The following is a 144179-nucleotide window of genomic DNA, read 5'->3' as shown; positions in this document are numbered from 1 at the left end:
GGAATACAGCTCTGAAGCCCATATTTTTAAAATGATTTTGACAAATTGGAGAAGGTACAGAAAGGCGCCACAAAAATAATTTGCGGGCTGGAGAAAATGTCTTTCAGTGAGAAACATAAAGAGTTCAGTCTGTCTGGGTTATCAAAAAGAAGATTGACAGGTAACTTGCTTTCATTATATCAGTACCTTCATAGGGAGAAAATACTGGGTACTAAATGGCTTATTAATGTAGTGGAGAAAGTCATAACATGACCCAATGGCTGGAAGCTGAAGCCAGACAATTTAGAATTAGGAATAGGAGCAAACTTTTAACAGTGAGGATAATTAACCCTCAGAACAAACTACGAAGGGAAGTGGTGGATTCTCCATCTCTGATGTTTTCAGACCTAGATTGGATGCCTTTCTGAACTATATACTTTAGTCTTACACAACTTTTTGGATTCAGTACAGTGGTATCTGGGTAAAATTCTATGGCCTGTTATATCAGCGGTCAGATTAGATAATCTATTGGTCACTTCTGGCCTTAAACTATATGACTCTATGAAGATGAGATGCTTCCCATTCCTTCTGTCCTAAAGTGGTCAGCGTTCTCCCAATTGTTTTGAACAAGAGGAATCCCAAATCCCCTTAGTTTTGATTTGAATCCTACCTAGCTATCATGGGAGATTCTCCCTTCCTCCTTTATGTACCATGTTTGAATAAAGAAATATTAAATTGATGACAGTATTTCAAATGTTACTAAACAGTTGTTTAACCAGATAATACCATAAGCATGGAAATGAATATGATATGAAATATGATGTTATAATTGGTTTCATGTTACCTATTAACCCTTTATGTGATTCCTGGTTGTTTAGAGTTTGCCTTCATTTAGGCTGGGCAAAAACGTTCATAGGTTTGAAAAGATTGGTATCTTTTGAGCCCTACCTTTTAAGCATCTGGCTTTTCACTGGCCTGGTCACAGTTCTGTCTTTTCCCTTGACAGTCATATGATCCACCATCGATGACAAGGTTATTTGGTGATGGGGAAGAGCAAATGAAAGCACCAGTGTTGAGCTCTTCATGTTACCTTTATGCACTAACTCTCACGTTACTAATTCACCTCTACAAGTTTAAGCTTTATACCCTGATCATTTCTAATTAATTGAGACATGGTTATACAGAAAGTCACTTGTTACACTGCTGCAATTAGTTAGTCTTCTGAACTGAGAGTGGTTGCCAATGGAAATGAAATCCCCTAAAACAAATTACCTGTGTACAGGTGATCTCGTATCCGAACAATGAGAGAACATTATGTTGACCATGAAGTCTCTTTTATCTGGTGGCAAATGTGAAGAGTATATAGATAAACTGACATCTCCTCTCCTCCTAAATGCTTGTGATAAGTAAAGTACTGATCCTGTTTTCAAACTGCTTTTGACAATGCTTTCTTTTGTTATCATCAAGTGAGGCCTTTTAAGAAAGACAATAAAACCATATAAAAATCTGGTCCCCTTTTAATTTAGGATTTAATGGGTTCATTTGGTTTTCCTGCGAGAATCAATTGACTATTACTTCCCCCAAATCAATATGACTAATTGGCTGTGCCTTTTCTTGTTTTTCTTCAGAAGTTGCCCTGCCTCCAAATCACTTCCTTTAAAAACAAACAAACAAACAAACCAACTAACCGCAGGAACACTTATGGAATAGTTTAAGGCTTGATCCTTGGAGGTTTTGAAGACTTTCATTCCCTATTCAACTCTCAAAAATGTACAGGCCCATTCTTTTAATCAGTGTTATTACAGATACTGAAATACAGAAATGACCTTTCATTATGAAATCAGAAGCAAAGTTATAAAAAAAAAATACAACATGATGGAAAATAAAAGGTCATCCCTCTTGATCTGTAATATGCAGTCATCTTACATTTGACAAAACAACAACCAGAGTGCATGAGACTGACTGGGGTCAGCTATGCAACTGTAGGCAGCAGGATATGCATCAATTGTCATGTAAGGTTAATGTGTTTTATTTAAATTGCCACCTAATGGTTTTGGTAGCTGAACTTATAGGCATACAATATGGAAGACACATTCTGAGATAAACTACTGTGAGCTTTCCCTTATGTAGGAGGAAAAACTCAGCAAGAGATCCGCAAAGTATTTAGGTGACTAACTCCCATTGAAATCAGTGGGAATTAGATACCTAAATACTTCGAGAAGCTGGTTCTTAGTTTCTGAGGACGGCCTCCTAGGAACTTATATGTACTGACTCATTTACAGCATAATCCATTTAATAGTCAACATTTGGCAAATATTACACTCAGTCTTCACATATTTACCACGTTTACCTCCTGTAGCAACCTTTGGGGAAAATTCTTGTAATCAGAGATCCTCCTGGCAAATACTGGTAATTGGTCAATGCTGACTTTTTAGTTGTTCCCACCATGTAGCTCAGATTGTAGTTGATCCAAAAATGCTACATTAGATTTTCTTTTCATCTTTTTGTTTTGTTTAACTTTTTTGACAACACCAATGCCATAGGTCAGATTCTCACCTCATGTAAATCAGTATATCTCTGTTAACGTCAATGCTACTATGCTGATTTACCCTGGCCCATAACAGTAATTTTAAAAATATTTTACAACTACTGTAAATTTGCAGGTATTTATCTTGGGAAGTGGGGGAGGAGGGGAGCAACCCCTCCAGTTTTTAACTTCCATGCTGAAACTGTGTTCTTTGCATTATGATTGTTCATGCACCCAGGGGCTTTAGTAATTGAGCACATTATATAAATGAAAAAGGTCTATAAAATAAATGCGTGTGTTGTTCTTATGGTCTTTTTCATTCATAAATCTGAATACTGTACATGTTCCACCTCAACTACCTTCCTTCAGTAGCCATTCTGCATACTAGTTTTTGTTTCTCATTTCAAGATATTTCTTCAGCTATTGGAACCATTTATTGTTCCCGCATTCTACTATCCCCAAAACTTTTGTTTGATGTCTCCCATTCACTTTCAAACTATTTTTTTCAGTATTCTATATTAACTTCACCTCTACGAAGGGCTATCCCAATTTACCATACATCACCTAATTCTCATTCGTATATAGATCCCTTAGTGTTTGATTCACTCTGATTCTCTCTCTCTCTCTTGGTTGCTGATTGGCCTATTTAGCACAAATGAGGACACAATTTAGTCCACAGAGCAGTGCACTACTTTTCTCTTTTGTTAAGTAAAAAACAGTTAGCAGTACATTTTTTTTTCATTCTGCTGGCTGAAGCTCTCTTTCAAAGTCCAATCCGTCAAAGTGCTATGCACCTTCTCAGAGGAGCTCAGCATCTCACAGGCAGGCCTTCTGTCACTGGATTGGTACTCAAAATGATAAAAATGCAACAAATGTTCTTATCCTTCTTATTGACTTGTAGTAGTTCCAAACGCCAATGTTATCTTGAAACAGTATTGCATTAAGTTCCATAGTCTAGCCTCAAATACATATGTGCAGCTTCCTCTGAGAGGGAGACTTGTGAGTGTACGTGGCAGAACAAGGCCCCCTTTTTAAAAGCTTTCTCCTACACAGGAAGATCAGAGAATTCTAACTCCCTCCATCACTACTGTACATCATCCATATTTTAGAGGGAGACAACAAATTAATTTTATTCACATATATCAATCAGACATTTAGAGTGAAAAGAGAATGTATAAGCCCTGCAACAGTAGCAGCTAAAGCTGATCCTGTAATGAGGAGAAAGGAAGAAAAGGTAGGGAGAAAAAACAAAAAGTTAAGAAAAGAATTAATCAGCTTTCAAATTATTTCAAGAACTGGTCCAATATACCCAATCTACAATTCCAAAACAAAAAATCTTGGTTAAGTTTGCATAGGGCAATTCAAGATAAGATGTACCAATAACACATCTTTTGAGGCAAAAAAACAACAGTAACACAAACATTAATAGCTATTGAAGGCATAAGCTAAGGCACAGAGCCTCAAAGGTATATAGGTGCCCAACTCCCATTTCAATGGGAGTTAGGCCCAGATCTTGAAAGGCTCCTCAGTTCTCAGCAACAATTCTTGCATCAGCCTTAAGACACACCGAAAAATTCTAAATGACCAGCACTGAAACAGGATTAAATCTGTCCCAGGATTTATGTTACTATTTAAGGGCCCAAATTCAACTTTCTACCGGTCAATTGCAGCATTTTCTTTTACAATAGTGGATGTGAGACTAGACCATTGTATGCCTTTTTAACATTCAACAAGAACATAATTAAGAGAGAGAGAGAGAGAGATATGAAGGGGAGGGGGATAGCTCCCTTTTATGGACACCCAGCCTGCCAGTTAGCTATAAGTCCCTCTTGGTGGCTGTTTTCTGCTTGCTTTACCTGTAAAGGGTTAACAGAGTCCCCCAGGTAAAGGAAAAGGTGTGACTACTTGACCAAAAGAGCCAATGGGAAGGCTAGAACTTTTTAAAATGGGGAAAAAACTTCCCCTTTCTGTCTCTGTTGTTCTCTGGGAAAGAGGGGAACGGGGAGCAGTTATGCTATGAGAAGACTTAAACCAGGTATGATCATAAATCATCTGATCATATATAGAACTACTTCCCACATTTCAGTCTTTGTTCCTCAGGTGTTTCCAGATATGTTGTTGTAGGGAGAGTGAGGTCCCCCCTTTTATATCTTCTCCCCACTTGCTGGAAAGATTTTTTGCTGGGACCTGTGTCAAACAGTTCGCCTTGTGTAGTGCTATGTCTGAGAAGTTTCTGTTGTACATAATTCCTAGGATAACTCTTGTGCTTGTGTGTATTTCATCAATAAGCCATTAACATTGTTTGGCCTTTTTACTATCATAAGGCTGCTTGTGGGTGTTTTCAACCAAACATACAGTAACACATACATAGCCAAACTTCATAAGATCATATATGACAATAGCACATACAATCCAATGAGATATTCTGTCTAGCAGATCAAGACTTTTAGAATGACACCTCACAAGGCATACTTTGTATAAGACATATATTAATTACATGATAGTGGTGAATATTTGGGTGTCACAACCCTCCTCTCTCTTCTGAGGTTGGCAGGAAGAGATTCCTGCCCTGTTGAATCTTAACATGTCTGCCAGCCACCAAAGGTGAATGTACATTCATAGAATCATAGAAGATTAGGGTTGGAAGAGACCTCAGCAGGTCATCTAGTCCAATCCCCTGCTCAAAGCAGGACCAACACCAACTAAATCATCACAGCCAGGACTTTGTCAAGCTGGGCCTTAAAAACCTCTAAGGATGGAGATCCCACCACCTCCTTAGGTAACCTGTTCCAGTGCTTCAACACCCTCCTAGTGAAATAGTGTTTCCTAATATCCAACCTAGACCTCCTCCACTGCAACTTGAGACCATTGCTCTTTGTTCTGTCATCTGCCACCACTGAGAACAGCTGAGCGCCATCCTCCTTGGAACCCCCCTTCAAGTAATTGAAGGTTGCTATCAAATCCCTCCTCACTCTTCTCTTCTGCAGACTAAACAAGCCCAGTTTCCTCAGCCTTCCTCGTAAGTCATGTGCCCCAGCCCCCTGATAATTTTTGTTGCCCTCTGCTGGACTCCAATTTGTCCACATCCTTTATGTAGTGAGGGGTCCAAAATTGGACAAAATACTCCAGATGTGGCCTCAGAAGTGTGTAATAGAGGGGAATAATCACTTCCCTCAGTCTGCTGGCAATGCTCCTACTAATGCAGCCCAATTTGCCATTTGGCAACAAGAGCACACTGCTGACTCATATCCAGCTTCTCGTCCACTGTAATCCCCAGGTCCTTTTCTGCAGAACTGCTGCTTAGCCAGTCGGTCCCCAGCCTCTAGCGGTGCATAGGATTCTTTCGTCCAAAGTGCAGGACTCTGCACTTGTTGAATCTCATCAGATTTCTTTTGGCCTGATCCTCCAATTTGGCTAGATCACTCTGGACCCTATCCCTACCCTCCAGTGTATCTACCTCTCCCTCCAGCTTAGTGTCATCTGCAAACTTGCTGAGGGTGCAATCCATCCTATCATCCAGATTAATAATAAAGATGTTTAACAAAACTGGCCCCAGGACCCTTGGGTACTCTGCTTGATACTGGCTGCCAACTAGACTTTGAGCCATTGATCACTACCCATTGAGCCCGACAATCTAGCCAGCTTTCTATCCACCTTATAGTCCATTCATCCAATACATACTTTTTTAACTTGCTGGCAAGAATACTGTGGGAGACCGTATCAAAAGCTTTGCTAAAGTCAAGATATATCATGCTGATTGCTTTCTCCACATCCACAGAGTCAGTTATCTTATCAGGCAATCAGGTTGGTCAGGCATGACTTGCCCTTAGTGAATCCATGTTGACTGTTCCTGATCACCTTCCTCTCCTCCAAGTGCTTCAAAATGGTTTCCTTGAGGACCTGCTCCATGATTTTTCCAGAGACTGAGGTGAGGGTGACCGGTCTGTAGTTCCCCAGCTTCTCCTTCTTCCCTTTTCAAAACATTGGCACTATATTTGCCATTTTCCAATCATCTGGGACCTCCCCCAATCGCCACGAGTTTTCAAAGATAATGGCCAATAGCTCTGCAATCGCATCAGCCAATTCCCTCAGCACCCTCGAATGCATTAGATCTGGGCCCATGGACTTTTGCATGTCCAGCTTTTCCAAATAGCTCTTAATCTGTTCTTTCACCACTGAGGGCTACTCACCTCCTCCCCATACTGTGTTGCCCAGGAAAGCAATGGGGAGCTGACCTTGTCTGTGAAGACTGAGGCAAAAAAAATATTGAGTATGTCAGCTTTTTCCACATAATCTGTCACTAGGTTGCCTCCCCCATTCATTAAGAGTCCCACATTGGAGCTTCCCTCTGTCCCTGACACTGTCTAGGCCTCTTTGACCCAGTTCAGTACTCATCCATGATCCACCCAGCATTGCCATACCCAACTACTGCCAGTTCCAAAATGAAGTTAAATGCCTAGCCTTTAAACTTTAAGTGCTAATTGCTTAGTTATGAAACCTTTAATCACTAGGTGATTAAACTTTTAATTACTAAGGAGATGGAGGAGATCCACTACATAATGCTGAAGAGTCATTGCTAAATTTTTTAAGTGTGCACTTCCTGTGAAAATTGCTGTATGCCACAAAGACTGATAGTACATTGTGTGTGAAATTTGAAGTTCTTAAATAATTCCTTTGCTCAAAAAAGGGTCCAAAGAATTGGAAGATACAGCTGTAAATGTAAAATTAATTTGAGAATAATTACCATATGAAAGTTTTTTTAATCTTCTAGTTTCCAAACCATTGGGAAAAATTATTCTCCTAGTAACCAGACACATTTTCAGACAGTTTGTTTCTTTCTATAAAAAAATGGAGGGAGATTAAAAATAAGGCTTAAAAAGGAAGTCTGGATGGAGCCTTACCTACAGAATCACTACTATGCCACCAGGAATACAAATGGTAGTATTTGTACACACATAGCAAATCTTTTCATCATACAATTTTGTAATGAAGTTTAGCATATGGATTCCAAATTAACATGCTAGACTGTAATGGTGCTGCTAGTTCCATGAGCCACAAAGAAAGGATTTACCAAACAGAATGAACCATCTGCTTCAAACTGCAATATCCACTTAAATAAATTCTATATCTAAGAAATTGCCGAAATATAGAAAATACTGTAAGCACCAATTGTTGTACGAAAATTGGTAATGTGTGATGCAGTAAAGCATTGCTATTTGACACTAAGTTCTGGGAAACCCTTTGCAAACTGATGTGTTTTACAGAGTACATTTTGAGCCAGGCTCCTGGATCAAGCCTAATATCCTTTTGGGATCACTGGCTTTCTCCCAACCAAGATTTTTTCTGCACCTTAATCATTAGGCACACTGGGTCTCTGTTTCTCTGTTGCCATTTACCAGGACAAAGAGGGTATAGTATAGTAGTGTTTTACACCCACTCTGTGCAGGTGCAGATGGTACAGGGCAGAGGAGACTCTTGTTCTAGATTTCAAAACCCCTTAAGATTTGCCTTCCTTGAAATACAGTCTCTTGTATTGGTGCATTCTGTGATTCCATTCCTTATAATAGTGGCTTCAGCTCATACTCCTTGGTTCTAGCTCTTCCTATCACTCTTACGTTCTCAATCACTCTTATGTTCTCTAGAAGAAGTAGAATTATGACAATTTCTTCATTGCTTGGAGTCTCTTCTTTCTGGATTGTGACTGTTGTCTTTTATGCAAACTGGTTGAAACTATAGTTAAGAACAGAATTGTCAGACATATAGATAAACATGATTTGTTGGGGAAGAGTCAACATGGTTTTTGTAAAGGGAAATCATGCCTCACCAATCTACTAGAATTCTTTAAAGGGGTCAACAAGCTTGTGCACAAGGGTGATCCAATGGTTATAGTATACTTAGATTTTCAGAAAGCCTTTGACAATGTCCCTCACCAAAGGCTCTTAAGCAAAGTAAGATGCCATGGGATAACAGGGAAGGTCTTCTCATGGATCAGTAACTGGTTAAAAGATAGAAAACAAAGAGTAGAAATAAATGGTCAATAAATGGTCAATAGACAAAGGTAAATAGCGGTGTCCCCCAGGGGACCAGTACTATTCAATATATTCATAAATGATCTGGAAAAAGGGACAAACAGTGAGGTGGCAAAATTTGCAGATGATACAAAACTACTCAAGATAATTAAGTCCAAAGCAGACTGCGACAAGTTACAGGGGGATCTCACAAAACTGGGTGACCGGGCAACAAAATGGCAGCTGAAGTTCAATGTTGATAAATGAAAAGCAATGCACATTGGAAAACATAATACCAACCATATATACAAAATGATGGGGTCTAAATTAGCTGTTACCACTCAAAAAAAGAGATCCTGGAGTCATTGTGGAAAGTTCTCTGAAAACATCTACTCAAATGTGCAGCAACAGTCAAAAAAGCAAACAGAACGTTAGGAATCATTAAGAAAGGGATAAATAATAAGGCAGAAAATATCATATTGCCTCTATATAAATCCATGGTACACCCACATCTTGAATACTTGAATATAGATGAGGTCGTCCCATCTCAAAAAAAGATATATTGGAATTGGAAAAGGTTAAAAAAAGGGCAACAAAAATGATTAGGTGTAAGGAACAGCTTCCATATGAGGAGAGATTAATAAGACCAGGACTTTTCAACTAGGAAAAGAGATGACTAAGGGGGGATATGATAAAGGTCTATAAAATCATGACTGGTATGGAGAAAGTAAATAAGAAAGTGTTGCTTACTACTTCTCATAACACAAGAACTAGGGGTCACCAAATGAACTTAATAGGCAAAGGAAACAAAAGGAAGTATTTCTTCCACTCAACTTGTGGAACTCTTTGCCAGAGGATGAAGGCCAAGATTATAACAGGGTTCAAAAAAGAACTAGATAAATTCATGGAGGATAGGTCCATCAATGGTTGTTAGCCAGGATGAGCAGGGGTGGTGTCCCTAGCCTCTGTCTGCCAGAAACTGGGAATGAGCAACAGGGAATGATTACCTGTTCTTAATGTTCTTAATGATTACCTGTTCTGTTCATTTCCTCTGAAGAACCTGGCATTGGCCATTGCAGGAAGGCAGGTTACTGGGCTAGATGGACCTTTGGTCTGAACTGGCATGGTCGGTCTTAGGTTCTTATGTTCTTATGCAATTGGGGAATATTTTTATGCTCTCTGTTTGTTTTCACTATCCAACAGGTATCTGCATGGTTAAAGAGACCAGGGAGTACATTGTACTGCTGTGCAAAGAAACTCGGATAGAGGATTTTTCGGTCTCATTCTCCTTGTGTCCTATTTGTCAATAGTAAATGATTGTCCTGTGTTTTCATGCTTTGCTTCCTTAGCAAAACAATTAAAAGCTCCATCTTACTCCATGATCATGCTCCATCTTGCTACATGATCATGCAAAGCAATCTACCTGCTAGGAGTTCTATGGAAGGCAATGAATCTCTTCATGGAAGCAACAATGTTTGCAGGCAGATCCCACCCATCACAGCAGCGGTGGGCCACCTGTGGCCCATCAGGGTAATCTGATTGCAGGCCACGAGACATTTTGCTGACATCGATTGTCCGCATGCACGGCCCCCTGCAGCTCCCAGTGGCCACGGTTTGCTGTTCCTGGCCAATGGGAGCTGCGGGAAGCGGCAGGCTGCAGGAATGTTTGGGAGTTTTCCCAAATTCATGCTGTATTTCCTTTTTTCTCCTAAATAACTTTTCTTGTTTTAGACACAGACTCGAGATAGTGTGAAAGAGGAAGTATTGATAGTTAGGGGACCCATGGAAGGTATTTAGCTTTTCCCAAGGCTTCTGGGTGGAAGCTTGAGCCAGTGTATTTGCAAATTTTAAGAGGAACCCAGATAGATATGAACACAGCTCTTTTTGCTGCTAACAACACTGGGCAGAAGAATTACATAAATAAAGCTCTTGTTTTATTCTAAATAGAAAAAAACGATCATAATGCATTTTAAAGGATCCAGCTTGCCCAAAAAAGACCAGAAAATACAAAAGTTAAGAGTCTCCTACTTTAATATTAACTTGGTAAATTTACACAAGTTGTATTTTCTATTTCTGTTTTTCTTGTTTATATATTCACCCTTTATATTGTTATATGAATACCATGAAATACAGACAAAGTGTAACGTAGCTCAGGTAATGTTTATTAGCAGATATCTACTAAGCGTGTAGAGAAGTTATAATGAATATAACTTCATGATTAATATTATTATTATGAGTTAATTATTATAATTAACACATTTTTCTCATATAATTGTGGACATAGACCACAATGAACAATATGTATGTGGCATATTTAAAACAACAGCCATTTTGAGGTATATAAGCGTGGCAATACATTTTTACGATTATATGATTTTTTTTTATTTCACGCGCAGTCAAACAGAGCTGAATGAGTTTTCCTTAAACTAAATCCAAAAAGCAATCAAACAAAAATTCTCACCTTTCACCTGAGGGAAACAAGGATTTTAACCCAAAAGGAGGACTTTTCAGAACATTATGAACTACTGAATATAAGAGGGTATTGTTAACATTGTTTTACAATTTGGAACATTCATTACAAAGTGAACTCTGTAAAATTACTTCTTAAATAAATAAGGGGATAACCCTGCTGTCCTGGCCAATAAACACTCTTTCATTTATGAAAGTCCTATGTCCAAGACTATGTACTAGCCTCTATTTAGCTTATGGCTGATTTAATATTTGCCTACACCGTATTTGCATAGTACCATTGCCTTGTCAAAGCTTAGAGACACCTCCAGTTTGAAAGACATTATACAAACTAAATTCTATTCTATTCTGGTCTATCTGTAAAGGTCAACTCAACAATGAATCAATGCAGGGCTGGAAGGGGGCAGCTCTCCAGAGAGTGGAGATATCAAAGGGGCTGACAAACTGCAGTGTTTTGCAAAATCAATTGACTATAAGAGACATGTTGTGCCAATTTCAGGCCTCGTAGTAAGCTGGTGCTATTGCACTGACACCCAGGGAATTGTAAGTGTTTAAACCTGGTCTGAATTTGGCTCAACAAATTTAATAGTCTGGAATCCAAATTCCCCAAAGTCAACGGAGTTACACCAAAGATAAATTTGGCCTCTGTTGCCTAGCATTTAGGGTTACTCAACTACTTGTTTGTGGCAGGATTGCTAAGTATCAGACTGCTGTGTAATGGGACTTTATTATTTGTAGGTCTAGCCCTAGGATTTTCATCCCGGGATCTTCTTTATTTCATCCAACATAGCTCCCTCATGATCAAGCTTTTGAGGGACAGAGCAGCAGTTCTAAATTTGCTTTTCAAATCTATGGTCCATATATATTTTTTAGATTAGCTGCAAGATAACAGACGACAAAATCAAAAGGAAAAAAAATAATTGTATTTGTTCAGGGTGAGCAGTTTCTAAATGAGCGTAAGCACATGATCATTTTATAAAACAAAATTCCAAGGGAGGATACCTCTGTGCAGCATTTGTCATATCCTGGGGCCAGCAGCACTTGCCAGGACCAGCATTTCTAATTTTCCATGCTGAAGCCCCTGCAGTAGGCATATTCCTGGTATTAATTTATTCCAAATCTTACGCTAAATTCTGCTCTGCTCTGGTGTAACTGATCATAAACTATCACTAGCCCCTTATTTCTCCCTCCTGTTAGCATAGCTTTGTTGAGTTCCCGTGCCTCGATATTTATATTACAATAAAATATGTACATTCATGAGCCTCTGTTTTCAGCCCACTTAACAATTGTCTCCTAGATCTATTAAAGGCATCTGTGTTATTAAGCAGACTCCCTTCATCCTCCTTTACATCATTTTTTTAACTTGTTCTGATGCATTCTTGTATCAAGGTTCTTAAAAAATTAAGGTAAACCATGCTAAATGCCATATAACATTTCTTGTTAATGTAATTTGGCCAGGATCCCCCTTCCAAAGGCTTTTTGACTGTTTCTTATTCAATTCTATTTTGTAATGGTCTGGCTGCATCCTTGACTGATTTCTTGCTTTGCTTATGGGGGAAAGAGTTAGAGTTGTATTCAGTATGTCTAGCTCTTTTAGTTTCAAAGTTTCTCTTTGCATCCCAAATATGCCTTCCATTTTTCATCTGGTTTAGTGTGTCCTTGATTCCCCCTACAATCCTATATAGTGTTCTGACCTAAATTGTGTTTTAAGTCCTTTTCTAAATGAGAAAATTTGCTGTTGGGCAGGCTGTTTTCATTTCTTACATGGCTGATATATATTGTTGAAGTGGTTATGTTTGTTCAGGATATTCTGATTTAAACCCATTGCCTTCTCCCTTCTGCTAAAAATCACTACATTCTTTTATTCATAATCCTTTTTCTCTCCATTTTTCTTCATTTCCCTTTAAATTGCCCCTCCTGAGGTTCTTGTTGTTTTATTGGTTTTTGGATATGTGGTCTTGACTTTAATCATGCTGCAGTTCCCAGTAGTTCTATGAGTTCTAACTTAACAATGACTCCTCTCATTGATTTCATTTGTCTGGCTGGAGGAATACCTGCTTCTGCTTATGGATAGTGACAAAATGTTCGACAATTGGAACTTTTCACCAGCCAGATTCCAAGTAACAAATAAGTGACTTAACATATTTATTGGTAAGTGGGCTTTGCTTTTCAAATCCATCACTAGCTCAGGAACTCATCATGCCTCTTATAGCAGGGGAAATCAAGCTTCATACTCAGGCTTTCCAGACTTGTGGAATTTGAGAACATTAGGTATGGTCTGGATCTCTGATTGCCATGGGGAGAAGATGGTGCTGATAAGGAAGGAAATGGCCTATTACATTACTGGTGCAATAGCATACAAACAATAATAATTATGGCATCCAGAGAGGATTGACACAGCCTCAGAAGAGTCTATTTCTCCTTCTGTGGACAATCCTAAAGGTATTGAGCAAAACCAATTCCTGAGTCAAAACCAAGATTTTTTGACTAACAGTGCAATTTTAATAGCAGCCGCCTAAGCTGTATAATGAACAAATGGAGCACACACATTAACTCATTTTTTAGCTCCAGCTAAAAACTAAAACTAAACACATATTTAAAAATTAAAAGAAATTGGTGCTTTCCTCCATATTACTGCCATACTAATATCATCTGAAGAGGCAGAGATCAAAACTAATCAGATGGATTGAGGAGACTGGCTAGAATTCAAGATCCAAATCCTAGAAATAAGGATCTAATTTTTTGTTATTTTGTCCCCATTTCCTCGGACAAACCATATTTTACAATGACTGCCATGAAAAGCAAACATTTGCAAACAGATACCACGGTTATTTCTCATTGTAGGTATAGAGGAAATTGTGGTATCTCAAATATCAATGTGTCTATTTTTACATGCAACATTATATTGTGAATTGGTTATTTTATTGACCAAGACTAGAGCACTTCTCTGGCTTTTATGTGTCTACTACATACTCATTTAATGATTGTGGTTTGTAAATTAAATACACATTGAAAGAACAAAAATGTGTAGTTCTTAACATAGGAGGTTTTCCATGGTGGAAAGGTTTCCTTAGTTTTAGCATGCAGAGCAAGACTAAGATAGATCTGTGCACGCACAGTTGCGCTCAGCGAGGCCACAACGGCATCCAAAGAGGAAGCTTACTAAACATTTCAAACAAAAAACATTTCAAACAAAGAAGGATGCAATCATATAGGCTACGTAACAGGCAAATTCCCTGCTTCCTTGAGAGGGGAGATAATTTCTACAGTGAATTATTCTAGTGCACAAAGGCCATTCAGAGGAAGGAAGGATGGAGTCTGCTGTTCAGTGGCAGTCTGCAGGTGTGTAGGGATCTTTCAGTCCTCTGAACATACTGGCTGTGGCTTATGGAACTGAGCAGAACATTTTTCTCACACCTATGGGCATATTCCTTTATGATCTGTCTGTATTGGCTAAAACTGTACCCTAACATACATTGTCACACATTGCTTTGTTGAAATACATATAAGCTCCTATCAACAGAGTTGATGGGGAAATAGTAATGCTTATGTATCAACTGTCCACTGTGAAATTATATGAAGACAGGAATTAAAACAAAGTTAGTTAGAAGTAGAGGAAGGCTTGATTTTGATCTCATGCTAATGTAAAGCAGAAGTAATTCCATTGAAGTCAATGGAATCACACTTGTGTAAAATCAGTGTGAGATCAGAATCAGGCCTACAGTGCTTGCCATTAAAATCTTTCCAGTTTTATCTCATTGACATTACCACGGTGTTCACTGTAGTTAGTTTCTCTGTACTTAGAATAGGGAATACTGCAAATCCATAGTAAAGTGAAGAGAATCATAGACATGTAGGGATTCAAGGGACCTCAAGAGGCCATCTAATTCAGCCCTTTGTGATGAGGCAGGACCGGGTTTGTCTAACCTGCTCTTAGAAAACGCCAATGATGGGGATTCCACATCCTGCTTTGGAAGTTTTTTCCAGTGTCTAACTAACCTTATAGACAAAGTTTTTTCCTAATATCTAACTTAAATCTCCTTTGCTGCACATTAAACCAATTACTTTTTGTCTTACTGTCAGTGGACATGCAGAACAATTGACCACAGTCCTCTTTATAACAGCCCTTACTATATTTGAAAGATATCAGGCATCCCTCAGTCTTCTTTTTGTCAACACTAAACATGCCCAGTTTTTTTATCTTTCCTCACAAGTCAGGTTTTCTAAACATTTTATCATTTTAATTGCTCTCCTCTGGACTCTCCAATTTGTCTATTTCTTTCTTATAGTGTGGAGCCCAGAATTGGACACAGTACTCCAGCTGAGGCCTCACCAGTGCTGAGTAGAGAAGGACAATTATGTCTCATATTTTAGTTCTGACAGTCCTGTTAATTACAAGGTTAATTACTTGCAAATGTAAAGATTTTAATGACCACCTTATTATATTTGTGGATAAATACTTTTGTCTGCCCCTCCTCAGCTGTGCAGCTCACACTGGAGCTCGGACAGTCTAGCGTATGTAAATATTACATAATGAGTTCCCTTGGGCCACATTTCCTGGTATAACTCCATTGAAGCAAGTGGAGTTACACATATAGAGAACTAAGCCCTGGTCTACACTACAGGGTTAGGTCGAATTTAGCCGCGTTAGGTCGATTTTTATAATGAATGTGTCTACACAAGCAACCCCGTTCCGTTGACCTAAAGGGATCTTAAAATCAACTTTTGTACTCCTCCCTGGCAAGGGGAGTAGTGCTAAAATCGACCTTGTTGGGTCAAAGTTAGGGTACTGCGGACACAAATTGATGTTATTGGCCTCCGGGAGCTATCCCAGAGTGCTCCAATGTGACCGCTCTGGACAGCACTTTCAACTCCAATGCACTAGCCAGGTACACAGGAAAATCCCAGGGAACTTTTGAATTTCATTTCAGCGTGGCGAGCTCAGCAGCACAGGTGACCATGCAGTCCCCCCAGAATCGCAAACGAGCTCCAGCATGGAGTGAATGGGAGACACTGGATCTGATTGCTGTAGGGGAGAAGAATCTGTGCAAGCAGAACTCCAATCAAAAAGAAGAAATGCTAATATATGCCAAAATCACACAGGTGGACAAAGGCTACAACAGGAACACACAGCAGTGCTGCTTGAAAGTCAAGCAGCTCAGGCAAGCCTACCAAAAGACAAAGGCGGCAAATGGTCGCTCTGGGTCAGAGCCCCATACATGTTGCTTCTATGATCAGCTGCATGGCATTCTAGGGAGGGACTGTACCACTACCCCTCCACTGGCCGTGGACACCTGAAAGGGGAGAGTCTCACACAACACGGAAGAGGATTTTGTGGATGAAGAAGAGGAGAAGGAGGAGAATGCTTAGCAGGCAAGCAGTGAATCCATTCTCCCAAGCAGCCAGGACCTTTTCATCACCCTGGAGCCAAAACCCTCCCAAGGCGGGATCCCCAACCCTGAAGGCAGAGAAGGCACCTCTGGTGAGTGCACATTTGTAACTACAGTACAGGGTTTAAAAGCAACAGTGTTTAATGTTTGATTTGCCCTGAAGACTTGGGATGCATTCGCAGCCAGTACAGCTACTGGAAAAGTCTGTTAACATGTCTGGGGATGGAGTGAGAATCCTCCAGGGACATCTCCATGTCTGGGGATGGAGTGAGAATTCTCCAGGGACATCTCCATGAAGCTCTCCTGGAGGTTATCTGAAAGCCTTTGCAGAAGGTTTTCGGGAAGGCTGCCTTATTTCGTCCTTCACGGTAGGACACTTTACAACGCCAAGCCAGTAGCAAATAGTCTGGAATCATTGTAGCACAAAGCATGGAAGCAAATGGTCCTGGGTTCTGGTCACATTCAAGCAACATTTGGTCTTTATCTTTCTGTGTTAGCCTCAGGAGAGTGATATCATTCATGGTCACCTGGTTGAAATAGGGGATTTTTTGTAAGGGAACAGTAAAAGGACCCTGTTCATGCTGGGCTGTTTGTGCTTGGCTAAAAGGGATCATCCCTGAGAATAGCCACGTGGAGGGGTGGGGGTAGGTGTGTGCTGCACATCCACCCAAAAATCGCAGCCCCTCCTTTTAAATGGCAAACCCAACCTGCATTGCTTGTTATGGGAAAGGAGGGTGCTGCAGTTTGAAAACATTCCCACACGTTATGAAGGCGTTAGAAGCCAAACCTGCATACCCTTTGGCTTACCATGGCTGCCTGGAAACCAAATTCTGTTGCCCAGCCATGTGTGATGTGTCACCATACCGGCAGGCGCTCAATATAAAAAGCAAAATGCAACCTTGTACCTAAAGCACATGTGCTGTCTGCTGTGAATTGCTTGATTCACTGTGAAAGAGTCTCCCTTTTGTTCTCAGAAATGTATCATCTTAAATTTTACTCTCCCTTTTTATCCCCCTGCAGGTGCAAATGTTTCTATGCTCCCCTATCATCTCCATCACCGAGGTTACCGCAAATTAGAAGGTGAAAAAATGCACTCGTGATGACATGTTTTTCAAGCTCATGCAGTTCTCCCGCACTGATAGGGCACAGCTGAATGCATGGAGGCATTCAGTGGCAGAGTCCAGGAAAGAATTAAGTGAGCGCAATGAGAAGAGGCAGGATGCAATGCTGAGGCTAATGGAGGAGCCAACGGACATGCTCAGGTGTCTGGTAGAGTGGAGGAAAGACAAAAAGAGACCAGACTGCCATTGCATCCACTGTACAACCACCTGCCCTCCTCCCCAAGTTCCATATCCTCCTCACCCAGACGCCCAAGAATGTGGGGAGGAGAGGCTCCGGGCACCCAGCCACTCCACTCCACTCCAGAGGATGGCCCAAGCAACAGAAGGCTCTCATTCAAACAGTTTTGATTTGTAGTGTAGCTACAATAAGCAATGTGGCCTTGTCCTTCCTTCCTCCCCTCCTCCCACACCCCACCCAGGCTACCTAATCAATTATCTCCCTTTTTTAATTGATAAAGAAAGAATGCATGGTTTCAAAACATCAGTGACTTTATTTCCTTTGCCAGCTGTGATTGAAGGGGGGAGGGTGGTTGGCTTACAGAGAATTAAAATCCACAAAGGAGGCAGGTTTGCATCAAGGAGAAACACACACAACTGACACACCGTAGCCTCGCCAGTCATGAAATTGGTTGTCAAAGCCTCTCTGATGTGCAGCGTGCTCTTCTAATTTCCCTGGTGTCTGGTTGGTCAAAACTGTCAGCCAGGCAATTTGCCTCAACCTCTCACCCTGTCATAAATGTCTCCCCCTTACTCTCACAGATATTATGTAGCACACAGCAAGCAGTAATAACAATGGGAATATTGGTTGTGCTGAGGTCTAACCTAGTCAGCAAACAGTGCCAGCGCTTTTAAACGTCCAAAGGCACATTCTACCACCATTCTGCACTTGCTCAGTCTATAGTTGAACTGCTCCTTACTACTGTCCAGGGTGCCTGTGTATGGCTTCATGAATAATGGGAGCAAGGGGTAGGCTGGGTCTCCAAGGATAACTATTGGCATTTCAACATCCCCAACAGTAATTTTCTGGTCTGGGAAGTAAGTCCCTTCTTGCAGCTGCTCAAACAGCCCAGAGTTCCTAAAGATGCGAGCATCATGCACCTTTCCTGGCCATCCCACGAGAACCACCAGTGCTTGCAGCACCATTGAGAAGTACCCCTTGTGGTATATATACTGCTTGGCAAGGTGGTCCGGTGCCAAGATAGGTATATGCGTTCCATCTATCGCCCCACCACAGTTAGGGAAACTCATTGCAGCAAAGCCATCCACTATACCTTGCACATTTCCCAGAGTCACTACCCTTGATAGCAGAATGTCAGTGATTGCATTGGCTACTTGAATCACAGCAGTCCCCACAGTAGATTTGCCCACTCCAAATTGATTTCTGACTGTCTGGTAGCAGTCAGGCGTTGCAAGCTTCCACAGGGCTGTCGCCACTCACTTCTCAAATGTCAGGGCAGCTCTCATCTTGGTATTCCTACAATTCAGGGCGAGGGAAAGCAACTCACAAAGTTCCAGGAAAGTGGCTTTATGCATGCGAAAATTTCACAGCCACTGGGAATCAACCCATACCTGCAACACTATGCGGTCCCAACAGTCTGCTTATTTGCCGGGCCCAGAATCGGATTTCCACTGTATCAACCAGCCCCACTACCACCATGATGCCCCAATTGCCATACCCCATGCTTTCAGGAACGTCTGTGTCCATGTCCTCCTCACAATCGTCCTCTTAGCCAGGTTCTGCACATACTGCAGGATAATGCGCAAGGCGTTTACAATGCTCGCAACAGCAGCGGTGAGCAGAACAGGCTCCATGCTTACCGTGCTATGGCATCTGCACGGATAACCCAGGAAAAAAGGCGTGAAATGATTGTGTGCAGTTGCTTTCACAGAGGGAGGGGAGACTGACGACATGTACCCAAAACCACCTGAAACAATGTTTTTGCCCCATCAGGCATTGGGAGCTTAACCCACCATTCCAAAGGGCAGCTGAGACTGCAGGAACTGTGGGATACCTTCCCACAGTACACTGGTCTGTGAGTTGATGCTAGCCACGGTAGTGAGGACGCATTCCACCAACTTAATGCGCCTAGTGGGGACATACACAATCGACTGTATAAAATCAATGTCTAAAAATCGACTTCTATAAAATTGACCTAATTTCGTAGTGTAGACATACCCGTAGTCCTTTCTTTTTACACATGTACCTATGTCTTTAATTTTGTATTGCACAATGGGGTAGTCTTACAACACAATTTAGAAAGCTATTCCCCCTTCCATGTTACTTTATAGCGACCTTTAATTTCCCACATGTACAAACTGTGCATATCATATGACACTAAGTCAGATGAGTGATTCAAATTACTTCACTGGGTGTGATTTGGTTTCTCTTCATAGTGCAGGCAAAGTGATATGGTCCAAATTCTGCTGTCACTTACTGGTTTGCAAACCCTTTGAGGCTTACAGGGGTGTAAGTGACTGCAGAAATTGGTACACTATTTTAAGCATATGTCAGTGTTTTACCTCTAGGTTACCACCAGAATGTCAAAACAGTACTGTTATTTCAGATAGCTTGGTATGCTATTTGGCTGTTTTTCTGTGGCCCATTTCAAAGGTTAGAGTTCAGGAGGTTGGCATGGCAACCTACTAAGTGTAGATCAAATTCCCCTGGGGAGAATTCAACCCTGAATCAAGGATAGAGCCATGGAAAGGCTTCCATGAGGAGGAGAGATTGAAAAGATATTAGGAATGTTGAGTGCACTTGTTTATGCTCTCAGAATACAAGAAAAAGAGATTTACAGTCACATGAAAAGGGAACAAATTTAATGCAAACAAAAGAAATGCTTTTTTAAAATGTAACACAAAATAAATGTGTAGAATTTATTTCCCCAAGACTGGTAGGATTAACAATGATCAGAGATTTATAACCATAATGAGACCATCCACAGTTACATAGGATACATATTTAAAAGGGGTACAAATCCTCACAATTCATGGCATAAACCAACCACTAATTGAAGGGGTTGAGAAAATTTTTGCTAATGGGTAGCTTAATTCATTATTTTCCATTACAGAATTTCTTGCAACTTTCACTGATGCATCTAGTACTGGCATTGTCTGAGACAGGATACTGGATTAGATAGATCTCATCTTTTATACAGTATGACAGTTCCTTCTGTTCCTATCAATACTGTTATTGGCTCTTTGCTCACAAGACTGACAAGAGGGGAAAGGTGGGGAGTTCTTTTTAATCACTACCTGTATGTCTCTTTTGGTCAGTGACCTGGCTTTTGCCTTCTTACTGGGGAAGACTTTCTCCATCCATGCCCCAATCCATGGACACTCTTGTTGGAGAAGGATGCTGCTATGTACTACAAGTCAGATTTATCTTCAGTGGGTGAAATGCCTAGATTCTGGATGCTAATTTCTCAAGATGTCATATTGATATGACAATATTGGAACCACCTTTTGTTTTGAGGGGTTAGGAATGATCTATAATGGATCCAGGCAAGCTGCTTTTGTGGGCCTAAAATTTGGAGGTTAAAGTTTAGCAGCATTGGTAAATGATAACTGAGTGGTATATTCTGTTTCCGTAGTAATAACTATGGTCCTAATCCTGCAACATTGTAATCAATGGGTGGGAGTTTTGCTCATTAGCTACATGATCAAGCCCCAACCTTTGGGCTAATTCAACTCGGAGATGTAAGTCCAAAGCACTTATCAGCCCAGGATACGGTTATTATCCAGTTAATAAGGACATTATTATGCTGTTGTCTCGCTTTCACTCCTCTCCTCTCCTGTCCACATGCAGTCTGGGAAGAATTAACCTCTGTGCCAATTATCAGTAATTTAAATTTGTTTATTGTATTTTAAAAGCTTTTCCTCTCCATTCCCTCTCTCCTGCCACACGTTTACCTTCATTGTCTTGCCTTTTTCTCTCTCCTCTTTGAAAAAGTAATAAAACAACAATAATAATAATCATGTGTATTACTGTAGGCCTGGGGCCTTAGTCATGGACCAGGACCCCATTGTGCTAGGTGCTGTACAAACAAACACAGAACAAAAAGATTATCCAGAGAGCTTACTTTTCCCATTCAGAGTTATTTTAAAAGCTGACAGTGCTTGTAGGTGTGTTTACTACTGAAGCTGAGGGAGAAGATTAAGCTTTTGAAGTAAGCTTATCTATAAATAAAATTTAATGTTTAGAAATAACTCAGGACAGGGGAGGGAGCCGTAACCCTCCCTTGCCTCCAAAGAAAAAAAGGGTGTGGTTGGGCTGAGTGTAAGGATGCGATACTCTGATGCCAACAAGCAATCAGAACACATGGATTTGCATTACTTGGTAATAAGAAATAACTATGCAGTATGCTTCCAGTCAGAGTGCAGTGATTTGCATAATCAAGAAATAACAGTACAGCTGTGGACTAGAAGAAGTCCTTGCTATGACTGGCTGGGACAATACTATTTCAGCATAATATTCTGTAACCAGAATAAAGGAGAGTACAGAGACTAGCAGCAAATATCAGTGGTATTGTTATGCAAGATCAATTGTTCAAATAAAAATGGTTAAATCTAGCCATTATCTTGTTTCTTTTGGTTGATTCAGTTGGCCAGAAGATGCTCAAATTGGCAATCAACAAATGTAGAAGGTAACTTGCCTGTATCTTTTTAAACACTGATAGTCCTTGAATCATCCCTCTCACACTTTTTAGGATCATTTTCTCCACCCTTGGAGATCACCATTAGTTCACCCAAGGGAACTGGCTTGGGGTATGAGGGTGTGGTCAGTAGAGAAGAAACATCATATATAAATACATGCATTTAATGTAGAGCATTCAATTTTTCTCACTCTCCCTAACAGCAGTTTTATTTACCCGATTATCTCTCTCATATCCACTGATTAGAGAAGTGTGTATGTAACCCACAGTAGGAAAAGGTGGGTCTTTGCCCCCTATCGTGGCCTGTCCAAATAAGAGGTTAATGCATTTGCTACATTTGCCAGTAAGGATTCTCAGTCCTTTAGCCTATGGTGGAGGAACATACTTTTAGCTCTGAAAGTCCCAGCTTAGAAAGCTGCTGTTGGCACAAGGGGGGTTGGTTACATTAATGCAGAATGACTGTCTAGGAATCTGATCCCCATTGCCAGCTTGTGATATCTCTATCCTTTCCTGGAAAGAAACCGAACTTTGTGTCTGAGGCACATGAAGCATGCATTCACACGTGCGCACGCGTGCGCGCGCACACACACACATACACACAAAGATAGAAAGCGAGAGACATTCTTGAACAAATTCTATTAACAAGCAGTTACCACACTACACAAAATATCGTGCATCTTGTCATATGTAAAAACACAAGGAGAGGGAACTCCTTGTGGAGGAAAAAGATCTTGGAGTCATCGTGGATAGTTCTCTGAAAATGTCCACGCAGTGTGCAGAGGCGGTCAAAAAAGCAAACAGGATGTTAGGAATCATTAAAAAGGGGATAGAGAATAAGACTGAGAATATATTATTGCCCTTATATAAATCCATGGTACACCCACACCTCGAATACTGTGTACAGATGTGGTCTCCTCACCTCAAAAAAGATATTCTAGCACTAGAAAAGGTTCAGAAAAGGGCAACTAAAACGATTAGGCGTTTGGAGAGGGTCCCATACGAGGAAAGATTAAAGAGGCTGGGACTCTTCATCTTGGAAAAGAGGAGACTAAGTGGGGATATGATAGAGGTATATAAAATCATGAGTGATGTTGAGAAAGTGGATAAGGAAAAGTTATTTACTTATTCCCATAATACAAGAACTAGGGGTCACCAAATGAAATTAATAGGCAGCAGGTTTAAAACAAATAAAAGGAAGTTCTTCTTCACGCAGCGCACAGTCAACTTGTGGAACTCCTTACCTGAGGAGGTTGTGAAGGCTAGGACTATAACAATGTTTAAAAGGGGACTGGATAAATTCATGGTGGCTAAGTCCATAAATGGCTATTAGCCAGGATGGGTAAGAATGGTGTCCCTAGCCTCTGTTCGTCAGAGGATGGAGATGGATGGCAGGAGAGAGATCACTTGATCATTGCCTGTTAGGTTCACTCCCTCTGGGGCACCTGGCATTGGCCACTGTCGGTAGACAGACACTGAGCTAGATGGACCTTTGGTCTGACCCGGTACGGCCATTCTTATGTTCTTATGTTCTGTCACTTGAACAATACAGTATCTTGGTGTTTAACCTGTCCTTTTTCTACCATAGGGCTTTCAAAAGCATTTTTGATCATATATCAACAAGTGAATACTGCTGATGAATGTGGGATACCAGGGCTTGCCACACTGATTTCTAAGAAGTACATCAACAATAGATCTTGATATCAGATGTCAGTTTAAGGCAGTAGAAAGCATGGGAGGCAGCATTTCAGAAAATAATGAATAAATCAAAATAAGACTGGCTCCAAAAGCTGTTGATCATCAGTGTTTGTATTGTGGTAACCTCTTATGGAACATCTAATAAGTATTTTCTCTGGGGAAATATGGAGCTGATAAAAGGCAACATAAGCATGAAAGTAATACACAGGCGTATTTGGGAGAGCAGCCCTGGCAGCTTGTTCTGTTGGAGCCATGAAAGGGATTTCTGCCTGTTGATCTTCTTTTTGAGATATTATTCAATGTTTTTAATGTTCCTTTTGAAAACTAATTAATCAGGTGTAATCATCTCCTTTTGTGAAATATTTATAAACTGTAATTTCTATTGCTGGAAATGTTCTTCAGCATCTAAGTAGTGTTTCTTAATTATTAGAAAGAGGGGAGGGAGAGGTCTGTGTACAGATAGCATTTATCCTGCTCCTCAAACCAATGATTTTTGCTATGAATGCTATATTTTTACTGAGACTATATTAGAGAATACTTTAAACTTTATTTGAAGTTTACAACACCCTTTGGAATAATTCTGCTGCCTCTGCTGCTTCTTTTTTCTTACTTTCAGAAAGATTAGCAAGTATTGTACTCTGGGCTGCAAACTCCACAAGAAACCGTGCCTCTTCCAGGAAAACTGTAATTGAACTTGACAATAAAACAAAGCTCTAATGCTTGCTGAATAATGTTAATACTTGACATTGCAGTCATGGAGTTCAAAGTCTTTACAAACTGACAGTATTGCACTAAAGATTCTTTGCTGTTTGAAGGCTCTGACTCAGTTTCAGATGCCATCTATTTGGCTGGCAATAGTAACCAAGGTGTTTCTGGAACTGAGATAAGCAACTTTTGCTCTGGGAAACTATTTTACAAAACAACTTAACTTTTTGTGGACTTGTCAAGTGATTTGACAAGGACAGGGCCTTGTTGAGACATCACTCGACTAGTGTGAATGAGTTTTAGATCAGCATAAACACTGCTGTGCACAGTAAATAATGTTGTTTTCATTGGTTCAGGGTAATGGAAGCTGTTCAGTAACAGAATAAAGCAGAAAAACAAACAGGAACATTGCACAACGTGAGAAAATGCAAGGAAACCCTATACAAACATACATTGTTTTCAAAAGCATGACATAATATGTAAAATAGTAACACCCAGGCTATAATAAAATAGTATATTCATCAGTGAATTACCAGTTGGGGCTAAAAGAAGATTACAGTGGTGACTGCACATTTACATTTATTATGGGGACAGATTTGTCAGTTGAGACCTGAAAAAGTTTGTGTAGTACATATAACATTAAAAAGTATAATAAAGCAAGTTATGTAGTCTAATAAACCCACATGAAAAAAATCACTGAATTAAGAGAATGATTTTACCAATGTAAGGTAAAGGGAGAATTTGGTTGAGTTCAATAAGTATCTTAGAGATATAGGTGACTAAACTCACTACACTCATTTTTTGTTGTTGTTGTTGTTGTTGTTTTTTTGCTTTGTTGTTGTTGTTGTTGTTTTAATTCACCCTACAACAAAGTGAGAGGAGGAAAGAGTTTGTAATTACCCAGAAAAAAAATCTATTCATTAATAACCACTAAATACTAATCAACTTATGTATTCATTTCACTTAATTCCCCAGATTCAGTTCCCTGATCAGTTATATTGAGTTAGGTTATTCTTGGACCTTAAGGGATAACTTAATTAGACAAAAAGAGAAACTTCAAAAGTTCAATAATAACTACCGGTAATTCTTTTATTGGCTACCAGTAAAACGTGATCATTGGTATAGTATATTTTTGTTCTGTGTTCAATACTCAGCACATTTATATTCAGTTTCAAAAAACTTTTGTCTGGTTCATCTTGGGACCAACACATTCATGAGCAAACATATATATAAAATAATCATTTTTCTCTTAAATGTGGATCTTTTGGGCTTGTCATAATGGGATCCCCAAATACACTTTGTGAGTAGGACCTAAATAAAACATAGGTTTATAGATGGCCAGCAAGGCAAATTATCAAAGTATCAGTAGGTAAAAATCTAATCTACTCTTTAAGGCCAATGAACTTGTCAAAAAACATAGTGGCACCAGCAATTAATACTATTGCATGCCTTGCATTAGGGCCCCCCAAAAGCCCACCTAAATCAATGTGCATTGTATCACACCTTGAATTCCATGCTTTCTTGGCAAGACTTCTATGCAAATACAACTTGATAAAACTCATGTTAATTACCTTTATCTGTGAAAAAGGTGTCTCCATTAATGTAGGTCTGTGGGTGACATGGTCACCAGTAATGCTGATGTAGTTTCATGTACCTTTTCTTCTAAATTCTTCACAGGGTCTAAATCTAACTTTATTAATATTACATTTTTATTCATTATCATAATATCTGAAATTCTAATTCCAATTCTATTGATAAACTATCCTGCAAACTACCAGTAATCATTTTATTAGTGGTATTTTATAAAAGTATAACTATTTGTCCCAAAATATAAAACAAAACTCCAATTTCTTTTGAACACTAATGTGTGTTAAAGCCCTGATTTAGTACAGCACTTTTAAAATCCTTAAAAAATGCTGTTTCAAAACAACTAAATGCAATGGGCCAGTTCCTCAGCAGGTGTCACTTGGTGTTGCTCCATTGACCTCAATAAAGCTACGGTAATGAGGATGTAGGAACTATTTGCACTTCTATGTTTAAAATATGAAGAAAAGTGTAGGAGAAAATGCTCTCTTCTTCCTGTATTAAAGTGTCTGCCATGTTTAAAATATTTGTTTGTCCTTGGGTTTTTAAAACTGATAAGTTTATGAATCTTGTAAGTTATAGATGTTTTAGCTGAAAAGAATGCAACTATTAATTATCTGACATTAAGTATATTTTAAACATAACTTTCCAAATGGGTTCTTCTTTCCATCACAGAATAATTGAAATTGATCCAAAATTTTAAAATGTCTTTTAACCCCTTAATAAACTATGTAAAACATTTAATTAAATGCATATGAGTGAATTGTGTGGGATGTATGAAAACTTATATTATACATTCCATACAAAAACTACTTACTTGCAAAGTGAAGCACTCAAAAGTAAATAAATGTCAATTTTAAGGTTTCCCTTTCAATCTTAACTTTGCTGCTTTGTGCATATGTATAGCAGTATATTTTTCCTGACCCTTTAACTCATTCAATTCCATTTGATGGTGTTTTTTTCACTGGACCTCTGTTCAGGTTGGATAGTGAGTAGTGAATGAGGCAGCTGTAAAATATGCATTTTTCTCTTCACCATTCACTGAGTAGGCCCCTGCTGCATTTACTAATGTGACCGGGGTTCCAGGGGAGCCGTACTGAGGTTACTCAATTAGGACAAACTGTAAAGAATGGGGTAGACAATCCCCAAAGCTGGTGGATAGTCCAATACTTAGATTTACCAAGCTGGCACAAACCAACTTCTACAATATCTTACTGGTAGCACAGAAGCCAATACATGGTTCCTTTATAGCAACCCAGCCTTGGGCTTCCACCCAGACACACAAGTCATATATGAAAGTTCTATCAATCCCAAAGGATTGGACACATTACCTCCCAAGCTAATGAATATTTCAGATCTTACTCAAATACATGCTTACAGACAATTCTTATTAACTAAACTAAAATGTATTAAAAAAAGAGAGTATTGGTTAAAAGATTGTATACATACAGACACAAGTGCAGTTCTGAGATCAGTTTCATAGTAGAGAAACTATGGTGAACTTTGGAGTTACAAAGTGTTCTTAGAATTAGTCCATAGATTCAGTCCAATGTTCATATCCAGGGTGATACAGGTGGGACTGTAGTTCTGAGTCTTAAGACTTAAGCTTCTCCTGCATAAAGCATCTAGCAGATCTGAGATAAAAAGGATCAGGACCCAAGGGCTTTTATTCTGTTCCAGACCTTCTTTTGATAGCTAGGAGTTCTTAGGCAAACAAAAGCAATCATGGAGACTTTGAAGTAGACCTATTTCCTAAGCATCACTGGTAATTAGCTACACGGTTTAACATAAGGCAATTGCCTGTTTTCCACCATTCGCAAGTTATTTGCTATAAACATCAAGGAGAAATCAATACAGTGATATCATTATATTTACAGTTCATTTAAATGTTAAGATCTCCTTTTGATCTCCGAATTAACAGAATACAGCATAGACAAGAACTGTTTGGTTACATTGTTAACCTCTAACAATATATATATGTAAACACACAAAAACAGAAACATTATCTACCAATGTGTTCCTAAAGGTTGAATTCTGGTCATTTATCCTGCAGGATGCTTAACCCTTGCTGGCCATGTGTCACAACTACATATTATTGTAATTCTCTTACATTATCCTCTTTGTAGACATTGTAGAAATTACAAATGCAGTTTGGATTCCCTGCACCCAATTTCACTACTAATACAATGTCTAATCTGTGCATGGGAGCAGTGTGGAAAAAATGAATGTGATCATGTAATTAAAGAGTGTTTTGTAATATGTATGATCAAGGAGGCAGAGTTATGTTTGTAAGAGCAATACACATTTGAAATTTGCTGCCTGTTGAGTGCTTCACTTTGCAAACTTATTCTTGTAATATAGGTTTTGCATGGAATTTACTGGGATTTACAAAAAACAAAACAAAACAAAAACACATAAGATCAAGAAATTAAGTTCCATTTCTGCATAGTAGAACTTGGTTGCCTGTAAAAGATGCACACTCAGTGTAATGAATGAGGGTTCACTCATTGGTGAGTGCTGATCTGTACCTCAAAATGTGGTTTATGACTTCTGAAGTGGTGTGTTGGAATGCCAGACAGTCTCAGCACACAACACCAAAGATTGCAAACCATTAAAGCTGAATGGGTCTAACTGCCAACAATGGAGCAACTACCACAGATGGCCTGTCTGACCTACTGAAAAAAAAATGAGTCTGAGCCAAAGAACTCATCATACGTGAGCCCTGTAACAAAAATGAGTGAGCAATATGTTAATTTGGGAACACAGACACACAGGGCAGGTGTTGTGGTTTGTTTGTTTGTGAAAATCTAGCTTTCCTGAAAAGGAAAAACAGACAGGGAGAACAGACAGGGAGAACAACTGGGACCAGGCTGGGTCTTAGAAGCTCCTTGGCTTCCAAATAGGATGTGAGCTGGTGCTGTTCTTTTCCTGTAACTCAAGAGGAAAGCCCATTTAATTTAGCCTGTAGTGAATCATAAGATTATATGAGACTAATTACTCATGAAGGTTGTTTGTTGTTTGAAATAATTTTCTCAGATGCTTTGTTCCATTTGCTAACAGACATGTGCATTTTAAAAAGGCGGTTGGTCATAAGAACATAAGAAAGGCCATACTGGATCAGACTACCCATCTATCCCACTATCCTGTCTTCTGATAGAGGCCAATGCCAGGTGCTTCAGAGGGAATGAACAGAGAAGGTGTGTTGGAATGTCAGACAGTCTCAGCACATTCCTCCACAGCCACAAGATCAAAGATTTCAAGCCATTAAACAGAGAGGAATCATCAAGTAATCCATCCCCTCTCACCCATTCCCAGCTTCTGGAAAACAGAGGCTAGGCAAGGGACACTTCAGAGCATGGTTTTGCATCCCTGTCCATCCTGTCTAATAGTCACTGATGGACCCATCCTCCAAGAACTTATCTAGTTCCTTTTTGAACCCTGTTATAGTCTTGGCCTTCACAACATCCTCTGGGAAAAAGTTCCACAGGTTGACGGTGCATTGTGTGAAGAAATACTTCCTTTTGCTTGTTTAAAACCTGCTACCAATTAGTTTCATTTTGTGACCCCTACTTCTTGTGTTATGAGGAGTAAATAACACTTCCTTATTTACTTTCTCCATACCAGTTATGATTTTATAGACCTCTATCATATTATCATTATATCTATAGTCACAGGCAAACACAGAGAGGATAAAGCAGGTGCCTGAACCCAGTCAGACCTACAGGATAATGAACAGTTGGCATAAATGGGGTGTTGTAGCCAGAGCCTAGTCTAAGAATGGAAAAATTGCAAGAGTTCACCCTTAGACAGGTGAGCGCATGAGGCCTGACACCTCAGAGGGTGCCATTAGAGATACCAGAAAGAGGACAGAGGTATAGCTAGCCCTTAGGTACGGGTTCTTAGAACCTGTTGCCTATTCCATATGCACCTTCACAATGGTACAGAGTGAGACTTCTCATTCCAGAAATTCCTGCAGAGACTGATAATCCCCCTGAAATGCATGCACAAAGACAATGGAATCTTGGGAGTTAATACACTAAAATAGAAATTCCACACATATATACCAAAGTGCTGCACCAATAGAACATTAGTAAGAAACCTGTCATTTAACGATAAAAGTCAGTGTGGATACATAAGTACATATTTTATACCGTTTTCAGTGGAGAACTGAACTGCACATCTGTAATCTACAATCTATGTCTCTGACAAATTTCAAGCTGATCCCTCAAACTGCTGAGGCCCTACGGTTCTTAAAAAAAAAAAAAGGTCAGAATATTTTGTTTTTATAACAGCAAATGAGTACTTATTTTTCCTTTCTAAGCAATCTTTGCTCACTCTTTATAGTCACAAGCAACTGAAAAAGGCCCTTTGGAATGGAAACACATATGCAACTTTAAATAGAGACATCACAATGCACTCCACTTATAATTAATCTTTAAAAAATACAAATACAAAATAGAGCTTCAGGATTGGTCAAAACTGTTTCAGCTAGCTATGGCCCCAAAGGGCTGGTATACCAGCCAGGAAATTGCTGGAACAGCATCATGCTGTATTTATCCCAGGAAAGCCTCCTACTCCAAAGCTGTGGGAGGGTGATGAAAGCATCCAGGAAGGCCGGCCCTATACCCCTATGTCAGAAGAATTGTCAGATGCTTGATGGTTAATGGACCCTTTGTACCGATGGACCAATACAAAGAGGCCATCACATATGAGAGAATCTAACCCCAGGGTCTTTTCACAGCTATAGCAATTCAACAGCAACCAATAAAACCTCTTGTCCAGTACATTCTCTTTCTCCTGTGTAATTAGAATGTGCTTTCTGATGTGTGGGACATAGTCATAGATTAAGGCCATAAGGGAGCATTATGACCATCTAGTCTGGTGGTGGGCAACCTGCGGCCTGCAGGTCGCATGCGGCCCATCAGGCTATGCTGATTGAGGGCTGCAAGACATTTTGCTGATGTTGACCATACGCAGGCATGCCCCCCCGCAGCTCCTAGTGGCCACGATTCCACAGCCTGCCACTTCCCGCAGCTCACACTGGGGGGGGGGGGCGTGCCTACAATCAGCTTACCCTAATGGGTTGCATGTGGCCTGGGGTTGCCCACCACTGATCTAGTCTGACCTCCTTCATAACACAGCCTGCCATGAAACCTCACCCAGTAATTTCTTCATCAAACTCATAATTTCTGTCTGAGCTGTAGCATATCTTTTAGAAAGACATTCAATCTTGATTTAAAGTCTTCAAGTGGTGGAAAAGCCACCATATTCCAAGGTAATAAAAAGTTTTACTCATTATAGTATTCTGTGACTCTCTTGTTTATTTGTCAACCACATTGGTTTCAAGTGATAGGAATATACAAAACAGTAGCTTTCATTAGGTCAGATACTGTTTTTCATCTGTATCATATCACTGTATCAATTTTAAACCTGGTAGGAGGCCTATTGGGTAGTCTCTGTCCAGCTCCTAATGGATAGGCATAATCGATAAATATTCACAAAAAACCTGTTACCCTTGGTTGCAAGCCAATCAGAAGCATTGAAAATGGAGTGGGCAAGGAATGAACTACAGTAAGGAGAATGGGGCTGATACACTATCAATAATCCAGTGTTTATGGTAGCTTGCCTACTGCTATAGCTATCCTGCGAATAGAGTCCGTCAAGTTTAGTGCTGTCAAGTGAACTGTTTTGTAAGTGTAAATGATAAATGCACTAAACTGCACTTCTCATTGTCATTCAGCACTTAAAGAAACATAATCACCCCATTAACAAAGGCTTTTATAGTGCACATCTGGCAGTGTGATACCCATTTAAACAAAAGAAAGAAGGAAAAACTTGCAGACAAGCTTGGAAGAATGGAAAATGCATTTCAGTGCAATCATTATTCCTTTCTAAAACACATTCTAAAACTATCTCTTCCAAACTCTGATTTCAACAGGCCACATAATAGCTTGCCAGGGGGGATGTCTTTGATTTCTTCAGAAGGATCTGTTTTGAACGGTTCATGTAAGGTTAAAAGAAAGAGAACTCAGACAATCAGCAGCCACCAATGTAATGCGATAATACTATGCAGGAAGAAGAGTGCTCTCTTTAATTTTGAATATCCTTTACATATTCCCAAGGTATATCAATAATTAATTGCTAACACCTGGCAAGACCCATCTGGCAATATCCCCTCATTATTGGTTAACTGAATGCTGATTTTGTTCAACATTCTAATACAGCATCATGTTGGCTTTTACTGAATATGTAAAGCCATGAGTATCTATACATCAACATCAAAATGCAGGTGTTGCTCTGATATAAACATTTTGATTATAGCTAGTATTCCAGTCCCAAGATAGTTTCAATTAAACTAGAAGTGTACTTATTCATATTACATTCCCTATTGTATATAATCTGCTCATGAAAATATTTTGTTAAATAAAGTATATTTACTAATGCATGTTGAAATAGCCTGCTGCCTGCCACAACATGTATTTTAATTGTAAATCACTTAGCACTTTCTGAATACCTTGGAATGAAACGCAAAGCTTTCTTCCTAAATTAATGACAGCACCAACCAATATCGAGGATCTAACTCTGATAATGAATTTATGTTAATGATACATTTGGCAATTAAAGGTTGATTAATTAAACAGTTCACTTCCAATATTCTTGGGAACTAGTTTCCAGATTCACTATGTGTCACAGCTCTGGCAATAACAAGTACTTTCACAGGAAAGGACTTTATTTCTTCAGACTTTGTGGTTCTTGAAAAAGTGGGGGATTTTGGTTTGTTTATGTTGTTTTTATTTTGTTTACAGTGTGTACAGAAATCAGAATTGGAATTTATTAGAAGTTTGTTCCATAATATTTTTCTGAATATTCCTGAGATGAAATGCATTTAATCATAATGGGAATCTGTATTTTTATAGACTTAACCCTTTAAAAATAAGGAAATTGACTTTCTTAGCGTGTGCATCTATGATGAACGTTACTTGTCATTTCTGAGTAGGCTCAAAGTTTGAAGTAAAATGGCACGTAGTAATTTTGCTGTTCCAGGAATTTTATCTATTGTCCATGTGACGGCTTGGATCACAGCAACCCCATGGGGCTGCCAACTGATGTGACAAGACTACTTTTGCCCTTGCTTTCCCTGCTACCTTGGGACTTCAGAGCCTTGTCTGGTTGTGCTAGACAGCTTGCCGGCCACAAACACAGACGCAGGTCTGAACCACGTCCCACAAACTGCAAGCTTAACTGAAAGCAGCTTAAGAAGTGTTCTTGTCTCTAACACTTAGGGTACGTCTACACTACAAGACTATTTCGAATCAACTTAATTCGAATTTGTGGAATCGACCTTATGAAGTCGAAGTTGTGTATCCACACTAAATACACTAGTTCGACTGTGTGAGTCCACAGTAACAGGGCCAGTGTCGACTTTGGAAGCGGTGCACTGTGGGAAGCTATCCCACAGTTCCCGCACTCCCCGCTGCCCATTGGAATCCTGGGATTTCCCACCCAATGCATGCTGGGGGGAAAAATGTGTCGAGGGTGGTTTTGGGTAACTGTCATCATTGAACCGTCAGTCACGCCCTCCCTCCCTCCCTGAAAGCGCCTGCGGGCAATCTGTTCGTGCACTTTTCTGCTCAGTGACAGCGCGGGCGCCACAACACTTTGAGCACGGATCCCGCTGCAGTTATGGCCGTTGTCAACTCCTCGCACCTTATCGTCCACCTCTTCCACAGTCAGCTGCTGAGAAATAGGGCTACTTTTCAATGGTGCTGCGAGCACTGGTGGACCATGGGGGACGTTTTACCAACATCAACGTCGGGTGGCCAGGCAAAGTTCATGACGTGCGTGTTTTCAGGAACTCTGGTCTGTTTAGACGCCTGCAGGAAGGTAGTTTCTTCCCGGACCACAAAATAAGTCTTGGGGATGTGCAGATGCCTATAGTGATCGTCGGGGACCCAGCCTACCCGCTAATGCCCTGGCTCGTGAAGCTCTGTGCAGGCGCCTTTCACAGCGACAAGGAACTCTTCAAGTACCAGCGAGCAGCGAGCAGCATGACCTGTGACTGTTCAGTTTCTTTACAGAGAAGCTGAAGCTGCCCCTGTTTCTTTACCAAGTGACTGTTGACTAGCATCTGCAGTTACATACCCCGCCCACCCCGCTTCCCCAACTTCCAACACATGTTTAAAAATAAAATACATGTTCCACTGTAACTTTACAAAGGTTTCTTTATTGATGACTTTGCGTTACAGGGTTGAAACTGGGACACGGACTGTGCTGGGTAGGGTGTGCAGTGATGTAAAGACCGCCTGTAAACTCGAGGAATGACAGGCTCCTGCTCCCAGAGCGGTCTGCAGTGCAGGACTGGATGTTTCAACGGAGTCTGCCATCCCTCCTTTTTGGGACTCTGTGTGCGGGGGCTATGTGGCCTTTTGGCGGGGGAGGACGGATACAGATTCCTCTGCTGCGTGGCTCTGTGGTCCAGGACAGGGACCGTAGCATGAGATCTGTAACCCCTCTCCCCCGCTACAAAGTCACGTACCCGCCCACCCACACAGAACCTGCAAACCACCTCCCATACCGACCAGGGTGTGTACTGACTGCAGTGTGTGTGTGTCCTGCTGCTGATCCTGCCCCCATGTCTGTACCCTGGTAAAGGTGATTGTCCTGTCAAATTACCAACCCCCTTCCCCCCCTTCAAACACAGTCTCCTCTAAAAGAACATGACGGAAACAGTAATTAACAGAAAAGTATTTTTTATTATCAACTAGACAGTTAGGGGGATGAAACTGGGATGGGGGCTTGGGTGAGGCGGGAAGGAAAGGACTTTTCAAAATGTAGGGTATGAGAGCTTTTGGGTACTTGAGCACTCTGCTGGGGTACAGTGACAGTTTACACGGCCTCTGGCGCCCCTCCTTCTGGTTATTTTGGGTGAGGGGGGTATGGGACTTTGTGGCGGGGGAGGGCGGTTGCAGATACACTTCAGGGGGGCTCTGTCCTCCTGCCGGAGGTCCTGCAGAACATGCACAAGGCACAGGAGCATGTCCGTTTGCTCTCTCATTAGTCCAAGCAGCGTTTGAGTTGCCTGCTTGTCTTCCTCACGCCACCTCTCCTCCCGTTCGCTGAGTGGGCGCTGGTACAGAGAGAGGGTCTCCCTCCACTGGCTCTGCTGGTCCACGTCGTCTCGGGAGCACCCCATAAGTTCAGCGAACATCCCGTCCCGTGTCTTTTTATTTCGCCGCCTAATCTTTGCCAGCCTCTGTGAGGGGGATGCTGTGGCGGGTCTGGAGACAGTCCAAGCTGTGTGATGGGAAAAAGAGAGTGAATTCCTTGCCAAGATAAATTTTTGCGAAGAATGAACACAGTCTAATCTGTCTCTGTGAATTCTGGGTTGAGATCCCAGTGCCTGATGGGGCAAAAACCATTTTCACGGGTGGTTCTGGGTAAATGTCGTCAGTCATCCCTTCCTCCGGGAAAGCTACAGCAGACAATCATTTCAAGCCCCTTTTCCCTGGATTGCCCTGGCAGACGCCACAGCGTGGAAACCATGGAGCCTGTTTTGCCTTTTGTGCCTGTCACCGTATGTGTACTAGATGCCGCTGACAGAGGCGGTTCAGCAGCGCTACACAGCAGCATGCTTTTGCTTTTCCATGACAGCAGAGATGGTTACCAGCCATATTGTACCATCTACCACACCATAAATTGGTAATAAGATGGGCATGGTTAGCAGTCCTTTTGCACTGCACCATTTGCTGCTGTCATAAGTGCCCCTGGCTGCTCTTAGCCAGGGGCGCAAAAGCCAAAATTGGGAATGACTCCCTGAGTCAATCCCTCCTTTTTTGTATCTAAAAATAGAATCAGTCCTGCCTAGAATATGGGCAAGTGTACTAGAGAACCACTGTATCAGAGAACCAGAGAGCACAGCTGCTCTGTGTCAGATCCTGCATAGATTATGAGTTGTATGCTATTCACAGGGGGTGCTCCTGCAACAGCCCCACCTGTTCATTCCATTCTTTCCCAGCCTTCCTGGGCTACCATAGCATTGTCCCCCCACTTGTGTGATGAAGTAATAAAGAATTCAGGAATAAGACACAGTGACTTGTTAGTGAGAAATGAGTGGAAGGCAGCCTCCAGCTGCTATGATAGTCCAGATAGGACATTAAGGAGTGCGGAGGAGAGGAGCCCAGCATCCTGCTGCTAGTCCAGGGGCAATTGAATCTTTTCTTTACACATGAAAGGTTGGGGGCTGATGAAGCTCAGCCCCCTGTGGCGATGATGATGATGGTTATCAGCCATATTGTACCATCTACCAGGAAAAATTAGGGCCAGGCGCCCTTGATCGACCTAACGGATGGTAGTCTGCATGGTTACCAGTCCTTTTGCACTGCCCCATGTGCCAATAGGCTGATGATGACGACGATGGATACCAGTCGTATTGTACCATCAGCCATCCATAGCGTGGGGGGAGCAAGGATGTTGGTGTTGAGTGCTGCACCATCGCGTCTATCTGCAGCATTCAGTAAAGATAGGGTGACATGTAAAAGAGTCAAGAGAGGATTGTTTTCCCTTTCACTTCTGGGGGTGGTTGGGGGGCTGCGTAAATTGCCGAGCTATGCCCTGACCCACCGCGGACACTGTTTTTGACCCTAGAAGCATTTGGAGCTCAGCCAAGAATGCAAATCCTTTTCGGAGACAGCAGGAACTGTGGGATACCTTGCGTCCTCAGTCCCCCCTCCCTCCATGAGCGTCCATTTGAATCTTTGGCTTTCCGTTACGCTCGTCACGCAGCAGCGTGCTGAGTCTCTGCTATGCCATCTGTCCGGAGATTTTTTAAAAATACTTTGGACCACGCGTAACATTACAGTAATTCCCCTAATTACATGCAGGAGTCTCTGAGCAAGATCACCCTGAGGACGATCACTGAAGGAGATAGAGAGCGCATGCTGCGTGAAAGCCAGCACAAACCAGGGCCCTACGCAGCCATGCTCGGGGAGGCAATGCTCCCTGAGTACCTCATGAAAGCCTTGCGCGGAAAAGTGTGCTACCACAGAGCACCCAATAAGGCAGCTCTCCCCAGGAACCTCCTGCAGAGGCTTTTCGATTACCTCCAGGAGAGGTTTGTGGAGATCTCCCAGGAGGATTTCTGTTCTATCCCCATATATAGAGAGACCTCCTTTTCACATACTTCAGATTCCTGTTATATTAAAAATAAAAGTTTACATGGTTAAAGCACTTACGACTGCTCCTTCCCCTGATTCAGGATCCGGGTTAATGGCCGGGGAGGGTTGGTAGGGGATCTCTGTGACGGTAATGAAGAGATCCTGGCTGTCGGGGAAACCAGCGTTGTAAGCGATGTCGCCTGCCTCGTCCTCCAGAAACTCTTCTTCATCTTCCCCGTCCGCGAACATCGCCGAGGAACTGGCCGTCGACACTGTCCCATCGTCAGAGTCCATGGTCACTGGTGGGGCAGTGGTGGCAGGCTCCGTAGTGTCCGTTTGCCGCTTTGTTTTTTTGGTAGCCTTGTCTGGGGTCCTTGATTTTCACGCGGCGCTGCGTTGCATCCCGGCTGTATCCTCTGTCTCTCATGGCTTTGGAGACCTTCTCGTAGGTCTTTGCATTCCGTTATTTGGAGCGCAGTTCCGAAAGCAGAGACTCCTCGCCCCTCACTCCGATCAGATCCAAGAGTTCCCGGTCAGTCTATGCCGGGTCCCTCTTTCTATTCAGAGATTACATGAACTCCTCTGCTGGAGAGCTCTGCATCGCTGCCGGTGCTGCTGAGCTCGCCCCGATGTCCAACCACGAAATGAGTTTCTAACTGTCCAGACAGGAAAAGGAATTCAAATTTTCCCGGGACTTTTCCTGTGTGGCTGGTCAGAGCATCCGAGCTCGGACTGCTGTCCAGAGCATCAACAGAGTGGTGCAGTGTGGGATAGCTCCTGGAGCTAGTAAGTTCGATTTGCATCCACACCTAGCCTAATTCGACATAGCCATGTCGAATTTAGCGCTACTCCCCTCGTCGGGGTGGAGTACCGAATTTGAAATAAAGAGCCCTCTAGGTCGAACTAAATGGCTTCCTGGTGTGGACGGGTGCACGGTTAATTCGAATTAACGCTGCTAAATTCGAATTAAAGTCCTAGTGTAGACCAGGCCTTAGATGTCCAACTCCCAATGGGGCCCAAACCCCAAATAAATCTGTTTTACCCTGTATAAAGTTTATACAGGATAAACTCATCAATTGTTCACACTCTATAACTCTGATAAAGAGATATACACAGCTGTTTGCCCCCTTCCAGGTATTAATACATATGCTGGGTTAATTAATAAGTAAAAAGTGATTTTATTAAATACAGAAAGTAGGATTTAAGTGGTTCCAAGTAGTAACAGATAGAACAAAGTGAATTACCAAGCAAAATAAAATAGAACATGCAAGTCTATGCCTAATACAGTAAGAAAACTGAATACAGATAAAACATCACTCTCAGAGGTGTTCCAGTAAGCTTCCTTTTACAGACTAGTCTCCTTCTAGTCTGGGTCCAGCAATCACTCACACCCCCTATAGTTACTGTCCTTTGTTCCAGTTTCTTTCAGGTTTCCTTTGGGGTGGAGAGGCTATCTCTTGAGCCAGAGGAAGACAAAATGGAAGGGTCTCTCAGGGGCTTAAATAGACTTTTTTCTTGTGGGTGGACACCCCTCCCTCCCCTTGCATAGAATCCAGCTACAAAATGGCGTTTTGGAGTCACATGGGAAAGTCACATGTCTATGCATGACTGAGTTCCTTACCAGCCAAACCACGTTCCTGGGAAAGCTCAGATGTGGATTGGCATCTCCAAGTTCATTGTTAGCTTAAGGGCTTCTTGATTGGGCACTTATTGAGTCTTATAGTCTTTTCTCAGGAAGCTGACCAACTGCTTCACTGAGGCTATTTAAAATTAAACAAGTAAATAGCCAATATTCATAACTTTGAATATAAAAATGACACATGCATACAAATAACATGAATATGTTCAGTAGATCATAACCTTTACAGAGAAATGTTATATGGCATATGTAGCTTAAAACGTATTCCAGTTATGTCATATATACATTCATAAGCATATTTCCATAAAGCCTTATGCAACATCACAGTCCACACTCTGCTCTTCTTCCAAAATCCTTATCTGCATTTTTTGTCAGAAAGCAAACCATGAAGGTTTCCATTTGCCAGGATATCCTCTTACCTTCTTAGCCTTCAATACAATACACTATTACAAAGCTCCCTTCTGGCAGTGGACTAATGCCTTAGTGAATGTGTAACAGTCCACTATCTTACCTCAACAAAAGACAACATAGATGACTTAATAGTTCTTTTCCATCTGTAATTCCTTTGAGTTTGTTTTTCTGTCTGGCCCCAATTAAGCAAGCAACAGCAGCATAAGAGAGCCATGCAGCAAGTTGCACGATGAAACAATAATAGTATAGGCAATGAATTTTAATTTTCCTAGTGGCTGCTCCATCCCCACTCTGCCCCAAAGCCCTGCCTCCACTCTGCCTCTATCTGTCTCCGGTCCCCCCTCCCCTCTCAGGCCTCATGGCTGCTGCTTGCTGATTTCCGCCCTCTCCCGAGCCCCTCCTGCCAGCTGCCAAAGAGCTGAATGGCAGCCCAGCCAAACAGCTTTGGCTGGTGGGAGCTGACTACCCACAATTTTTTTCCCTTGGCTGCTTGAGCCCCAGGGCACCCATGGAGTCAGAGCCTATGCCTGATTCCCTCCTCACTTGTAGCAGTGTAAATCAGGAGGGACCGCAATGAAATCAGTGGAGTTGCACTGGTATAAAATTAATGAACCACAGGTGGTTCACCAGCGTGGGAAGCAGTCTAATGAGTGGCACTGTGGTTCACCACCAGATATAAACCCAATCTAGACCAAGCCTATGATGATAGGAGAACTAGTGAAATCATGACATGACAAGAGTCAAGAGAGAGAAAATTAAACAATGGACAGGGGAAAGGATTTTAAATCAACACTTTTGTTTGATTTTGTTAACATCTATTTAATTTCAATGCCAAGTGAATATTTTGGGTAAAGGATGCATGGGTTCAAGGGAGAGATGAGAGACATTTCCCCCAGATTTTTACTATCCTGGGGGGCCAGGACACTCCCTCCTTCCCTCCTAAATGGCACACTTGAGGACAGATACCCCCTGCACCCAGGCAGAGCAGAGCAGCTCTGTACTCTCAGAAATGGAAGGGCAGTGACAGTGACTCAGTGTGCACCCCCCACACCACACCTTGCCACTTGCAGGGTCTTGCACTGCTGTCTGCTGATCAGGCAGGGCTTCTGCAGAGCAGAGTGATCCCTGCGGTCCCCACCCACCCCTAACCCTGACTGGAGCAGTGTCCTGAGGATGCTGGATGAGCGGCCCCACCCCCACTGAAGTCTGAAGCAGGGTTGGGTCAGCCCCTGCCAAAGCAGCTGCTGCCAGCCCAGGGGCTACAAAATAGCTGTTGGCCGGGGCAGGCTGCTAAACAGCTGGGTGGGGCCACCTCAGAACAGCTGATCCATGTCCAAGGTTGCAGAACCACTGTGGCTAGTGGGTACTAAGTCAGCGCCTATGAACAATAGCATATTACTGCCAGTAGCCACAGGAAAAAAGTTCCAGGAAATAATTGGAAATTGGGATGGATATGCAAACGCTCCCATTCTAATTAACTGGTACATTGAGAAGCTAAAGATCCTTATATTTCAGCAAAAGTTTGGTTGAAAACTGGTTAACTTTCCAATTTTGCTTGATAAAAGTTTGCATTTTTACTATCATTTGCAAAAATCCAACTAGCTATCAAAGTCTTTATAAACAAACAAAACAAAAACACCTCTCTCTGTTCTCTCCCAATGTTCCATTGTTCCATTTCCCCTTCTGCCACTTTTCCTTATTCCAGTTTAGTCCCTTGTTCAGTTTTGGAATAAAGTATCTCATTCCAGGATTCTTTGCCATTGTTCCATGACACCAGGCTCTTTACAGCAGAAAAAGAAAGACATGGAGAGGGGAATTTCTAAAGTAATGAGTGACTTAGGAGCACTGACTTTCAGTAGGACTTGTGCTCCTAAATCACTTTGGTGCTTTGGAAAATCGCACTCACCATCCCTTCCCAAAGGACGTACACTCTATATTTAAAGACACAGTGCTTATCTACATTACAAATGCTTTGCTGGCATAGCTGAACTGATATGGCTGTTTCAGCTAATGGAGATGCTGCATAAGCTGACAGGAGTTCTTCAGCCAAGCGAGCTAAATCACCTTCTCAAAAGACATTAGCTAAGCCAGCTTCTTTCAGCATTCTGTAGTTCTGTCTACAAAGGAGTTTTGCCAGCATAATGAAGGAGAGGAGGGGAAAGAAGAATGGAAGAGGTATGGGAGTATTAGGGTTACAGAGAGATAATTATACACACAAAGATGGAAGATAAAGAAATAAGATAGTGAGTATAAATAATGAACTTGCATTCTGATATATTACATTTGCCTTATCACACTGAGAAATGAATGTCTATTTGGAAAATAGCTAGTCATATGATCCAACGGATAGACTGCTCATGTGCTGATACCGCAGTCTATCATGCCGTCCAATACTGTTTCATTATTTCCTTGTACTCGCCTGTTAATCTGTTTCCATCTGTTGTCTCTTGTCTTATAGTTAGTCTCTGCACCAAAGAGCTTTCAACCTATCTTTTTGTTCTGTGTGTGTACAGTGCTTAACACAATAGAGACCTCGTTTGTGATGGGTTCCTAGGTACTACAAGAATAAAAATCATTAATAATAATAAAATGTAATAATGTAGGTGGAATTTCAGCTGTTTTTATAGCTAAAGTGGCAGCTTTTAAGTTAGCTGGACTTGAGTATGAGTTCTGTAAATTTTCAGTGAGTGAGCAAAATGAGAATAAAAAACATGCAGTAGTTGCCTCTCCGGTGTCATCATGGTGATACCTTTCCCAGAAGCAAGGATTTAGGGAGTCTAGGTATCTTTATGAATGGAATACACCCTTTGCTTTTGTTCATCATAAAAGGATAGAAAGAATATGGAGCATTGGCAGAAGTTGTTAGGAAGGGGTTGGGTAATGAGTTCTAACTGCAATTAATAGCATCTCAGATACTGATATAAATACAATCATCATCATTGTTATGTATTGGAATACCAGGTAAACTCCAGAACACTGGAAGAGTATTGGAGTTGTGCCAATATTCAAAAAGAGCAAATGGAATGACCTAGATAATTTATAGATCAATTAGCCTGACATCAATCCTGGACAAAATAACGAAAAAGGAGATACAGGATTCAATCAGTAAAGAATTAAATGATGGGAATATAGTTACTGCCAGTTAAGACAGTGTGATGGTACTTGGTGTACCCAGAACGGTGAGTCACCTTGTTACCTTCGGCCTCTGCAAGAGGGAGCCTTGTCTGTGGTGGCTAGGTGTCAGCTTCCTGACACCCCCATCCTTTTAGCCATTCAAGCACTCCCCTCTGGGCTATGCCAGCACTATCTTCATCTTGACGGTTAACGATAGGTGCACCCCAGTCCCTGAGTCCCTTTGAATTGTTCCCCTCATCCCCCCATGATATCCAGCCCCTGACACTGGCTACTTACAGATATCCCAGAAATGCTGCCCCAAAGGAGCAGTGTACCCCAGTTTACTAGTTTTGCTTTAAATCACCACTCCTGTAAAATCACATAGCACTTGTGAGCACTTATAATAAAACAAAACTGGGTTTATTTAAGAGACAATGGAGATTTAACTAGAAACCAGAGTGGTGGAAACAAATGTTTACAATACAAATCAAAATTATAAAACCCAAACCTGGGTCTGCATTTATTAATAGCTACCTTTCCTATCTAATAATGTAGATTCCCCCTGAAATATCAGTCTGTTGCAGAGCTGGCTGGTTTCACAGGACCCAGGATCCAATTTTTCAGGACATCCCCGCTACCTAAGATGTTTCCTCAGTGAAAGGATGCAGAGTATCTTTCTCCACGCTGTTTTACACTGAACTAGTCATTTGTCTCTATTCATAGACAGGCTGAACCCCTGTCTTGTTGTAATGTTCCTTTTTTGCCTCCAAGTGGTTTTGATTGCAGTTGCCTCTGATGGTTTTGCATTGAAAGTCTTGGGATGGCTAAACTACTGAGCCTTCCATTACATTTGTGGCTGAACAAGGTGGGGTGACAACTCTCTTCTGATTGAATGGGTATATAATACCCTGGTGACTAACTTTTACTCCAAGTTCCTAAGCACATTTTCAATATAATTATATTATTCCTTAAATATTACCCATACATGCATATCACAATGATTATGAGTATCAATAAGTTATGAGCTCTCTGTAGATACCTTACATGTTACTCTTTATGGATAAATAACCTGTAAGACATGCATTTGCTATAGTGAATTTGTCAGGTCTGAAGTGAAAGTTGTTTGCAAAAAAACAGGGGACCCTTTGCCAAGAAGCCTTTGAGTCACAGATGGTTTTATGGAAAACAGGTCCTGCCAAACCTGATTTCATTCTTTGATGAGATTACAAGTGTGGCTGATAAAGATAACTGTGTACATGTAATATACTTAGACTTTTGTAAGGTGTTTAACATAGTACTGCATGACATTCTGAATAAAAAATAAGCATTATACAGTATCAGTAAAGCACACATTTAAATAAATTAAGAATTGGCTAACTGATGGATCTCAAAAAGTGGTTGTCTGTAGGGCATCATCAGCGATCAGTACGAGGCCCAATTCAACTCAACATTTTCCTCAGTGATTTGGAAATATATACGGATTCACCGCTGATCAAATTTGTGGATGATACAAAGACTGGCAGAGTGGTAAATGTTGAAGGGGACACCGCTGTCATACAGAGCAATTGGGTTTGCTTGGTAAGCTGGGCCCAGTCACACAAAATGCATTTTAATACAGCCAAATACAAAGTTATATATGCAGGAAAAAAGAATACAGACCATACTTACAGAGTGGGGAACAATATCCAGGCAGCAGTGACTTTGAAAAGGATTTGTGGGTCATAATGGACAAGCCTCTCAGCATAAACTCCCAGTGAAATGCTGGGGAAAAACGGGCTAATACCATCCTTGGATGTGTAAACAGGGGAGTAGTGAGTAGGAGTAGGGAGGTGATTTTACCTCTGTATATGGCATTGATGAGACCGGTACTGGAACAGTATTTACAGTTCTGGTAGCCATATTTTGTTAAGTAGTAGTTTATTTGCTTGCAGTAGTAGTTTATTTGCTGGCAGAGACCCCAGCAACACCAAGCCTAGAGACTGTGGTTAACCAGATGGGAAGAAGACAGCCCCAGGGAGGAGGGTGGGTTGTTTAAAGACTTACTCATCTGAGGGATTTCCTAGTTGTACTGGTAAATGGCTAGCCAAACTGATAAGGTGATGCATGCAGTAACATCAAGAACAGTCAGCTTCTGAAAAGAATATGTTAGATTGGTGTTCCTCCCTTGGTGTTCACACCTCAACTGCTAGAAGAGGGCCTCATCTTCCCTGATTAAACGAACCTCATTATCTCTAGACTGATTCTTACCTGCATATTTATACCTGCTTCTGGAAACTTCCACTACATGCTTCTGACAAAGTGGTTATTCACCCACGAAAGCTCATGCTCCAATATGTCTGTTAGTCTATAAGGTGCCACAGGACTCTTTGTCGCTTTTTATGTTAGATTATGTTATTAGTTATTGCAAGGGTGTTTGACAGTTTTCTTTACAAGAGAAGGGATATGGCAATATGAATGTGTGAGCAGACACTTTCAAGCCACATACTGTTTGCAAATGATACTTCCTGGGGAACTGATCTGAGAAGCCATGAGAACATGTAAACAGCCAAACTAAAGCTGGAGTTTGCTAATTAACCCTGTGTCAGAGTGAGATCTTATATGGCAGATGATCCAGACACAATTAAACATAAAATATCAGCCTGCATGACATAGCTTCTGCTCAGTTGCCATGTGGGTCTGTGTTTTGGATGGTGAGCTCTATTTTTTCAGCTTTTACTAAAAAAATACCTTTTATCTTTTCCCTCATTTAGCCTGAATAGAAGGGCAGCAATGAGGTTTAACCCAATTCATAACAATAAAACAAAAGCAGGCAGAGAACAAGTCACTAGCGCTTAGTACACACCACAAAGATTTTATCTACAGAGGATAACTGTTGCTTCTCTGATGTGTTGGACCTGCTCTTCTAGCAAAAGACCAGTGGATTATTCCAAACCCAGCTGTGACGTGGGATACTGCAGTATTGTTTGTGCGCCAAATGCACTTTCCCTGAGAAGTTTCTACCCTTATAGAACAAACCTATCCATTTCCTCCATTTTGTTCCTCCTTCCCTTACCGTTCTCTGCTGCTCCTCAGCCAAAACCCTGTTTCTTTTCCTTCCAGCTCTCAAACCCACACAGACATGTCAACATGGTCTCATGAAGACTTCTTGCGTGCATCATCTTAAAGTTGCACCTTCTTTGAATTTTCTTGCAAACAAAATTTCATTTTCGCATACAGTTATGGATATTGAATAAAGGGTCACAGATACTGTCAAAGGGTAATTGATTTATAATGTTTTAAATATCAGTGGAAAATGTTTTGCAGCATCCATCTGTTTGTGGCTTGAAACTTCTGCAGGAAACAAATACCACTTTGATTTGTATAGAGATAATATCTAGCAGTCTTTTGGAGCAGCACAACACAATGTTATCATTGCAGATTAGCAGCACAGAAAGACAAACTCATTTTCCAAGACTATACTGTCTGAAAGCATTTAGCATTATCTCTGTGAAACGTTATTACAAATAATCAAGTTGCTACTTTTGCTCTTCTCATGGACTGGAGCCAATTAATTTGACTAGTAACCTCATCCAAAAAAAGGAATTAAACTTATGTCAATGTATTCTAAAGTGATGATTATTAACCTCTGTACTAATTCAGCTGGCAAACCTATCGAGTATATTTTGTGCTTCAAATATTAATTTTCTTTGAACTTTTTTTAACCAAGTGCTGCCTTTGGGGCTGTGTTTAAAGTTAGATGGATTGAGTTCAGCTGTGTTAATTAAAAATATTCAATTAACCCAAACAAAGCTGACTCTGAAGCCTAAAAACACTTTAAAAACTCCTGTAAATGATTACTAAGTAAATAAATATTGAATCAAGAATAATTGATTTTTCCCTTTAAAATCTTAAGTCAACTAAAATTTCTCTCTTTTTTTACTCAAGTAATTAGGCAATTAAGGACCTACTTAGGTGCTGGAGTGACATATTTTGTAACTAAAATAAACAATATTAAAACATCATAGATTTTAAAAGACTAGTATTCCACAAAACCTGGATACAAAATCTGTTATTTTAAGATGAACTATTGTTTGTTGCCTGCATTGCAGCCTATACTTGGTTTTAAAGTCTTAAATCTTTTAAATATTTTATTCTTCTTCAAGGTCCAAGAATTTTGTTTATCACTGGATATTGGCTCACTATTCAGACTACATTTGCAAGTCCCTACTAGGCGGGACTAAAAAACGATGTTAAGTTTGAGTTAAGGTTGCTAGATAGCACAGCCCGTCCCACCAATACAAACCATACAACCCAAGGAAATGTATGGGTAAGTGATTAATTAGCCCATCTATGCTCCAATAATCAGTTCCTATCCTTAGCCACAAAAACAGGCTTTCCATCAACCAGGCCTGTGTTACTCCAACCATGCAACCCCAGCCCCACCCCACATCTCAGGCCCCGTTGCAAGCATACTTAGACCCTCACCCCTAGGCCCCTTGCACGCATCCCCAGGCCTACCCATATCTTCACTCATTCCTGAGTCCTTTGCCTCCCATGTCCCTACTCATTTCCTATTCTGAGCAGGTGGTCAGCCTTTGGTGTGTGTGTGATTCTTGGGGGACTTGGCATGGCTATAATGGGACATGAAAGGGTGAACAGGCAAATGAGGGGGCAGGGAAGGATTAGGGATGTGGGAGGTATGGGATAAGTAGGTCCTAGGTGGACCTAGAGGGTTTCCTGTGGAGAAGATCTGGGATAGGGGAATATAAGTTTCTCTACACCAAAGCTCCAGTGCACATAAGACTTATTGCACTGCAGTTGCCTCAGCTCCCAGACATAGTCAGGCCACAGTGCTGTGGTGACTCAGCTTCCCTAACATGGATGCCTTAGTGCCCCCGGGGGCCCCAGTGCAGGAGCACCAGAAGGCTCAAGTGTCTCTACACCGAGGCAGGGATACATCAAGGGCTTCCCACAACACTGTTGCCTGGGTATCCTGGGGAACTAAAGCAGAAGCAGCACCAGGGGAGCCCTTTAAGAACTTAAATGCAGAAACACTGGGTTCTCCTCAGGCTTCCTGCACAAACCCAACCGCTCCTCACTCTGACCATTTTCCACTATTTTCCAGCTAACCCTTCCCTATCTCCCCAAAGCCTGCTTTTTTCTGCCTTCATCCTCCCATATCACTGTCAACACCACCACAGCCTCCTAGAGCCCCACCTCTTCCAGAACTCACCCTCATACATGTCTCCTTCTCTCCAGTAGCAGGTGCACAGCAGAGCTGGGGAGACCAGAGATGCAGCCTGGTGGTGTAAGAATATGGAAACAGTTGATGGCCCTGAAAAATTCTCTGGGTTAATCTTTGCATGGCACAAAACTGTTAGCTTGAAGAAAGGGACTAATGATGTGTTTAATTTAACATGTCAGAAATGCTATGTATCTAAGATATTATCAGAATGTGGGTATGCGTGAAATTTGGAATCTGTGGGGATTTTGTGGTCCTTTTGCTAGAGGAACACTAAGAAATGGTAGGAAAACAGGACAGCATTTCAAAAAGTTCTTTTAATTGTTACTTCACCAAAAGTTAGATTGATTTCACACACAAAAATTACACAGAAAATTCCATTGCCCTCCAAGGAGTGGAACCAAATTTTGAGACTAAATTCAATCACTAAAGAATCAAATGGAGAGAGTTTAATCCTGCTTTGAGTGCCAATCTTAGTGCTACCTTCGCTAGGGGGTCACTACAGATGCCTCCATAATATCAATTTAATATATATATATATATATATATATATAAATTTGATTCTCTGCACGGCCTTTCTTAAAACGACTGTTCTAGCCTTTCAGAACTGAGACAAAACCCAAAGCTTAATTGGTCCCTATAGAAAAGCATGTGTTTAGAATGCGAAAGGACATTAACTATAGAAATAGCAAAAGAAGATGACAGTGCTGGGCTATTAGCTGACTAACTCATACCAACATGAGCCAGTATTGACCTTAATTGCCTTGATATAAATACTTTGCCAAGACAGCAAAAGTTTGTAATGAGAATAAATTGTATTGCACTCAAATCTTTCTTTCTTTCTTTCTTTCTTTAATTTATTTGCTGATTGTAACTTTTATGGAGAGCTGCCTATAGAATAAATCCCATTTATTGTTACAGGTATTCTCCCCCCATAAGCCATTGATTTATTGACTCTGTTTAGTCTGTTATGCATTTGCCTGCACTCTACACAATGCAACAAAAATTGTCAGGAGGGCTACCTTTTTAATAGGCACTATGCTCTGGAGGACCACAAAACAGTCTTTATTAGCTCTGCTATGGAGTAACTCCTATAATATCTTTCGAGACAAAGGGTCACATTCTAGTTGAATTATTGCTGTACGATATCAGTGTGTAAAAAGTGTACATAGTTTTGCGTAAGCTGTTGTAATGCTTTATGCAACCACACAGATTAGTTGAAAGAAAGTATTTAGTAAGCACAATTCTGTTCAATGCTTTGAAGAAGCATTGCCTTCCTTACTGTGGGAATTCAGCTGTATGTTGTTGAAAGGAGCAGGGTATTTTTAGCTACCTTTTTTCTTAAAAAGAAAAGTAACATCATCAGTAAAAACAGGGCAAAGAGAGGTTAGAAGTTAATACTTTGGCAGACACTTTATGCTAATTAAGACATTAGCCTGAAATTCAGTTCCTTTCATATGACAGTGCCACTCGCTAATTTCTCATTAATATGGGGCCTGTAAAGAAAGTGAAGAACCCTCTGCTCTGTTAAAAATACTGTCTCCTAGGAGACAGAAGATAGTTAGGACATTAGAATATCAGAATTATTGAAAGAATACACAGAACAAAACACACAGTAAACAGTTCACCTTGAACAACATTGTTGTATGTGAATTTTGAACTCTATGAGGAGAAACTGCTGTACCCTTTGAAATCTCTTTTTGTACATTTTCGGCTAACTGCAAATGTTGAACCCCAACACTGTTGCTCCTTGCTATAATCTGCGATCAGATTATAAAAAACAAATTGCAGTTTAACAACTGGAGCTCATTACAGAAATAAATGTTCATAGATTAGTCCCCAGCAGAATATAAACCTTAAAGCCATGAGACATTTGGGTGCAATTAGCACTCTTAAAAGAGAAAAAAAACAGAACACAGAAGATATTACTGCTAAACCTGGAGGACTGCATTGATCCATTTAATGACATTCCTGCTCTATAAATCTTTACATAGTGCTGTCAAGCTTGAAATACTAGGACATGATTATTTATACCAAAGTTTCATTTCTCTGGTTACAGTTAGAGTCACAAGCAATCATAACACAAACATTCTTGAAAAGCAACACTCTTGTAATTCATGATCCACTGTCCCCTCCCCCCCCAAAACATGAAAATATAATTTATTTAGCAGAAAGGGAGGATAGTAAAGAATGATTTAGCTTCTTGGTCATCGGTCTCCAGGAGTATAACTTGAACATATGAGACAATGTGAATATAACATGCTTCTTCATCTTTGTGCCCTGCAATGTTTCTAGAACTCAAAAATAATTCTACATCTGCTTTGCATGTTAGTTTCATTTTATAACTAACTTAACAGGATGCTGGTGGTTACCATAATGTATACAAAGCTCATTTATTAACAGTGCTCTGCTTTATGATTGAATATTGGTGCTTTTGCAGTCATTTTCAATAGCACTAAAGAAAGAAAGAAAACAAATAAATAAATAAAGGCACTGCAGATCCTAAAGAAAAAAATGCTTTAAAATTGGCTTTAATTACACTAGAATTTTTTTTAAACCATCTAATGGATCTGAAATAAGATTAGCACAATTAAATCAGGAACATGAGCATGAGTAAAAAGCAGTATGATAGGTGACTCCTCCTCCCCCGCCGCCCTCTGAATTTAGTACCTGAGCTACATAGAATCATAGACTTTAAGGTCAGAAGGGACCATTATGATAATCTAATCTGACCTGCACAATGCAGGCCACAGAATCTCACCCACCCACTCCTGTACCAAACCTGTGTCTGAGCCATTCAAGCCCTCAAATAATGGTTTAAAGACTTCAAGGTGCAGATAATCTTCCAGCAAGTGACCCATGTCCATGCTGCAGAGGAAGGTGAAAACCCCCCAGGGCTTCTGCCAATTTGTCCTGGAGGAACATTCCTTCCTGACCCCAAATATGGCAATAAGCTAAACCCTGAGCATATGGGCAAGACTCATCAGCCAGACACCTAGGAAAGAATTCTCTGTAGTAACTCAGATCCCACCCCATCTGACATCCCATCACAGGCCATTGGGCATATTTACCGCTAGTAGTCAAAGACAAATTAATTGCCAAAATTAGGCTATCCCATTATACCATCCCCTCCATACACTTATCAAACTTAGTCTTGAAGCCAGATATGTTTTTTGCCCCCATTACTCCCCTTGGAAGGCTGTTCCAGAACTTAACTCTTCTGATGGTTAGAAACCTTCATCTAATTTCAAGTCTAAATTTCCTGATAGCCAATTTATATCCATTTGTTCTTGTGTCCACATTGGTACTGAGCTTAAATAATTCCTCTCCCTCCCTGGTATTTATCCCTCTGATATATTTATAAAGATCAATCATATCTCCCCTCAACCTTCTTTTGGTTAGGCTAAACAAGCCAAGCTCTTTGAGTCTCCTTTCATATGACAGGTTTTCCATTCCTCAGATCATCCTAGTAGCCCTTCTCCGAACCTTTCCAGTTTGAATTCATCCTTTGTAAACATGAGAGACCAGAACTGCACACAGTATTCCAGATGAGGTTTCACCAGTGCCTTGTATAATGGTACTAACACCTTCTTTTCTTTACTGGAAATACCTCCCCTCATGCACCCCAAGACCGCATTAGCTTTTTCCACAGCCATATCACATTGGCAGCTCATAGTCATCCTATGATCAACCAATACTCCAATGTCCTTCTCTTCCTCCGTTACTTCCAATTGATGCACCCCCAGCTTATAACTAAAATTCTTGTTATTAATCTCTAAATGAATGACCTTGCACTTTTCACTATTAAATTTCATCCTATTACTATTACTCCAGTTTACGAGGTCATCCAGATCTTCCTGTATGATATCCCAGTCCTTCTCTGTATTGGCAATACCTCCCAGCTTATGTCATCCACAAACTTTATTAGCACATTCCCACTTTTTGTGCCAAGGTCAGTAATAAAAAGATTAAATAAGATTGGTCCCAAAACCGATCCCTGAGGAACTCCACTAGTTACCTCCCTCCAGCCTGACAATTCACCTTTCAGTATGACCCATTGCAGTCTCCCCTTTAACCAGTTCCTTATCCACCTTTCAGTTTTCATATTGATTCCCATCTTTTCCAATTTAGCTAATAATTCCCCATGTGGAACCGTATCAAATGCCTTACTGAAATCGAGGTAAATTAGATCCACTGCATTTCCTTTGTCTAAAAAAATCTGTTACCTTCTCAAAGAAGGAGATCAGGTTGGTTTGGCACAATTTACCTTTTGTAAAACCATGTTGCATTTTGTCCCAATTACCATTGACCTAAATGTCCTTAACTACTTTCTCCTTCAAATTTTTTTTCCAAGACCTTGCATACTACAGATGTCAAACTCACAGGCCTATAGTTATTCGGATCACTTTTTTTCCCTTTCTTAAAAATAGGAACTATGTTAGCAATTCTCCAGTCGTACGGTACAACCCCTAAGTTTACTGATTCATTAAAAATTCTTGCTAATGGGCTCCTTACAGCACCACTGTCTGAGCCATCTGTTGATCACCATAATCTTGTCACACCTTTGTTGCCCTTCTCTAGGAACAGGCAGAATCCCACTGAAGATCACCTGAGCCTCGATTTCCTTAAATTTCTTCCCCAGCCTTGCATAGTCTCCCTTGATACTTCCAGCGAGAATCTAGCCATGTCGTTCGTTCCCACATGAAGGACAATCAGCGGATTCTTTCCCGCTCCCGTTAGGATCCTCTTCAGCCTCAGGTCCACATCCCATATCTTAGCACCTGGCAGACAGCACATCCTTCTGTTCTCTGGATCAGCTCTAGTTACAGGCCTGTCTATTCTTCTCAGTAAGGAGTCCCCAATCACGTAGACCTGCTTTTTCCTGGTGACAGTGCGATTCTCCGGTCTATCCCCTGTTCCCTTTGGCTGCAAGTCCTCTCAATTCCTATTCACCCTTGCAATTCTCTGCAACCCATCCCGTATCCTCCTGGGGCTGATGTTTGGTGTCATCTCCATTGACTCTTCCCCTCTCCTACTCTTCTCTTCTTCCTTGCCCTCTCATCTTCAGCAACCATCTGCTGTGCCTCTTCTTCATTTTCCAACTCAGCAAACCTGTTCCTGAGCTCTATTTCTCCTTCACTAGCCCGTCTTTTCCTCTGCCAGGTTCTCTTAGTCACATGCTTCCACCGTCCACTTTCCTCACCCAGCAGTCTCCCCTCAGAGTTCTTTGGTCCTACTTCCATCTGCAAGTCTGAGCTTTTCCCTTCGGCCTCATCATGTCTTTGCTCCATCATCTGCTCAAACCCCCTTCTAAACTCAATTAGAGTTTTCACCTGAATCTCCAGTCCTCAGATCTTTTCTTCCATCAGCTCTAACAGGTGGCACTTCATGCAGACAAAACACTTTTCAGGTACCCCCTCCAGGATCATGTACATGCCGCAGCTTCCACATCCAGTCATATTCATTGTGTCTTCCACTGCTTGGGTCACTACCACTCCTGCCTCTGTGTCTGTCATAGGCTTCCCACCTAAATCCTGTAAATCTGGGAAACACAAACCAAACCAAAACACCACCATCCACAGCAAAACAAACTCCCAACAAACACCAAGACACTGCTATAACACTGCACACTCCCTTCAGTACCCTGTCTGTTCCTCTGCCTGCCTCTTAGGCCTGGTCTACACTGGGGGGGGGGGGGCGCAGGTTCGATCTAAGGTACGCAACTTCAGCTACGTGAATAGCGTAGCTGAAGTCGAAGTACCTTAGCTCGAATTACTTACCTGTCCTCACGGCGCGGGATCGACGTCCGCGGCTCCCCCGTCAACTCCGCTACCGCCACTCGCTCCGGTGGAGTTCCGGAGTCGACGGGAGCGCGTTCGGGGTTCGATATATTGCGTCTAGATGAGACGCGATATATCGAACTCCGAGAAATCGATTGCTACCCGCCGATCCGGCGGGTAGTGAAGACGTACCCTTAGTCTTCCCCCAAACTCCCACTCAAACTCCCCCATTTACAGCTCTGTTTGCTGGCTCCTGTGCTGCTGCAGCTGTCTATGCCACTGCCTGACTGGCTGGCTACCTTTATAGGACCCCTAGTCAGAGAATCCCCGCCCCCTAATCAGGGCTCAGCTTCTCTCCCAGCACACTGCCTCTACCAGCCTCCACACATACAAATACAACTATAAATACAAATAGCTACAAATACCCTCTCCTCCAATAGAAGTCCCACTCAAACTCCCATGTTTACAGCTCTGTTTGCTGGCTCCTGTGCCACTGCAGCTGTCTATGACTTTTTTAACATCATAAGGAAACACTTAATTGATTTTCATCATCTGACTGGCTGATCCTGAAAACACATTTCCACATATGTATTGATTCCAAGGCCAAAGCCACCACTGTAATCATCTTGTCTGACCTCCTGTATAACGCAGGCCATAGAGCGTGCCCAAAAGAATTTCTGTTTGAACCAGAACATATCTTTTAGAAAAAACACCCAGGCATAACTTTATTCATGTGACTGGTCCTACTGAATTAAAGTTATGCTCATTTACAGAATCAGGGCCTAAACGTGTATTAAAATGTATCCTTCAATGTAAGGAAATATAGGATTTGTGGTGGTTTGATTTTAGTTTAGTTGAATAGAAGTAATTATAGGACAAGTGGGTTTACAGTTGACTCTTGTAATTCTGCATCTTGATGCAACTGTATGAGTATTTACCTACTCATTTTTTTGTCCAAGTAGCTGAAATGCCCTTGAAGAAAGCATTTAAAAAAAATTTCTGGAGAAGGCTGTCAAAGAGCGAATGTTGCCCTATGAATGGAGAATTTTAACACTGATAAAATAACCTGAAGAGAAATATGGTTTCTTCTCAAACTATGTCTCCTGCAAAATCCAGTCCGAAGGTGCAGCCTTGTGTCTTGTGTGCTTTTACCTCAATGTTGGACCAAAATCTAAGGGGGAGAGGGAAGGGTGATAAAGGGCTGATAATAGAGGGTCATTAAATCAGGATGTTCCTTTATTTAAATACAGGTTTCAGAGTAGTAGCCATGTTAGTCTGTATTCTTAATTAATTAGCCTCTTAGAGTTGATAGGGCAACTCCCACCTTTTCATGTTCTCTGTATGTGTATATATATCTCCTTACTATATGTTCCATTCTATGCATCTGAAGAAGTGGGCTGTAGCCCACGAAAGCTTATGCTCAAATAAATATGTTAGTCTCTAAGGTGCCACAAGTACTCCTGTTCTTTTATTCAAATACAGACATCCTAGACAATAGATTGGTTACCATCCAGGACAACTAGTTTGTCAGGGGAGAGGCCTCATGGTAATGACACCTGTTAGGGGTCTGGGATCACCTGAGGAGGATGATCTGGAGAGACTGGAAGATTATCAAAGGGCAGAAGCTGATCGGTTTGGAGTTTTCAGCTATTGTCACCAGCTCAAGCAAAGGGAAATTGCTGCAGGATTATGCCGTGGCAGGGAAGGAACCCTGGCTACCTGAACTCAGATGGTCTCCCAAGGCCTCCCTCAAGAAGGGTGAGTTATAGTGGGGGACATTGCATTCCCTTAGAGTGGGATGTTGGTAGTTTTCTATATGATCTGGCACTCTCTGCCTATTTCTTGTACTTAACTAAATAACAATGGTGTTTTAGAATCCTGTGCAAAGTCGGTGTGTGATTGGTGTGACACCTACCACAAGTCCCTTGGAGAGGGAAACTGTGGACCCAGAACACTTAAACAGAGGGAGTTCTGGGTGGGAGTGTGTTTAAGTTGCAGGGGGAGTCTGAGGGCTCAGTACTGGTGTCATGGACTAGGCAGTGAATGGACATGGTCGTTGCAGCTTTCAGGAGGGGTTGTTGGATAAAGGATTTGCACCTCAAGAGAGTGCCTCTAGAGGCTCCAACAAAGCAGCCGTATCTGGACTATACACTGTGGAGGCTTAAAACATATGGGGTCTAGCCCACAGATACCAACATTTCCAAAACCGAATACAAGCAACACTATGTAAAGTATTTTGCAGACTATCGGCAATAATAGTTTAAAATATAAGTGCTGTTATTAATATGTCTCAGATATTCCCCATATTGCATCAACAAACCCAGCTGCTGGGCAAACTATACAGTATATTGCCAGGGGATGGGGAAATGGGGATCAACCACCACTCCTGCTGCAACAATAACAGTTTTGTTGCAATAAGAAGGAAAAAAGGATATATTAAAAGAAGCAACTAAAACCTTTGCTCTTTATTTCTCTGAAAGTAAAGATTAGCTTTTCATTTTGTCTAAAGGGCTTAACTCACGCTGGTAGCTGAAGTTAATTAGAACACCACCTTCAGCTGCAAACTGAAGCTAAGAGAACTTTAAAAGAACACATCCTCTTTTAAACTTAGTTCTGTGTGAGGCCTGTGGGGACACCCAGGGAAATGTTACTTACAGAAAAAGGGTTAGATTAGAGACTGAGAGAAAGGGTTGTGTAGCAATAAAAACAGTAAAGTTGAGAGACCCATTCATACAAAGCAATAGAAACCAGCTAAATGCCCCCCAAATTATCATCCAGACCAGGCCAGTAGGGGGACTTTAATAGGAAATGTCACACAAAAGGAACTTCCCCGCACCACGAGATGAATAATTTCTATGAAAATGCCTTGTTATATAGTATGTATTTTTATCCAGTAGAAAGGGACAACTACAAAGGAACCATCTTGGTCTCTCAGAGACGCTGAATATGTGCTTTATGTTTAATGACAGGGAGTGGGAGCCAGGAAAAAAAGGTGCTATGGTCTATGTTACTATTCCAAGCATTAAGCAGCATCCAAGTATTTATTTACACAATGAACAGTGAAGCAGAAAAATATCTGCTTTTTAACAGTTCCCTGACTATGCATTAAATTCAAAACATTGGGTCATCGAATCCTATCTCTGCATAGTAGCAGACTTGATTCTATTATCCCTGAAGTGTCCTTGATTGGTTATTGATAATCTTGTATTTGATAATATTTTTTAAAATTGTCCCTGTGTTTCCATGAGAACTTTTTGTCTTTTTTGTACTGCAACTAAATTACCTAAACCAAACACACAATAAAGGGATAAATGCTGCTCTGTACAATACTTGCACCTTGCAGAAGAATCTGCATTGGTAAAGACTGTGCAGCTACTACACACAGGCCAGACCCTCAGCTGAAATCAGAGCTCAACTGACTTCAATGGTGCTATGCTATGTTACTCCAGCTGAGGATGTGGCCATGCAAATCCAGAAGCCCCTTTTCTGGATTGCTGCAGAAGATGGGGGCACTAATATTAATTACACTCTAGCCAGAGTCTGTGTTTCTGAGGGCACATATAGCAAAATGGATATGGTTTAACAGAAGGAGATAGCAATATCTGAACACAGCCACCATCATGATTTTGCAGTCTTCTTAGTCCCTGTCTGATGGGAAAGATAGACATTTCAGAGGGGTCTAGTAGGAAGGAACTTATACTTGTTGTCAGAGCTGTACCGGTGTGGTGCTCTGCTCTCTCCGATGTTAATATCACTCAGCTGCGTGCATGTGTTCCCTCTGTGTGCTGCCCCAGCTCTTCGAAGATAGCTGACCCAGCAGACCCGACGAAAACCCCCAATAACCACAGAGTCCAGTAAGATGCAAAGTCACGTCGACTAGGTTTATTGCGATCTCGGACACAATGGCAGTTCCCTGTAGGTTTCTTAGCCTAACTCAGGGCATACTACGAGAAAGTGCCTCTTGGCAAGGACCCGGCTTAGTGGCGGGACTTTCCACTCCCCCTACGGCCGGACAAAGGCACCTCCCCAGGGATGCCTTCTTATACACAGATACAAACAAGTTACACTTCACACCTGACGTATTGAGGTGCAACCTCTCTACGTAGCAAGTTACAACCCCTCTACGTATTAAGGTACCGCCTTCTACCTTGTACATGTTGGTTCGATCAAAACAACTCTATCCATCATTTTACCCTTTTGCCCCTGTCATTGGGATGGGTTGGCCTGTCCTCCTGTTATCTATGGAATGTTTCAATATAGTGTGTTCTAGTGCTGTGTTTATGCTAGGTGAATATATGTTTATGCAGCATCAGCCCTTTTCATGCCAGCTTCTGTGAGCAGGGCCTACCTCTGGCTTACAGCTTAACTTTGCTTTATGTTAGCAAAGTCTTGACCATTACTTTAGTTCAGGCCTCAGGCCTCATAATAGGCCTTTATCAGGGCCTGCACTTACTACAATACTGTTGCAGCGATTCTCAAACTTCATTGCACCGTGGCCCCCTTCTGAAAATAAAAATTACTACATGACCCCAGTGCCTCTAGAATAGTTAATATTTTAAATAAAAAAATGCATTACAAGTCCATAGCTACAAAAAGTACCCACTAAATATTTAAATTCACAATACAATTGCAAGACAACCTTTATATCCAGAAGCAAAAAATTAAATAAATATGAACATAATATTTACCGATCCTTTTCCGAGAAGTACTCTCGAATACTTAAGGATTTCCAGTTGGCTGATGATGATAGGTTACAAGTCATGCTTTGGCAAGGAATTTTCATCCAAAAAGTCAACCTGTAAAAAAAAAAAAACCACACACTTCAAAACTGCCACTGTCCACATGAACATTCCACAAGGAAAGTTTCTTGATCCAACTTTTGATTTTGTCAGGGAGAAAAAAGATGGAAGTGTCTTGCCCCTGAAGTGAGGTACACACATTTAGACATTCAAAAATGTCTGCCAGGTAAACACACCACTTGATATTAGCAAATTTTTTGGCCAGTGGGGAATCTTTGAAAGAAACATTCTCACTTCCTCGCTGAGCTCAAACAAACAATTGAGAACTAGGGCTATCGATTAATCGCAGTTCACTCATGCGATTAACTCAAAAAAATTAATTGCTATTTAAAAAATTAATTGTGATTAATAACAGTTTTAATTGCACTGTTAAACAATAGAATACCAATAGAAATCTATTAAATATTTTTGGACGTTTTTCTACATTTTCAAATATATTTATTTCAATTACACAGTCTACAAAGTAGACAATCCTCACTTTATATTGTTATTTTTATTTATAAATATTTGCACTGTAAAAATGGCAAACAAAAGAAATAGTATTTTTCAATTCACCTCATACAAGTACTATAGTGATATCTCTTTGTCATGAAAGTGCAATTTACAAATGTAGAATCTCTTGTTACATAACTGCACTCCAAAACAAAACAATGTAAAACTTTAGAGCCTGCAAGTCCACTCAGTCTTGTGCAGCCAGTCGCTAAGACAAACAAGTTTGTTTACATTTACTGGAAATAATGCCCGCTTCTTGTTTACAATGTCACCTGAAAGTGAGAACAGGCACTTTTGTAGTCAGCATTGCAAGGTCTTTACGTGCCAGGTATGCTAAACATTTGTATGCCCCTTCATGCTTCGACCACCATTACAGAGGATATGCTTCCATGGTAATGATGCTCGTTAAAAAAATAATGCATTGTATGTCTCCTACTCTGTTTTACTTGCATTCTGCCATATATTTCATGTTATAGCAGTCTTGGATTTTGACCCAGAACATGTTGTTTGTTTTAAGAACAGTTTCACTGAAGGTTTGACAAAACCCAAAGAAAATACCAATGTGAGATTTCTAAAGATAGCTACAGCACTCGACCCAAGGTATAAGAATCTAAAGTGCCTTCCAAAATCTGAGAGGGATGAGGTGTGGAGCATGCTTTCAGAAATCTTAAAAGAGCAACACTCCAATGCAGAAACTATAGAACCCAAACCCTCAAAAAAGAAAATCAGTCTTCTGCTGGTGGCATCTGACTGACTCAGATGATGAAAATGAGCATGCGTTGATCCACTCTGCTTCGGATGGTTATCGAGCAGAACTTGTTATCAGCATGGACATATGTCCTCTCGAATGGTGGTTGAAGCATGAAGGGACATAGGAATCTGTAGTACATCTGACACGTAAATATCTTGTGACACTGCTACAAGAGTGCCATGCGAACGCCTGTTCTCAGTTTCAGGTGATATTGTAAACAAGAAGCGGGCAGCATTATCTCCTGCAAATGTAAACAAACTTGTTTGTCTGAGCGATTGGCTGAACAAGAAGTAGGACTCAGTGGACTTGTAGGCTCAAAAGTTTTACATTGTTTTATTTTCGAATTCAGCTTTTTTTGTACATAATTCTACATTTATAAGTTCAACTTTCATGATAAAGAGATTGCACTACAGTACTTGTATTAGGTGAATTGAAAAATACAATTTCTTTTGTTTTTATAGTGTAAATATTTGTATTAAAAATAAATATAAAGTGAGCACTGTAATCTTTGTGTTCCATGTTGTAAGTGAAATCAATATATTTTAAAATGTAGAAAACATCGAAAACTATTTAAAGAAATTGTATCCTATTATTTTTTAACAGTGCAATTAATCAAGTGATTAATTTTTTAATTGCTTGACAGCCCTATTAAGAATCTTTCCCGAGACAGCTGCCAAACTTCTGTGTGGTAAAGTAACTGATGATGCTCAGCTCCCATCTCATCACACAAAACTCCAAACAGATGCATAGTTGTTGAGCTACTCTTGAGGGAGTTGACTGTGAACAGTTTCAATGAGAACTTTTTTTAGAACGGGTGGCATTTTTTTTGCAACTAGGGCTTGCCTGTGTATAGTACAGTGAATCCAGACTCCTTGCGGTGCAACAACCTGCACTCAGATGATTAGTCAGATGTTTTTTCCCCAGTCATTGCATGAGCTCCATCACTGCAAATTCCCACATTGTGCTGCCATTCCAAGCCAGAATCAGAGACAAAGGCATCCCAAAGTGCCAAGAGCTGTTCCCCTGCAGCATGCTGTGGTGAAGACCAGCAGAACAGAAATTCCTCTTGGAGTTTTTCATTGTTCTCAAATTTTACTTGTAAGCATCTGAGCATCACCCAACACATCTGTCCGTTAATCATGTTGAATGGGGGAAAAAGGACTTCATTTAATTTTGGCAATTACTTGTTCAGTCACATCATTTGCCATACTGTGAATATGCTGGCATAGTGTCGTTAGACAGGGGAATCAAGTCAAGTTGAGTCACTGCACTTTGCCCCAACATAATCAAAACCATTTTCTTGGCACATGGCAGAAAAAAAGTTTCTCCAATAGTGTGCGGTTTCCTAGTTTTAGCTTTCCAGTATGTCACAGCAAAAGATACCTCAAGAGGTTTCTCATTAACCATTACTGCATTAATTAAGTGGATTAATGGCCATAGATTGCCATGTTTCTCTGTAACAAATACGGACTGACCACAGAGCTTGCTTAAACACACCAGATGGGTTCATCATTAGACCCTGCGGAGGTTGATTCCAATAAGGTATTTTACACACAGCTCCACCTAGTGGCTGAACTGTACAATATGCTTTAGCACCCATTACATAGATGTGATTAATTTCACTTTCCATCAAAACACCATCCTCATTACAAGCACTTTTCTGCTGATGGAAGTAGGCTGAAGGGAAAGGGAAATGGTGTTAAAATGCTACATCACTGGTTGTGCAGCTTTTTGCTCCCCACTTCCTCAGTCTTCCCTTGGCCTTTTCCACAGGAATTTCCTGACCATGAGAGAAATCAGCAAGCAAAAAATACAAACCCTCTTCTATTAAAATTGGACTTTGACAGAGGCCAGGAAATTCAGAGCAAAGACTGACAGTCCATAGTGTGTTCACTTCTGCATAGTAGTTGTGGTGGTTATACCTATCTCATAGAGCTCGAAGGGACCCTGAAGGGTCATTGAGTCTAGACCCCAGGGGCGGCTCTAGGCACCAGCAAAACAAGCTGCTGCCTAGGGCGGCAAAATATAGGGGGCGGCAAAAGGCTGGGGCTGGGGCCCCAGCTCATCCTGCCACTGCGAGCCGAGGAGCAGCCCGTCCCCTGCAGCCAGGCAGGGCCGCGCTACCGGCTCCGCTCGGAGGAGAGGGGGGGGCCCTTACCGGTAGCGTGGCCCCGCCTGGCTGCAGAAGACGGGCCGCTCCTCCTCCACTTGTTCCCCGGGCCCTAAACAGCCCGGCAGCAGCTTGCCTGGGGGGGGCGGGGCTGAGCCCCGCCCCGCTCAGAGCCGCGTGGGGAGGGGGCGGGGCTACAAGCTCCGGGCCGAGCGGAGGCAGCTGAGCTGAGCCTGGAGCTCGCGGCCCCGCCCCCTCCCCACGTGGCTCTGAGCGGGGAAGAGCTCAGCCCCCTCCGGAGCCACGCGGCTGCCGCGCGGTGAGCGGGGGGTGAGCAGCCGGGGCAGGGGTGGCTAAGGGGCAGGGAGTCCTGGGGGCAGGGAGGGGGCACAGGTTCTGTGGGGGGGGCGGTCAGGGGCCAGGGAAGGGGGGTTGGATTGGGGGGGTCTCAGGGAGGTGTTTGTCAGGCAACCCCTGACCCCATTACCCCCCAGGCCCAGCCCTGACCCCCAGCTCCAAGCCCAGCCCCTAGGACCTGGGCACCCCCCGGCCCCATCCCCCTCACAGCCCTGACCCCCAGCTCCAAGCCCAGCCCCTAGGACCTGGGCACCCCCACAGCCCCATCCCCCTCACAGCCCTGACCCCCAGCTCTGAGCCCAGCCCCTCTGATCCAGACACCCCCCTCACCCCATTCCCCCCACAGCCCTGACTCCCAGCTCCAAGCCCAGCCCCTCTGATCCGGACACCCCCCTGACCCCATTCCCCCCACAGCCCTGACCCCCAGCTCTGAGCCCAGCCCCTCTGAGCTGGGCACCCCCCTGACCCCATTCCCCCCACAGCCCTGACCCCCAGCTCCGAGCCCAGCCCCTCTGATCCAGACACCCCCCTCACCCCATTCCCCTCACAGCCCTGACCCCCAGCTCCGAGCCCAGCCCCTCTGATCCGGACACCTCCCTGACCCCATTCCCCCCACAGCCCTGACCCCTAGCTCTGAGCCCAGCCCCTCTGATCCGGACACCCCCGACCCCATCCCCACTGCCCTGACCCCCAGCTCTGAGCCCAGCTGCTCTGAGGTGGGCACCCTCCGGCTCCATCCCCCCACCCCAGACCCCCCGCTCTGAGGCGAGCCCCTCTGAGCCAGACAACCTCCGACCCCATCTCCTCACAGTCCTGAGCCCAGCCCCTGTGAGCCGGGCACCCCCCAGAGCCCAGCTCCCCACCCAGCCCTGGGCAACAGCACCTCCAGGCAGTGACAGCCCATTGGCACCAACCATCACCATCACCCAGCAACAGCCCATTTTGTAATTGCAAATGTAGACAGACCAGTAAAGTATTTAATGTTTTTAAATAATGTATTTGGTGTATTTTCAAATTATTACAAATTAATTTTCACTAGTTATTTTTTACATTTCCAAATACATGTTACTATAGTATTGCAACTTTTTTTTATGGAAGGGGCCCCCAAAATTTGCTTTGCCCTGAATCCTCTGGGCGGCCCTACCCAGTGTGTGTGAGGAGCCGGGGAGGGAGGGAAACGGGGTCCCCTGGAGCCGAGCCCGGGCTGCGATGGTGGCGAGGGGCTCCTGGAGTGTGTGAGGAGGTGAGCGGCCGACTGGGTTCGTCGGTGCTGAGCAGGTAGCCCCGCAGCCGGAGATCCTCGCCTTCCCTCCTGCTAGGGCTGGGCCAGGGCACCGTGAGGCTGAAGAGCAGCAGGTCCGGGGGGCTCTCCAGGTCTTTGGCCGCCAGCATGTCGAGGGTGAGGGCGGTGAGCACGAACTGATCCACCTTGGCCACCAGCAGTGCTGCGAAGCCCAGGGAGGGGGCCGTGTTCTTTGCACCACCCCGTAGCCGTGCCGCCACCTGGAAGTACTCCCGCTCTGTGCTGCCCAGCAGCTCCACCCGCATGGGGACAGAGTCGCAGCTGGGCCAGGGCTTGGCTGCAGTGTGCTGGTAGCGGATCCCACATTTGGGGGGGAGGCCAGTGCTGGGGCAACAGGGGGTGTGAGTGGGGGGTACTGGTGGGCGGGGGGGGCTCATGTCTGGGGCTGGGGGGGGGCAGCCAAAAATTTTTTTGCTTGGGGCGGCAAAAAACCTAGAGCCGGCCCTGCTAGTCCCCTGCCTTCACTAGCAGGACCAAATACTGATTTTCCCTAGATGGCCCTCTTAAGGATTGAACTCACAACTCTGGGTTTAGCAGGCCAATGCAAAAACCACTGAGCTATCCCTTCCCCTAGTGGCTTTCTGGCAAGGAACTTCAGAAATGTGTGTGTGTGCTCTGACATATCACGCGAGCTACAGTGGATACAATGGGTACGTTAAGAATAGAGTTTCAGCTTAGCTGAATTTTCCGGCTTTTGTTGCTTTAAAAGACACAGCATGTTAAAACCAAAGTCTTAAATAAATATAAAACAAAATTAGTGATTAGCTATTCAGTCAGGTGTTTCAAACAAAGCATCAGTCCTGGATGGGGATGGATCGACTCATTTGTTAATGGCTTGGTGCTTTTCTTGCACAGATGATCCTGAGATTAATACTGGGTGATTGCTCATTTGAGGGTGCTGTGTGGTGTATCAATAGCTTATGTTCCAGTAAGATCTCTGCTTAATATGTCAAGGAAAACAGAGGGGGATATGGAGAGGTGGCAATAGCTGCAGTGTCTCCAATATGCAAATAGCATATGGCTTTATGTTTTCATTTCATGAGACCTTGTGTTGTGGTCGACTGGGTTATCTGATTTTTTACAGAGATTAGGTCTAATTATTTAACACTTTATTATTGAGAGGATTAGAGACAAAAATAGTTTATGAAATCCTTTTAAAAAACTACACTGATCCACAAATGTATATTGAACGTTTTGTACTTTTAGATTAGGAAATGTCATTGGTAGAGAAGGTGAACAGATACCTGATAATGATAATGTAGGATTTTCACAGAGAGGAAACATTGTCTTAAAGTGGGCAGAAGGAAGACACATGCAAAAAATAAAGTTTTAACACGAGAACAAGAAGCAGAGGAGAGAAACTTAAAATCAATTCATGCTTATGAGCTAATTGAATTTAGCAGAAAGTAAGCAGGAAATAATATGTTTCAGTCTTATTCTGAAGCACAAGTTGGCTATAAAATGGAAAATGACACTGTCAGAAACCATTGTTTCAGAAATCAAATATAGTTGAAATACCTTAGCTGCCCCAGATTAGAGTATGAAAATTTCAGATATTGACTTTAAAACTGATGTCATATTCTGTTTATGTGGTTTCTCTGACAATATTTTTAAAATGTCAAGTGAAGGCGCTAAATTTAATAATCTGCATGTGCAAAAGATACAGAAATCATTAAACACCTATCACTTCTGATATTGGTATGTGGGCTAGGCATGAAAAAGCTAATTGTATTTTTGCTATATCACTTTTGATAGTTTACTCAACTTAATGTGAATGTACATTACAGCAAATAATATTGGACATCACTATACTATCTCAGATCCACAGTCACATTAATTACGTTTTTAGCCTAGCACAATGATAACTTGGGTGAATCTCATTTCACACTTGTGCTCTAATTGCTACACATTTTAACCAAAGGATTTTGTTGTTGTTTTTTGTTAAACATCTTTGTACATACACAGTTAGCGGTGAGCTGTGCATTGCTGGTACTGAAGGGTTATCCTATGGGCTGTGACTGATATATAACCCTTACTGTACATATGCTGTTGTGAATATGATGCCCTATAGCAGGGGTCTGAGCCCCAGCATGCCTGCATGGGGCTAAAGCCCCAAGATCCCCCCTTCTCACAGGGCTTCTGTTACCTCCACCACCCTGCCACAGGGAAGAAGCCCCAAGCTCTCCCCATCTCCTGCAGTCTGGTAGGCAGAGAATGGGCGTGTGGGGGATGGGGGGTTCTGCAAGCTGCACTTTAACTGTAAAAGAGTGGCATGTGGCTCGCAAGCCATGATTTCGCCTTGCCTGCCCTATAGCATGTTTCTAAATGTAACCCCTCTGCCAGGCTGAAACGATAGCAGCAAGGGCCAGGTTCAATACCCAGAGAATTGGGATGGGCATCTGATCTGCCAACTCCATAACCCTCCTTGGCATCCCTTCTGCCCTGGCTTTGAAGATGGAGGAGCAGGTGCCCCTTCTGCCACCCTAATTAACTTCCATAGAAAACTATTTACAATAACCTCACAAATAAATAAAATAAAGTCTAATCCCTGCTGATTAATGAGAACAGAAATATAATCTGTACAGAGGCTAGATATCACAGTGAAGATCATCATATAAGAACCTAGACAGAATGTTTACTCTCCTTCCCCTTTCTGAAGATGAAGCTCTGTCACTTCCTTTACTATTTTTGCAATTTGGATGAAGTTTTTGCTTTAGCTGGGATTAGACAGACACAGGTATTGAAATTCTCTCTAAAGCTCATTTGCAGACTCTTCACTTCCTCAATCTTCACAAGAACTCTTGATCCTTGAATGGTTCTTTTAGTGATGATGAAAAAGGAGAAAGAGAAGGGAGATTGAGCCCTAGTGTTATTCAGTATCACAACTGTTTATTGGCAGTCAGCAAGCAACTCATCTGTTATTTTAAAAATGTTCTTTTGATGGATGGTACCCCTCTAATACTAGACACAGCAATAGCTGCAGAAGTCTACTTCAGGTATGATTCTGCAGTGTCTGTACTTTGTGGTTTTAAGTGCTAGCTGCATCCAGCTTTTTCTTTGATGATTTTCAGTTTTTCATTCAGTTTGACGCTGAGACTGAGCAGCTGCAGCAACTTATGGACAATGGGTCAGGTAGATGAGCCTCTGCAGACATCTAGGACACCAAATCAAAAAGCAAAACTAAAATGACAAGCTGATTTTGTAAGCTGGCAACTATTGAGACAGTGATTAGATTTACTATATAAGGGCTGGCAATGTGCTTCATGCCACTGAGTACATTTAAAAAAACCCATCCCTGCAGCCTGCACCTTAAAGCATTTACCATCTTAATGGTATGAAAAGAAATCAGTGTCAATTTGTTTAATTCAATACTATTCAAAACCAACAAATTACATTTGTTCTCCTTATTCCTTGTGCTGACATATTAACTCTTAGACCATTGACACTAATACTGTTAGGAGTAAAAAGAAAATTATGTCTATAGCTAAAATATCTAGACACAACAATAAGTACTGAGGCTCCGTAGTAATGAATTCCCATACATTTTGCACTGTAACGGGATCTTCTAATGACTTGAGTAGCCAAGAGGTAATTTAGTGGAAAAGGTTGTGAGCACTGGTAGGCATTTTTGTTAACTTTATTCTCCCATCGGTAAAGAATGAGATAATCACAATTCTTATGACTTTTCTCTTGAAAATTCCTTGCTCCGTATCTGTGTGGATTGATCCTGGGTATGAGAACTAAAGGTGAAATATATAAACGGCTTCCATCAGTACTCATTACCGGTCTATAAGCATGTTTGTGAAGCCCACATTGACCCAACCTAAAATTAAACAGCCAGTTTCATATTTTCAACACCATCTGCAAAAATGTGGCATTCTCAAGTTTACTATTAAAACCAGTCAGAAGCTCCTATTGCCTCTTTATTTTGAGTTGTATTGCAGAGAAATACATACCATAAAACATGAAATTAACACAAATTGTTTATTTTATGCTCCCTTTGCCTCTGGCAGATTAGGGGCAAATTAGATTTCATGCTAACCTATCCAAGCAGTTAGTGCACAATTAGAATCCCAGTGACATAAGCAGATTACTTAATATATATATATATATATTCACGTGGGCTGTTCAAATATAGTGAAAATACTTTTGACATTTTTACTAGTTTACAGGATTCATTTTTCTTTGTCTCAGATACAGTGTGTTTTTTCAAAAAACTGTACAGCTTGTGATATTATAATAGCAAAATCAAATCTCTGTCCATGTGCTGCAACAGAAGAGAGAACTTTCATAAAACAACAAAAGCAATTCTTCTGTTCTTATTAACTTTATGTTTCAGGCAAACCATGATGTTATCAGTATAGACTGTGATGTTGCATGCAATGAACATGAAATGCACGCCCCTGACTTTTGGAACAAGAAAGTAGGAAAAAAATGTAGGATATAGATTGATCTTCTGGAGTCACTGTTACAAGTTATGGATGGTGTACAAAACCAAAAATCTTCAGCAAGAGACAGACAGCAGTTCTGTGTGATCTTTGTTCAGGGTTGTTGTTGCTATGTGTTCTCAGTTCAAATACAGCCAGAAAAGGTCATGAAGATAACTTTCAAAGACAGAATATATAGAAAAAAATAAGCATTTTCCCATCACCTTTTTCCTTATGAGCGTAATTTAAAATATAGAGTTGTAAAGTTAACGTGATGATATTGACCTAATTCTAGAAAGAATTTAAGCACATGATTTAAGTTAAGTACATGCTTAGGTGTTTTCCTGAATTGGGGTTATATACTTTAGTATTCTTGGAACTTTTATAGCATTTCACCTTTTAATTCAAAAATCTAAATGAGCTTTACAAAAGTTAATTAATTCAGCCACATAACATCCTGTGAAAAATAGGTGACTATTATTGTAAAGCTGGGTAAACTGCAGCACTGAAAGGTAAAGGACTTGCCCAAGATCACACTGTAATTTAGTGGTGGAAGCAGGAACAATACGTAGGTATTATGATTCCTTGTCCTCTAGGCCTAAACTTTTAAAATAACTGAATATGTGTCAAAATGTAGCATTTGGTACTTATTGGTGCTATTTGCAGACATGGTTCATCTTGCATATGAGTCATCTGCCAGGCTTCAATAATTACCTACAACATCATAGACAACATATAGATAAACAAGTCATTCTCCTATTTTTGCAGATCCATGTCTTGATCCCTTCTGTGTAAGTTTTTCTATTTTCACTTTTGGCAGTGGTGCCTATTTCAAGAACTACACTTCTGTGACTGTTTCCTTAAACTTTCTCACTCTATTTAATTTCTGTGTGGCATTCAACCTGGAATTTTAGATTAATCAAAAAGGGCTCTTGTAAACAGGATAGTGGTTAAAAGCTGTAATTCTATTCCTACACCTCTGTACCATAATAGAATAGAACAGTGTACTCATATCTAGCTTTAGTGTATCAGACACAAGTATTCAACACAATAGCAACTACAGTATCTGCTGGAACAAGAACTCTAAATCCAATAGACCCAGCAATGGACAGCTCTAAGGGATAGCAATAAATTTACTAGGTACGTAGAAAGAGGTAGTAAGAGTTAAATACAAAAGTTGTAAATCTTTGTTTTCTTTTATTAATGTACTAACTATTTAATGATCCAGTGTTTTGTTGTATATTTAACTTTTCAAATTATAAAGGAATTTAGCTAGTTGGGTTTATTCCACACTCATCACCATGAAACCCAAGCACTATGGGCTCAATGGTTCCTCTTACTCCCTCTGCCTCCCGCCCCCAGGTAACGTTAAGCACATGTTTTGTTTGCTAAATGGGGACCAGAGCACTCAATATCTTATTCCATGAAACCCTTAATGTGGTATTTGAATGCTAGATCCACTTAGGCTTGACAACACCTGGCTTTCAAGCACCCTGCTGCCCCATGAAATATGCAGCCCAGGCACCCAGGCTCCCTGTACAATGCATGGGGATAGTTAGGTGCTTAAGAATGGGATTAATGAAAGCCAGCACACTGAGCAGGGAGCTGCTTAAACTAGCCAACAGGAAATGCCAAACAGCCGTGAACCCCGTGCTGGAGTTAGGTGCCTAAGTAGGGCAGTTCTTTCTCATGAAAACAATTCACAGGCTGAGATCCCCACTCTGTTATAGTTAATATCCCATGGCTAGGGCACTCATCTGGGATGTAGGAGAGCTGTTTTTAAATTCCTGCTTGGCCTGATTTTGGAGCAGGGACTTGAATTTGGGTCTACCTACATTCCAGGGAGCACCCTAACCACCAAGTGAATTTCTCTCTGGCCAGATGAATATTTAATGATTTACACATAGTTTCAACAGGAGAGAGACCCACACTAGAATATCCAGTAGCCTGGACGGTGGTTACTCACCTGATATCTGACAGACTCAAATCAAATTCCTGCTTCACACCAGGCAGAATAGGGACCTGAAAACAGCTCTCCTACATCCCAGTGAGTGCCCTAACCACTGGGCTATGGGTATTCTGGGACATGCTGCTCTCCCCCCCAAATTCCCAATCTGGTTGCCCTCAGCTGTCTTTTGTGCAGGCTAAGCATGCTGTAAGTGTGTCTATTGGATTGGGCACTGAAGGAGAGATGGGCAGGGATGCCCAATGTGAGAATCCTGCCAGGGCATAGGCCTGAGCTAGGGTGTCAAGCAGCTCTGCATCGTTTTGCAGAGGCCTGCTGACAGAAACGTAGGCAACTTATCGGCAGCAACACAGATGCTTATAGGTTAGGCAGTAGCTGATTGGGGGTTGGATACCTAAAGTGGCAGTGAGGCACTCAAATCCCTTTGTGGATCTAATTCTGAGTGCCTTGTAGCTGAGATGACCTCAGTGTGTTCAGGTGCTAGAAAGGATGTTTTATACAGAAACTGAGAGCAATAGGCACAAATTCACATGTTGCATTATCAGAGTTTATTTCAGGATGCTGCAGTTAAGTATCAGTACTCCCATTGTTAATTCTTTCCTTCAATATTCTTCTGGAAAGAATATTCTGGCCTGAGACTTGGCTCACAAAATTTCAACCAAGGAGAACAATTTTATGAACATTTGCAACAATTTGTTTTGAGGTTTCAAAGAGAACTTATATTTTGGGGATGAAATTTTGGGATCACATATATCAATCAGTGGTTGCCACCATGCAGGGTCCTACAGCCTGGGCTTTATCCCAAACCTGGAAGAATACACAGCAATGAAACAGCCCTGCAGCCCAAGCTCTGTGAGCCCAAATCATCTGGCATAGGCCAGCCATGGGTTTTTCTTTGCTGTGTAGACATGTCCACTCAGATGTGGCTCAAATAACCCTGTTCCTCCCCTCCCCACCTTCAATTGCATTTCTTCATGTACCTTTCTATCAGTCCTCAGCTGACAGGCTAATTCTTCGTTGAGCTCACCCAGTGTGCTATCCTGATTAACAAATTACATTTCATTCCCCAATCAAATATGGCTGGGAGGAGCTAATTTAGGGTCAGACTGCAGGCTTCCTGCACTCTGTCACACATTTGTTTTGTAATTTTTTTATAGCTGCCTTCGCTTCCCCTCTAAACCAGGTTGTTGTTTTTGGTAACCAATATAGCCTTCTTTTCCCATTATGCCCGCAGTGGTGAAAGAACAGGTTAAGGACTATTTAGAAAAGCTGGACATGCACAAGTCCATGGGTCCCAATCTCGTGCATCTGAGGGTGCTGAGGGAATTGGCTGATGCGATTGCAGAGCCATTGGCCATTATCTTTGAAAACTCATGATAATTGGGGGAGGTCCCGGACAATTGGAAAAAGGCAAATATAGTGCCCATCTTTAAAAAGGGGATAAAGGAGAAGCTGGGGAACTACAGACTGGTCAGCCTCACCTCAGTACCTGGAAAAATCATGGAGCAGGTCCTCAAGGAATCCATTTTGAAGCACGTGGAGAAATGATCAGGAACAGTGAACATGGATTCACAAAGGACAAGTCATGCCTGACCAACCTGATTGCTTTCTATGATGAGATAACTGGCTCTGTGGATACAGGGAAAGCAATGGATGTGATATATCTTGACTTTAACAAAGCTTTTGATACAGTCTCCCACAGCATTCTTGCCGGCAAGTTAAAAAAGTATGGACTGGATGAATAGACTATCAAGTGGATAGAAAGCTGGCTAGATTGATCCATTGATCACTAGCCATCGAGCCAGACAATGTCTAGTTGGCAGCTGGTATCAAGCTGAGTGCCCCAGGGGTCAGTCTTAGGGCCGGTTTTGTTCAACATCTTTATTAATGATCTGGACCAGGGGTCGGCAACCTTTCAGAAGTGCTGTGCTGAGTCTTCATTTATATGTTCTAATTTAATGCTTTGCGTGCCGGTAATATATTTTAACCTTTTTTAGAAGGTCTCTCTATAAGTATATAGTATATAACCAAGTATATATATATAGTATATAACCAGTTATATGTAAAGTAAACAAGGTTTTCAAAATGTTTCAGAAGCTTTATTTAAAATTAAATTAAAATGCAGGTCTTATCAGTTTAGTGTGATCCTTGCCCTTGCTTTTCCTAGCTGAGTTTTCCAATGTCTGGCACGTATTTGGATACTCTAAGCTGCACACAGTCTTCTGAGTGATCGGTTGTTAACTGGCTCCAAGAGGGACAGAGGACAGATTTCATGTGTGAAAATACCTGTTCACACAGGTATGTGGATCCAAATGCTGAAAGCATTGCAAATGCAATTTTCTTCAAACAGTTAAATTTCACTGGCAGGGACGTCCAGCAAGTCAGAATAGAAGCCCCATGATCCCCCCCGCAGATCCACAAACTTTGATGTCCACAATTCTGAGCTTTTTAACTGAATGAGTTGCATTTTGAAGTCTTCAACACCCATCCACTGAAATACAGACAAATCCAAGTCACTTTTGTTGAACTTTTCAGGTTTAATTAGAAAAGAAAGCATTGGGACAAATTGCTGGAAATCTTGAAATCTGTCAGAAAATTCTGATTCCAGTTCTTGCATGTACTTTCCAATCTCATCGACACTGACAGTGCAATGTATCGATAGCTCTTTTATGTTTTGGAAGTAGTGAAAAGAAGAAGTTTGAATATCCTGGAAAAACTGCTAATTTCACAACAAATGCTTTCCAGGCTTCATAAAGACCCAGAACTGTTTGCCCTGCATCCTGGAGACAGAGGTTGAGTTCGTTTAGGTGAGCGGTGATATCAGTTAGAAACATGAGCTTACACAGCCATTTGTCATCATCCAGTTTGGGGTAGTTTTGTTCTTTTTCCAACAAAAAGGCCTTGATTGCCTTAAAAGTTTACAAAGTGCACCAAAACCTTGCCACGACTTAGCCACCGAATGTTGCTGTGAAGTGGGATATCGTTATAAGCAATGTCCATCTCTTCTAGCAGTGCTTGAAATTGTTTGTGAGTCAAAGCAGATCAAGCAACAAGGAAATTCACAATTCACACCACTGTATTCATCACATTATTAAGCTCTGAATTAGAAATTTTAGCACACAGGTTTTCTTGATGGATGATACAGTGAAATTTGACTGTCAGACGGCCAATTTGATCTTCAAGTAACTTTACAAATCCCTTCTGTTTTCCAACCATGGCAGGAGCACCATCTGTTGTCACACAAAATATTTTTCTGATGTCAACTCCTCATTCTTCAAAATGGTTTACAAAACTTTCCAGTATATCTTCCCCCTTTGTTGTGCCATGCAGGGGTTTTAGGCAACAAAGTTCCTCTTGGATTTCATTGGAAGCATAATATCTTGCAACAATTGCCAAAAACGTAGAACGTTGTTTATATCCATGCTCTCATCAACTGCAACACAAAACACTGCTGTGTCTTTCAGTGCAGTCATCTGCTTTTCCTTAACGTTTTCTGCATTTCACTTATGCATCTCTCAACTGTTCTGGCAGAGATGGGCAGTTCTTTTATTCTAGATATGATTGTATCTTTATTTGGCAAATCATTGAACAAAATCTCCGAACTGCTGAGAAAATTTTTTTTTATGTTCCCCATCTGTAAATGGTTTTCCGTTTTTTGCAATGCACTGTGCAATCTTGTAACTTCCTTCTGTAGCTTGATTTTTACTTACATTTAAGCTTTTAAAAACACTGCTTTGCTTCTCATAGGCTGCTACTGCCTTTTTGATTGATTCAGTCTTGTCTGCTTCATCAAGAAAGGTTCTCGTGCTTTGTTTCAAAACGTCGAACACTTGACGTGCGACAAACAAACACTTTCATAACAGAAAGCACAAATAGCACAGTCCTTCTTTTCAATAAATCCAAATGCGTCTGTCTAAGCAGGCTGAAATGATCGGACATCTAGCTTCGCTTTCTTAGGAGCTGCCATTTTGTCAAATGTTCCCTTCAACTCTCAGTGGGAAAAAAATGGTGATAGAAGGCAGGCACAAGGTCAAACCCAGTGTGGTCTGAGATAAGCAATTTTAAGATGGGGGTGCTGAGCTGCACCCCCTCTTGCCTGGTGTGCAACCCTCACTGTCCCAGGCTGGGGACAGTGGGCCACAGCAGGGAGGCTACAGAGCACTGATCCAAGGCTAGAGCAGAGCGCAGGGTGGTCTGCTAGGACTCCAGGCTGGAAAGCAGGCTGAGCAAGGCTGGAGAGCCAGACCCTGGCTACAGGAGGTCAGCAGCTGGAACCCAAGATTGGCAGCTGAGGTGAGTGGATCTGGCGGCTGGTAGGCCTGAGCAGGGCTGGAGGCCTGGACCCTGTCTGCAAGGAAGCCTCCAACTGGAAGCAAGGTAAGTTGAGCTGCACAGTGGGGACCCCTGCTGGAACCCCAGAGTAGTGACTGAGCGGCTCAGCCTGCTGCCACTCTGGGGTTTCTGCCCCCGGCTCCTGCCAGCTGGGGTCTCAGCCCGCTGCCAGCCTGGGGTTCCTTCCCACAGGTCAGCAGCAGGCGCTGAATGGGACCGGCGGTGGGACCCTGGCTGGCAGGAGCCAGCGGTGGAAACCCCAGAGCGGTGGTGGTCTGAGTGGCTCAGCCCGCCCCGCGTGCCATCAAAAATCGGCTCGCGTGCCACCTTTGGCACGTGTGCTGTAGGCTGCCGACCCCTGATCTGGACGATGGGATAGATTGCACCCTCAGCAAGTTCGCGGATGACACTAAGCTTGGGGGAGAGGTAGATATGTTGGAGGGTAGGGATAGGGTCCAGAGTGACCTAAAGAAATTGGAGGATTGGGACAAAAGAAATCTGATGAGGTTCAACACAGAGTCCTGCACTTAGGAAGGAAGAATCCCATGCACCACTACAGGCTGGGGACCAACTGGCTAAGCAGCAGTTCTGCAGAAAAGGACCTGGGGATTACAGTGGATGAGAAGCTGGATGAGTCAGTAGTGTGCCCTTGTTGCCAAGAAGGCTAATGACATATTGGGCTGCACTAGTAGGAGCATTCTGAGCAAATCAAGGGAAGTGATTATTCCCCTCTATTCAGCACTGGTGAGGCCACATCTGGAGTATTGCCTCCAGTTTTGGGCTCCCCACTACAGAAAGGATGTGGTCAAATTGGAAAGAGTCCAACGGAGGGCAACAAAAATGATCAGGCTGCTGGGGCACATAACTTACGAGGAGAGGCTGAGGGTACTGGGCTTGTTTAGTCTGCAGAAGAGAAGAATGAGGGGGGATTTGATAGCAGCCTTCAACTACCTGAAGGGGCATTCCAAAGAGGATGGAACTCAGCTGTTCTCAATGGTGGTAGATGACAGAATAAGGAGCAATTGTCTCAAGTTGTAGTGCCGGAGGTCTAGGTTGGATATTAGGAAATACTATTTCACTAGGAGGGTGGTGAAGCACTGGAATGGGTGGTGGAATCTCCATCCTTAGAGGTTTTTAAGGCCCAGCTTGACAAAGCCCTGGTTGGGATGATTTAGTTGGTGTTGGTCCTGCTTTGAGCAGGTGGTTGGACTAGATGACCTCCTGAGGTCTCTTCCAACCCTAATATGAGTCTATGATTCTGTTTTTTTGGCCATCTAGTAAAGTGTTCTTAAACAATTCTCAATTGTCATTCACATTTTTCTGATTAAATTCTTCCTGATTTGGCTCATAAATGTTTTCAGCTTTTAAAACTAGCCCTCTTAAAACATCAAGTAGATATATCACTGGTTCTGCCTTTATTCTGTTTGCATATTATAAATGTAATTAAGTCATGATAACTTGTACCTGTGTACCTCTTTGTTTTAAGAGGTCTAATATAGAATTATATTGCGTGATCTTTTCAGCAGAAACTGTTTGCATGGAAACCCAAATTTTCCTGAAAAATATGTAAAAGCGACTAAAATAATCTATTTATACATACAATGCCACTGAGTCCATAGCATAAACATGTTGCAAAAATATCCAAGGAGCTGTGCTTTAAAAAAAAATCAATATAAATAATCCACTGGCTAACTTAAAAAAACCCCACAAAGTTCATTTTAAAGCTATACACACACACACACACACACACACACACACACACACATTCAGATAGGGGTGAAATTTACCATATGCTCTCTTTATAGGGATCTCCTTATTGAGAGAGTTGTCTATGCTGACAAACAAAGGTGTTTTCAGGTCTGATAAAGTAAGGTTCTGAGCACCTCCTACAAGGTTCTGAGTGCCTTAATTAGTGTTCAGCGCACCTGTCAGGATTGGGCCTCTAATGAGACTGAAAACTTTGTTTTGGCAAACTTTGTATTGATGGTGGGTTAAAATGTTTTGGTTTGGGTTTTGTTTTCTTTCTTTGCACCCTGCTCGTTTAATCAACTTACCCATCCACTCAGCCATAGGGAGACAAAATACCCCTAAATAACAGAGGGTCAGAATAAACTTTACTCACTGTTGTATGAAGTTAGAGGGGATATATGAGCTAAAGGAGTTAACATAACCCAGTCATTGTCCAAATTAAACAGTGTTAAACAAGGTCCAGAGTTTGGCATACAGAGACATCAGCCATGGCAAACAAACTATTAAAATCCTTTAAAACTTTTTATTAATGATACAGAAGAAAAAGAAAAACAGTTAAAACATTTGAAATGTAAAGTATTAAGTGAAAATTTTATTTTAACAGCATTTCTTGTTCCCTTTTCCTTTAACTAGAGAGAATTTTAGAAGGAAAAAAATAAAACCAGCCCTTGTTTGACAGTCCCTTAGATGGTATTGAAGATGGTAACAACCGTTTCATTGGGTAAAAGAGCAAAAGTTAGTTGGGATGGGCTGGAACTACTGTTGTTGCTGCTGTTAAACTCCAAAACTGCCCTTCCTAAGGAAAAAGAGAAGAAATTAGTTGAGATTATATTAGATTAGGTGTTGCTGCTGCTTTTAAAGTCGGATCCTATTTTATCACAGGTAGTATTTGGGATTTAGCTGGAGCCAGCAGAAGTAGCAAAGGTGTCTGAGTCCTCGCTCTGGCCTGGTCTGGTCAGGTCATCTCTTAAGGTTAGTACAAAGAAGATCCAGGGTCTCAGGAGATAGTGGGGGTGGCAGCCATGATGGTGAAGCATGAGTCAGTAGCCTCTGTCCACTCTTCTCCTTCCTCCCCAGAATCTCTCTCTTTAAAGACACAAAAGGGGAATGATGGGTGGAATAAGCATCCTCTCATTATTTTGTCCACCAATTAGGCCTAATATCTGACACACCAATTTTGGTTCATTAAGTTCTTGTTCTACATCTTCTGCTTTTACCAAGCATGATCTTAATGTAATCCTTGAACCATATCAGAAGGCCCTTTATTTAGACTAATTTATTTCTTCTGTCTCCTTTTTGTATCTTTTTCATCAACATGTGTTATTATAGGGTTATTGTGACCTCTTGTGAACTTTCATATACTTTTGACAGGTGAGTTCACAATTAGATAAATTTTTAGGCCCCACTATTACAACAGAACCCAACTCATTGTCTGTCTCTATAGAAACAGAACTCATATTTTCTCATAATCTCCCTTACTTTATTTTACTCTTTATTAAATATAAATTATTGACAGATTAACTTTGATTTGTCAGAAACCAAAACAAGATAAACATCCATGTTCTAATAATCAGCATCTCCTTGAAGATGCTCTTTGCCCATTAGAACTCCTTGTTTCACTTTAGTAGTTGTTGATACTTCCTGAGTTTGGAGACATTTTACACTGGATTTGATTCCACTTGGTTAACTAATTTTATCTGATTTGCTGGTCTTAACACTAGTATCTTTTCAGAAAGCAGAAGAATCTTCAGTTTAAGATATAATATCTATTTGAAAGATGTATGGTTTTTCTATATATTGCTTGCGTTATTCCCTACTGTGAACATTAAGAGATTCTGCTGTATCCTAGTCTTCTGTATCATCTAGTTCAAAATCAAAGAAAAGGGAAAAGCAAGTCCTATTTATAGAGAACTCCAACAGCTTTCTTTTGGACACTGAATTTAGCTCAGTCTCTCTGAAGTCATTTAATGGGCAAAGTGATATCCAAATTTGAGGAACAATACATCTTTATTGCCATCAACAGCAAACAAATGTCTAATCTTAAAAAAAAAAGTTCACTATATTTGGTTTAAGAAAGCAATATGTTACCTGTGCATATATTGTATGATATGTGATGGATAATTCATTTGCAACAATAGGAATGCTAGAAAATCTGCTTGAACGCATAATTGCCAAGCCAGGAAAAAATGAGTTCTCATCCTCATTAATGCTATTTAACATTTAACAGGAAAGGGGGACTCCTTTTGACAAGGAAAAGACAACAACATAGTGTCCCTGGGAAGGTCACTTATAAGGTCTGTCAGTTAAACCCACAAAGATATTGACACTGTAATTTACAATTCCAGCAAGTGTAATACCTCAGCACCTTGCAAATATATGCTGAAATGCCAAAAGAACAAAACCAATAAAATAAAAATCTTGTCTTTTGTTCCAGTAGAAGCTTCCAATCTAGTGTGATGCTCTGACTAGAAAAATATAATGCACACTCAGGTGTGTGTATCGGCAGAGGAAACAAACAGGACTGTGGGTTTGCAGTCCTGCTAATGGTCTCACCCCTCACCTCCTTGAGTGCCCTATATTGGGAAAAATTAGAAACATTTTTCAACTATGTCAATCAAAAATGGGATCATTTAAATATATGATTAACTGTTTGCCTATATACGAACATAAAACAATATGGGTAAAATTCTGACCAGCAATACTCAGGTCTTAAATATATACATTATAAATTCACCACATATGTATACCTCAGTGTTTACTGTACATTAACAAAATGCAATGTACATTTTAAAGAAAAATACAAACAAATCATAAGGACCTAGCACATTCAATAAATAGCCAGGATAATCTCAATCTAGATACCTCAATCTTTTGTGGTCAGGGACCAGACAAGCTAGGAACAGCTGCTGGCCTGCTCCCTGACTAACTGCACTGCTAGGCAAGCTGCATTGCCTTAGAACTCACAGAATGGCTACAGCTCCTGACTAGCTGCTGATTTAGTAGTCTTGGTTATAAACGCGCACTCCCCCGCTACCTCCAGCAGATTAGTGGCCAGTTTATATCCATTTGTTCTTGTGAAAGCATTGGCCCATAACTTAAATAACTCCTTTTTCCCCCTGGTGTTTATCCCTCTGATGTATTTATAGGGAGCAGTCATATTTCCCCTCAGTCTTCATTTGGTTAGACTAAATAATCCAAGCTCCTTAAATCTCCTCTCATAAATTAGGTTCTCCATGCCTCTGATCATCCTAGCAGCCCTTCTCTGCACCTCTTCCAGTTTGAATTCATTTTCCTTAAACAAGGGAGACCAGAATTGCACACAGCATTCCAGGTGAGGTCTTACAAGTTCCTTGTATAATGATAATAAATTTCCCTAGCTCTACTGAAAATACCTTGCCTGATGCATCTGTTACCAGATTAGCCCATTACTTTGGGATATACTCATTTATTAGGGTTTGGGGGTGGTGGGTGCTGTAATTCTATCTATTCTGCTTGTGTCACTTGTGTTCTCATATGGAGCTCTACTTCTCCCTGCTGCAAGTTCATTCCCAATGGAGCTATCCTGCAGGACCTAAGATCCTCAGGACTGGGTTCTTCCAGCCCCAGAATCAGAGGAACACATACATATGTGACCAGCTGTCCCAATTTTATAGGGATAGTTCCAATTTTGGGGTCTTTTTCTTATATAGGCTCCTAATACCCGCCCCCCACCCCCTGTCCTGATTTTTCACACTTGCTGTCTGGTGTCACACGCATACGCTCTCTAACAGAGCGTATCTGAGAAGACTGGGTTAATCAGCACTCCCAAGCTGACCCCTTATATGTCCCTGGACTCAGTAGGCTGAGTTAAAGGGAAAGAGAACAAGAACTGTTGTTAAAATAAAAATCAGTAGCCTGTCACCCTCATAGGCCCTTGGATTCAGCAGTAGGAAAATAGTTTGTCCTATTTAACATAGCACTGCATGATTTTCTTTCATATTTTATTTATGAGGGCTGTTGATTAATTTAAGTTAATTCAAATGATTAACTCAAATAAATTAATCACACTGTTAACCAATACCAATTGAAATTTATTAAATATTTTTGGATGTTTTTCTGCATTTCCAAATATATCTATTTCAATTACAACACAGAATACAAAGTGTACAGTGCTCACTTTATATTATTTTTATTACAAATATTTGTACTGTAAAAATGATAACAAAAGAAAGAATATTTTTTCAGTTTACCTCATACAAGTACTGTTGTGCAATCTCTTTATCATGAAAGTGCACCTTAAGAATGTTGAATTATGTACAAAATAACCCTGCATTCAAAAATAAAACAAAGTCTAATCAGTCCTATTTCTTGTTCAGCCAGTCGCTCAGAGAAAGTTTGTTTACATTTGCAGAAGATAATGCTGCCTGCTTCTTGTTTACAGTGTCACCTGAAACTGAGAACAAGCATTTGCATGGCACTGTTATAGCCAGCATTGCAAAATATTTATATGCCAGATGTGCTAAAGATTCATATTTCTCTTGATGCTTCAACCACCATTCCAGAGGACATGCCTCCATGCTGACAGGTTCAGCTCCATAACAATCCAAAGCAGTGTGGACTGATGTATGTTCATTTTAATCGTATTTGTAATAAAATATATATATATAAAATTAGCATTGTATACTTTATATTGTGTTGTAATTGAAATCAATATATTTGACAATGCAGAAAAATTTCAAAATTTTTAAATAAATGGTATTCTGTTATTGTTTTGCAGTGCAATTAATCAAGTACTTAATCATGATTAATATTTTAATCGCTTGACAGCCCATATATATATAATCAATAAAGATATACATTTTACATACACACACACATATCTATCTATCTATCTTTCTATCTATCTATCTATCTATCAGCACGCTGAAGACAAGTGCACACTGTCCTGAACACTTAAATGTCTGGCTGACCTGCAGAAATGGAGTGACTATTTATAGGAAGACAATGTAAATCAATGGCATTTCCCCTACAAGGCTGGAAAACCCTTGCAGGGAAGGCAGATTTCAATGTGACCCAGGACTATACAAAAAAAGAAAACATATAGCACTGCAGTAGTAAGCGCATCATGTTTTTTTGATGACATTTCATTTGTTGGTGAGGAGGACAGATTTGCTGACAGGGAGCCCTGCTCAGTGTTCTGTGACCATCATATAATAAATTGACTCCTGGTTAGACGGCAAAATATATCTGTTTTTATATAGCTTGACATCCTTCAGCTAGGTTCACATCATGTAGGTTTCTTCTATGCAGCAAATGCAAATTGTTTTCTAATACATTCCTTGACAAAAGGCCTTGGTATTTTAAACATTTGTTTAACTATGGGGCAGAAGAGGAAGTAACAAGAGGCCTTTGGGAGCGATCACACAAGAAAACAAATTTTGAAATTTACAGATGTGATTCAGAGCAAAGTTTTACTGTTTCTGTTACTACAGACAGCTGTGATGAAAATGGGTAAGTTCTATGACCCTGGACAATATCCCATTTTCTCATGGATTTGTGCCACAAAATATTGTGACATATATGGCAATTTCCTGTCATATTGTTGGGAGACCTTACTGAATTAAGTTTAAATATCTCTGAGGTTCATTATATTAAATGAATGGTATATGTGTTACTATGGGCCAGGATTGAATATAACTTCTCAAGGACGGAGATGTGACAGATGTGAGACATGGGTTTTCAAAGGACTATATTGCACAATGTGCCAGACAAGAATGGACTTTTGGAACAAAAGTGTTAAGTGGTTTTCCTGGAGACTATCTAGTGAGAGGTGAATGAAAATTTCTCACCTCTAATTATGCAAAAACCCAGTCTTTTGAAACTATTCCCTTAGGAGTTGGCTGACCACCTGTTATATGAGGCCAAGATCAAAGGCTCAAGCTATAGAAAGGAACAAATTCTTCATGGATGTTCTGGTTCTGAATCTCAGATGATTATGAACTCATAACCACTGGGAAAATTCAGTTGTGAGTTTTGAAGGACTGACACATACGAGAGCCAGATGTTGGTGCTGGGGTGGCTTCTGGTAAGCTTTTTTTGCATGTGTGTGGGTTCTTTTATTATTTTGAATATATTTCCTCTGTAATGTTTCCACCTTAAGAATAAATGTGCTTGCTTATGAAGAGCTGTGTGGTAACTTATAACTACAGGCCATTACATTGTTCCAAGCCTCTGGAGAGAAAGCAAAGTGCAAATGGAGGATTTGGGTACTGTTCAGCTCTGAAATTCATGCCCAATGTAACTACAGAACTTAAAATAATAAATAATCCAAACAAAGTTTCTTAATATTAGGTCTGTGATCTGGCAGAGTTTTGTGCCCAGTGTGTCTCACTTTTACAAAAATTCTTTAGTTATATATTTGTTCATATATGTGTGTTTGCACAATCAGCACTACAAGTTGTAAATGATGGATGAAATGCAAAATCCTTGACCACTGAATGGAAAGAATATTATTCTGCACCCACTGTTACATTGCTATCTGGTATATTATTAACCAAAGAAAAAAGCCAGAAAGGTCAGCTAAGCCCAAAAGTTTTAGATAAAGCAACAGTAGAGTTCTAATTACTGTCCTAAGAATTTCTATTAATTTGTTTGTTCGAGAAGGTTTTTAAGTCCGAGCAACATGTGTCTAATTGACGGTAGCCTCAAATCATTCTTTGTTTAATTTTTTCAATTGTGAAATGGTATAATAGTATTTTTTCAGCTTCACAATCTTATTCTGAGGGCTAATTAGTTACTGTTTCCACAGGACTTTAAAAACAAAAGGCTCTGTATGAGTACTAAGTATTATTAATAGAATAGTACATACAGAGCACTTTATTTTCAAAGATCTTTACATTAAGTCAAGCACCTGCCACAGAATAACTAAAATCCCAAATGACACAAAGGCTCTCACACAGTGAAAGCTAGTTAAACAGCATGTACCAGTACACTCCAAAATATGGCAATATTCAACGGTATATGGAGGCTGAATAGGAAAGAGGCAGACAATTTTCACCCACCCACCTCAGGAGACTTGAGGAATTAGTGCTAACACTAACGGCTGCATCAATACATCACATTTTAACAATTGGAGCTCCTTCTTTCTAGCACAATGAATTTAAGCTGAGAATTCAAAATTACCAAAGAGACTGTGGAATCTGTCATGTTAGCATGAGTGTTGTCTTTGTTATCAGTATGGACTAGAGTCCCTAGGAGAGTGCAACAAAGTTAAATGCAGAATACAGTGAAATAGAGAGTTAGTTGTACTATAATAGAATGGAAGATGCCTGTTTTTATACCAAAATCAACTAAATATGAAAAATGTATTTGAATCTATTTTGGTCTGAAAGAGTCAGCTTGAATAATTTCCTCACGCCACATTCACTGGGTACATTTGCAATAATACTGTATGACGTTAAGTAACAAGAAGTGAGTTGACGAGGATATTAGTTCAACCAAGTGTCACATCCAAGGTGCAAGTGAAATCTCAGGGAGACAGGTGTAAAAGGAATGAGCTATGAATTGAAACTGCATTTTCATGAATCTGATGCAGATATAGACATTTGATGTGACTTAAGCCCTGATTCAGAAGACCCAGTTGAAACTCTTTTAAAGCTTTAACTCATCTCCACATCCAGAAAATAGCAAGAGTCTTAAACTGAATATCAACAGCATTGCACATCTAGACCAATAGTATTTTTCTTCCCTTGCTAATATCCATTGTTTCCTACAGAAATGTGGAGTCCATACATAAAAAATATTGAGTGACAATGTATTTGTCAGTTATTCAAATGAAATAGGAATATCTAACCAATAGGACTCCAATGACTGTTTGAACATGGCCTGTGAAGCTTCTAAACATGAAAAGGAAATTACAGGGTTAGAAACAGACATAAGAAGAAATGTTTTTTTGAAAGCATCATTTTTCAGACCACTTTGAGTTACTTACAAAATTGCAGGCTTGTAATGTGCACTTCTAGCATGTTAGAAGCCATTCTGTTCCAGAATGAACTAGCTAAATGATAACAGAAAATATTCATATTCAGGTTGATTTGTTATAATATTTACATAGGATTTGCTTGAAGTTACTATTCCATCTCCTTCTTTCACTGTTATGCTTTGTGTTTTCATTGTTTTCCCTTGTTATAATTTTTGTACAAGAAAACAAATGGTTTCCGATTACCCCTGGCTTAATTGACATAATACTAATATCTTGCAGCGCTCATGGGGAATTTTTTTATTATTATTATTATTTTGTCAGAAATGCCAATTTATCTAAATTGAAACTTTCATGGAAACATTGGTTTTGATGAAAACTTCATAGGGAAGATTTCTCAGGTCCAGGATGGAATTTCTTCTCAAAACCAGAGAGGTATATAGACACCTCAGAAAAACAAAGGCACTCACCTAACATATGGGGGACACCTAATGGAGTGCACACACCTCTCGTGAGTGCCCCGTTGGCCAAGTGCACACACCTGCACACGCTCTCTCTGACTGTTTCCAGGGAGGAAACCCTGGAGCACTACTCTATCCCAGAGCAGGGACAAAGTTTTTGCCCTCTTGGGGCTTTCTGGCTACAGCTTTCCAGCTGGTCCACTATGGTTCAGTTCCCCCTCTGGGGTGCTTCAATGTCCAGGCCACTTCCCCCCAGTGGCTAATTGGAGCAGGGGGGACCCAAGCCTACCCACTACCAAGGTCCCAGCCCAGGGGCCCTGTAGATCACCAACATCTGCTGTGTTCCTTTAAGTATTTTGCGTCTCTCATTTCCTGGGCCACTTCCCTGCAGCTCCACACCATCTTCATCCTTACCTCAAGGCCTTGTCCTAATGGAGTCCCAGCAACCAACTCAGGGCTCCTTCTCACTTTCCCCAACTTCTGGCAGCATTACCTGTCTGGGGTTCTGTAGCTCCATCAGCCAGCCACACCCCTACAGCTCCAGCAAGGAACTGAACTTCCTCTGGTACTGCAGCTCTTCTTATAGTAGGCTGATGGACCCTGATTGGTTGTGTCCCACACAGCCACTCTAGGTAGCTTGGAGGAACCTCTCCACTGCCCTTTTATGGGGCGAAGTATGACAAGGCCACAAGGCCTCCAACAGGGGGCCTCAGAGGGTCTGGTATACCCCATCACAGGGACCCAGGTTCACGTTATGCTTTGGTTGATTCAGAGCAGGAACTCGAGCCTAGCTCTCAGGTTAGTCCCTAGCCTATGGGACATAGTCTCTCAATCTCTCTTGTTGGAGCTGCTCCACTTTGTACACATAATTAAATATTCACTGAGCCAGTGAAAGAGACACTGACACTACAGCACAGTGTTGGACACAACGACTTTGAATGTAGGAGACCTAGATTTGAGTTCTTACTCTAAATCAGTGTTTCTCAACCTGGGGGATTGCGAGACATGTTTAGGTGGGTGACAGGATCTGTGCAGCAGGGCTTGTGCTCTAGGGTTGCCACCAGTCTTGCTGGAACAATTTCTATAGTGAGCGTGCTAAGAACCTTTGAACCTAACTGTGAACCCTGTATATGATGGCAACCACTTCAAGCCAGGGGATGCGGTAGCACCTCCAGCACTCTTAGTTCCAGCAACTATGGTTGCCACCTTACTAATGGCTGGTAACCAGATCCCTAAGGCCTCACCCTATCACTAGAGAAATTCTCCAGTCTCCATTTGTTTTTTTCTGATCTTTATTATGAATAAGCAAATGTTATTCCATCCTGAGATGGATGATGCAGACCCTGAGCATGCCCAGTGAAAACCTAGGATTTCTAAAATGGTGCTCTGGCAAAGAGCCGTGTGTGTGCGCGCATACCAGCAGATTCACAGTTCTGAGGCAAATAACCGTGAGCATGTGTAAGATTGGTGGCTACTGAGCATGTGCAATAAGGGTGACAGAGAGATCAGTTAACTGAGTAGCCAGCTTGTCAGAGCCCCCTCATGCTGGTCACAACTTGTTTTACAAGTCAAAGCTGTCAATCATAGCTCTGAGGTAATGGTTGATACTGAGCATGTGTGAATGGGATCATTGCTTAAGGGCATAGAAGAAAGTCCCAATAAGACAGTATAAAAGGCCAGCTGTCAGCAGGCAGTTTCTTAGTCTGAGTCAGAGAGAAAGATAGAGCTGATCGGAAGAAGACGGATGAATTGGAAGCCAGCAAGGGGAACCAACAAGAAGAACCACTGAAAGAACTGTGGAAGAGAGAGATTAGAGGGGCTGATCAAAAGGACAAAAGAACTGCTGAAAAGACAGTTTAGAATTCTGAAGAAAATACCTAAAGTGTCTGTAACATCAGCAGTGCCACAGCATTGGCAACACTAAAACAAAATAACTAAGGGCTAAAGGGACAGAGCAAAAAGAAGCTGCAAGGAGTGTGCTGCAAATGGAACTGTGACAGGAGAAGAGAAGCTGAGCAGCAGCAGTGATTTAAAGGGATACCCAACAGATTTATAAAGTAAGATTGCCAGGTTTAATATAATTTTAGTGTAGTATAGATTAGCATAGTATTTGATATGTACAGTAACCAGACAGCAAATGTAAAAAATCGGGACGGGGCGGGGGGGGGAGGGTAATAGGAGCTTATATAAGAAAAAGACCCCAAAATTGGGACTGTTCCTATAAAATCGTGACATCTGGTCACCCTATTTATATGTGTATGCTTGAAGTGAGCATGTGTGTTTTAATTGTATCTTACTTATGTACAACTTAAAAGCAAATTGGAGATCTGCTGCCAGAGATTTGTTGCATGCTGGCCACTTGTAAAAAACTGCTTCACTGAGAATCATTTAAACTATTGCTGTTGTATTTCAATGCTCTTTAACTTGCAATAAGGGATTGTGTCAGAGATTTTGTGCCCTTTTTAGGATTTTTAGATTATATTGTATTAGGGATTCTTAGTTACTTTAATAAAAGATACTTTGTTTTGGAAAGAATACTGCCTGTATCAATTAGTTTATCAGAAGGTTATATCCATGTCCTTTAGTGTTTCCTTAACAACCTCAGAAACTTTTACCTCGGGACGAACAGACTAAGGGGCAATAGGTAGGTTATTATAGCAGTGTCCCAAAATCCATTTTTGGGGTAACAGCCCCCTGCTCCACCTCTTCTCCCCAAGGCCTCACCCCACCACTCACTCCTATCTCCCCGTCCCCCATAGGGTTGACACCTCTGAGGTACATCTGCCCACACATCCTAGTGGTAATAAGCACAATTTGCACACATGGGGGATTTTCATATACAGACACTCATTTGAACTTCTCTGTTTACATACACACACGCACAGACAGAGGCTCCCTGTTTTGCACTTACAGCTGGGATGAAAAGGAGGATTTATATATACATGGATGACCACATGGGGGGAACTCCCCTTATTTGCACTACTACCTAAGAAAGAAACAGGTGCTCCTCCACTTGCAACACACCCTCCTGAGAGAGGCACGAAGGTGAGCACCCCTCCACCGATTTTGCACATCCGTCCAGTTCCTGTGTTCCGCCAAACGTCAGGCAGAGAAACATTCTGAACATTCCCCAGTTGGGCGGTTGGGAGTGGGTGGGCTAGGGAGGGCTGCAGGCTGTGATTGGCCAGGTGTGAAGGTGATTGACTGGGCTATATCCCCCTCCTCTTGTCAGTGGTGAGTGTTTGCAGGTTAAGTGTCTCTCTGTGGATTAAATTCAAATCAGCAATGAGAGGTTTCCACAGATCAAAAAAACTGGACATCAGGGCTTGCCACACAAGCCAAGACCCAGACTGTCCAGGTGAAAACTGGGCAGGTGGCAACCCTATCAGGTTCAGGCAGCTTGAGCCCCAGCCCAGGCAAGGGAAGGGGAAGGGGCTTGTGTTTGGTCCCAGGTGGCTTCAGCCCCAGGTGGCAGGACTTGGGCTCAGTCTCAGCCCTGGATGGCTTCAGCCCTGGCCCATGGTGGGGGGACTCTGCCCTGGCCCTGGGTGGCTTTTGCTTTGGCCCTATGTGGGGGGGCTTGGGCTCGGCCTCAGCCTTGGTTATAGATGGCTGCAGCCCTGGATTTGGGCAGCTTTATCCCTGGCCCCAGGTGGCAGGGCTCAAGTGGCTTCAGCCCCAGCCCTGGGCAGAGGGGTTTGGGCAGCTTCAGCCCCCTACCTTTTCAAGTCTTTGTGTGTGTGGGGGGGGGAGGGGTCTCAATTTTTTTTTTAAGTCCAGAGGGTGTTGTCAGCACAAAAAGGCTGAGAGACTGCTTTAAATCATGCAGAACAGGGACTCGATCCTGTATGTCCCACATGCCAGGTGAGTACCACAACTCCTGGGAAACTGGCTATTCTGAGCTGAGTCTCTTTTTTTTCACATTTTTTGAAACATCTAGTTTACAAACTCTAAGACCTCAAAAATTTCCACTAAACAGAACTTGTTTTCTGGCTAGTCTAAATCACTTGCACTTCTATAGTGCCTTCTTTCTGAAGCACTGAACAAACATGAATACATTAAGTATCGCAACATTCATTTGAGGTAGGGGAGTGTGATGGGGCAAGGCCAGATGGCTTTAGGAAAGTAGTGAGAAACAGGTATGTTAGCCCCAGGCTAAACAAATCCCTGTTACCATGGTAACCAAATGGCAGTTGCTCCAGGTTAATCAAGACACCCGGGGCCAATTAAGATCCTTCCAGAAAGCAGTGGAGACAGCTAGGCTGACAGGGACACCTGAAGCAAATCAGGTGCTGGCTGAAACTAGTTAAAAACCTCCCAGTTAGTGAGATGGGTGTGCATGTCAGGAACTGTGGGAGGAAGTTGTGCTGTTGGAGAGACTGAGTAATACACAGCATATCAGGTACAAGGAAGGAGGCCCTGAGGTAAGGGTGAAGTGGACCTTGAAGAAGTGGGGGCTGCTGTGGGGAAGTAGCCAGGGAATTCTATGTGTCCTGTTTCTAAAAGATCAACTACCATAGCTGATACTATTAGGGTCACTGGGCTGGAGCCCAGAGTAAAGGGTGGGCCTGGACTTCCCACTGATTAATCATTGAGACTCTGAGACTGTGCAAGGGAGGATAGCTTCTCCTCACCTCCCTTGCTGGCTTATGATGAAAATGGCTCAGTAGGCTGTGATCCCTGCCTCTAGAGAGAGAAGAGCTATGTGGAGGGTCACAGTGAGCCTCTCAGGCTAGTGAAATCTGTCAGGAAACACAGGACCCATGGAGACAAGGACAGAGCTTAGTCACAAGAGATACAGAGGGATTAATGACATGGCCAAACATATAGAGTATTAATAGAACTCAGATCTCTTAATATGCAGCTCATGCTTTAATCTCTTGACCATTTTTCTTCTGTGGAGACCACCTACACTATACTGTTTAGCAGAATTATGGAAAAGTAGAAAATATTTTTTAAAAAAATCTGTGTCATTTTGAAAATGTTATTTTTATTTATTTAATTTTTTTATGTGAAAATGTTATGCCAATTTTTTTACTTGAATTTCATTTTCCAAATATTTTATTTTTTGTTTTTTTAAATTTTTCTTTTATGGGGGTATACCTATGTGGATAACTTTCATCCTGCCCCACTGAAGTCAATAGTGCTATTTGCATCTTTATCATTAATTACATGCATAAATCTTTGCAGGGCAGGGTCCATAAGACCTAAAATTGCCTTCTCTTTTTCACAAACTAAAGATATATAATGGCCCTAGAACCTTTGGCATCTCCCAGGAGTTTAGTTTTAGTTTCCCTTTTTGCACCAGTCAGATTTTTTTTTTTAGTAACTAAAGGAACTTCTGAAAACTGTCAAGAATATCAGCAGAACAAAAAAAGTTAATCCCAGTCCTTGATCTTTGCATCAGACTTCTAAAATCCTACTCTACAGTAGTGGCTTTTACATACAATTTAATCAAAGGCTTCTGGAACATCACTTTCTGGCAGACACAGTTTGCAGATTCCATAAATCAATAGCTTAATATTTATTTAAAAAAAAAACAAACAAACCCATTCTCTTCTCAAAAAATATAGAAATCAATTACAATAAAAATACCCAATAAATCTGTTCAGGTTTTTCAAAATGCAAATGGCTTCTCAGTATAATTCCCCTTCCATCCAAATAAACAAGTTGCTATTGGTGCTTAATGATAGCCTTAACAAATTACGCTTAACACTTGAAAAAAAAATTGTGCATTGCAATCTCACAATAATGTACAATATCAGCAATGAATAATAGTGCTTCCAATGAATTATGTGTATTTACAGATGGAAAACTAGCAAACTCCATACATACAAGTACAGATTGGAAAGATTCTGGCTTCATTCCACTGAAAATCAGATTTAATAAGGACAAAAAACTAAAAAGCATGAGTTTAATTTATTCCAGATGTAGCTAGTTAAAAATAAATAAACTTGAGGGTTCTTCAGATCCCCATGGAGCTCTAAGCTGAACTGGAAGAGGCATTTGTCACCAAAGTTCAACAACCTACATGCTGTGGAACATAAAGGAGGGTGGCTAAACTTCAGAGGAAAAGGTTGGTTAGTTCCACAGCACTGTGAATGGGAGATGGATGTGAAAGTAAAACCTGAGTTGGATACATTCAGGCCAGAGGACAAACATGATATTTTTCCCTTTCAAGTTCAGTCAGTGGTGCCTCAATAATACATGGCAAACGACTGGGCCTCAAAGAGGAACATGACATTCCTCAGCTGCCTTCTCCTCCTCTCACCAGCATTGTGCAGGCCACTGAGACATTTCAAATTTAAATGTTTGTTTTCAACAACTACAACTGTAACAGATTAAGCTCCAGTTGTAGCTGTTTAAACAGACACTTGTATCACAGTGTGGTATCCACACAGAGAGAGCGATGGTGAGATGGGCTCCAAAGACCCAGACAGACCTTAATTTAAATCAGCATACAGAAGTGCAGATATATTTATTTGCAGGCTTGCATATATATGATAACCACACCTTGGTTATCTGTTAAAAATGTAGTGGAAAACCATGGACTGAAATTTTGAAAACACTCTTACAGTCCAACTTTGCTATTTCAAAATCATATTTCTTCATATATACAAGTTTATCTCTATCAAGATCTATGCCCATGTCAAGCTGGAGGTTTCTGAAATAACTAGTATTTGTTACACAGTCAAAAAAAATCAATAAATAATGAAAGGAAAGAAAATAATTTTAAGGCCCTGATTCAGCAATGCACTTAAGCACATGCTTAACTTTAAGTGCTTCAGGAATCCCATTGAAGTAAGTGCTTTGTGGAATTGAGTCTGTGAGTGGAACACTTTATTCATCACACTGGCCTGGTCTACACTACAAACTTAGGTCGATGTGAGCCATGTTATGTCTACACTACCGAGTCTCTTTTGCTGACCTAAGTGGCCTGTAAAGTTGACTTCTGTACTCCATATCTGTGAGAGGTGTAGCACTTGATTCGACATCCATGGGTCAACATGGGGATAGTGTAGACATTGTGTGGTGTAATTTGAATGAATTGGCCTCCAGGAGGTGTCACACAATGCTCTGCTGTGACTGCTCTGGAGACCCTTTTCAACTCTACTGCACATCAGCCAGGTACACAGGAAACAGCTGCTCCCCTGTTAAAGTCCTGGGAACTTTTGAATTTTCACTTCCTGTTTGATCAGCATGGAGAGCTCGCCAGCACAACTTATCATGGAGACTTAAGGCCACAAACATGCTCCAGCATGGATTACACAGGAGGTGGTAGATCTTATTGCTGTGTGGGGAGAAGAGTCTGTGCAGGCAGAGCCCCGATCTAGCAGAAATGCTGACATCTATGCCAAGATTGCATGGGAGAGAAGGGCAATACCAGGGCCACGCAACAGTGCCACATGAAAATAAGAGCTTCGAAAAGCATACCAGAAGACAAAGGAGGTGAACAGTCATTCTGGTTCTGCCCCACAGACATGCTGCTTTTATGAAGAGCTGCATGTGATTCTCGGTGGCAATCCCACCACTATCCCAAAACGCTCTGTGGATGCCTCCCAGGAGCTGCGGGCGACCTCGAGCAACCATAAGGAGGACATTATTGACAAGGAAGACGAGGGGAATGGAGACAGGCAAGTGGAAGATCCATTCTCCCCAACAGCAAAGTACTGCTTTTAACCCTGGAGCCCACCTCTTCATAGGACCAGTTGGTGCTGGAGCGTGATGCTAGGGAACCTCTGGTTAGTACACATTTATAATCAAACTGTAGGGGTTACATGCTATTATTTATGTTTAATCTGAACAAAAAAGTAGGTGTAGTGGGTATCGGTGGCCACTCCATCTACATAGAGGGTGCTTTCTGAAAGACTGTTTATGTGCACTGGGATGGCCCAGGAATCCTCCATGGAGATTTCCAGGAAGCTCTCATGGAGGTACTCTGCAGTCCTTTGCAGAAGGTTTCTGGGAAGGGCTGCCATTCCAGTATTAACTCTGCTGGCATCATTGCAGCGCATTGCAGCATAAGGACCAGGTCTGTACCTAGACGCTTGCAGCATCTGCTCCCTTGCCACCACTGTTACCCTCAGCAATGTGATATCGCATAGTGTCACCTAGGGGAAAGGGGGAAGTTTTCAATGCTAGCCCTTGAATTACAAACAATTCAACAAGTAATCCACCCCATTTGGTGAAATCTGGGTGTCACAAGCATGCTTTCCCAAACATGCCCTGGTTGTGGTTGGAAGGGATCACCGTATATTGCAAGCAGCATTGGGGGAAAAAAAGGGGGGGGGCTTCCTGTTTGTCTCCTTTCAGCAGTTGTGATTATGTCGTGGCTTTCAATGACGTGTATTGAGGGGTATTTTTTTTTTAATAAACAGAAACAATGTATGCACTGACAATGCTACCCTTATGCTTTGCATTCCTTGCAACTGAAACCTTGTCCGTCAGCATATCCTCCACACTGGGACAGAGACTTTCCCAGATTAGACAGCGGAAAAATAAGACTCAGGCAGACATGTTCAATGAGTTAACGCGAGCCTCTGAATGTGACAAGACTGAGCTCAGAACATGACAAATTACACTGTCCAAGAACCTAGTCATCTCAAGACTGTAAAGCCTATGGGCCCAGGGCCCAGGATCCTGTCCTTATGACTGTCTCTAAAGTATTTAGCGGCAAAGAGTTCTGTGGCACCTTATAGACTAACAGACGTATCGGACCATGAGCTTTCGTGGGTGAATATCCACTTCGTTGGATGCATGTAGTGGAAATTGCCAGAGGCAGGTATAAATATGCAAGTTTCTTCACTCATAGGTCATGTTTTCTAGACCTTTTATCATTTTTTCTTGCTCTTCTCTGGACTCCCTCCAATTTGTCCACATCTTTTTTTATACGGGGGTGCCCAGAACTGGACACAGTACTCCAGTGGAAGCCTCACCAGTGCCAAGTAGAATGGGACATTTACCTCCCATGTCTGTCTTACATGTGTTAATATATCCTAGAATGATATTCCCCTCTTTTGCAACTTTGCATTTTATTTGTTATTGGCTGCAGTTAAGGACATGACTGGGACATGGGCCTAACCATAAGAGCCATGGTGATAGCCAGGCCTGGAGGTTTGATAGGAGCTGAGCTGGAGTCAAGGATCAGGACCATGGGACATCCAGGGTCACTGTAGAGCCATGGGTCAGAGTCAGGGATCAGAATCCTGTTGTGTATTTGGTTGTCATGGTTTTTGTTCCTATGGCAACTGAGTTAGATTATTAGGGGATAGCCCAGCCGGTTTCGGCTGGTTGGGTGAGCTCTGTGTCTGTAAATAAAATGGTAGTTTTGTTAGCTGTCTGCTGTCTGGCCTCAAGTGATTTCTTCCTAAACTGGCTGCCCCCAAGGATATAACAAGTGGCGATGAGGGTGGGATTCCAGTGCTGCTCCAGTAACAGAAGGAAGTAGAAGTCAAGGTAAAGAACAAACAAACAAAAAAGCTGCTTGTTTGCACTGACTATGAAAGTGAAACTAAAAATCATGGCTACTGTGACCAGGCCACTGGAACCTTTTGATGAGAATATAGAGCAGTGGCATGTGTATACTGAGCATTTTGAGCTTTTTGTTATTGCAAACGACATTACAGAAGCGAAGAAGGTGCCAATATTCTTAAGTGTTGTACGGGCTAAAACCTACTCCCTGCTATGCAGCTTACTACACCCTGTTAAGCCAGTGACTAAATCTTACAGTGACATTGTGGAAATCCTGGGGTCCCATTTTTCCCCCAAACCACTGGTAATTGCTGAAAGATATAGGTTCCACAAAAGAGACCAAAAGGAAGATGAAACAGTTGTACAATTTGTAGCAATTTAAAAAAAGCTAGCAGAACACTGTGAATTTAAGGAGATGTTAAATGATGCCCTGTGTGACAGGTTAGTGTGTGGCCTCTACAGTGAAGCTATACAGAAGCGCCTACTGACAGAGGCTCAGCTTACCTTACAGAAGGCTGTTGATATTGCTGTCTCCATGGAACTGGCTACAAGGGAGGCGCAATACATCGGTGCATCCCCTAGGGTGCAAAAAGTGTCACAAGAACCGACCCACAAAACTGTGCAGAGTCAAGAATGTTACCGCTGTGGTAAGCTGGGTCACCAGGCATCAGAATGCTGGTGTAAGGACCTGGTGTGTCGACACTGTGGCAAAAGGGGACACATTGAGTGTGCCTGTAAACAAAAGAAAAAGAGGCCTGTGGTCTGGCCGACAAAAAGAGGATCCCTGCATACCCTAGAGCAGACCCAGGATGATCAAAGTGACACCTCATCGCAAGAGGAAGTGCCACTGCATGTTTTGTCTTTGGCAATGGGCTCACATGAATACTGGGTAACCCCGTTGTTGGATGGCAAACCTATACGCATGGAACTGGACACCGGTGCAGCCGTCTCGCTGGTCTACGAGACTGTGTATAAAGAAAAGCTACAGAATCTTCCGCTTAAGGCAACAAAAACTGTTCTGAAGACGTATACGAGAGAAGCTGTGCCCATGTTGGGCACTATTGATGTTAAGGTGGAGCTCAATGGACAGGCTGCTAAATTGCCACTGTTTGTGGTGAGAGGTAACTACCCAGCCTTAATGGGTAGGTCTTGGCTTGGGAAGATTCAGCTGAACTGGGCAGAAATGCACCGGATGACTAAAGAAGAAACCAGTCTAACCCCTATACTAAGGAAACATGCTGCTGTTTTTGGAGATGATTTGGGAAGTATGAAGGGAATCATTGTGACATTGAACATTAAACCTGACAGTCCACCAAAATATCTGAAAGCCTGAACTGTGCCATATGCCATCAGGCTGAAAGTCGAAGCGGATCTGGAGCGCCTGGTCACCAATGGAGTCCTAATACCAGTTTCCCATAGCTCATGGGCCACTCCTATCGTTCAAATAGTGAAGAAAGATGGCTCTCTCCGGATTTGCGGTGATTTTAAAGTCACTGTCAACCTAGTGTTGTGTGCAGAGCAATACCCGCTTCCCCGCATCGATGACCTCTTCGCAGGCCTGGCTGGGGGACAAAAGTTCAGTAAGATTGATCTGAGTCAAGCATATTTACAGATGCACGTCGATGAAAAGTCCCAAGAGCTGTTGACTATTGTGATTCATAAGGGGCTTTATCGATACTGTCGCCTACCCTTTGGAATAACGTCTGCTCCCACCCTGTTCCAGAGGGCTATGGACCAGATCTTGTGTGGCTTGTCAGGAGTTCAGTGCTATCTGGATGATATCCTGGTCACTGGAAGAAATGAAGAGGATCACTTAAAGAATTTAGAGGCTACCCTACAAAAACTGGAAGAGTATGGCCTACGAGTTCGCAAAGACAAGTGTGAATTCTTCAAGCCCTCTGTTGAATATTTGGGACACATCATTGATTCTGCAGGTCTTCATAAGGCCCCTGCAAAAGTTAAAGCTATTGTGGAGGCTCCCCCACCTCGAAATGTAAGCCAGCTGTGCTCGTTTCTAGGACTACTGAACTATTATGGAAAGTTCATCTCACAGTTAGCCACACTGCTAAAACCACTTCATGAGCTGCTTGGGCAGAACAAGGCCTGGAAGTGAACTGAAGCCTGTGATGTTGCATTTAACAAAGCTAAGGATGCATTGCTAAATTCTGAAGTTCTAACGCACTTTGATCCATCCTTATCCCTACAATTGGCCTGCGATGCATCCCCTTATGGAGTGGGAGCAGTCGTGTCACACATTATGCCTTCGAGAGAAGAGAGACCTATTGCTTTTGCTTCACGCACTCTAAGCAAAGCAGAAACTAACTACGCCCAAATCGAACGTGAGGCATTAGGAATTGTTTTTGGAATTCGGAAGTTTCATCAGTACCTGTTTAGGCGAAAGTTTACTCTTCTCACAGACCATCGATCTCTGATGTCAATATTTGGACCGTACACAGGCATTCCCCCATTAGCTGCTAGTCATATGCAACGTTGGGCATTGTTACTTTCAGCACACGCATATGAAATCAAATATCAGAAATCCACTCTGCATGGCAATGCAGATGGCCTCTCAAGGTTGCCTTTGCCGGTCAAACATCAAGATAGTGCCCAAAAGGAAATCTTCTACTTTGAACAGGTAGAGAATACACCCATCACTGCTACTCAGATAAAGAAGGCAACTCGCGTTGACCCAGTATTGTCCCAAGTTATGGACCTGGTGATGCATGGAAAATCTCGACAAATCTCTCCGGTCTCACCCGACCTTGTTACCTACATGTCCAGGAGGACGGAGTTATCGGTCCAATCTGGTTGTTTGTTGTGGGGGAGACGTGTCATTATTCCACCACCACTGAGATCACAGATGTTAGAACAGCTACATTCCGGTCACTGTGGAATAGTGCACATGAAGGAAATTGCACAAAGCTATTTTTGGTGGCCTGGATTGGACAGTGCTATTAAAGAGAAGGCAAAAGCTTGTTTGTCATGTCAGAGTGTGAGGAATGCACCCCAGTGGGCACCCCTACACCCATGGGACTGGCCTGAAAACCTGTGGCAATGTATTCACATTTACTTCGCTGGCTCCCTTGAAGGAAGCATGTTCTTGGTAGCAGTAGATGCCCATTCTAAATGGCCAGAAGTCTCTATAATGCAGTCCACTGCTGCAGAAAGTACTATCCAAAAACTACGAGGACTCTTTAGTCGTTTTGGTCTGCCAGAACAACTTGTGAGTGACGACGGACCGCAGTTCGTCTCTCAGGAGTTTCAAAATTTTATGAAGGCAAATGGGATACACCACATCACGTCAGCACCATATCATCCATCCACCAACGGATTAGCTGAAAGATTTGTGCAGACAATGAAACACGCTTTGAAATCAGCAAGGGGACAACACTCCATTCAAAAGCGTCTGGATACCTTCTTACTTTCCTACAGAAACACACCTCATGCTACGACCAAGGTATCTCCGGCCTTTCTAATTATGGGATGACAGCTGCACACTTGCTTTGATCTGCTGAAACCTTCTGAACCCCGACAAATTGTGCAACATTAGCAGCAAAATCAAGTTATCAGACGGGCACCCAGAGCAAAAGAGCGAACCTTTAGCCCGGGATAGCCAGTTTTGGCTCAGAATTATACTTCCAGAGCTAAATGGGTCCCTGCCACAATCATCACTCAAACAGGACCTGTTTCCTACACAGTCCGGACTGCAGAGAGAATCTTACCTGGCGGCAACATGTAGATCAGCTGTTGCCAGGTCATGCCAGTCCTCAGGACACATCTGCAGTTGAGTGGTCTGACTTCACCACTTCTGGTGAAACACCGAATCACAAATCACCTGTTTCTGACTGTTCTCCTCCATTACTGCCGGCAGCTGAGATACCCCTTTGCCCAGCACGAGCTGATACCACCTCCTCACCTGTTCGTGCTGCGGACCCAGAGCCCATGGTACTTTCGGGTGCAACAACACCAGAAGTTCGCCGTAATCCACCTAGAGACAGAAGGCCTCCTCATCGGCTGGATCTTTAGCTAGGGCGAACCCACGGTTATGGGGCAAAATAATCCCCAGGGTTTAGCCAGGAATGGAGGCAGTCTACCCTCCTTCTCTAGTCTAGTGTGTGTTTTATTTAGGTCATGTTCTTATTAGGGGGGGAGGAATATGTTGTGTATTTGGTTGTCATGGTTTTTGTTCCTATGGCAACTGAGTTAGATTATTAGGGGATAGCCCAGCCGGTTTCGGCTGGTTGGGTGAGCTCTGTGTCTGTAAATAAAATGGTAGTTTTGTTAGCTGTCTGCTGTCTGGCCTCAAGTGATTTCTTCCTAAACCGGCTCCCCCCAAGGATATAACAAATCCGAATGCCAAAGCCAATGGGTAAGCTGGAGACAGTCAGAAATCAGAGCCATGAGTTAGAGCCAGGCTTATCAAGAATGGAGAAGGGCAGGAGCTGAAGTAGGAACAAGAGCAGGCAAGGCAGGGAGCAGGAGGAAGTAGTTGCAGGAAGCAGGACCAAGTACAGCTTCAGGCATGGAACACATTGAGCAGCCAGTGAGCTCTGGCTGCTGCTTGGTCAGCCCCTGCTAGGATCAGCTGTGTCCAGTATGTTGCTAGGAGACTCATTCTCCTGCAGCTGGCTCCCGGAGAGTTACAACTCCCAGATTCTTTACAGTAGTACTGCTGCCTAGTTAGTTGTTCTCCATTTTGTAGTTGTGCATTTGATTTTCCTTCCTAAGCGTCGTACTTCACACTTGTCTTTACTGAATCCCACCATGTCGATTTCAGTTCTATGCGATAGGTATATCTCCATATATTATATTTTTTTATTTTTATTATAGTCCGACTTGGCTGCTTTTTGTGTTGAATTCTCACAGCATTTTCTGTAGTTTGATAGTATTTTCAGAGATCAACACAATATCATCCACATATCTGTGATGGTTTAACTGCCTTCTGATTATGTTGATTCCACCCTTCCAATTCATCCATCTTATTACCATTTCAAGGCAGGCTGTGAAGAGTTTCAGTGAAACCGTGTCTCCCTTGTTTCACACCTTTCTTGGTGCAGTCAGAATTTGCTTCCTTTAATAGTTTGATATAGTTTGTGTCAATGCCCTGCTCTGCAAGAACTTTCAACACTGCATTTAGCGCTATGCTGTCTAATGCTTTTTTATAGTTGTTGAAGACAATACATAAAGTGAATTTGTATTCCCTTGAATGTTCTAATAGCTGGTTTATAGTGAAAATATGGTCCATTGTGCTGAAATTCCTTCGAAAGCCTGCCTGCTCTCTCAGCTGCTGCTCATCCAAACTCTGAGAGTCGGTTTGTTATTATTTTGGTGAACAGCTTGTAGACATGTGAGAGCAGGCATATTGGATGATAGTTCTTTAGATCTTTATGATCACCCTTCTTGTATGGTAGAATGGTGTTGGATTCCTTCCAGCTATATAATATCTTTCGCATTTCCAAGTAACAGGTAAACTTCTGAGCAAGGGTTTTTGAACTTCACTGACAAGGACTTGGAGTATATGCTCATTGGTCTGTTGAAGTGTTGGTACTGGGACATTTCTCTGAGACGTGAACAGTTCAATGTAGAAATATTTGCAGACCATTTCCATCCCTTTCTGTCAATTACCGGTTTTCCATCACTGTTTTCAGCACCATTAAATCAATTCCCTTTTGCATTTTTTGAGGCTTCTGTAATCTTCATCCATCTTTAAGAGCCTTTCATTTTGGTACTTCTCGAAGTCCTCCTTTAGGCTTCTTCTCATCAACTTGCAGAGGAGGGAGTACTCAAGTTTGCCACCATCATTTTGTTTCATATTCCTCCACTTCTCTAGCAAGTTCTCCATTTCCTCAGAGATTCTTCCCTTTTCTCCTTTTGGTCTTTCTTTCTTGGCTAATTTCATGCATTGCCTCAATTTATCAGTGAAGTTTTTATGATCCTCACCACAGTTATCTATAAGACTCCAGTCTTCCTTGGAAATAAGGGTCAGTTTCAAGATTGCCTCATCGAATATTTTTGGCAGCTGTCTCTGATAGGCCATCTGTAGTGCTTTCTTCTCCACCTTTTCACTGAAGTTGAGCCATGCTCTGAGCAAGTGGTGGTCAAGACTGGTGTTAAATGATGGCACTACTGAGATGGCTTGTGCAATGAGCCACTTATTGATCAGAATATAGTCAGTCTTGTTCTTGTTCTTCACATTGGGAATGATCCATGTCCACCTCCTCTTGGCCTTCTTCTTAAACCAGGTGTTATCAATGAGCATTTTTTCATTTCTCCGCCAGAGTTGCCAATCACTCTCCTCATGGATTCCGTTTGCTGATGCCATACCTTCCAATGAACTTTTCATCTTCTTTCCCTCTTTCAACTTTGGCATTGAAATCTCCCATCACAATTGTACATGTGGATTTTTGAGCAAGGGTTTCCTCAAGCTCCTGATAGAATTCTTCCACATAGTCATCTTTGCTTGTGCATGTGGGAGCATAGCTCTGAATAATCTTGAGGATGCTGTTCTTGTTTTGTTGGAGGTGTAGCACTCTGATGTACATGACTTGAACATGCAGGACATGATTTTTGAAGAACATTCCTTGTTGATGATGAAGCCAATTCCTCCAATGGTTGTTGTGAATTCTCCTTTTCCTAACATGATGGTACTTTTGTCTCTCCACTTCACTTCCATCTCCTTTCTTTGTCATGTTTCACTGAGACCAAGGATATTGCAGGCTGTCCTTGTTGTCTCCTCCATTAGATTGATCAAATTCTCGCTCATCAGTGTCCTGCAATTTATAGGTGCACACTGAGAGGGAAGTCCTTTTTCTGGCCCCTGAGATTCTTAACAGCCTCTCATTGACTGAACTCCCCAGCACTGTCGTAGAACAGATCAAGGAGCACACAAGGAGCTGGGGCCTGTTTATTCATGTTGTAGCCATTTCTTCAGCCACCCACTGGCTATGCTGTCAGTGGCACGTTTACTTCCTCAACTTAGCTAGCATCCAACCTCAAGAAGGAGGACAGCTGTCCTCTCCCTGGGTTGGCAGTCTGATACCTTAATAGCATGGTTGAACCTACTGAAAAATACATTCCGCTACCCTCGCTGTCAGACAAGCCAGGGTCACTGCTATGCCACATTGAGGCGTGAAGGTAGGATTTTGCAGCAGACTTCCTTTTGTTTGTTTTTAAACCTGCTGCCTATTAATGGCACTTGATGACTCCCTAGTTTTTGTGTTATGAGAAGGAGTTAAGTGAAGGAGTAAATAACACTTCCTTATTTACTTTCTCCACACAAATCATGATTTTATAGAACTCTATCATATCCCCCCCCTTAGTCATCTCTTTTCCAAGCTGAAAAGTCCCAGTCTTTTTAACCTCTCCTTATATGGAAGCCGTTCCATAACCTTAATCATTTTTGGAAAAGGTTCAGAAAAGAGCTACAATTTCAATATCTTTTTTGAGATGGGGCGACCACATCTGCACTCATTATTCAAGATGTGGGTGTACCATGGATTTATATAGAGGTAATATTATATTTTCTGTCTTATTTGACAGCGAACCACTAATAATTGCTCTTTGAGTACAGTCTTTCAACCAGTTGTGCACTCACTTATAGTAATTTCATCTAAACCATATTTTCCTAGTTTGCTTCCCTGGATTCCCTAATGTGCTGTCCAGAGTAGTGTCAATAAATTGATGCATGGTTCTGAAGGACTCTTGCTGCCCAGGGTAAAGGAGCCAGGAGAGGACCATGGAGAGCACTATGTTGAATGGAGCAGGAGACATACAATTCCCTCCTAAGGAGTTCAGTCACAAATTTAGTTAACACACAATTTTTTTAATGAGTATCATCAGCATGGAAGCATGTCCTCTGGAATGGTGGTCAAATCCTGAAGAGGCATATGAATGTTTAGCATATCTGTCACATAAATACCATGCAGTGCCAGTTACAATAGTACCATACAAATGCATGTCCTCATTTTCAGGTGACATTATAAAAAAGCATTATCTCCCATAAACGTAAACAAACTTGTTTGTCTTAGCGATTGGCTGAACAAGAAGTAGGACTGAGTGGACTTGTAGGCTCTAAAGCAGGGATGGGCAAACTATGGCCCGCGGGCCGGATCCGGCCCTTCAGGGCTTTGGATCCGGCCCGCGGGATTACCCCTGGTGGTGCTGCGGGCCCGGCGCTGCTCTCAGAAGCAGCCCCCGGGCCGGGAGGCAAAGGGCTCCATGTGCACACGCAGAGTCCTCTGCCCCCCCCCCTCCAGGGGCCGCAGCACTTCCTGGAGTGGCGTGGGGACAGGGCAGGCATGCAGGGAGCCTGCCCTGGCCCTGGTGTGCGCCACTGCCACCCCGGAGCCACTTTAGGTAAGCGGCACCGGGCTGGAGCTCAAACACCTCCTGCCCCCCGCCCCCCAACTTCCTGCCCTAAGCCCTCTGCCTGTACCTCGCACCCCTCCTGCACCCAACTCCCTGCTCTGAGCCCCTTTCTGCACTCCTGTGCATTCCAACCACCTGCCCTGATCTCCCTGCTGCACCCTGCACCCCGTGCACCCCAACTCCCTGCCCTGAGCCCCATCCTGCACTCCGTACCCCTCCTGTACCCCAACCCCCTTCCCTGAGCCCCCTCTTACACTCTGCACCCCTTCTCTGCCCCAATCCCTTGTCCTGAGCCCCTTCCTCCACATCCCGCACTCCACCCGCCCTGCCCCGGCCCTGCATACAATTTCCTCACCCAGATGTGGCCCTCGCCCCAAAAAGTTTGCCCACCCCTGCTCTAAAGTTTTACATAACTGCAGTCAAAAACAAAACTATGTAAAACAATAATTCTACATTTGTAAGTTGCACCTTCACAATAAAGAGTGCACAAAAGTACTTATGAGATGAATTAAAAAATACTATTTATTTTGTTTTTATAGTGAATATTTAATAAAAATGATTATATAAAGTGAGCACTGTATACTTTGTATTCTGTGCTGTAATTGAAATCAGTATATTTGAAAATGTAGAAGACCAAAAATATTTATTAACAGTGCAATTAAAACTGAGATTAATTGAAATTTTTTTAATCTCATGATTAATCACATTTAATTTTTTAAATCATTTGACAGCCCTATTTTCTACATAATCATTTGAGAAATATACACAGTATAGATCAAGTAAAGATCAATGGTTTTAGAATCCTGTGCAAAGTGTCTGAGTGTTTCATGTGTTACATCTACCACATGTCCCTTGAAGAGGTAGACGTAACACATGAAAGAACACGCAGATGGCTGGAGTTCTTGGAGACAGTGTGATTGAACTGTTTTATGGAAAGGAGTCTGAGGGCTTAGCACTAGTTCCATGAGCTGAGCAGTGGTCTGCATGGTCAGAACTCCGTTTAGTACCCTGTCATGAGAGATTATGCACTCAAGAATGTGCCTAGGGGCCTCTCGATGGGGGACAGTTCCTGGACTCCATTCAGACTGTGTAGGCTTAAAACAGCCAGGAATTCAGACCCTGGAACCCCTCAGAGCAGTCCAAGTGGCCAAAAGGTGATGCTCAACTGGATCTCTGACACAGTCAGTATTTTTCAGGGATTTGAATGAGGGCAGTGTGGTACATTGGCAATCCGGTGTTGGGAGGTTGGTCAGCTAAGAGGTAACAGCATGAAAGAAAACATGAAGACAAGAATGGGAGTAATGAAGGAAGCATTGAGGCTAGTATCATTGGCAAAATGGAAGGGCAAAGGAATGTGATAAGATATGTTTGGATGTGTACACAAGAATGACCATACTGGGTTAGACCAACAGTCCATCTAGCCCTGCATCCTGTCTTCCGATAGTGGCCATTGTCAGGTGCCCCAGAGGGAATGAACAGAACAAGTAATCAAGTGACCCATCCCCTGAAGCCCATTTCCCAGCTTCTGGCAAACAGAGGCTAGGGACACCATCCCTGCCCATCCTGGCTAATAGCCATTGATGGATCTATCCTCCATGAGTTTATCTAGTTCTTTTTTGAACCCTGTTATAGTCTTGGCCTTCACAACATTAGATAGAGGTGTGATCTAAATCCTATTGAAATCAGTGGAAAGGCTCTGATTGACTCTAATTTTGTATCAGGCTGTAGATACCAAACACCTCGCTCACACAAGTAATCTTTGTTCACATATATAGTTCCACTAACCTGGTATGAACAAGGACTGCTCACATAAGCAAGTGTCGCAAGATCAGACCCCATGTTTGAATGTTTTACACATTTTGATTCCTCTTTGAAATTCAAAATATATAGATGGATAAACAGTGATAGCAATGTCAGATTTCCATTTCAATATCCTCCCTTATATATTAGACTATATGAAAATAATTCAGTCTAGTAGCTTAATTCTTTCTTTCAAACTTGTGAAATTACTTTTTTATTTATTGATGTTTATATATGTTTTATTCTGCACATAGAAGCCTTGTTTGCTGAAACCATTTCCACATATTGATCTATGAGAGGACATTATACATCATCCGGGGAAGAGTGGAGCTGAACAAAGTTGTTAACACAGGTATAGTTATTTTCATTTAAAATCTGACAGTTGTCCATCAGACATAGACTGTTATAATTTAGTCTGTCAAGGAGTGTATTTAACTTGTCCCATACTATTAGGAAATAGATTCTTCACAGTCTGAGCTTAATGATGGCATTGATCAAAATGTTAATTTATGTTGATTTATCAAGACATGATGATTATGGTGATAAGACTTCATGATTGGAACTTCCAGAGTAAATGTACTGAAATGATAAATGCATATTTCCCAGGCCAAAGAAATAGATTTTGTATTGCAGTTAATGTTTCATACAGCCCAACTTCATTAAGCACAACTCAACTAATGACATTGTGAATTTGTTCCGTTTTATCAAATTGCATTAATTAGGGAAATGCATCAAAAGTTGATTGTGAAGAAATGTACTTTTCCCTGGAAAAACTGAAAAAAAATAAATAAAAAGTAATTGGATTAAATTGTCCTCCCCCCATTAAATTGGAATGTAAAAATTCTTTCTCAATTTTATGGCATGAACTACTTTGTGTTTAACATGATTCTCATTAAATTTAATTGTAGGGGTTTTAAGTGGGAATGCTCACTGCCTGGATCAGTGCCAGCCTGTTACTTTTTTCCAATCATTAAATGCCACCTCTCCTAGAAAACCAGCATTTGATAAAAGTCTGTGTTATCATTTTTCTTTATAATGTTTTAAAAAGTAATCAACCAGGTCTTTCTTGTGATTCCTTACAATGGATTAGGAGTGAATAATTTATCGAACCAAAATGTGTACTGCAATATTGTTGTCATATGAGTTCTGTTTGTGCGGATGGGGCTCTGCAGGATGCATATGATTCATAGTGATGTCTGTGAGTTCTTAAAAACATTGTTGTGGTGCATTTAATTATAGGAACAGATTCTACAAACAGTTGAAAATTGCACAATTTGCATGTAATTATGGATATTATGGAGACTGGAAATGGATAGGTGGCTTTCATTAGGGAGAAAGTATAGGACTTCCTACTTTTAATCTTCTGTTGACCAGGGTTCTTAGTCATAAGTTCAAGTTCACATTAGAAAATCAGCTTGATACATACTGGAAAACAGCTGTTACTATGTTTTTTCTGTGTTCAGGAAAGAGAAATATTGAGCTGACTTGTATAAGAGAAGATCTCACTTCCTAAGGAGAGGAGACTCCCGGGGAGCTGATTAGGGCAGAGATCATCACATTTAAGTTATGAGTAAACAAAGGAATTTTAGATAATACTCTGTACTAAGTATTGATAATTGCTTCATGAAAATACATTAACAGTAGCTGTCTCTGGTGCCAAATTGTTCAGAAAATGTGCATTTATAATTTACCATAGAGGAAATTTATCCTTAAAGCAAGCTCTGTACCTGTATCAGAAAGTGCAAGCTATTCAACAGTGGCTACTTTACAAATAAGGCATTTTTGTTCAAAAGACACATAGACACATAGTTGTTGTTCTGTCTGGCAGGCATAAGAACTTCAGAATGGCCCTGATGGGTCAGACCAGTGGTCCATCTAGCCCAGTATCCTGTCTTCTGACAGTGAACAGTGCCAGCCACTTCAGAAGGAATGAACAGAACATGGCAATTTTGAGTGATCCATCCTGTTTCGTACAGTTCCAGCTTCTGGCAGTTGCAGGTTTAGGGAAGTCTGGAGCATAGTACTGCATTCCTGACCATCTTGGATAATAGCCATTGGTGGACCTATACTTCATGAACTTACCTAATTCTTTTTTGAACCCAGCTATGCTTTTGGCCTTCACAACATCCTATAACAACAAGTTCCACAGACTGAGTGTGTGTTGTGTGAAGAAGTACTTCCTTGTGTTTCTTTTTAAACCTGCTGCCTGCTACAATCAAATGGTAAGTCCAATTGGCTCTGTAAGCTTTTTCATTAGCTGACTGCAATCTGCAGCAAGGCTGTGACCAACTTCTCCTTCTTGAGAATCACTCAGACCATGAGCTAAGCATCTGTTAAAGGGCTTGTGCACACAGGAAAGTTTTACATGTTCTACCAGTATAGTTGGGCTGATATTAATTAAACCAATATAGATATACTGGTATAACTCTCTGTGTGGACCCCCTAGTTCCTGAATAAGAGAGACTTTTTACACTTTAGCTAAAAGCCCTTCCAAAGTGACATAAGCTAAATGGAAAAAAGGATTGTCCAAAAGGGGTAGTTATACCAGTATAACTATATTGGTTTAAATTCCAAGCTTAGTTTATCCAATATTTACTTTCCCATGTAGACAACCAGACTTGTACTGTATTGTATTGTCAAATGACAATATTAAGTTAATTGAGATCTATTGTCCCCTGAAACCATGTGGATTGGTATTAATTGTATGTCCATCCTTTTTCTTTATTGATAAATATATATTAGCAGAGCAGAAATTAAAATTAACCCTGTAAATTTCTGAGCACCCTCGATACCATCGACTCTGCTCAGTGTGCTCTCTCTTCTTGAATAGTGATGCAAGGTTCACAAGCAACAAAGAAAACTGTTTAACATTGTGCTGAATTCGTCTTTTCCCCCAATGTAACCATGTTGCCAGCAACAGGGTTTTATGAAATATTCATCCTGACATTCGAAAATCCACGGTGCTGAATCAGACATTTCAGAAACAGCATCTTCTGATAGAGATGTTTCCAGAATTGTTAATTCATTGTTCCAAGGTACGGTTTACCCATCTGCAGTAGGACAAGACAAAAAAAGAGAAGAAAGGAAAAGGAGTATAGTGCATCCCATAACATTCAGATATTCTATCTATCCTGAAGATGGAAAGTATTATTTCCATATATGTAATTGATGCCCTGCAACCAAGAAGTCATTTACAACCTGATTGCTGCTGAGTGTTCCAGTTATGGTACAATGTGGTAACAAGCACCCATTGTGCCTCTGAATGTCAAGGAGATATCTTAATAATCATGTGACTTCAATTGAATGAATGTGAATGTGGAAAAAAATGAGATACATACCACCATATGGCTACATGAAAAGGATACAACTTTATTTCAAACTATTATCTATTATTATGGAGAAACCACACCACACAACCAAGCAGGCCATTTCCCTTCTCTGCATCAGTACTAGGAGAGAAAAGTAGATGGGTGCCACAAGCCGCACAGACATAGAGGCAAATCCCCTCACTCTGCCATGCTGTGTTCAGAAACAATGTACAAGTAGGCCACTGAGTTACAGAGACCTCAGTCAGATCCTTTCTAATCCTGCAACCTCATTGGCACCTGCCAAATTTGTGACAATCCTAATTAACTTCCCTAAACTGGACTTCTTGCATGATGTGTGGATTTTTCACCTTCCATACAGCAGTTTGCTGACTTTATCATATGGAAAAAAAATGCCGTCTAGAACCCCAAACTGGCAATCAGCCCATCCCCCAGGTTCAACAAAGATCCCCCTAATTAAAGTAAGGGTGGGAAATAGAGACCCCACAATGGTTACCTCACATAGGCAGCAAATTGTATCATCACCCCTCACACTCCACAACAGCCATACAGGAGCCAGTCACCCTGCCCTAATGGGAGTCATTCAGCCAGTCTCAAAATCACTCTCTGTGATAAATGAAGATGCGGGGGCAGGAGGGAGGAGGGGTAGCTCCCTTTTATGGACACCCAGCCAGCCAGTTAGCTATAAAGTCCATCTTGATGGCTGTTTGCTACTTGATTTACCTGTCAAGGTTTAACAAAGTCCCCCAGGTAAAGGAAAGGGAGTGGCCTTTGACTAAAAGAGCCAATGGGAAGGCTAGAACTTTTTAAAATGGGGGAAAAAAAACTTTCCCTTTTTCTTTGCTTGTTTTTTTTTCCTCCGGGAAAGAGGGGAACAGGGAGCAGTTATGCAGTGAGAAGCTTTAAGCCAGTTATGATCATAAATCATCAGCTCATACCTAGATTTACTTATTTGGAACCCCCAAATGTGTAAGTACATCAGGAATGTTTAGAAAGATGCGATTAGGATTATTTCTGTTTATTTTTTTATGGCTAATGGTCTATTCTGTGCTATCCCCAGATGCTTTTGTTTGCTTGTAATCTTTAAGCTGAACCCCCAAGAAAGCTATTTTAGGTGCTTCATTTTTGGAATTGCTCTTTTTAAAATTTAGCAAAAGCCTACATTTCAGATGTATTTTCTTTCTTTTGTTTATAATAAGTTTCCTTTTTTTAAGAACAGGATTAGATTTTTGGATCCTAAGAGATTTGTGCATATGTTGTTTGTTTAGTTGGTGACAACAGCTAATTTCCTTTCTTTTCTTTCTCAGCTCTTCCCTGGAGGGGAAAGGAATTGAAGGTACCCCACAGGAAGGAATTCCCAAGTGTATCTTCCTAGGTTCCAAACGGGGTTTTGCATTTGGGTGGTGGCAGCGTTTACCAAGCCAAGATCAGAGAGAAACTGTAACTTTGGAAGTTTAATACAAGCCTCGAGTGGCCAGTATTACTTTTTAAAATACTTGCGGGCCCCCACCTTCTGAGTGGGGAATCAGCCTTGACACCCTCACTGCCCAGTGGCAGCAGCAGTGGGCAGGACAAGTCCCAGAGCTGAGGCCTCAGAAACAGCAGATGACCTACCCCCAGGTCCTGAGCACAAAGAAGGATGTGTAAGAGGGTAGTTGGGGGAAGAGAGAAGCATCAATTTTCACATGCTGAGGTGAGGGTGAAAGAGAAAGAGAGGGATCATGTGGAACACTTCCTTGGCTGCTCCCAGTTGAGGCCTCTTCCACCCCTGCATCCCTCAGCACTGGAAGGTGTCTCCACTGCTGATGATGTAATCATTTTAATGGTCAATGATAGCAAAATAGGTGTGACCAAGAACTAGCACCAACAGAGTTAGATGAAGAAGCTGCAAATTGCTAAATTAGTAAAAAAAAATTCAATTAAAAAGACAAGTGATGCACCAATGAAACAGTCTTGGCTTTAGCCAGTAAATTGCTGTATTTAAACCAAAATGACATGTTGCAACATTATCCAAGAAATTTGAAAGGATTAAAATCTTAAACCTGCAGTGAGTGACCACACAACTGGACTATTTCCAAGTTTTAGAGCCTGACTTGTCAAGGTGCTTCATTTCCCAACAAAGACAATTGGAATTCAGAAACATTCAGGAGGTAATGACAGCCTTACAAGACTGCAATTACAGAATGATAATTGTTCCATTATGGGCCAAATTGTCTGGTGGTGTAAATGACCAGCTCCTTTGAAGTCAAAGGAGCTGAATTGGTTAACAACAGCAGAGAATCTGGCTCTCTAGTTTTTATCAGAATGAGAACGTTAGTAGTTACTGGCAGCATATGACTATACTCAGGGCCGGCTCCAGACCCCAGCGCGCCAAGCGCGTGCTTGGGGTGGCATGCCATGGGGGGCGCTCTGCCTGTCGCCAGGAGGGCGGCAGGCAGCTCTGGTGGACCTCCTGCAGGCGTGCCTGCGGAGGGTCCGCTGGTCCTGTGGCTCCGGTGGACCTCCCGCAGGCATGCCTACGGATGCTCCACCGGAGCCGCGGGACCAGCGGACTCTCCGCAGGCACGTCTGCAGGAGGTCCACGGGAGCCGCGGGACCGGCGACCGCCAGAGCGCCCCCCGCAGCATGCCGCCGTGCTTGGGGAGGCGAAATTGCTAGAGCCGCCCCTGACTATACTATGTTCCCAATCAACCAGCTTGTGGTGTGTAATCAGGGAAAATAACTGGTGCAGGTTCATAAGTGTTTACATTAAAATCAGAGATAGCTTCCAGCCTGGTAGTCCCATAGTTTTATGCACTGTGATGCAAGGACACTAGTTAAATATCCAGTGTATTCCAGCTAGAGATAAATGAATTGCTTCAGAAACCCTCCCCACACAATTCATTCCCTTATCCTTCAGAATCTTCTTGCCATTTTGATAACCAATTTAAAATCAATCTTTCTTAGGCTCTGATATTTCATATTTTTGGTCAAGGATCTGAAGTATAAGCCTCAGAAATGTTGTAAAAAGCATTTTCATGCATTTTTGGCTTAGGTGTGTAGGCTTGTGGAGGTTCTATTTATCTCAACTTATAACCAAAATCAGGGTCTTTTCTGATAAATATCTGAAAGTTCAAACTCCCAATGTTTGGATGTTTACCCATTACCAGTTATCTCTCAGATGAATTTAAAGTGTTGTGGAAGAAGTGCCTCAGGTCAGAGATCCCAGCAACTGATTATGGTGATATTTTAGGGCCCAGTACTCTGAGGGCTTGGCTACACTTACAAGTTGCAGCGCTGGTGGAGGCTTTCCAGCGCTGCAACAACACCCCGTCCACACTTGCAGGGCACAACCAGCGCTGCAACTCCCTGGTTGCAGCGCTGGCTGAAAACCCATCCCGGCAGGGGTATAAGGAGTGCAGCGCTGGTGATCCAGCGCTGCCCAGCAGGTGTGGACACTCACCAGCGCTTTACCTGTCCTCCAGGGAATAAGGAGGTATCCCAGAATTCCTGTTCAGCCACTCTGCACATCAGTTTGCACTCTACTGCTCTTGGCTCAGGTGACCCGCCCTGTAAATGCCCCGGGAAATTTAAAATCTCCTTCCTGTTTGCTGCAGCCAGGTGTGGAGTGCAATCAGTTTTAATCAGTTACAGGTGACCATGCCTCCACGCGGCAAACGAGCCCCAGCATGGAGCACTGGTGAATTGCAGGACCTCATCAGTGTTTGGGGTGAGGCATCTGTTCAGGCACAGCTGCGCTCCGGCCGTAGGAATTACGATATCTTTGAGCAGATATCAAGGGCCATGCTGGATCGGGGCCATGATCGGGACGCAGTACAATGCAGGGTGAAAATTAAAGAGCTGCGGAGTGCCTATTACAAAGCCCGAGAGGGGAATCGACGATCCGGAGCTGCTCCCACGACCTGCCGTTTTTACAGGGAGATGGATGAGATACTTGGGGGTGACCCCACTGCCAATCCCAGGATAACGATGGACACTTCTGAGCAGGCTGGGGGACAGGAGGAGGAGGCGGAGGAGGCGGCGGAGGCGGAGGCGTGGGGGGGGGAGGAAACCGCGAGTGAAGCTCCTGGCATGGGGGAAGAAACCGCAGATTCCCTGGAGGCATGCAGCCAGGAGCTCTTCTCAAGCCAGGAGGAAAGCACCCAATCGCAGCAGCCAGCAGTTGCAGAAGGACAAGCAGAGGAGCGTGTTACCGGTAAGCGGCTTTTATTTTCTGGGTGAAATGTTTCTGGAGAGGAGGGGGGGTTATGGATGCATGCATGCCAGCCTCTAGATGTGGAATAGCCCGTTGATGTGGTCTATCACGTCGCGGTAATCTGCCCTAAACTCCCAGTGTTATCATAGAGTGATTTTTTTTCCCTCTGGCATTGAGTTGTGGGTATGCTGAACAGCCTTTCCACATGCACACACAATGGCCAGAGAATTCCCCCACCTGGGAGATGATGATGTGATAATGAAATACTTTATAGTCTATTAATAACCGAGGAGGATGTTTAACAGCATCTAAAAGCTAAACATTTTTAAATCAGAAGGTCCAGATAACTTGCATTCAAAAGTATTAAAAGAATTGGGGCATTCTCAAACACTAATGGTAACTTAACAAATCTTATTGCAATGGGGAAGTTTCAGAGGATTGTAAAACAAGTCTTCCTAGGCCAACCTGGGAAACTATAGGTCAGTTGGCCCAACATTGATCTTGGGAAGGGCATTATGGGACATAATCAGTAAAAAATCAAATGTTTGAGATATAATTAATGCCAATTAACATAGTTTTATGAAAAATAAGTCTTGTCAAACTTCATACACTTTTTGATGAGATTACAAGTTTGCATTGACATAATATAGTGAGATTTCCAACACTAAGACATTTGACCTAGTCCTACATTCTATTCAGATTTAAAAAAAAAATAGCAGTAGACAAAATCATTGTTGCTTATATTACATATATTTAAACTGGTGAGCTGATAATGAGAAACTATCATCCAGAGGTGTCCCTCAAACAATTGTTCTTTGTGCAACACTGTTCCGTATCAGTTTTCCCATTTGCAAAATGGGGATTATGATATTGACCTCATATGTAAGGTGCTTTGATGAAAAATGCTATATAAGATCTAGGTATTACTATAATTATCAATCATTGGAAGAAAATATAAAATCATTGCTGGTAAAATTTATAGATATTGCAAATTGTGGAGGTGGTAATTAATGTTGAGGACAGGTCAGTTGTAAAGACTGGTATGGATTGCTTGGTATGGTGGTGGTAAGGCTTATTTGAACAAAATGCATTTCAAACCAACACAGCCAAATGCATGGTCATACAACCAGGAACAAAGAATGTAGGTCACATTTATAAGATAGGGGATTGTACCTGAGGAAGCAGTGATTCTGAAAAGGACTAAAGGCTTGTCTACACAAACATTTAGTTTGCGGCAAGCTGGGCAGTGAATCTACTCTGCACTAGCCTGCTACAAACTATCTATGTGTACTCTGATGAGCATTAATAGTTTGTTAATCCACTTTGATGTAGTCTTCCTTTGAAATGGGAGTAATCAAAGTGGATTAACTAATGTTAATAACCATCAGGTCCACATGGACACTTAGTCCATGGCAGGCAAGCATGGGGTAGTTTCCACCCCAACTTGAGATGAACTAAATGTTCATGGGGACAAGCCTTTAAGCATCATGGTAGATAATCAATTGAACATGTGCTGCCAGTGCCATGTTGTAGATAAAAGATGGGCACAATCCTTGGATGTATAAGCATGGGAATATCAAGTAGGACAATGGAGGTGGTATTAACTTTGTAAAAGGCATTAGTGTAATCATTACTATGTCCAAATCTGAATCCCACTTCAAAAAGAATGCAGGGTTGGGTGGTGGTGGAAAGGATTCAGAAAAGAGCTTCAAGAATGATTAGAGATCTGGAAAACATATCATATAGTGAAAGACTAAAGAAGCTCAATCTACTTAGATAATCCAAGAGAAGATTAAAAGGTGACTTGATCACAGTCTGTAAATACCTATATGGACAAGAAATTTCTGAAAAGCAACTAGCAGAAAAAGGCATAATGAAATCCAATGACTGGAAGCTGAAGAGCCACAAATTCAGACAAGAAATATGGTATAACTTTGTAATAATTAGGTTAATTAAACATTGGAACAATTGACCTAAGGATATGATTGATTCTCCATTGATTAAAGTCTTTACATCAAAGCTGAATTTCTTTCTGAAGGATATGCTTTAGCTCAAATGGAAGTTATGGCTTTAAAGCAGAAATTACTGGGTGAAGTTCTATGGCTGAGTTATGCAGGAGGTCAGACTAGATAATCATAACAATCCCTTCTGGTCCTAAAATCTACTCATTTATGAAAATGGCTGCAATACAGAGCCTCAGTGGTAGTCATTGGTAACTGAAAAATAGAGAGTTTTCAGAACTTTTTATTGGATGGCAGTAGGGTGACCAGACAGCAAATGTGAAAAATTGGGACAGGTGGTGGGGTGTAATAGGAGCCTATATAAGAAAAAGACCCACAAATCGGGACTGTCCATATAAAATCAAGACAACTGGTCACCCTAGATGGCAGGAACCTTTGCTCTACCAAAAAATTGGAATAAAATTAAATAATTTCAAAGTATTTGAAAACAGGTCCAAATGATGTATCCACATATTCTATGACAGGAAAAAATAGATCTGTATTAGCCATTCAGAGAAATTTGCATTCACGATGCCTTCTTCCCAAAGCCCAAACCAAATCAACTTGAAACATCTGAGATGGTTACCCCTGATAATTCAATCTTACAATGGAAACAACAATAATACATTCACGAAAAAAGATACAATGAGTCCTATTATTATAAATCTCCATTGCACAGTGTAGAGGTGTGCTAATATTGTATCTGGCTAGCAAGTCAATCCATCCCTGTCAGCTGGGAAGAAAACATACACCTATGTGAAAAAGAAGTAACTAGGAATCATTTCTCTACATTATTTATGCTGGTAATTAAATTTAAAAGTATAGAAAGCAAATACACTGTCAATTATTTTTGATCAGAAAATATATGCAAATATGAGAACACAAGTTTACAGTGTTTGTCATTGTGATGTATGTAATATGGTGATAAACCTTAAAGCCTAGCCAATTTTGTCTTTGATAAATTGATAATGTTACTTCATTATGTGCCTAATCCAATGCCCATTAAAGTAAATTGAAACCAAAACAGATTGGAATTGGCAGACAATAAAAAGAAAATATATTCTTAATACAATCTAAAGATGGTAACTATAGTGTTTCCTCAGTGGCTTCAATGTGGTTTTGTAACTCCTACCCAGGTTTATTTCTCTTGACAAAAAAACTTCTGTAGCCACTAGGAGGCACAGAATGCATTTAAGGTACAGTCTGTGTGTTCAGAGTGAATTATAAGCCTGCAGAGCCCAATATAAAGTTTATAAACCTAAAATGATAATGGGCAGATAAAATAGAGCTTTTACAGAATAAAATGATGGAAAGGCTTTATACTTCTGGATCTTGATTTAATAGTGTATTCGGATGTTGTTTGTACCATATCATGCCAATAATAACCAGCAAATGCCAAGCTCTGATTGTTATTGTTTTATACATATGGATTCATTTGCATATTAGCAATGAGAGTGCGACACAGTGCATGCCTAAAGAATGGAAAAAAGGACAGTAATTCATCACATCAGTCCAAGAATGCATATACCCACCACACTGATCATCTTGCCACTTTGCATGTTTTCAGTCACCCTGTCCCAGAGAGGAGACAGCACTTCCATAAGTGATAAATCTCTCAAAACTGACAGGTATCCCTCATCCTTTCTTCGCATCCTGCTTGACTTTAGTGCACCTTTTGACTCTGTTGAACAATCTGCACTCCTTGAGTGCCTCAAGAAAGAAGATGGCATCTTCAGCTCTTTCTTTTCCTGATTTGAATAGTTATAGCTTTTTATATTGATGGAGGCTTTACATCTTTTTCCTCTTATCCACCCTTTCAATGTGTTTCAATACTCTGTGCTTGGCTCTTTTCTCTTTTTTTTTTTCCTGTCCTCTCCATTTCTAGTTTTGTACTTGGACATCACTGTAAGGATAATAAATGTGATAACTGACTCTAAAGATCCCTTCTTTCACTTGTTCCTTTTTTCTCCCATCTCCCAGTCCTGGCTGTTAGGTCCTGGCTGTATCATAGAATCATAGAAATGTAGGTCTGGAAAGGACCTTGAGAGTTAATCAAATTCAACTCCCTGTGCTAAGTCAGGACCATGTACCTAGACCATCCCTGACTAATGTTTGTCTAATCTATTCTTAAAAACCTCCAGCGATGGGGATTCTGCCAACCTCCCTTGGAAGTTTCTTCCAGTGCTTAACTACCCTTAGAGTTAGAAAGATATCTTAATATCTAACCGACATGTCCCTTGCTGCAGACTAAGCAGATTACTTCTTGTCCTACCTTCAGGACAGGACACAGAGAACTGATCACCATCCTCTTTACAACAGCCCTTAACACATTTGAAGACTTATCAGGTCCCCTCTGTCTTTTTTTTCTCAGGACTAAACATGCCCAGTTTTTTTTAACCTTTCCTGATAGGTCATGTTTTCTAAACCTTATATAATTTTTCTTGCTCCTCTGGAGTCACTTCAATTTTTCCACATCTTTCCTGAAGTGTGATGCCCAGAATTGGACACACTACACCAGCTGAGGCCTCACCAGTGGTGAGTAGAGTGTGACACTATGTCTTACAGACAACAAACATGTTAATACACCCCAGAACATTAACCATTGTTTTTGCAAATGCATCACATTGTTGACTTTGATTTGTGATCCATATTCAATTTATATAATAACTGCTTGCAACTGAATGGTTATAAAGTTTTACTGCCTTTAGGGGGAAAAAAAACAACAATAAAAAATGTGCATTTAATTGTTGTCAAAAAGAGAAACTACAAAGCAAAATATAAAACAAATTGTGGGACACAAAATACAGAGTGACTATAAAGTATACATATTTTATGTATGTTTGTATGACAGACAGCTTTTCTAAAATTCCTGTACTCTAGGTTGAGAATACAGAATGTTTCAGCTTTACTAATCTCTCTATGCCAAAGAATATTACATCAGCAGCCTATTGTGAATCTCGTGAACAGAAGTTCCCTTTTGTTTGTTTCCTTTCTCTGAACTGTCTTCATTTGTCTGTCTTTAGACTGTGATCTGCATTGATTAGTGACCAGACCTTCTTTAATGTCTGAAAATTGGCTAGCATATCTTGGGCATGACCACAAACAAATAATAAGACATTGACAGGGAGTCAAAGATTCTTTCATCCCTCTTCATTATATGTAAACTAACCTCTGTGCAGTGGGCCAGCAGAACACCTATGCACTACGTAAGTTCCCTTGGAACTCTCAAAATAAGGCATCAGTGGTATCTAGGCCTTGATCCAGCACTCTGCATAGGAACTAATTTCCCTCTTTAAGAGGAGCATCGCTGGAGACAGAAACAAAAAAACCCAGAATAACTGGAAAGGTTAATGAAGAAGTTACAAGTTTTCTGGAAAGAAACAAAGGAATGTGAAGAATAGCTAAAAGGTAAAGATAGACTCAACAGAGGAGAGAGTAACTGAGAAACATAATTTTTGATGGATGACAGAATTATCTATTTGGCAGACCTACTCATAAACAAACTAGGGAAATATAGTCTAGATGAACCTACTATAAGGTGGGGACACAATTGGTTGGAAAACCATTCTCAGAGTAGTTATAACTGTTCACAGTCAAACTGAGGGGCAGGACTTCCTCCGTCTATAGTGTGGGGTTAATCCCTTCTGGCCCAGTGCAGTCTATGAACACCCTGTCACATAAGGGTAGTTAAGCATTGGAACAAATTATCGAGGCAGATTGTGGAATCTCCATCATTGGAGGTTTTTAAGCACAGGCAGCAAAGAGTCCTGTGGCACCTTATTCACCCATGAAAACTCATGCTTCAATACGTCTATTAGTCTATAAGGTGCCACAGGACTCTTTGCTGCTTTTACAGATCCAGACTAACACGGCTACTCCTCTGATACTTTAAGCACAGGTTAGACAAACACCTGTCAGGGATGGTCTAGATCAGGGGTTCTCAAACTGTGGGTCGGGACCCCAAAATGGGTTGGAACCCCATTTTAATGGGGTCACCAAGGCTGGTGTTGACCCTGGGCCCCAGCAAGTCTGAAGCCCAAGCCGAAGCCCAAGCTCTACCATCCAGGGCTGAAACCAAAGCTGAACCCCCACTGTTCAGGACTAAGCTTATATTACCGCCCCCCCCGCATCCAGGGAAGAACCCTTCAGGCTTCAGCTTTGGCCGCCCTGAGCGTAGGGTGGCGGGGCTTGGGTGGGCTCAGTCTTTGGTTCCCACTTCTGAGGTCATGTAGTAATTTTTGTTGTCAGAAGGGGGTCACAATGAAATAAAGTTTGAGAACCGCTGATCTAGATAATACTTAGTCTGCCTCAGTGCAGGGGACTGGACTTGATGAACTATCAAAGTCTTACATTTCTATGATTTATACTGTAGATTAGCAACTGAGTCTGAGAACAGAGTAAGGATTGAATTTAAAAATAAAGGGGTCAGAAAGAAAGAGATTACTCATAAATCTGTAAAGAAGAATATAGTTTTATGGGACAAAATTGCACCATGGTATATGTGAATCTTACCTCAGCACCCTCTAGACTCCCTATGCCCATTATGCAGGTACAACTGCATGGAAGTCAATAGAGCTGTACCAGGGATGTATTTCAGCTAGTCTTTTAGAAGTCTTTGAAATGAGGAAGGCTCCATCAATTCTTTGGGACCATCCCAGCCATCACCACCACAAACCATGGTGAAGAACCACCGGATTAAGTAGAAAATAGGTTTCTTGCAGCTGGACAGGTTTATGGTTTTGTTCAAAGTTATCATGTTATAAAGACTGCTGAGAGTTGGTCACAGAATATAGGAGAAGAAAAGATCTGCCATGGTTTTAATCCAGGATGGATATAGGTTCTATCCCCCCGTTCCAGACTTTGTTTGACATTTTCTGGCTGTATATAACCTAGTTCTGGAGCCCACCGCAGAATTCAGATGTCCGCATGTGGCTGACCTTGCACCTCTGCATGGGACATAAGAACATAAGAATGGCCATACCGGGTCAGACCAAAGGTCCATCTAGCCCAGTATCTGTCTACTGACAGTGGCCAATGCCAGGTGCCCCAGAGGGAGTGAACCTTACAGGCAATGATCAAGTGATCTCTCTCCTGCCATCCATCTCCATCCTCTGACAAACAGAGGCTAGGGACACCATTCTTACCCATCCTGGCTAATAGCCATTTATGGACTTAGCCACCATGAACTTATCCAGTTCCCTTTTAAACATTGTTATAGTCCTAGCCTTCACAACCTTCTCAGGTAAGGAGTTCCACAAGTTGACTGTGCGCTGCGTGAAGAAGAACTTCCTTTTATTTGTAGAAGTAGCAAAGAATCCTGTGGCACCTTATAGACTAACAGACGTTTTGCAGCATGAGCTTTCGTGGGTGAATACCCACTTCTTCGGATGCAAGGCTTGCACGAAAGCTCATGCTGCAAAACGTCTGTTAGTCTATAAGGTGCCACAGGATTCTTTGCTGCTTCTACAGAACCAGACTAACACGGCTACCCCTCTGATACTTCCTTTTATTTGTTTTAAACCTGCTGCCTATTAATTTCATTTGGTGACCCCTAGTTCTTGTATTATGGGAATAAGTAAATAACTTTTCCTTATCCACTTTCTCAACATCACTCATGATTTTATATACTTCTATCATATCCCCCTTAGTCTCCTCTTTTCCAAGCTGAAGAGTCCTAGCCTCTTTAATCTTTCCTCGTATGGGACCCTCTCCAAACCCCTAATCATTTTAGTTGCCCTTTTCTGAACCTTTTCTAGTGCTAGAATATCTTTTTTGAGGTGAGGAGACCACATCTGTACACAGTATTCGAGATGTGGGCGTACCATGGATTTATATAAGGGCAATAATATATTCTCAGTCTTATTCTCTATCCCCTTTTTAATGATTCCTAACATCCTGTTTGCTTTTTTGACCGCCTCTGCACACTGCGTGGACATTTTCAGAGAACTACCCATGATGATTCCAAGATCTTTTTCCTGACTTCTTGTAGCTAAATTAGCCCCCATCATATTGTCTGTATAGTTGGGGTTATTCTTTCCAATGTGCATTACTTTACATTTATCCACATTACATTTCATTTGCCATTTTGTTGCCCAATCACTTAGTTTTGTGAGATCTTTTTAAAGTTCTTCACAATCTGCTTTGGTCTTAACTATCTTGAATAGTTTAGTATCATCTGCAAACTTTGCCACCTCACTGTTTACCCTTTTTTCCAGATCATTTATGAATAAATCGAATAGGATTGGTCCTAGGACTGACCCTTGGGGAACACCACTAGTTACCCCTCTCCATTCTGAGAATTGACCATTAATTCCTACCCTTTGTTCCCTGTCTTTTAACCAGTTCTCAATCCATGAAAGGACCTTCCCTTTTATCCCATGACAGCTTAATTTACGTAAGAGCCTTTGGTGAGGGACCTTGTCAAAGGCTTTTTGGAAATCTAAGTACACTATGTCCACCGGATCCCTCTTGTCCACATGTTTGTTGAAACCTGTAGCTGTTTGTTTCCAGATATTCTAACAGTTGGGGGTTTAAAATTATTGAATTTCTGTTAAGTACAATTATTAGGAGGGTATTAACTGAAAAAGCCGTTCAATCTTAAATGTTTTTACATTTTGTTTGTGACTGAAGTATTATAATCTGGGATCATCATACAAACCCTTCCCTTTTCACACATTATTTTTGCTGCAGTAATATCATTCCCTTCTTTTTTCGCTCCCCTTTCTGAAACTGGATCAAGGACTAGAGGCAGGCTTCTAACTTTGCCCTTTGATGTACTTTTATCACAAAATGAGGCAAAAGTAAAAAGCATTACTTCTGTATTAGTATAGTGTTGGCTGTTGCAATGAGGTCCTAGGGAAAAAATAATTAAGACTGTGAGATACAACTCAGCCATGTGTTAAAACCTCTCCCCCTCCAAATAACATGCCAAATCTCAGAAACACACCTGTTATTATATCAGTTAGAAGAACTCAGAGATTCAGGATATAAAGTATCTCAGTCACCAAGGCAGACTGCAGGATAATCCACTAATCCAGACAGATGAAAGGAAATGCAGATTTTATGCCCTCTTGAGAATGGCAGCCTGTCAAAAAAATAGATCCTTCTGTTCAGCTTGCCAAAAAGGAGAAGAAGAAAGGTCTGCCTCTCAGAAACACACACACACACACTTTGTCTATGCTGCAGAGGAACATTTATCAACATTATTACAGAAATCAATCTGCAAACGTGTACAGGGAGGAACTTTTTATTTCTCTTAACAACATTAAAGCAAATGTATCTCTTGAAGAAATGCAGTGGTCTTTACATCTAACTGGTGCACAAGTACAATAAGAACAGAATGACTTTGTTTATAAAGAAATCTTAATTCAAATGACAAATTCTGCTAAATATCTTCAAACCTAAGAGTTTTTCACAGTGAGTTGGGTTCTGCCACTCTTACTCGAGGTGAATAGCCCTGTGATTTCAACTGGAATACTTGCATAATAAGGTTTTTACTCAACATGAGTCAGATTGGCAAAAGCTGGCCTATTGTTTTTAATATGATTTCATTTAAATCTCAAGTGGCATTTGAGGGATTCACTTTCTTGGAAAAGGTACAGAATGTACTTTGAGGTGAGAAAAACAAACATGAGTGATCACTTAGCTTCTCCTTTTCCCTTGTATTTAAGCTATTTGTCCTTTATATACATTGGGGGCAAAAGGCAAAGGTGAGGATGGAAAATCAAGTAAGGCGCTAAGTAGATATAGTCAAAATTTTTAAAGTGCACACTGTCCTCTAATGTGCAAAATGTGCATAATCGCTGAAGTGAGTAAATATGCATGTTTGGGAGGAAAAATTAATCCATTAAAAATCCTCTACAAATGTCAAAAAAGAGATGATACACAAAGAAAGAACCACTGAGCACTTTTGGTTTTGCTAAACAAAGTATTGTATTTTGTTACTAGTGCATATTATTAAATGGGTATTGCTATATGCACACAGATTTGTTTTAATGTCAACGATTTAGCCATGCTATTTGCATTCTATAATTCCTATTCTTATATTTTAAACAGCTTGTATTTGTGTAATTTTCCAAGTCATATGCACTTTCATATTTATAGATGATATAGTTTCTATTGGTTAAAAGTCATAATAAATGGAAAAAACCTCCCTTACATTAAACATCCTTTACAATTTCCAAATGATTATTAGTTACCCTTTATCAGAGTACTGCAAAATTACACTGATATTTTGTAGGTCAAGATACATCAACTGCAGTTCTGTATCATGTTTATTTTCAGTATTCTTAAAAAAAAATTTTAAATGTATTGCAAACATTACTGTGCTACTTCAGCATCATACAAAAACGTGGTCCCTAATCTATTGCGAAAGTGAGATTCTCTGCTCCATTCATGGTGTCGTCACAGTTGGCAGCTATGGACAACTGGGGAGATAGAAGTGACCTCATTTGTGTATGGAAGGAAAAGAGGGATTAGAAGGGAAATGAGACACTAACAATCCTCCACACAGTGTAGACTACTGGCAAGAGAGGGCTGTAGTGGAAAACACCCAGTCCACTAGCACTCGGAGTCCAGGTGGAAGGATTTCCTTCCTCCAGCTTACACAAAGAACCCCTGGGCAAGGCCTGTTTACTCGAATGTTGCTCTGGAAAAGAAGAGTTGAATACAGAATGTACATACTCATCTTCACTGTTTGATGGATTAAGATTTAAATAGAATAATAAGAAAATTCATCATTCAACCTAACCTGACAAAGCATGGTCCCTACCTTTACACACTGTTCTGAGACCCTAGCAAAAACTGCATTATGGAGGGAAATAATTCTGAATATTTTTTATTTTAGTCAATTTTTCATCTCAGCAGTCACTTTATTTTTAATAGAGATTTGGGATTGTAGATGTAATGTAATAATATTAATTGTTAATTATTATTTTTGTACTGTGGTAGTGCCTAAGTACTCCAATCATTGACCAGAATCTCACTACATTAGTTGCTGTACAAACACATAACAGAAAGACAGCCCCTGTCCCAAGAAGGTTGCAATTTAAGTATAAGGCAAGGAACAACAGGTGCCTAGAATAAACAGACAGGGAGAACACAAAGGTAACAATGAGACAATACTAGTCATATGAAAAACCGTGGCCTAATCGTCAATTGTTTTCAAGCAGCAAAGAATCCTGTGGCACCTTATAGACTAACAGATTTTCTGTTAGTCTATAAGGTGCCACAGGATTCTTTGCTGCTTCTACAGAACCAGACTAACACGGCTACCCCTCTGATAATTGTTTTCAAGCATCACAGAAAAGGAGTTTTAAGGAGGGATTTGAAGGAGGGCAGACATGGATTTGCAGATATTTATGGAGAGCTCTTCCTAATGTGAGGGGTAGCATGGCAGGAAGTATGAAGGATATATAACTCCAAAGTATCATTATATTTTACCTTAATATGTATTTTATTATATAATAGTTTATAATTATATCTACCTTTCTTGTTAAGAGGGCTAGAAGGCTTAATTAAACCTGGTTTAAAAATTCCAAATAAAAGATGCTATAGAAATGCAAGGTATTGCTATTTATTATTGAGGCATTTCAATCTTAGTAACAATTGGAACCAACATAATTTCAATGAAATATCAATTGTACCTCTCACAATATATGTGGACGCAATGGCTTAATTTTGCACTTGGATGCCTCTCGGGCATCCATCCTTGTGGGCACAATCTGTAATGTTGTGCAATACCATGTAATACTGCCATACTTCCTCAGTTGTGTTTTCCCTTAAATCAAAAGGAATTTTCTGAAAAAAAGGATGCAGGAACAGACCTTAGTTTGTAAGAACACAGTATAGGTATAAGCATCGACTGATTAAGTTTTGATTTTTTAATTTAATGTAACAGCTTTTGTTTAAAAATGGGCTTCTATGTGTGAATAGTAAGTCACAATTTTATCTTGATTTGTGAACATAAAAAATAGAGTCCCAAAGGATTCTATTTAATCAGAATAGTAAGTTAAATCATTTGTTGGAATTTGTTCAGTTGATATATTCTGATCGGCAATATATGTAAGATTGCACATTGATTCTGCATTATAACATATAGGGTCACTTTTTCATCACTACATTTGCAGGAGGAATTTGAAATGTAAAATTTGCACGTGTAATTTTGCATCCACATTTGAGCTGCCGGCACACATCTGAGTGCTTGGACTTTTTTAGGTGTGAATCAGGAAATTATCTGGACTGGTGCCTATAATTCAAATGTGTTGAAATAAAAGAAAATTGTGATACCACGCCCCAGCTGTTTATAACTCTTAAACATCTTCAGGAAATGAAGTTTTCATCTGAATTTTTTCCTCAGAAAGTAACTGGTCTCTTCTATGCTAGGGCTAATGGCCATGAGCTTTTCACTAATTATAAGCTGCCAATCTGTTGCTTTAAGATTGTTTGTACTGTGCAATTTTCTAAAGTAATTCTCCTCCAATGTAGGTTCAAATCAACACACACATTTTCTTTCCTGGTTAATGGCTAAATAATGCTATGTGTTAAATCTCCCATTACCTGCACTTCACAGGCGCTCTTACTGTTACTAACAGGACTACTATTATTATATTTAGGTTGCCAGACATGGACTGAAGCCATCCCTGAGAGGATGTGAAACTGAACAGGCAAACAATGAGTGATTTACATCAACCACAAGTCCACTATTCACGAGGACGCTGCAAGCCATTCTTTTGAAAAGCTGTTCTAATGAATGGGATTCATACCTCTAAAATAAACCAAAGAGGGATCTGCCAACATCTTTCCAGAATAATCCTTGGTATCAAATGTTGAATATATGGAGTCTTTCAGCATATCAATTCGACCATGGGATGTAAATATTAGAAATAGTATAAAATGTATATGGTAACTTCTGTCTATTATTGGAGACAGCTGAAAAGCGTGCTTGTTTTTCTTCCCCCTATAGGAAACTAATCATTTTAATACAAATTTCATGGATTTCCATCTGAATCTCATACTGAACTCATTGTCAGTGGTCTTTTATTATTTGAGTCCCTGCCTATACCATCCTTGAATTCCACTATTTTTTATTGAACATTTTTCCCTTTCCAACCTTTACTATACACTCACTGCACTCTTATGACCTCTTCCTGCCTCCATGTCAGTAAATGGACTTCATTGGGAGAAGGATTGAGTCCTTAGACAAGATCATCCAGAAATTAATAGAATTAAAGGCTGTTTTGAAATCACATTAGACCCTAGAATAGGATAAACAATAGGTAAAATGTATTTTCAGCTTACCCTTTAGTCCATTTACACTTGCAAAGTATTTTAATTCCCTGGGATTTCCCCCCTCTCTTTCTACTAACTACACAATACACTAGTTTAGACTGATGTACATTTGCCAGTTTCTGATTGTGTATTGAATTCTGAAGGCATTTAAGTACAATTTATTTCCAATAATCCACTTATAACCATTAGCAAGATCAGCATTTACCGTTTAATTACCTGTTCTTATGCCATAAAATTCATCAGAGGGCTGCTGTATTTTATTTTTTTACATCATTTATAGATAAACATCATACCTGTCTGCTTTTTTTCTAAGATACTCCTTAAATGCTTCCAAAGGAATTGTTTTCTGTGTAACATAATTGAACAAATTCTACAAGCTTTTCCTAGGATTAAATACTAGTGTTTAACAAAGCAATATTCCAGTTCTCAAGTCGATAAGATAGGATGGTAAAGACTTGGTCCAGCACAGCATAGAATACCGTGTAGAATTCATGATCCCAGTCTTTATCTCCAAGATGCTTAATGGTTGAGGATATGTAAAAAATAAAATCTGGGAAGAGGATCATGGTTAACCACAGCACTCCTCTGACACAATGGAATTGTCTGCCACATGGGTAAAGCTCCTTGTGACCCTTTCCTATAACGTTGGTTTATGTCTTTTTTTACATCCATCCATTTCTGCTGCTCTTACTAATACATGTTGCTCAAGACTCTTTACCTTGCATCTCTTTGTATGTGTGTGTGTGTGTGTGTATGTGTAAAAACAATGAGGAGTCCTTGTGGCACCTTACTGCTCGTTGTTTTTGCTGATACAGACTAACATGGCTACCACTCTGAAACCTGTGTGTATGTGTGTGCAAATCTTTTGTTAGACTAATTATAGAAAGCAGACATTTAAAAAAAGGAAGATTAGTCAGTCTCCTCTCTTGACAAAGCTGAGAAGAAATTCTCCAACTAACAGCTTCACCACTGTTTCTTGTAGTGATGTGTCATCTCCACTTGGGAATTCTGTATTTCCATTGTCAGGGTGGGTATATGCTAGATTGATAGCAGCTTCAGTAACAGTTCCAGACACAGAAATGTACCTAAGCTTAGCTGTCCTGAGTAATCAGTTCTGTGAAGAAAAAAGTCTAGCTGATACAAAATTGAGTTCTACAAGAACCAAAGTGAGGTCAGGTGTGAAGTCTTGCAACAGTGAAATCAATTCAAGGAAACATTTAAAAGGGTTTTAAAATGTCATCACAAGATTGATAGAGGTTTATGTGATGGCAAAATGAAGATAAATAAGATTCAAAAGGTTCAAAAGCAGATAGAAAAGATACACTACCCAATGACAGCCTGAAAGGACAAGTATATCAAGGACTTATCTAACATCAGAAGGTTCAGACTGCCAATGCTATTGAAGATTATATTCTATTCCTTTCTCCTAAGACCCCTCTAGGGATATCACAGTAATTTTGCCGTGGAGTTTCTCCATTGATGTCCGGAGTTATTGTTGATTTATATTGGCGTTAGAGGAAAATTCTAACCCTAGTATATATGGTTGTCAGATAGTCTAGTCTTTTAAGGCTTTTCTAAGCTAAGTAAATAACTTGAGTGACCATTGAAAAGTCCTAACATAAATAATAATCCAGAACTATTGTACTCAAGAACTTTTTAGGTATGAATCTATATGAATTCCTATCAAAACCACAGAATTAACAGAGCAGTATACTATGAGACAATAGGTACTTCTAAAACATTGCATGAGGAAAGTAGAAGAGCTGATAATTGATAATGTTATGGGTATAAGACATATTCCCCAACAATATAGTTGACAACTGTGGTTCTGAACCAGTCTGAGTGCGATTGTGGTTATATTCCATGCCAAATTTGATTCAAGTCAAGAAACTATATTAAAGGAATATTAAGAATACAATGTGAAGCATTTGAAAGTCAGAAATGCCAAAGGTAAGGTTATAAATACAATCTTTACTCTACTCCCTTATGTGTATGCATTATGGTATAGTACATGGTTGATGCTGTTATTTCCGCTATCTCATGCACAGGTTTGAACAGTGCAGAGCGAATAAGGCATCAATTCAACATTTACTTACAAACCATACTGTTCAATGAGTGGATCCCTACCTCATTCACTGGACATCAACCAAACTGCATTGGACATTAAGAAAAACTTCCTAACTTTCAAGGTGGTTAAGCACTGGAATAAATTTGCCAGGGTAGTTGTGGAATACCCATCACTGGAGATTTTTAAGAGCATATTAAAGAAACAATTTTCAGGAAGGGAACTGGACTAGATGACTTCTCGAGGTTCCTTCCAGTTCTATAATTCTATGATTCTATGAAAGAGACAGGGGTCTTCTGACTGAGCCCTGATAAGTTGAGAGGGAAGAGGTGGTCAGCTAAATGCCCCTGAAGATGCTGGATGTGAGAGGGGTTTAAAGAATGTGGGAAGTCCTGGGCTAGTAGGATTGGGATGAGGGGGAGGTTTCAAACTCAATTTTCTTTTCCAAGCACCTCCTGTCAGGGGATGCCAGGAATATTCTTTCCTTTCTGGCTGAGGATGGGTGAGTGTAGTTTTGATGAAGGATCTGTGGTTTTGATTGGCACTTGGCAATTACACCTGCTTTTGAACCATACTTGGATAAAACATATTTTAAGTCTCACTTTGAATGTAAACAGAAAGTGAAGCTCAAGAACAGTCAATCCATGTGAATTAAAACTACCAAAGTAAGCAGAGATGATAGCAACAATTTGATTTTTACTGAAGCAGAAACTGTATGTTTATGTGTACTATTATTTTAAATCTGTAACACAAAGGAGACAGGAGAAGGACAGGGCAAAGTTCTAGCTAGAAGTTCTACAGTGAAGCACAGAGACACAGACTAGTATTGCCCTGAGCGGTAGTTGACGTGGGACCCTATAGGACAGCTTCTCATTGGTAGAGAAATCTGTGACACAATAGTATACTGTCATTGTAACTTGTTTTATTTACACATATATAGCAGTCCTGGAACAGAGATAATTACAAATGGCATGGAGGCAATCTTTTCTTTCAATTATCTCAGTCCAACACCAGTGCCTGATTCCCAGAGAGCAACGCAATCTCAAAAATTTACTCCAGTTAGGCAGATTAAGTCAAAAAGCAACATTTTCTCCTGTTTCCCACAGCTCCTCACGAAGAACCCACACTAGCAAAACTAACAAAACCAGAATTTCTCCAAAGACTAAAAACTTGGTCTCCCACTAAAAATAGAAACTTTTAAGACAATGTGTAACAGCACTATTTGGTGACTCCTGCCATAACAAAAGTTTCTTATTCTAAATAATCCCTGTTCAGTGTTTGAGGAAAGTAACTCATTCTATGATTTCTTTCTCATAGTTACATGGCAGAAACTTTGCTTGAGGTACTTGATCTCTTAGAAATAATTCAGAAGAAGCAGCAACTTTAATGGAAATATCTAAACTATTGATTCAGTTTATCAACCATTGCTCTAATAATAATGAAAAAGGTGATTTTTAGATACTTAAAAAATATCCGACTTACTTAAGTTCTAAGGGTTTTGAGACACGTGGTATCATTTATTTATCATTTATTGTGATTTGTTAAGCAGACTTTTTCCATATCAGACACTTTCCTTTTAGTTTTCCCTTTACATGTGCAGTTGATACAATGAAGAATTGGACTCGGTAATATGATTTCTATGGTAGTTGTTGAGAAAGTGCCTGACTTTCAAAAAGTTCTTTGTTTTTTTGTGAATATGCTGTTGTACCTTCAGTGAATTAGACTCAAAATGTTGCACCTACAGTTTTCCTGGCAATTCATTGTGGGTGCAAAAATATGCCCACAAAAATAGGGGCCAGGTTTGAAAATCAGCCCCTTTGTTTTTATGAATACTAACTATCTGTTTTTTGCCTTTCACAGTCTGAGTCTGCTGTGACATGCCTAGCCAGAGCTTCACCTTCACAATATTTCCTATAGTTCTGGCAGTTGCCTGCTTTTCTGTGGCTGTGTCACTATGTCAAAGTCCAGTGTCTGCTTGCAGCCAGATACTGCATTAAGATCAGCCATTGCAGCTGAGCTCCTTGGATAGTCCTTCAGCTTCTGGTCTCCAAGCTATGCTGTCAAACTGTCATTAGAAAGTTGACAGTGGGAGACTCAGGGAGGCATTTTATTTGGACTGAAGAGGTATTAGTACTAAAGCATTTAAAATTCAAAGAAACTGATTAAAACAGGCTCTCTGTTTTGAAGCTGAATAGACCCAATCTGGAACTGTTTTATCTCTGAGGAGAATTCTTGGCTCTTTGTGTAATTAGGGTTGCAATTTTCATAATAATTCAAAGAGAAATATCTTGCCTTGTTTCTTCTGCCTTCCACTAATATTTCATTATGTCTAGAATTAATACAAAGATATTGAACAAAGGATATTGATAAGCTACACGTCTGCAAATGTTTGGTTTGGCAAATGCAATATTTATTCTTACCAGGTATTCTGTTAAGCGGGTTCTGTTGTATTGATTTGAATTTCTTTGTGTAAAAAGGGCAGAAATGAAATGTATTTTAATATCAATTTTTGTATTGTATCAGAGGGGTAGCCGTGTTAGTCTGGTTCTACAATTTTTGTATTGATTGTTTTATGCTTTGTATAGTATCTGTGACCACGCTACAAATTCTCAGCTTATGTTGTCTAGTACAATGAAATCCTTTCTCAAAGTGACATATCTAATTTCTATGATTTTATTCCTGCACTGGCAGGAGGATGGACTGAATGATCTGAGAGGTCACTTCTATCTCTAACCACTGTGCCTCTGGGCCCAACTTTAAAATGACCAAAAGTGTGTATCTTTTTATATTTACTTCAAAAAATCATTTCTAAGAGCTTCTTCCCTAAACAAATACACAACACAAAGCCAAATTCTATTCTGAGGTGCATCACTGACGTAGGTTGTCAGGTTACACTGGGGTGTCCCAGTGTGATGGAGAGGAACATTTGGCACAAACAGTGCCATAAACAATCAAGTCAATAGCAACACAAGTCCATAAACATCCTAAACTCTAAGCTACAGCTTGATGTCCCTTGGGAATATTTGATTTCATGCTGAGATGGGTCCAATCTATTTCACAGCTAAGATTAATTTAGTACTTTCTTTTTTCAGTTCTTTGCATGTCATGGTGACTAATTTTAAAGCAGATACTCAAACCAAAGTTCACCATCCAAACAGTCCAGAAGTGTGGGGTGTTTGAAATTTGGATATGAAATTTTATAGCTGGAGCCCACCTTGACTTTAAAGTGAACGTGTTTGTCTAAATCAGCTTTTACTAATTCCACTCACCACTCACTGTGGGTAAATTGTGTTTGGCAGGTGATTAAAATATCTTAGTTCTATCATTCCCACCACTGTAAAGAGTAAAGATGGGCTAGTTGATTTTATGTCTATGTTAGTAAATTTTCTTGACAGTTTTGCAAGACTGATCTAAATAAAAAATTCAACATTAAACCACACCTGCAAACAACTTCCCTTGAAATAATTAAAGTAATAGAACAATATATATTATTTTTATGATGGAAATGCAAATTGGTAAGAATCATGTCATCTTCTACTGTGTTACCAGTGGATAGCATTCACAATGTTTATGTTCATTACATTACAGTAGTTAAAGCTGCTTATAGGACATTAAATCCCAGGCCTAGTGTTCTCATCTTGGATAATAAAATGCCCATTTTCTATCATTTAAATTAAGAACATATATGACAATATGGATTTATACCATAGCATGATTAAGCCAAAACTCCATTTCAGAAGGAGAAGGATCAGGCTCCATACATGAAATGAGAAATCCCTGCTCTGTACAAAGAGAGATTAGAGATGGTGTTGTGCAACCATTTTTGAGAGCAGATGCCATCAGTCATGCAGAGAAGTCTCTAAGGCCTTGTCTACACTACAGGACTATTTCGAATCTACTTAAGTCGAATTTGTGGATTCGACCTTATGAAGTCGAATTTGTGTATCCATACTAAATACACAAATTCGAACTTCTGAGTCCACATTCACGGGGCCAGCGTCGACTTTGGAAGCGGTGCACTGTGGGAAGCTATCCCACAGTTCCCGCAGTCCCCGCTGCCCATTGGAATGCTGGGTAGAGCTCGCAATGCCTGCTGGGTGAAAAAATGTGTCGAGGGTGGTTTTGGGTAACTGTCATCATTGAACCGTCAATCACGCCCTCCCTCCATGAAAGCGCCGGCGGGAAATCTGTTCGCGCCCTTGTCTGGTCGGTTACAGCGCAGACGCCACATCACTGCGAGCATGGAGCCCGCTGCGATCATCGCTGCACTTATGGCCGTTGTCAACTCCTCGCACCTTATCGTCCACCTCTGCAACAGTCAGCTGCTGAGAAACCGGGCGAGGAGGCTCCGGCAGCGCGGTGAGGAGAGTGGCACAGACCTCTCAGAAAGCAGGGTACGCCGGGCAGTGGAGATCATGGTGGCAATGGGTCACGTTCATGGTGTGGAACAGCGATTCTGGGCCCGGGAAACAAGCACAGACTGGTGGGACCGCATAGTGCTGCAGGTCTGGGATGACACAGAGTGGCTGCGAAACTTCAGGATGCGTAAGGGCACTTTCCTTGAACTGTGTGACTTGCTGTCCCCTGCCCTGAAGCGCCAGGACACACGCATGCGAGCAGCCCTGAGTGTGCATAAGCGAGTGGCCATTGCTCTCTGGAAACTAGCAACGCCAGACAGCTACCGGTCAGTAGCGAACCACTTTGGCGTGGGCAAATCTACCGTGGGGATTGCTGTCATTCAAGTAGCCCACGCAATCGTTGAGCAACTGCTCTCAAAGGTAGTGACTCTCGGAAATGTCAAGGTCATCATAGATGGCTTCTCCGCGATGGGATTCCCAAACTGCGGTGGGGCTATAGATGGGACTCACATCCCTATCCTGGCACCAGCCCACCAGGCCAGCGAGTACATTAACCGAAAGGGCTACTTTTCAATGGTGCTGCAAGCTGTGGTGGACCATAGGGGACGTTTTACCAACATCAACGTCGGGTGGGCGGGCAAGGTTCATGACGCGCGTGTGTTCAGGAACTCTGGTCTGTTTAGACGACTCCAGGCAGGTACTTTCTTCCCGGACCACAAAATAACGGTTGGGGATGTGCAGATGCCTACAGTGATCCTCGGGGACCCGGCCTACCCGCTAATGCCCTGGCTCATGAAGCCCTATACAGGCGCCTTGGACAGTGCGAAGGAACTCTTCAACTACCGGCTAAGCAAGTGCAGAATGGTGGTGGAGTGTGCTTTCGGACGTCTCAAGGGGAGATGGCGGAGCTTACTGACTCGCTCGGACATCAGCGAAAAGAATATCCCAGTAGTTATTGCTGCTTGCTGTGTGCTCCACAATCTATGTGAGAGCAAGGGCGAAACCTTTTTGGCCGCTTGGGAGGTTGAGGCAAATCGCCTGGCTGCTGTTTACGATCAGCCAGACACCCGTGCCGAGAGAATATCCCAGCGGGAAGTGCTGTGCATCAGGGAGGCTTTGAAAGCGAGTTTCCTCGCAGAGCAGGGTAACCTGTGACTGTCCACTTGATTTTAAGAGAGCCTGATCATGGGCCTGTGTCTGTATGTGTCCAGTTAGATCTGAGCTCACAAACCCGGTTCTCCAAGTTTCCCCCACTTCCAAAGCACGTTTTAAAAATAATGAAATGTTACAGTAATTAATAATAAATCTTTCGTTGACTTTGCATTTCTGTTTCTTGGTTGAAACATGTAAGCATTCTGTGCTGGGTAAGGTGTGCACTGATGTACAGACCGCTTGTCCAAAACAGGACGGACAGCCTCCTGCTCCTACATAGGTCTGTGGGGTGGGGGACGGTTTACGGTGGTTGTGCATGTAGGGGGAGGGTTGCAGGAATGGGTGGGTTTGCAGGAAGGGGTGAGGGGTGCTATCTTTAGATAGGGGTTTACATGACGGCTGTGGGCTGTGGGTTTGGGCGTTGGAAGGGGTGAGGGGTGTGGGGGAAGGGTGAGTATCTGCCCCTGGATGAGGGCTCTTTTTGGGGCTCAGGGCACCGGGGAGGATCGTGGCTACGGTCGAAGTGCATGTGAAGGGAAGCCTGCCTTTACATTCGGGGATGGCAGGCACCAGGACCCTGGACAAGCATACACATCAACGAAAGACCCGGGGCAGCATACACCACACAGACTGACCCTGGTGCCTAGTGACTGCAGTCTGTGTGTGCCCTGCAGTTGACCCTGCACCCAAGTCTGTACCATGGTACTGTGGGCTATGCACTGCAATTACAATCCCCCCCCACACACACACACCAACAGAAAGTCTTCTGACACGAGAAACGTGACGGAAACAGTGAGTAACACCAAACCGCTTTTAATAATGTAGTACACAGTGGGGGGTTTAAACTTGGAGTTGGGACTGGTTGATGCTGTAAGGAAAGAACTTGTACAAATTTACAGCGCGAGAGGTGTCTCGAACATTAGCGGTCTGCTGCGGTGCAGGGACAGTTCTCACGGCCCCTACCGCCCCTCCTTCTTGTAACTTTGGGTGAGGGGGGGACAGGACTTCTTGGCGTTGGAGGGCGGTTGCAGATGCACTGCAGGGGGGCTCTCTCCTCCTGCCTGCGGTCTTGCAGAACATCTACAAGGCGCCGGAGCGTGTCCGTTTGCTCCCTCATTAGACCAAGCAGCGTTTGAGTCGCCTGCTGGTCTTCCTGCCGCCACCTATCCTCCCGTTCCATGTGTGTGCGATGCTGCTGACACAGGGTGTCCCTCCACTGTCTCTGCTCTGCCGCCTCCGCTCTGGAGCAGGCCATCAGTTCCTGGAACATGTCGTCCCTAGTCTTTTTCTTTCGGCGTCTAATCTGAGCCAGCCTCTGCGAGGGGGATGCCGGGGCAGTCCGGGAAAGAGCCGAAGCTGTGTGATGCGAAAAAGTAGGTGATTTCCTTGAACACATACATGTTTGCCAACAGTAAACACAGTCTAGTCAGTTTCAGTTAACAAGACCAAAGAGGGAACCAAGTCTCAGGAGATCTCAGAACTAGTCCGAGATTTCGGAATACGCTCTCATTGGCGGCACCATTGCACTGGACAGCGCACAAGCGAGGAGACAGCTGCATCCCTCTTGCACAAAGTCCTGGTAAGCCTTACAGTACATACTGCTTATCAGTTAGTGGTTAGCTGTGCTCTCCTGCTAAAGGAAATGTGCAAAGCAGAAAGGATGAGGCTTTTGCAGCCCCTCCCGCCAGTGCACGGGAACGATCAATGGATGCTTGTTCTCTGTGGCCTCTCGCACGTGGCTGTTAGGCGAGGGTCATTGTTATGCAACCTAATTGTAAACCATTAACAATAGTAACACTACACTAATTGCCCTACTTAGATGCAGTATTTGCAGAACGAGATCACCCTGAGGCGGGTCACTCGTGCCCAGAAAGACAGGATGTTACGGGACGCACTGCACAGACCAGGACCATATGCAGCAATGCTAGTCGAGGCAATGGTTCCACTCTATATTCGGATGTCCTGGCGTGGAAGAGTCTGCTTCCATGGAGCGCCCAACAAGGCACCTCTTCCGACGAACCTCGTGCGGAGGCTTTGCGAGGAACTGAGTGACACCTTCGTGGAAATGTCGCTAGAGGATTATTTTTCTATCCCCATTTGTGTGGACCTTCTCTTCATATAGTTTAATATTTAGAATTTTGTAAATACAGTTTCTATTTTTTCTATAACAATGTTACAAAAAATAAATGTTTATACGTGTGTAGCACTTACCGCCTGATCCTTCCCCTGATTCCGAGTCCGGGTTAACGGCAGGGGAGGGTTGGTAGGGGATCTCTGTGAGGGTGATGAAGAGATCCTGGCTGTCAGGGAAAGCGGGAGTGTGTTCGCTGTCGCCTGCGCCGTCCTCAAAAGACCCTTCCTCAGCTTCCCCATCGGCGAACATCGAGGAGGAACTGTCCCGGTACACTATTCCGTCCTCGGAGTCCACCGTCACTGGTGGGGCAGTTGTGGCAGACCCACCTAGAATGGCATGCAGTGCCTCGTAGAAGCGGCATGTCTGGGGCTGTGCTCCGGAGCGTCCGTTTGCCGCTCTGACTTTTTGATACCCTTGTCTTAGGTCCTTGACTTTCACGCGGCACTGCATCGCATCCCGGCTGTATCCTTTCTCTTTCATGGCTTTCGAGACCTTCTCGAAGGTCTTCGCGTTCCGCTTGCTGGAGCGCAGCTCCGAGAGCACAGACTCCTCGCCCCACACAGCGATCAGATCCATGACTTCCCGGTCAGTCCATGCTGGGGACCTCTTTCTATTCTGGGATTGCCCGGACTCCTCTGCTGGAGAGCTCTGCATCGTTGCAGGTGCTGCGGAGCTCGCCCCGATGTGCAACCAGAACGTCAGATTCAAAGTGCCCAGACAGGAAAATGAATTCAAATTTTCGCGGGTCATTTCCTGTGTGGCTGGGCAGAGAATCCAAGCTCGGACTGCTGTCCAGAGCGTCAACAGAGTGGTGCAGTGTGGGATAGCTCCCGGAGCTACTAAGTTCGATTAGCATCCACACCAAGCCTAATTCGAGCTAGCCGTGTCGAATTTAGCGTTACTCCACCTGCCGGGGTGGAGTACCAAATTCGAACTAAAGAGCCCTCTAGTTCGAATTAAATGGCTTCCTGGTGTGGACGGTTGAGCGGTTACTTCGAATTAACGCTGATAAATTCGAATTAAAGTCCTAGTGTAGACCAGGCCTTAGAAAAAAAAATGATACATGAATTTCAAATGTTATTGTTTTCCTTTCTCTTGCTCTTATGTTGTCCCCTTGTTGCAACCTTCGAGAATCCCAGAAGCAGGCAGAATTATCAAAGTTTCAGGCCATGGTTCTGTATGAAGATATGAAAGATAACTAGCAGGACCAGGAAACAGCTGGAACCTATTAGCCTCCTATGAGCCAGCCTGGCCCACATAAAAGAGAGTGTTAGCTAACCGTAAGGAGGATGGAACAATTTAGGGATTGGACAGCAGATGGGCCGTACCTCACAGAAGTAATGCTACTAAATTAATTTCTAAGAGCTTCCTCTGGAAACAAATACACAACAAAACAAAGCCAAATTCTACTCTGAGGTACATCACTGATGTAGGTTGTTGGGTTACACTGGGTTGTCCCAGTGTGATGGAGAGGAACATTTGGCACAAACAGTGCCATAAACAATCAAGTCAATAGCAACACTAGTCCATAAACATCCTAAACTCTAAGCTACAGCTTGATGTCCCTTGGGAATATTTGATTTCATGCTGAGATGGGTCCAATCTATTTCTATTTCCATGTTTGTTGTGAGGCAGTGTCAATTTACTGCCTGGTTAAAGGCTTTACTTTTGTCTCTGCTCTGAGAAAGAAAAGGGATCCAGAGGTGTTTGTTCACTGCATCTTGCTTTTCCTTCTCTTTGTTTTGAGGAGGAATAGGAACCCAAGAATATGGGAAGTTTTTCAGCCCATTTGTACTCTTGCTCTGTCCCAGAGAGTCAGAGACAGATATTTTGTCCTACTAGAGAGGGAGGAAATAGTCACTGAGGAGTTTGATGAGCAAACCTGCTCCCTTGAGTTCAGAGACTGATGCTGGGACTCCAAAGTACAGGGTAAATTGGAGTTTCCTTTGCCCTTTACCACTGCTGAGAGACTAACCTAAGATAAACAACTTCACGAGGCTGATGCAAACTGTCTTTGGTCACTTAATTGTTGTATTTCCCTTACAGTTATTTGAAATATTCAGCAGAGAGCAAATATTTTTTGGAACAAGTCACATTGCAAAAATGGCCAAGAGTTATGGTCCCCTCCTTCTCATCTCTCCCTGTTCATGTGTCAGTTCCAGTTCTATTACTGTTACCTCCACCCTAGCATGCTATGTCTATGTAGTATTGTCTAATTTTGTATTGTCTGACCTTGCAGGTTTGACAAATTGTAAAATGGCATATTTGCATAATTCTGCTGAAGATCATAGTATCATAGAAATGTAGAATGGAAAGGGACCTTGATAGGTCATCTAGTTCAGTCCCCTGCACTGAAGCAGGACTAAGTATTATCTAGACAAGGGGTAGGCAACCTATAGCACGGGTGCCAAAGGCAGCACATGAGCTGATTTTCAGTGGCACTCACACTGCCTGGGTCCTGGCCACTGGTCAGGGGGCTCTGCATTTTAATTTAATTTTAAATGAAGCTTCTTAAACATTTTAAAAACCTTATTTACTTTATATACAACAATAGTTTAGTTATATATTATAGACTTAGAGAAAGAGACCTTCTAAAAATATTAAAATGTATTACTAGCACGCGAAACCTTAAATCAGAGTGAATAAACGAAGACTCAGCACACCGCTTCTGAAAGGTTGCTGACCCCTGATCTAGACTATCCCTGACAGGTATTTATCTAACTTGTGCATAAAAAACTCCAGTGGCAGAAATTCCACAAACTTCCTAGGTAATTTGTTTCAGTGCTTAACTACCCTTATACTTAGAAAGCTTTTCCTAATGTCTAACCTAAATCTCCCTTGCTACAATTTAAACCCATTACTTCTTTTCCTGTGTTCAGTGGATAAGGAGAACAATTTATCACCATCCTCTTTATGACATCCTTTTACAGACTTGAAGACTGTTTTCTTCTCTTCTCCAGACTAAACAAACCCAATTTTCTCCAGTCTTTTCTTGTAGGTCTTTATTTCCAGACCTTTAATCATTTTTGTTGCTCTCCTCTGACTTCCTCCAATTTGTCCACATCTTTCCTGAAGTGTGGTGCCCAGAACTGGACACAGTACTTATCAGTGCTGAGTAGAGTGGAAGAATTACTTCTTGTGTCTTGCTTACAATACTCCTGCTAATATATCCCAGAATAGCTTGCTTTATTTTGCAAAAGTATTACATTGTTGACATATTTAGTTTGTGATCTAAACAGAATTAGTTTGAGAGCCCACGAAGTGTGCAATATTTGGAAATATATGGAAGCTGTAAGTCATTCACCTTTTTGTACTTTTCTATGTCTGTTTCTTTATGAAAATCAATAAATAAATCACCAAAAGATTAATTACTTGAAAAGCAAGTTTCCCATTAAAGTTCGAAGTCTGAAAAAAAATCTAGACATGCTTGTAATTTTTTCTTCATTTTAAGAAACCTCTTATCTATAGCTATTCAACTACTGACAGTTTCAAACATGAATACAGTATATATACCTGCAGGGCCATCTCCAGACCCCAGAGCGCCAAGCGCGCGCTTGGGGCAGCATTTTGCCGGCAGGGCGGCAGGCGGGTCCGGTGGACCTTCCGCAGTCGTGCCTGCGGGAGGTCCACCGGAGTTGCGGGTCCACCGGGCCTCCCGCAGGCATGACTGCGGACAGTTTGCTGGTCCCGCGGCTCGTGCACCGGAGCCGCGGTACCAGCGAACCCTCCGCAGCTGCGGGAGGTCCAGTGGAGCCGCAGGACCAGCGGACCCTCTGCAGTCATGCCTGCGGGAGGTCCGCTGGTCCCGCGGCTCCGGTGCACCTCCCGCAGGCATGACTGCTTGGGGCGGCCAAATTCCTAGAGCCGCCCCTGTATACCTGCCACATCTGTCAGCAAGGTAATCACCTCTGTTGCTAAATATTAAAATCAATTAAAGAAAATCTGTATTCAGGCTTAGAATAAAATTTTCAAAAAGGCCTAAATGACAGAGGCACGTAGGCCCAGATTTTTAAAGGTACTTAGGCATTGCTGTGCTCAGTGTTGCAATGCCTAACTTACTTTCAAAAGACATTTAGGAATTTAGGAGAGGGATGTTGGATCTTAAATCTCATTTTTAAAGATGAGTTAGTCTCCTTAATGTATTAGATGTTGCAGTGTTGAGTGCATCAATGCCTAATCACCTTTAAAATATAGTCTTTAGGACCAGATATTTAGGTTCCTAAGATGCAGATAAGAATGTAGTTGGATTTTCAAAAGCATCTAGGCTTTGCAACCAATGGGAGTAAGGCACTCAGGCACAAAGAGCTGATTTTAAAAAAACAACAAGGAGTCTGGTGGCACCTTAAAGACTAATAGATTTATTTGGGGCTTGTTGACTCCTTGTTGTTTTTGTGGATACAGACTAACACGGTTGCCCCCTGATAATTGATTTTTAAAGGTATTTCAGTGATTAAACATGCAGATAGGTGCCTAGCAGAATTTTCAAAAGTGCTTAAGTAACATTTAAAAGTGAGACTTAGGAGGCTAAGCCACTTGTGTGCTTTTGAAAATTTGACCCTTGGTCTAGTAATTAACACTCACTCTTGATGATCAATGTAGTTATTCTTGCTATCCTGCCTGTCTCTGATTATACATTTTATCAGTATGTTATTTGTTTCTTTACTGACTTTTACCATACAATTTCCTTGAAAAATAAGTATAAATGAATTTTGGCTCCTTGGCTCAACAAAAATGCATATGGCACCTTGGTCCGCTGTACACAAACCAAGTAGGATCAAACAACATTAACACTTAGTGCTAATAACAATGTCACCATCTTGCATATGGCAAAGCTGAGACAATGAGGATAAATAACCTGCAATACCAGAGGAGGAGTAAGTGTCAGAATCAGGTTAAGGGCTCGTGTGTTCTTACTTCTCTGTCTTGACACTCTTTCTCTCAATAAATACAGGGGATGCCTACTTACTCACAGAGAGGATTTTTGCTGTACACCTGCTACCCATGCATTTGCCCCAAGCAGTTAGCCAACATTTGAGGGCTTACAGATTGTTTCTGCTAGGAAAAAATATTGATGTTGGGAGTCCGGTATTTCTTTGATGCAATCTTTTTTATTTACAGAGAATGTACACAAAGTTCTGTTTCTCTGGATACACTAGGACTCAAACAGGTGACAGTTCCTTTGCTTGTAGTTCCAAGCTTCTTTCAGCCAACACTTTACCGAAAAAGCTTTCTCTCTCTTACCTTTTTCTAAGGGTTCACACCACAGCTGTTTTTCTTGCTATCTTTGTTTTTCTCTTGCTGCCTTCTCCGTGTGTGTCTGCAGTGTTTTCTGATGCTACTCTCACACACCCACACCTTCCGCAAACAATACCCAGCCTCATGCTTTTTGCATTCAGACCCCCAGGAAAATCCTCCATCCACATAGCTCAGATTCCTGAATGGTCCTGCATGGATTGTGTTTTGGGAAGTTGCTCCTATTGCTTCAGCTATCTAGTCTAAAACGGAGAGTGTAATTGGTTTTTTTACATAGATTCAGAATGAAGGACAGCAGTTCTGGCCATCAGCTTAAATGAGATTTCACCAACCCCCAGCATAACAATAACCACACTACCAAGAACACGGCCTGTATTTGGAGATACACATTAGCAAAGTGAGTAGAAAAATCTTTTATGTACAAGCTGATCTATCAATTCTAGTCCAGAGAAGTGGTAAATTTTTATATAAATGTATTATAGTATTGAAAGCTACCAATTTGATTCCTTTCTGTTCAGGCAGGAGTCTCTCTTCAGGCCATGCTGAGGATGTCTTGGAAGTTTTGCCATTTATAGGACAATGTTCTGATGTCAGTCTCTTCCACTATTCTTTTGAGTTCTTCACTGTTTCCAAATACACGCTGTGTCAATCACTTCCTTATTTTCTTCAGGCTGTTATTTGGTTTGTAAGCATTCCTGATGATTCTGTTCAGCATCCATTTTAGATGCCCAATCAGTTGTATTGATTTCCCCATTGTGTACAATTTTTCTTCCAGCAGTGCATCTGTGGAGCGTAGTTTAACTGCTCTTTTTACTAAGTATGTTTCCACTGATCTTTTCAGAGCTGTTGTTGGAAGTGTGTCAGGTTTTCTTCATTGAGAGGTTATTTTCTCTTCTCAGCCAGTATGTGTTCATTTTTTTTTCATGTGTTTGTGCTGTGTCTGGCTAATTTGTCATAAATTAAAAGGATATTTAAGGAGATTTCCCTAGTAAAAACAGGTTCACTGCAGTGAAAATTAAAAAGAAAATTGAAAGAACAACCATTCTGAAACCACCTACAGAATGGGCTAGATCATCTCCTACATGATGAGAAAACTCACAAAGGGGATGAGTATCTCACTAAGTTTCAGCTCATGGGCTTTTAAACCTAATCTTTTGTTCAGGAGTCCATTGCCCTGTGAAACAGTGTGTTCAAACCATTAGACTAGGACACGCCCCTGAGAACCATGCTAATCTCTGTCTGGCAGGGCTGCCCAGGGGACGGGGGGAAGTGGGGCAATTTGCCCCAGGCCTCGGGCCCTGCAGGGGCCCCCATGAGAATATAGTATTCTATAGTATTGCAATTTTTTTGACGGAAAGGGCCCCTGAAATTGCTTTGCCCCAGACCCCCTGAATCCTCTGGGTGGCCCTGCTGTCTGGCTCACTAATCTCTCCTTCCATGGCAGCACAGCATAGCAGTTTAGGGAGCCTTCTTGTCTCCACTAACTCATTGCTCCAGTCTCCCTTCAGGGGGTTTCCACTGATCAGAGGATAATAAGTTCTTAGTCTACATTATTTTACACATAGAAATCCTTGTGAGGTTAATTGGGTGTGGGTGGGTGATGTAACAGAGAACTTTTCTCCCCTGTGTCCTACCCTTTCTTGTCTCATACAGCCCCAGTCCCACAGGATACTTGGAGAAGGGCTTTTGTGGAAACAAGGCAGAGGAGCTGTCACTTGTTCCCTTCAGCACGTCACTGTTCCAAGTTTGGCTCCTTTCTAAGAAAAAGTGGAGAGGTGTAGACCCAACATTCTTTAAAGTGGTTTGAATGTTGCAGCTCAATGTTCCATTCTGTGCCTTATTACAGAGAATGCAGGGGTTGTTTGTTTGTTTTTCAATTCTGAAGCATCTTAAATATGTTTCAGAAATAACTGTTCTCAGAAGATTTATTAAGTCTGCCAAGCTGTCATGAAGTAGGTAAGACAGTAATTGCTGTAGCGTGCAGTCTTACCATTAGGCTGAAAACGTTTATGGTTGAGGGGAAAACATAGATGAATGCTTTAGAAAAAAAACTATTGAGACTGCTTAAATAACAAATCAAATGTTAATTAAGAAATCTGCTGTGATGAGTTTTCAGGGGTGGGTTCCAGAAAACTAGTGGATATGAGAACAACAATCATCATTCCACTAAGTTTGCTCAGTCATCCTCCCAGACTGGACCTTGTCAGTGGAATTATTGAAGCAAGCAGTAAAGCCCCACAAATATGTTATCAGATAACAAGCCTCCCAGAAATTCATGAGCAGTCTTCACTGTCTTTGTGAGGTTTAATAATCCTGCTGGGACTCACTAAAAATGGTTCACAGTATACTGTATTGCTGATGGATAGATTCCACTAGTAGTTTGTCACTGAACTGCTCTGTAGAGTTTGTTACAGCCACTGAATCGTCATAGAACATTATAATTTTATTAATACAATAAACAATACTTGCACAATACCCATGTGTAAAGAAACCTTGGACATCTTCCTTACTGCCAAAGAATATTGGCAGCCAATCCTATTCATTAGCATAACATTTTGAATTTTAAATTTGTATGGTAACTTTGCTGGAAGTTATTGGAATGTTACACATTTATTTTAATAACATTCATTTGCAAAAACCTAATGTCCTGTTCTAAGATGCTTTTAGATCACTTAGGTCCTGATCCAGAAAAGTATTTGAGCACATGATAAACTGGGTATATGACTTGTCCCATTGATTCAAATGTTCAATGGGATACATATGTGCTTAATATTAAGCACATGCTTAACTGCTTTGCTGGATCGGAGCCAAAGTAGTCAGTAATTTGCAGATTTGGGCCCATGAGCGGGCCCATTGATTTCCAAGTAAAACATGCGCTTATGTGTCTTGCTGGATCAAGGTCTTTCTGTCTAATTGGCTATTTTTTTACTTGCCATTTAAAAAGTTAAATAGTTTCTAGTGCAATTGTACTATCTACACTTGGCTTGAAAAATTACACATCACTCCGACCATATTCTGTGATTTCATCACTCCCACCAGTAAATAATCTGTGAGCCCCTACAGAAAGTTAAGGTAAATAGTATGGAACATGGATTTGTCAAAAACAAATCATGCCAAACTAATTTAGGGCCTGACTTTGTAATTTTTTCTCATCAATGGGATGCAAAAGGCTCCAGGATCTGGACCCTTAATTACTTTCTTAATTATTAGTAGATAAAGGATATGTAATGGTCAGTACATCTTTGATTGTTAGTAAGAATTTTGATGCCTGGCTTTCTCTTAGGGAAACTAGAGAGAGTGGCTTTGCTCCTTTATTTTCAATAAACCACTACCCAAAGAAGATACATTTCTTATTTGCCCAAAGTGCTTTTTTCATAGGTTTCTAATAGATAAAAAGGAAATTGTTTGAAAAACATTTAAAATCTTAATACTCTATGAATTGGAAAAACAAATATTTACACAAGATTAGGCGAGCTTTGCCACCCAGTGGAAAGGGATATATAGTAAGGCAGTAAGATGCTAAGCTACATTTTCAAATGCACCTAAACAATGCACACCAGAATGGCATGCCAAATCCAAGTTTTTATGCATAACTCAGGTTATTTCAGGCACAAGCACAATATTGCCCAGCAATTTACTTCCCAAAAATCGAGGTTTTAGATGTGCAATTCTTAGGATCACAATTTAGGAACCCACATTTGAAAAAATATCTTTCTATATCCAGTTTGTAATATTGCATGCAAAAGAACTGATAGTTGAAACAGAACTAGTAGATAGTTAAACACAATTGCAATAAATGAAGATAAAGACTATATTCTCCAAGCCAACAACAGATAGAAATAACTATATTAAAGAGATGGTGACTGGTTAAAACTCATACATTTAAAAACCAAACAAATAGCATAGTCTACTTATACTTCAACCAATCATTCTAATATAAAAACTTAGCTAAACCGATAGTCTAGCTCCTGAACTGAACACTGACATCTGTGATAGAGTCTTTACCCCACACAAGCCCAGAAGGGATAAAGATGGTCCTAAACAGGCAATTAACCTTCTAAGTCACACCTCAATGCAGGTCCAAGGATTTATAAACACTAATTGCTGATGAAGACCAGCAGGAGAAGCTGGTTAAGGAATATAAAGAGAGGAAGTTTGCAGTGCCAGATTAAGGTATGAGCTAACTAAACTACAGTTTAGGTCCTCACAATATGAGGGGCTTCTAAAAAAGAAAAATCTGACTCCATTTCAAATTTTATCAAAATCAGTTGATAAATAAAGGAGATATAGATATTTTCATTCAAATATGACAAAAATATACATATCTGGCTACACAAATACCATTATCCTACCCTTATCATTCACTAATTGTTCATTATTGACAGGCGGGAGGCCAGGGCTGAGAAAAAATGATAATTGCATTTGTAAAATTAATATTTCTATGAGTAAGTCTGCTATCTGTCTCATAAGGCAGTGTTTTGTTGGCCAGCTGCTACTGGTAAAATTCTGACCACGCCTTCATAATCTATTTAAATAAATAAATAATCTCACTGCCAATAAAAATCGGGAAAAAAGTGAGGACGGAGACGGCAGTGTCGTGAAGCAATCCTGCCA

General features: G+C 41.6%; 2 long non-coding RNA genes across 3 annotated transcripts; one reads left to right on the top strand and one right to left on the bottom strand.

Annotated features, from left to right (window-relative positions):
* Nucleotides 1–76355: 76355 nt before the first annotated feature.
* Nucleotides 76356–87451, bottom strand: LOC123367042. Its single transcript, XR_006578274.1, has 3 exons — nucleotides 87142–87451; nucleotides 83707–83772; nucleotides 76356–76823 (listed from the first exon to the last, which is right to left on the bottom strand). It is a non-coding gene; the product is annotated as an uncharacterized LOC123367042 (long non-coding RNA).
* Nucleotides 87452–88404: 953 nt separating this feature from the next.
* Nucleotides 88405–124266, top strand: LOC123367043. Of its 2 annotated transcripts, none has more exons than XR_006578276.1 (3): nucleotides 88405–88579; nucleotides 104048–104145; nucleotides 123928–124266. It is a non-coding gene; the product is annotated as an uncharacterized LOC123367043 (long non-coding RNA). The 2 variants fall into 2 exon arrangements; XR_006578275.1 differs by lacking the exon at nucleotides 123928–124266 and adding an exon at nucleotides 105897–105955.
* The last annotated feature ends 19913 nt before the right edge of the window (nucleotides 124267–144179 follow it).

Source organism: Mauremys mutica, chromosome 3 (genome assembly GCF_020497125.1).
Source record: "Mauremys mutica isolate MM-2020 ecotype Southern chromosome 3, ASM2049712v1, whole genome shotgun sequence".
Classification (NCBI taxonomy): Eukaryota; Metazoa; Chordata; order Testudines; family Geoemydidae; genus Mauremys; species Mauremys mutica.
The sequence above is the reverse complement of the archived record's forward strand: the minus strand, read 5'-3'. Positions and strand labels throughout refer to the sequence as shown.